Below are 131,223 nucleotides of genomic sequence, written 5' to 3' on the forward strand. Positions count from 1 at the left end.
CCAAAACAGCTCAGGTGGTTTCACCTGCACAGGACTGTAAAATCATGAAAAAAAGAGAGAAAACGTTCTCACAAATTATATACATATATATATAAATGTCCTCATAATGTACTGTAAAATGAAAATCATCCGTCCCTTTAAAAACAGACATTTAAATAAATGTCTCTGCTATGGCAATGTTTTTACACTAGACTGTTTTTTCCTGTTGTTGCTGTTTGCTGACAATTCGTAGACATTATCCACGATTGTGTCGTGTGGTGTGCACTAAAACATTAAGGTTCTTTTGCTGTAAACGTCCACAATTTGGACGCAAATAACAAAAAAATGATGTTTTTTGTCACTTGCAATTATTTTGAATAATTACAGTAAATATTTCTTTCTCTTTTTTTTTGCTGGGGTTAGGTTGGGGATGAAATTTGCTCAATTGTTAAACGATTGCAGCTAATAACGGTCGGCTAAATAGAGTTATTTCGACACTTTTCGCCGTCAGCTTCCCAACTTGCTCACCGCGCTTCTCCTCGCTGCGCGCCGGCGCTCCGCTCGTCCATCTCCTCCTCCCTCCACCTCTTGGCTCCCCAACCCCGGTCCACGCCCCGGTGGTTTATTCTACCAGCCGCAGCTCACAAACCAATCTGGGAGCAGTTCACTGACAACCCTCCAGCATTTAAACTCGGCCCACTTTTCCCAAAAGCTGATCGACCTGTTGAGCGTCACGGCGGCGGAGACAGGGTGTTGGTTCGCGCAGGAAGAGTCGCCACTTCTGTCGTCACATTTTTGGGAGACTTTTGCTCCCTTTTGGTGGTTTATAAACTCAGCCCGGCAGAGGTAAGCGCTCGACCGAACAATCTCTTATTTCACCGGTTCGCTCCGCACTCCTTTTCTCTCCTTACAGGGCACATTTGACAGTTTTTTATCCCCTAACATATGACAATGAGCATCTCCCTAAGTTTAGCTAACGTCAAGCTAATTTCCGGACGGTTTTCACGTTAGCTTCAACAAGTTTCACGTTTGGGAATAAAAGTCATTAAATCACAACAGTGACTCCTTAATGACGAGTTCCGCCACTTTCTCATAGAAAACATTTTCCCCACGTTTATTTCAGCATGAGCTGTGAAAAGGAAAAGATAATAAACACGGTGTTATAAAATCATAAAGTTATCCGTCGTGTCTGCGCGAGACCGCCAGTGGCGGAACAATGGAACCCGGCACGCGCTCAGGGGGAAACTTGGGAACGTGCGCAACAGCCCGGGATGGTTGTTCATCACGCGCGCTCCTGACAGCTGCTATTATTTATTCCTTTATTCTTTATTAACGGGCACACGCAGCGCTTGATTAACGCGTTTGAATAATTTAAGAGGCGACAATGACGAGACGCGTGTTTTGTCGCTGGTTTCACGCGCATGATCTCTGTTATTTGACGTGTTTTTGACATTTCCCTCCTGGTAATCTTGTGCGTTCGTGCGTGTGCGCGCTGATAAGCGTGAAAGAGCCGTTGCTATACAAGGACAGGTTGGAATGAACCCAGGCCCATGACAAGAGTCGTAACCTGCTATAAAATGAAGAAATAGGCGCTTAGAATGTGTTATTACTAATAATATACTTAGTATATACTTACTAGTGCAAGGCTACATTCTAAAGCGGGATTTTGTTACCATGTACACGAATGTGGTTCCATTCTTTTTTTGAGATGGGAGACTAGATTGTGCACTGTAAGGCTGCAGATGTAACACAAACCTTTCCTCTGCAGCATATCTGATAATGTCTTGCTGAGAGTTTATTAGAGATTAAATGTCTGGCGTCAGTAATTTATCTAAAAGTGCAGCAAAGAGACCCGTAAATGTGGTTCCAATTAACGATGCATACAGTTTTACACCAGATTTCCAGTGACAGAAGTCGCGACGATGACGTGATTGTGTTGGATAACATCTGCACAACACAATATTGACAATAAGGTCTGAGAGAAGGGTGAGACAGAAAGAGGCAGAGGCACTTTAGGATTAAAGGCAAAGATGGAGTAAGGGCAACGGAGTTGTCTTTCCTCTGGGAGGTGAAACAGACTTGGCTCACGCTCCTCACCTCTCCTCACATGACCACAAGTCTTAAAAAAGAAAGAGTGAACAAAAGAAGCTGTAAGAGAGAGAGAGATCACGGCACCATTTCAGCTTTCCTCAAATCACCCTGCTGTCGCACAAACAGGTCTGGAACCCTGCAGACATCGATCTAATCCATCTGATGCCGCTCTCTCCTCCCTCACCTCACCACATTTCTCCATTTCAACTCACTATAGACAATGATCTCAGAATAAAACACATGTTCTCGTGAAAATAGCAGCATTTTTAAAGTCTGTCAGGTCTGTTATGGCTACATGCTGTCTGTCTTACTGTCTGTGCCATTATGCCTGAAGACTGTGAGCCTGCTGTCTGTTGTTAGCTGCTCTCTGTTAGTCTTGTGGTTCCCATATGTGACTCATGGCTCCAGTATGCTCCACTCCCTCCATCCCTGTGTGTTTCCACTCATTCCCTCTCTTTCCCAACCACACTCTTCTCCATCTCCCTGCCTACTTCGCTCATTCGCTCGTGCCCTCTGTGTCGCTTTTTGACTTTAGGCGGAGAACATGGCAGTTTAGCTGTGTAAATAACTCACATTGTGTGCAGTGTGTTTCATCTACGAAGACGGTCGTGTGTGTGTGTGTGTGTGTGTGCGCACGACAACGGTTGTGTTGGAATCCACTGCTTTTAAAGTAGGAATTTTGTGCAGTTCATGAGTGAATAGGCTCTTTGTAGTTCATTACAGGAAAACACACAAGGTTTTGTTTTCTGCAGAAAGGTTGGAAAAAAATAAAGTAAAATCTGTAGAATATAAGATATGACGTATAATGGTGCTCAGTGGGGAAGAAGACTTAGAAACTGGTGGGTGGTGATTCTGAGGGTGGCTGGGGAAGAAAAGAGGAGCAGGAAAACATTGGTGAGAGTTCTGGGGTTAAGGACAGTTGGAGACAGGCAGAGTAGCATGAGGGAGCCAGAACAGAAAGCTCTTTATCTCTGCACAGGCAGAGCTGCAACAATTGTTCCATAAAGAATTCCTTCCCTTGGATAATCAACCTACTCTTTAATTCATTTTAATTCATCGGACATTCATTGCTTGTGCTTCCCATACCGCTGTCTTCTATCCTTCTAGATGTCCAAACACCCCACGGAACAAAAAACATTGTGTCCTTTATCATATTCTGCAAAAATATCATCGCAGTAACGACCCAGTGCTCGTAGACAATGTTGCACAAGGTCAAAGGAATTCGATTCTTAAAATCCTGACAGATTATTTCAAGGCAAGATAGTGAAGCGCCTGAGAAAAGAAGCTTCGTGTGAAAAAAGATAGAAGTGGATCGTAAAAACAACAGGAGCTGACGCAAGGAGTTGTTAGTTTCCGTAATAACATGTCTCATATTCAGGAAGGTGATCGTTATAAAACAGACGTGACCTGAAGAGGGCTTCACACTAGTCCTCTTCAAGCAACCTAGACACATATAAGATCACCCGATTTCATTTAAATGGGTGCGTTTCAAACAGATTTAGGGTTTAACCTAAAGCCGCTCAGAGCTCAGGAGGAGTGATTTGGTAACAACGTGTTCTGTTCTCACCTCCAGGCCGCGCCTTCCACTAACATTTACTTTAGAACATTATACTCCTGTGTGAGGGGGGAGGCTGCACCTCCATTTTCCTCCTCTTTCCCACCTCCTCTGATCCTTTCTCCCTGGCCTTGTCCCCTACGTCCTCTCCTCTCGCTGCCACTATGCTCTCGGCTTGGTTCTTCTCCTGAGGTAAACTGTTCTCTTGAGGTCGTTGGCCCGGTTCCCTCCCTCTGCATTCCCCTGCCTCGCCTCATGTTGCCGTGGCGAGGCACCCAGGAGAGAGGCACTTGTCCCCCTCTCCTCCTCTTCCTGCTAACAGCCGCCGTTTCGCTTTTCACTCCCTTTTTTTTTGGTTCTTTTGCATTTCAGGCTGGATGGAAGAGTGCTGAAAGCACTCATCTAAACATAAGAAAAGAGAATATATTTTAATTATATCAATGATGACATGGGGGAGCGTGTGCGCCACACTGAGTGGAAAATCACCGCTGTGTTTTTAAGCTGTGTCTCCTCCCAGGGCATGTTGCAATGCTCACCTGCAGCGTGAACACAGAATGCGTGAATGCAAGGCTCCCGAAGGTAAAACCCTTCCTGAAATCGAATTAAATTCACATTAGAGACAGCAATAACTTTCCTTTCCGTTCCATGTGAAATCTAACAGAATAAAGCTGTGTGGAAGCGGGGCAGATGAAAAAATGAAGCATTGACATGGCGGTATGGGGATGGTTCAGGCTCCATTAGAGCACTCTCAACATCAGATCAAGTTTCTGTGCGTGCGTGTGTGTGTGCGCGCGTGTGTGAGAGAGCGCTAGAACACATGCAATAATATCAGCTAGCTTCCTTTTCTTCACAACGTGCTCGCCCGTTTAAAACATTTTCTTTGTGCCATCCGAGATAATGATATTTACCCCGAGTTGATACCGGTGGGCCCTTTGCTCGCTTGGTCCATGAACGCACCGCTGTTGGTTTTCACGTGTTCACAGACTGAGCAAACATTGGTTCGCTGTTTAAATATGCCGCACTCTTCATACATGGACCCATGTCTTCTCACCACCTAAGACGCAGACAGTCATACCTTTGTGTCCACAGGTGAACGACTGCAGGTTTAAAGATGTCAAAGATCTGTGCTTTGGTGCTGATCACGCGTGAGTCGTGCCCTTCAAACCCTCAAATTCCATCATTCTTTTTGATCGGCTGAGACCTTGTGTAAAGTCTCTCCTTCTCGACTCTTGCAGTGGTGTCATTGGTGGTTGCAGAGGAACACACCCGTAAGTCCAGTTAAGCTGTTTAGAACTTTGCCCGAACTGGGTCGATTGACAATCAGCTGTTTTGATGTGACGGGTGAAACCACGGAATGATTTGTGACCTTCTTCCTTTTTGCTTCCGCAGCCGAAGACGACCCCTTTACCTTTGGTAATCAGTCCTTACTCTCTTTAAAGCTGTTGTGAGATTTAACATTTCTTGTTTTGGTGTTTTCTGATGCCTTTTTCGTGTTTTTCTCCCTCAGACTACCACAGACTGCGTGTTGGGGGCCTGATCCTCGCTGCTGTCCTCTGTCTCATCGGCATCATGATCCTCTTCAGTAAGATGGAAAAAGCTCGTGCCCGTGCACACGTGATGCTCCCCTCTCTGTAGCCTGGCAAGGCTTTGCTTTGTCCTGCGAAAAAAAAGAAAGCTAAATTCTTCTTCTTCTCTCTCAGGTGGCCGATGCAGGTGCAAGTTCAACCAGAACAAGAGGTAACATTAAAAAAGGGCTTAATTACTGTTTTTGGGACGCAGATATCCAGTGATCAGCATTCAATGTTGCTTTCATTGACCTTGCAGGAGGAGGACAGGAGGAAATGCTCAACCGATGCTCTCCGACCAAGGTAACGATCTAAGCTCTTCACCTTCGGTCCAGGTGAACACATCTGACCCACCAGAGATGTTTCTTAGTTCTGGAGTCAGATGAAGCTTCAGCATTCGGCGATTCGTAGTGCGGTTGACACACTGCCACGGTTCAGGTTTATATTTACTCTCTCCATCTGTTCAGATGGCCTCCTCTGACACACACACACACACATCACACACACACCATGCAGGCATGGAAACGGTGTGCTGTTTAAATGGTTAGACCTCTATCCAACGTGTGGTGAGACTCTGCGTGGCTGGCAGGAGGGTGAAGGGTTTTAACACTATTTTATGTAACAGTGCAGCCATGGCTTTGTGTGTGAATGTTACCTGAGCAAATGCGTAATCTCAACTGCCTGTCTGCCTGCCTGTCTGTCTGCCTGCCTGTCTGTCTGTCTGTCTGTCTGTCTGTCTGTCTGTCTCTCCGCAGCTCGTTCCTGCGACTGTTAGACGTCCACCAGAACACACGCTGGCTCACCGACGCTGCAGCCAACAGATAACACAGTGGAGTCGCGGCAGGGTTACCTACCAGAAGCTCTTTTTTTTTGTTATTTTAAATGACGGTCGACAGTGTGTAGCTGCTGTGAGCTGTGAAGCTTTCTGCCTGTCAATTCACACCTTCACACAAGCATTTGTGTCACTTTCTGTGTCAGTCAATTGGGTGTTTTAAAGCAGAAACAAGTTTGTTGTGATAAAACCGACATATCTGTGATTTAATGTAAGATAGCTCACTACTGTTTTGATTTATTGAGCTGAAATTGACATCAGTAACAGATATATATTTACCAAAAACTTCCTTGGAGTGTTCACATACTGTAGCTTGTGTGTGTCTCCTTGTCTATAGCCCGTACTGTCTGTTGTAGCTAAACGCTGATATAGATTGTGACGTATTGTGACCGGCCTGACCGCTGTTTGAAAATATAATATCCACATAGTTCCGAGTGTTTGTGACGGTGTCGATAATTCCTGATGATCTGTTCATGGTCATATTTGACTCTATGGAAGAATGTAGTGAATTGCACTGTTGAGATACAGAAACACTGATGTTATGTTTCTATAAAGGATTTATGAAAAGAGGCTGTGTTTTTGATCTCATTTTAAAGGGGAGGGAAATCATATTTACATATTTATGTGCATTATTAAGTTTTGTCTTTGGGCAGATTTTAATTTAATTTCAATTAAATACCAATGCGATTTAAGTCTGACCTTACATAATGAGGTATTTGAATTCAATGTACAAGATGTGTTAATAAAATGGTAACCACATGACTCTACCGCGAAAATAGCTTATTTATAAATCCAAGTTTGAGTTTAAGGTGTAACATGAAGGGAAAGACGCCAAAAAAACAGAACTTGAAGTCACGCGAGATCAGGGTTCATAAGGATACGCTGCCATCTGGTGGCAGGTGGAGGTTAAAGCGACCAATCTCAACCTTTTTTTTTTTTACCCTGACAATTGAAATTGCAAACGACTCAACAAGACAGCAGGTCGTAAAATTACTTTGAATGAGCAAATTTGAAATAGCTCAGTATGCTAAATGAATTATGGAAAACTACTTGATGCCATAACAAATCTTTAGAAAGGTTGGCGCTCCCTCTAGCGGTCATTATTATATGTTTTCAGTTATTTCAACGGGCAGATTGGGTTTGTGGCTATTATTGTTGTGGAAGTCAGAGCAAATCCGATGTGCTGCATTTCATTTCAATTAATTTTCTTTTGGGAACAATGAAGTGTGACATGTGAAACATGGCAGATGATCAGGCATACAGTACTCCTAAAATCATCTTAAATCTCTTCCGTTTTTACTTAGGTAGCAGGTAAATAGCAGGATTGTCGATCCCTATCTACCGTAAATCCAGCCCCGTTCATGCAGACCCACCCTCTTTATTCATTGGTTCAGTACAATGTAAAAGTAAATTTAGTGTCAAGTCAGCTAATTGTATCCGCTTTTCCGGAAATGGACTGATTCAATTCAAAATAAAAACTTTATTGTTTCCCTGTGCCCTGCGTATTATTCGATAAGAAACAAAAAGAGTGGATGCAGGGTGTTTAAAATCGGACCCCGTCATTAATGCAATTTAATTCTTTCTAAAAGACTGTCTATAAGTGATATTGTGTCACCATTGTTTTGAAATTCCCCACCGGAGGTAGTCGTGTTCTCTACGTCTCTTTATGCTGGCACAAATTTAATTTTGTTTGTAGTCCTCATACTTCTGCAAGTCGTCCTGTGACATCAGAGCAGCAGCACAAAGGATACTTTTTGCACTGCATTGAAGGAGGGGAAAAAAAACGGGATTAGCGGTCAAATCCAAAGGAGATCAGATAAAAATAAATTTCTGAAAGTGCTCTGACCAGACAGCAGAACAGTAACATTATGGACCCCAACAAGTACCCGAGCGCTCCGATGAAGGAATGGGGCGAGGAGAAGTCCTCCATGGGCCAGTCTCCCCCACCACCCTCCTATGACAACGCCAACGTTGGGTACCCTGCCGTTGGACCCGCATACCCGCCGCAGGGGCAGGTAATTACGTAATTTATTGGTAAATTAAATTTGATCCGTCTTAGAAATAATTTTAATTGGCGTGTAATTATTTATTACCTATTGATGGTTTAGCAATTTTTAATAGACATATATGAAGGCCGTTAAGTGTTTTAAACAGCGTTTGGATGTGAAGATTGAACAGATTAAATGTTGATTAAAAAGGTTTACATTCGTGGACTTATTCATCTATAATATAAATGCGTAAAAAAACAGCTGGAATTAATTTCTCAGGATAATTAGATAATGAACAGGGCTTATTTCTTTATCAGTAGAATGTCATTCTGGATGTCCATTGCGACATTATCTATTAGTGTAGACTCAGTAAAAATGACCTCAACCTCTTACACCCCACCTACAATGATTCAGTTCAGAAGCATTTATCTGGAATTGAATCTAAAAACACAGTTGGCCTTCCTGTTTGGGTCCTGTGTCAACAACCTGAAGTGACGCCAAACACTGATTAGTGTGAAAAGTCACATGAAAATAGCCTGATCAGTGTGATAATCAGCTATCTGGACATCAGATAACTCTTCCAGAGCCTTATTTCCCAGTTATAGTATCGCAAAACAAATGTGCGGTTGAAGAAGAGGAAGAAATGCATTGATGAAAGCCGGTTTTGTAAGCAGAAGCAGGAATGACGGGGGAAACGTTTGTTCATCATTGTGAAACGTAAAATACAAGAACTTACGTGACTTTTCGTGGATAATTGAAATGGAGTCTCTCGTTGCTTCCTATCTGATTATATTTCGTGACTTCTTTTAACAGGCTTTTGGAGCTGCTCCTCACTACGGAGGGGCCCCGCAGTACGGAGGTGTTCCCTATGGCCAGCAGCCGTACCCACAGCAGGGGGCCATCACTGCCCAGCCCGCCATGTACATCGCCCCAGGCCCGTTGAGCAACCCCGTCAACGACTACCTGTGCTACTCCATCTTCACCATGCTATGCTGCTGCCTGCCTCTCGGAATTGCCGCCCTGATTTATTCAATCCAAGTGAGTTTAATTTGCGAGAGTGGCGTCCGCACCCTTGAGCGGGTCGGCGGGTCGGGCTCCTGTGGGGTCCGCAGCCGTGTGAGCGACCAATCGATTCAGCGATCCAACTCAGTTGTAATTATTGGGGAGATTAAAACGTGTGGCAAGATGAAGAGATAGATATTTTTCTTCTAAACGGTGCGTTCAGCCGAGTGGTTCTCGACTGAAACCATTTTGTATCGATTCCGCGCTAACATCACATTTGTCTCCCGTTTCTTCCGAGACTCTCGGACAGGTCGGAGATGATGGCTGGCCAGAACACAGTGTCCATGGTTGGTTTCTGGTTATGCCAGTGTGCATGGACAATCAGACACTGCAAACGTACAGTATATTCCCCTTTATGTCATGTGACCGGGACACATGTGACAACGTCATCTGTCCAAAAATGACGATGTCACATGCGTTTAATAAGGACGTTCATTTCGGCAGGCTTGTTTATTGAAACCAAAGGTCACTTTAAACACATGCAACCCTCCCAGAGCTTAAATAAAATGCCCTGGGTTACTTCTGGCCATATTTCTTGATCGCATCAAGGCAAATTTGTGTTGCTAAGCGGTAAACGCTCACTATGTGTCATAGTCATGGTGCAAAAACCATAAAGCTTGTCAAAAGGGATGTGATTACCCGCCCTCCAAAAATGTTCCGGTTTTCCCATTTTTCTCGACATCGCCTTTATGGACCACACGGGATTAGGGGCCTCCACGGCCGCCCAAGTGGCATTAACGGTCTGCTTTGAGATGCATTAGTACAAACTTTTAGAAGATGTTGTATACTTTTAAAGCCAAACATGTGATCTCCCAGCCAACGCACTCAGCTGTGTTTATGCTGCGCGGCCTTGCATGTGGGTGCGTCTCCGAGGATGCCAGTGGACCCTGTCCTAAAACTATTTCCAGACCGAGACCAAATTTAGCAGGCGCTACGGACCCTGCGACACGCTGGATATGCTGCGGTTCCAGGATAACCACACTTCCACGATGTTTTGTTCCACTTACGCTGGTCTAAAATGGCCGCCTTTTGCAGCATGAGGCAGATTATGAAGGCGCAGGTCAGTTGGAATATTCCCATCTAAGGTCTGGCCAAGCCTGAAGACGGCGGCTTCCTATCTTTTATGAAACGTAGTAGCCTCTAGCAGAGTCTGTTTACACCGTTGCCATGGCTGTAGAATCAAAGGGCGATTGTTGCTTTTCGCTTTTCATAAGGTCATTAAGGCAGAGCTTTTCAATCCTCTGCTGTTTAACAGATGTGTTCGAGGGTGCGCTTCCTCAGAGAGCGCTGGCAATAGCATTGATGGCTTTAGTGATTTTATGAGGTTTTATGGAGAGGGGTGATCAACTTTTACCCACTGCTTTCTCAGCAATGCCCCCATTGGATTTGAAACCATTATAACACTTATCCAAGGTAGTTTTCTTTGTCTAACTATAACCTGGATGATTGAGAATCTACACAGACATTATAACACTAAGCGATTCCCATGTGACATTCATAAGTGCAATGATTTTAACATTTTGGTCTGAACAGAGTGTGAGAACGCAGTAGTGCAGGATGTGTGAGGTCACTGCACCTTCACTGGGACGTGTCTTGTGGTATTTTTTTGTATCCTGTCTGGGACAAAAAGGGGAGACTTTTCCCTCCCCCCATCCTTTTTTACTTGTTGCAAGTCTTTAAGAGGCTGTTATAAATATGTGCTTCACACATGTGCGCACCCACACTGAACAGTTGCCTCAGAAACAGGAAACTTGACTTTATGACATCTGTTATCAGCCAAACTTTCAGAAAATGAAAATTTGGTGTAGCAAAGCTGTTCCGCCTGCTTGCTTAATGAGCAAATCCGATCCGTTACTTGTGGTTCAGACCAGTGAAAGTTGACGGTTGAAGTAACTAAAGTTGAGCAGCTACAAGACCAGTAAATCAATGACAGATCAGGAGATTAGCAGTGTTGGCTTTGCAATGCAGTGCTCTGCCACGAACACAAGGAATCCATGAGAAAAGGGTGGCTCCTGGCAACGCCCCACCACCATGTCTGAGGACTGGGACTGTGTGATATGTGTGAAGCACCCAGAAGATGCAGCCATGTTAGCGGTGCACCAACTGCTGCTAAATCCAGATCTCCCAATTAAATGATCAACCAATGGACTTTGTTTTGACAGTTGCTGCTGGCTCTAGGTCTGACAGTGTGCACTACCACACACACACACACACACCACACACACACACACATGCACACACACACACATCTTTCCCTTGTTTGTTTGAGCAAACACAGATTACAGGAATGTGGCTACAGTGCCGTGAGGACATAACACCCCCCCACCCCCATCCCCAGCTGGATGTGATCGGAAAGGAAAGGAAAGGAAAGGAAAGGAAAAGTGTTTCTTGGAGGTTCAGGATTTCAAAACTTGGTCGATTGCTTAATAGTTGATGACGAGAAGGACTGAAGGACTATCGGGAAGCCTGCAGAAATGATGGGGCCAACAAACGGTGAATAAAGGGGCAGGGCGGTTGGGGGGGTGGGGGAGAAGAGACCACCAGCTGGTGGAATCTGTCTCACTCAACATTCTTTCTGTGGCATTTTCAGGGATGATGTACAAGAGAATATAAATAACCCCTTAGACACGCGCTAAAGGAAGATGTTCCCTAAAATGTAATAAACTTCCTAAAATGAGGAAAAAACAATACCATAGAAGGCTTCGCCACAGGCCTCAAACAAAGGATGCTTTTGTCAGTCAGATGTTGGCGCTCTTTATACCCAGCCTCTCCCGGCCCCCGTGATGGCGTCATCAGATGACCTTTTGTTTCCCGTAATGTGAGCGTTTCCCCACAGATAATCTCTTGTTGATGAATGGACTTCCAGATAATAACTGGCGGGGGGGGGAAGGGTGTTCCTCCTGGCATGAGGTTGGTGGGAAGACCTGCACCAGCTCAACCTGCAACATCACCTCCATTTCATTTGTATTTCAGTAGGGGAGAGTCCTTTCTCCCTGACTCCACTTCTGTCTGTGGTTCAGTCAGATCTGCTTCTCTTGACTTCCAACATTAATAGAAGGTGGGGCCTCAGTGACCCTCTGGACGGTGCGTTTGGCTGCTTTTCCATGCTGCCGTGCTACTAACACAGCGACCAACCTGGATAATTAATGAAGTCCTGATGAAAGATGAGGATGTGTCCACAGTTAACGTAAATATTTGTCTATCTGCTTTGTGCATTGCTCAATTTAAGCTAGCTGGATTTTCCCGAAATGTCGTTTCATCTCTGTGTATCCGGCCCCTGTCTCTGCCAAGATGATTCATCTGGCAGACGACCAGGAGAACAGCCAAACCCAGAGCACGAACAGGGCACCGAAACGATGCTGCAGGCAGACACCACTGTAGACAGGCAGTCCATCAGGCAGCAACAGGGAAGCAGAGCCAATCGGGAAAAAAGCATCTAATAGGATTTATGTCCCGATGACTCAGGACAGCTAATGCAATTTAGGAACAGCAATATGACAGAGGCTCTTTAGAGCCAGCTGATTAAAGAGCCTTTTCTAAAAATATATATAATTCGAACTGTCCAGTTGCCTTGTGCTCTGCAGCAACTGACAGCCATGTTCCCTCCTTTGAGCTTTTAGCTCATTCCTGAATTTCATGAATTTTATGGACATTTTATGGACTCTAGGACTTCCTGTTCTCTAGCTACTGAAAGCTAGCTACTGTGGTGTAGCTGCAGGCCAGTCAGGGCGCCCGTGCTGATCACCGTCCAAAGCGCCAAAAATGGGCACGCTAGCATCGGAACTGAACCGCTGGGCTCGGCTGGACGGTGCTGGGAAACCTCGGGTCCTGCCAATGTCATGCCCTGGGGGCTGCGACCTTTTTCAGCAGGTTAAATCACACTGCCCCCAAAGCCAAAGTAGGGCCAACACCACCGGTAGGTGGCCATCATACATTATCCTGGAAGTGGACGAGAGGGAGGGACAGTCTTGTGCACGAGTTCAACTTGTTTTCTCCTGTTTGCCTGGGCCCAGATCTGTTCAAATGTCATCTGTGGGTGTTAGATATAGTGACGAATGTTTATTCTGTTCTTAAGAGTTCAAATTTGGTTTGTGTAGGCGGCAGATAGATGATTTGTGCACGCCTGTGGTTTTGAGATTAACTCAGTAAGCTTTCCATTCATGAAACTATTTCGATTCCTCCCCTTTCGTGTTAAGAGAAGCGGCCCCAATGACACACACTCACCGAGTCTTTGGTGTGGGACGCGGAAGACTTCGTTGTTTTAACTGCACTTGCTCACGTGCCAGAAAAAGAAAAATATATTTCATCTGTAAACATTTCTTTGGTGTTGTGCGTCTGTGGCAGTGAGGTCGCAGCCACGGTTTTCATAGCAGAGCACAGAGCCTAGCGGTAATGATAACCAGATGTACTAAAACAGACTGAGACTTTTTCACAGGCACGCACACACACACAGATAAAATGGAGTATGTGGGAGTGTGATTAGATTAGCCGGGCTTTTGCTGTCCAGGACATCATCTTAAAATGGATACGAAGTTCTTGACTTCTCAATTCATCTCATATTGCATTAAAAGAACACGAGGGGAAAAGTTGGTTGCTTTTTTTCCTTTTGTCTTTTTGGAGGGTTGGACTCAAACATCTGTGTTCGATTGCCCCTCCCCCCCCCCACATTATTCATAGAAACATCTGAAAACAGCAGAGAGGGTTCAGCTGTTGTGTACCTCAAACCTTGCTAATCAGACATCTTTCCGCCCCCTCCTCCCTCTCAGGCCCGTGAAGCCAACCACATTGGGGACCAGCAGGGAGCAGAGCGGAACAGCAGAACAGCCCGGACCCTGAACCATGTGGCCCTGGGCCTGGGCCTCGGGAGCTTGATCCTGGTCATCGTGTACATTGTGGTCATGGTGTCTTTAACTTCTTAAATCTGTGAGCGACTGCTAAACATCTCCTTGGATCACATCAGTAAAAGCTGTCTTCTAAAGAAAAAAAATTGTAGTCATGGTGGCATCTCGTGCTTTTAAACATGTGACGCACACAAAAAAAAAAAGTTGATTAAAAAAGCATTGTTCATGTATCAGGTGTAGGTGCTTTTAATCAGACTGTTCAGCCTTCACCTTTTCTATTTCTTCAGCATAGTTTTTGATTTTTTTCCTCTATGTATCACCAATTTTTGACATGTAAAAATCTATCGAATGCCTTATAGGAGGTCACACTCAGTACTGTGTGGCTTTGCAGCATTGTGCAGCTTGTCAAGATTTCATCCAAAGAAACCAAAATCCACTGTTTTTGACAGGAATTTGTTGGCTGTAAATAAGCACTAACAAGAACAAGATCGCGGATACAAGCGGCTAAAATGAGTTTCCTCCGCAGGGTGGCCGGGCTCAGCCTTAGAGATAGGGTGAGAAGCTCGGACATCCGGGAGGAGCTCGGAGTAGAACCGCTGCCTGTCCTGAGAGGAGTCAGTTGGGGTGGCTCGGCACCTGGCTAGGATGCCTTCCAGACACCTTCCTTTAGAGGTGTTCCGGACATGTCCCACCGGGAGGCGGCCTCGTGGCCGGCCCAGAACTAGGTGGAGGGATTACATCTCTCGCCTGGCTTTGGAGCGGCATCCCTCCTGAAGCTGCTGCCCCCGCGACCCGGATCTAGATAAGTGGGAGAAAATGAAACGAAAACGCTATAACCCTCCAGTATGCTAAGAGAACATAACGTCTGATAAGTAGAATCCATGTCCGTCATCTGAGTGCATGCTGCAAGTGGAGCTAGTTCTTGTTTTCCCAGTTGAACACACCACTTCTCTGTCGCAGTTCTGAGCGCAAAAATGTCTTTCTGTTCAACTGTATAGCAAATTTCTTTATAAATAAAGTATATGGGGAAAAAAAAACGTTTTTCTGTTGTATTTGTTTCAGTCATGCAGAAATGGGCAAGACCAAAAATGGTTCTTGGGTGCCAGGGAGTGATCGTCTTACATATCAGGCTTTTGTAGAGAGAAATCCAGGCAAAGAGGACCCCACAATGAAGTCTGTGTCTGTGGTTTCCAGATCTCAAAGAGGATGCAAAACCCAGCGAGGGGGATGGGAGGGAGCTAAGAGCTGCAGGGAGGTGGGATGTTGTAGGAAAGTGAGACCCTGGAATGGTGGAGGAGGGAGAGACTGGGTGAGTGTGGAGGCAGAGTGGAAGAGGCAGGCCTGAAAGGGAAAGCAGGATGTGAGGGTGGACCTGAAGGAGTAGTAAGCTGAGACCAAACACTGCAGCCCTGGAATGTTTACAGGAACACCCCAGAAAATTCTGTGCAGATGTCGTCACAGTTAAATTGTGGAAGTGTGTTTGTACATTTTCTGGTTTTACCAACAGTGTTCAACAATCTGGTGTGCACCCAAAAATCAGGATCTCACTTTTATTCTTCAACAGTGAGTTTGTATCCTGTTAAAAAAAAAAGAATTAACTGTGCATTAGGTAAACAGAAAGTGTGTTTTTCCCAGTAAGAATCATTTTATTTGCTACCAATGTGTGTGAAGGGAGTCAGTGTTTTCCTTAAGATGTTTTCAGCTGCTCACAACATGAAACAGGCTGCCATCACTCACCGTTTGATTATTGATTTTTGTCTCCACATTTTCCAGTCACAAAGCCCTGTTGCCCACAATGGTTCTGTTGCATAATAGCTTCACCATTTGCCTCATTGCTGGTCTTGACGTTAAGGTGTGACGCTGCTGCAGCCAATCGGAGCAGACACTAAGCATCTGTCTATTTGTTCTATGCTGTACATGCTGCCCCCCCACGGCCGTGCGTAGGTACTGAACACCACCGAGTTGTATAATAGTTTTTAAAAATCTAATACATAATTTGCTATTGGATCTCTATGTGAGCCAAACCAAGGAAGCAGAAGCATTTGTTTTTCCTGCACAGTGTACATTTTTATTTAAGATTAAAATGCATACAAAGCGCAAGACTATAACAAAAATCAGCTCAGTTGCTCTTTTTTGACAAATAACTTAAGATACAGAGACGCCCTGTTTTTGTGCACAACAACAAAGCTTTATTACTGAATGGAAATGACTCGTGTTGCAGCTCTTTAAGCATCAGGCAGCTATTTGTCTACTGAGTACAACTTAGTTGTCATTTACTATTTTAATTACATTATTTGATATGAAGCACCACTAAAGGCAATATCGACTTCATCTTTCAACATGTGTTTACTGTAAAGCCAACCGTGTTTATTGTACGTGAGCTCAGTATTTACACGCTTCAACCTCGCTCTGGCGTAAAGACGGCAGGTGCAGTTCTATTAGATCAATAGCTTTACCTCGGAAAGCTCAGAGACAGAGAAGTACAGATAGAGAGAGGACGTTTTAAAGATGGGAATGAGTGTGCGCTGGTGTTGCAGTGTGGTGCAACACGTAACTGTTACCGTACTTTAACCATTTTCATTCTTAAACTGAAGGCTGAATCATCCACTTGTCAAGTCCCTTTAGATCATTATGGAATATATATACACACACACACGCACACACACACACACATAACTCCAGCTCAATAATGGTGAAAATAATCTGCTGCAGAAAACAGATTAAAACAAGGCAAAGACACGTGAAGGTGAGAAATGAATTAAAAACACACCCTTTCTTTACAATAGCTGCGCCACTCGAATTAAATGCCACCTCCAACAGTGTCATCAAAACTGCAGAATAAATGAACTAATTGCATTTAGGTGGAGAGAGAAGAGCTGATCTTCTTAATAGGAGCGGATGGCGGGTGGGACGTGGGCGCAGTCCTGTTCATTCAGAGAGCTGTCGATAACAGGGCGGTACTCCAGGGTCACCTGTGGCCAGATAAATGACAACACCAACCATCAACGGGTTCAACAATCTCATCATTTGTTCCATGGACACTCGGGCCCAGATTAAAACTTAACTATGTCTCATTTGCATCATTCCTCAATGACGGCTTCTGTTACAACGTAGGATGTGAAAGTTCTAATATCGCCATCAATAAGTTCATAAAGATTATTGTACCTTTCCAGTCTTGGGGTCCACATAGGACATAGTGTGTTTCCTCCAGTGCTGCTCAAAGGGCTTCTTCTCCTGACCCTGAATAGGCTTTGAGTAATCGTACTCATCTATACGGTCCTAAAATTCAATTCATTCAAACAAGAAAATTCACATCAAGTTGGGAAATTTAAAGGTAAAATCATAAATATGATAAAACTGACCTTAAAGTCCTCTCTTGCATGGGCTCCTCTGCTCTCCTTCCTCTGCTCAGCAGAGTAGATCGTCTGGATGCCGTTCAACATCAAATTCTGCAGCTCCAGAGTTTCCACCAGGTCTGTGTTCCACACAATACCTGAAGTAAAGAACGCTCATTGTATTGCATATATGTACAAGAACCAGGTGTTCTTATATTTACATGGAGGAGGAAGCAACTAAGAGGAGCAACACTGACAACAGTTAGAGTACCTCTGTCAAAGGTCTTGATGTCATCCATAGTCTGGTAAATAGCATCCATCTTGTCACATCCCTCCTTCAGAACTGAGCCAGTACGGAACACAGCAGCATGAGCCTGCATGGCCTAAAGGTGCAAAGAAGACTGATGGCTTAATCCCAGTAATAAATATATATTTTTGAACCATTGGCGTAATCAAAGCTTCAAAATAATGACTCTAATCCACAGCATTGTGGGTTTACCTTCTGCATGTTGAGCCTAATCTCTGAAGTTCTCAGGCTTCCGTTGGAAAACCTCAGCTTGTCCAGATTAGCCACAGACTCTTCTCCTGCGTTGGGCTTCAGTGGGGACAATTTCTCCCCTGAAGAAGAACAAAAAAAAATCCAGACAAAGTCAGGAGTGAACTAAAACAATGAGCAAAGAGAGTAAATTTGAGAATCTGCTTCCTGATAAGGCTGTGAGACAGATATCCTCACCAGGTTTGTGCTCCTCTGCGATGGTGAGAGCGCAGGCTCTACCAAACACTACCAAGTCCAGAAGGGAGTTGGCACCCAGTCGGTTAGCGCCGTGGACGCTGGCACAGGCCGCCTCACCACAGGCATACAGTCCAGGAACCACCTTATCGGCTCCATTAGTATGAGTGATGACCTGATGGGAGAAGATTAGAATCATGAGTGAAGGGCCCAATGAAAGAACTGAGCATGCAGACATGTCACATACCTGTCCTTTGTAGTTTGTGGGTATTCCACCCATATTATAGTGAACAGTAGGCAGGACAGGGATGGGCTCTTTGGTAACGTCAACCCCAGCAAAGATCATGGCAGTCTCTGAAATGCCAGGAAGCCTGGAGGCCAGCTGCTGGGGAGGGAGGTGGTGGAGCTGGAGGTACACGTGGTCCTTTTCTGGACCAACACCCCTGAAGGTGCCAAAAGGAGTTTAAAAATTAAAAAATAAATAAATAAAAAAGATAACCACACATACGCACACACCTGCCCTCTCTGATCTCTATTGTCATGGAGCGAGACACCACATCTCTAGAGGCCAGGTCCTTAGCATTGGGTGCATAACGCTCCATGAAACGTTCTCCTTCGCTGTTGATCAGGATACCTCCTTCACCACGGCAACCCTCAGTGATCAGACAACCGGCTCCGTAGATACCTGATATGATTCATGCATCAGAGAGGACACAGCATGAATAAACAGCTACAGGTCAACTGTCATCAAAACTTGAACATTAAAGGTAATTCATTCTTCTGACAAGGCACTTTTCCTTCACCTGTGGGGTGGAACTGGACAAACTCCAGATCCTGACAGGGCAGGCCAGCTCTGGTCACCATGGCATTTCCATCTCCAGTGCTAGTGTGGGCAGATGTGCAGCTGAAATAGGTTCTTCCATAACCTCTGGAGGGACAGGAAACACAGTTATAACAAAAAGTGAGCCTAAAGGAAGAATCTTCTCTGCTGCAATTATACTGTGAGCTGCGTACCCAGTAGCAATGACTGTATTCTGAGCTCTGAAGCGGTGAATAGATCCATCCTCCATGCAGAGAGCAATCACTCCTTTACACTCTCCGTTCTCCATCAGAAGGTCCAGGGCGAAGTACTCAACAAAGTAAGTGGTGTCATAACGAAGTGACTAAACACAAGACAAAAGAAAAGATGAATAAAATAGTAACACGTGAACATTAAAGATGGTATCCTGAACTAAAAAAAAATAGGAAGCAGAGATGAACATACCCTTCCGTAAAGTGTATGCAGCAGCGAGTGGCCTGTCCTGTCAGCTACACAGCAGCATCGGTGAGCCTGGCCCCCTTTTCCATACTTCAGGCTCTGACCGCCAAAAGCTCGCTGGTAGATCTTTCCATCTTCAGTGCGACTGAAAGGCATGCCGAAGTTCTCCAACTGGGAAAAATGCACAGCAACCAATGAGACAAAAACCTGGCGGTTTGCTGTTCTGGCGTTTGAAGCTATCCATAAAGAGTAAATGCAAACAATTAGTTACAGTAGAATTTATCTGTTACATATAAAACCTTACCTCCACTACAGCTTGCGGAGCCTGCTCTGTCATGTAATGGATAGCATCCTGGTCTCCCAGCCAATCAGATCCCTTCACCGTGTCATAGAAATGCCACCTCCAGTCATCGTCCTCCATGTTCCCCAGAGCAGCATTGATCCCACCCTGTGAAACAAGGTAATGCTACAAAAGGCTTTTTTCATTCACACTATAAAAGTATAAAGAGCGCTGCCTCACCTGTGCAGCTACAGTGTGAGACCTGGTGGGGAAGAGCTTGGTGACACAAGCAGTGTTGAAGCCAGCCTCCGACAGACCAAAGGCTGCCCTGAGTCCTGCTCCTCCAGCTCCAACCACGACAGCGTCAAACTCATGATCTACTACTGGGTACTGCGTAGAGATCTGAAAACAATGACATAGAGGTGTTACTTTAACAGCTTCATTACTGTGCCTATTTTATGACAATGTAATGGCACAGAAAGCACACAAAAAAACAGCTTCAACACATAAAATATCCCTTTGGGTAAATTGAAGAATGGCAATATCAAACACGAAAATGCAAAGATTTTAACGATTTGGCCATCTATAATACTTTCTGTAAATCTTTCTTGAATCAAAAAGTGCAGGGAGACCAAGATGAAACAACTGCCGCTGAATTAAATCTGTGGTAATATATATCAATAAAAACTTATCCTAGACTGGGAAAAAAAATGTGTTCCATCAACAATGTATTATTAGCAACCATCCTGTCTTTATTTATTGGAGATGCTTCTCTTCTATTCACATTCTTTTGGTAAATGCAAACTGCTCTTACTGACATGTATTTAACGATAGCATATATATTAGTTACACAAATGGTCGTGGTAATAACTTACAAACAAGACATAAAAAACAACAAAAGTGACTCACATTATCAGATACTTTGGCATTACTCTTCTTCCCATAGACTGAGAAATGAAAGTTCCTTGAACCTTGAACTGTGGCTGCAGGAACCTGTCCCAAAAGAACAATTTATATCACCGAACAATTCCAAAAATTGCTCTAGCACTTCCCAAAATAACTATGATACTGACATAAACGTGGATAAAATGTTTTTTCTGTCTTCGCATAGAGCTGCTTGGCTTAACCCAAAAAACACTTATTTCTACTTTGGTGAGGGTCGACCATATAATATAGATGATTTTACAATGTAGTGCACATTTACAGCTCAATTTAAAGCTCCATTTGTAATTATTAAATCTATATCCTGATTACTCTACTCTTCTACCTCCTTTTGCTAGCTAACACTAGTAGCTAGGTTATGTTTACCACAAGGGCAAGCGTAAAAAAAACCCGTTATGACATGCTGGATTCCCTAAATTATGGTGAACATTCCTTAAAATACGTGTTCAAATTGACAATATGTAATCGATAGAAATAAGCGAGTAAGATGTTGAATCTTTTTGGGTGTAAATAACTTTTCACGGGGTGTCACATTGAAACAGATACTGCTACATAACAGATTACGCAAGTAAGGGTATTCTGGTTATGAAAGCAACGGCATTCTTCCATTTAGCGTTAATATACAACAAACCATCTAAATTTGAATACATATTCAGGTGCAAAAGAGTACTATGCAACTGTTAATACTCACTGGCAGTGTTTTAGTTAGTAATCTCTTAGAGAGGAGACGAGACGCAGCAGTCACACTCGCCATGTTGCCAGATGATGGGACCGATTCAAAGGTACGGAGGCGGATCAGTTATTCAGACGCACTGGCCCAAACCATCTAGCAAAACGGGGTGTGAAAGGCTATTATACTCAATGTTTACCAAATAAAACGTTCTAATTACGCAAATTGGAACGAAATAAATGTTTTATATTAGAATTAGTCTAAATAAGAGAGGACAAACGTAAATACATTCCAACATATTTTTAGTTTAAATAGACCGCATAACCCAAACTTCCCCTCTCTCCGTATAGATTAACTCTCCCGACGGAAAAGATATACTGCATAACATGAGAATGCTGGAGGAACGTATGTGACCTAGACTTTTAATTCAAGGTGAGAACAGCAGCATATTCATGTTAAAAGACTGACATAACAAACGTATTCAAAGCTGCCATGGCTTATGTAGTCTTTAATACCGTACTTGAGCGACGCTAACTTCAAGGGTGACTTCAACGTTAGCTCATAGTTAGCCTTGTTGATGCCTAGCTGGGCTGTCAAACCCAACACAACAAACCAGGCTGGTTGTGTCAGATTGGTGCCACGTCTGGAAATAAACTGTTTAAGGTTTTAACTCATTAGCTTGTCAATGTTATGTTTGAGTGACCAATATAATCATCGTGACCAAACGCGGGAACATATTAGCCATGACATAAACAAAAGTATAACAATATCTCAATGATGAAATGAAAAGTAGATTTGAATGCGAAATGGAAACTCATGGAGTTCATGGGAGCAGTGTTTGGTTGTGGATAGTGCCTTTTAGTAGCCTTATCAGCCCCGTTCTTTCACCAGTTGTTCAGGTTTGATGTGAACAATAATGTACTATTTTATGACGTCTGATGTATAGGTCTGCCATATGTGACAGCAGCCTTCATGAACAACTTAAATGAACCTCCCAGATGGAATATCCAACCCAACCAAAGAGAAGGAGGGGTGGGAGCTGAGGATGGGAACAAATGGAACTACGCTCTACTGCTTCCTTTGCTTGGATTGGCTGCTTTCCGTGAGTTAACCATGAAGATACTGGACAACCCTAACCCTAACTCATGGGTGATGCTTCAGACAGACATGTGAAAACCAAATTCAGTTTGTCTGCACTCCATTTTGTTATTTAGATTTGTGATTAACAAGACCTACTGTATGTACGAGGACATGTGAAGTACAGAATACATCCAGTGTATGTTTAACTTTTTGCTGTTTTTGAACAGTTGCATGGAATTGAAGAAACTTTGTAAGTCCCAAAGGAAATTATTTTGCAGAATTGCTAAATTCAGTTATGTTTCATGTGTCTTTGTCTTAAAAATCACAAGTGGTTGCAATCCAAATCATAAATAAAAATAAAGTTTGTACATTGCTTTACCAATAGTAACAATAGTCTCCTCTATTTTTTATCACCCACTCGATCTCAGGTTGGATCTGGACCAAGGAGTCGCAGAAGGAGATCCAGGAGGTTAAGGCAAAGTATGACAAGGATTTGTCCACATTTAAAAGTGAGATGGAGGCCAGTTACCGGGAGACACTGACAGAGAGATGCAAGAAAGAGGCAACATTGCAGCTGGAACTGGAGAAGGAGAGGCAGAGGGTCAAAGGCTACCAAGAGGCCATGGCGTCACATAGCCAGCAGCTGATTGAAAAACACAAAAAATTACAACTGGTAAACCCATGCCTTGGATGACTTTGAGCTTTAGTTTTTGCTGTTATGTGTGCTTAGATTATTAAGCTGTGTAATACAAATTCTCATCTTTCGTAAAAGGAGCGCGAGGCCTTGGAGAGCGAGAAGGAGAGGATGGTAAAATCTGGTGCCGCTGCTGCTGTGCTGCACCAGGCCCTTGAACGAGAAAACAACTGGTACAATTGGGCCACTGCCGCTCTGAAGGAACTAGAGGGTCAGCTTGTGGAGAGACAAAGTATCTACTGTTCCCACACTAAATCCCGACGCCTGCGGAAGGACATGGAGGAGAGGATGCTGCTAAAGGTTGCACGAGAACCAATCGGGCGCGAACTCCAGCTAGAGTCCAATCTGAGAGATATTTTCAGAAGAGATACCTACTGTGCCGACTGGCTCAACGAGGACAAGAGGAAGAATGGAAGTCTCATGTGGGTGTACCTCAAATACTGGCAACTCCAAATCGCCGTTCAGAAGTACAAGAGAGCCGAAGCAGCCATATTAGGGGAGCAAAAACGGTCTTAATGAGAGTGCATGCTGATCATTTCACACCGGAATACCAACTCACTCTTACATTTATTTACTTGCTGGGGTGGCAAAACACAAGTAGCAAATTTCAGAAATTGCATGTATAACAGCTCAACAGTCTCCCTTAAATCTCATTCAGCCTCAGCCATTATGACACAGCCAATATTACCATTAATTCAAAAGTGCCACAATATTGTTTGGTTGCGAAGATGAATTTTTCAATTTTGGTCCCCGAGCTTGAGGGTGAATTTTAGACTCAATGGCTGCTTCAAGCCTGGTGGGGTCATGCAGATTCAAAAAATTAGAACAACTGAATAACTGACAAATGCCTTTGCTTTGGGTGGATAAAAGAGGAATGAGGGTTTTTATTCATTTATGTCAATATGGTATCTATACGGTAAAAGCTGATATTCATTTTGATACTTCGGGGTGTTTTTCAAGATATGATATCTCTAATTTCTCTGCTCTGCTCTGCTCTTCACTTTCACATTAAATGTGATGAATTCAAATATACTGTGTGTAATCATTCTATGAAAATGTCCTAATAACTTTTTTTGGAAAGGTACTTTCTGGCATTTTGTTTGTTTCTTTAGACTACACAACATCTATAGCCTCAAGATAATGGTCGCATCATCATTGCAGGATATAACCCAAACATGATATTAGATCTAGGTTCTAAGTAATTTATTGTGAGCTCACAGGAGCAGGACCTGCTGATCAGACACGTAGAATTGTTCTTAGCAAAGGATGACTGACAGAGATAGCACTGGCGCTACAGACCTATTTCACAAAAGTAAAAAGGATTATTAAAAAAAAATCTAAATATAAGACATAGTCTATTATTGCCATAGGATCTTAAAAAGGGCTGCAGACTTCAACCTGTTGCTCCAAGGTTGAAAGGAGGAAACAATGAAGGATGGAAGAATTTATCCAAACTAGATGAATGCAAATTAAAGGGTTATGGTTAAATTTAAGGAAGCAGGGGAAATCAAAAATGTTGTATCATTAGCTATATCACAAAAGTAATTGGCACTATCCTGTATTACAATATGAAGGGGCACTGGCTTTTAGTGATGAGGAGAAGGATAATATGATGGTTAAAGTATTGGCAAAGGGATGAGAATCTCACAGAGGATAAACTGAAAAGAAAAAGAACATTTTCAAAGTCAAAGTAATGTCGAGCACGAAGAGAGTATTAATACAACACTCTCACTCAGCAATAGCAAGTTTACAAACTGGTCACTCAGATGGGAGGCAGGATCTTATTTTTGAAATATTAATGTTGAAACATCATTCAATCACTAGGAATACATGTTAAATTGGTTTGGATCCCAGCTACTGTTGAAGTTTAAGGTTTTGTTGGGTTTTTTTTTTTTTTTTTTTAAATTGAAACACTTTGGGGCAGAACAGATGCCACAGCATTGATTAAAAAAAAACAAAAAAATAAAAAAAAAACAAGAAACAATGGCAAAACCAATGCATAATTGGAGATAAAGGGAGACAGTTGTATAGCATTACTCCATTGTTTGGGGAATTAAGGTATGATTGCAGGAAAAAAGAAGGAAGAGACAATTCTCATCAGGATGAAAATAGGACACCAAAGTTTAAATCGTACATTACAATAATGGGAAAATATCAACGCTGAATGATAGCTGCAGAGAATGAGAAACTATAGAACATGCGATCATTTAATGTAAAATGTATGAAAAGGAAAGAAGGAAACTGAAATAGAAAACAAAAGGGAAAGGAATAACGTTTAGTTATAACGCAATTATGAAGAGCGGGTCTTTTTTTCCTATGTAAATACAGGTACAGTATTAGACGCGAAGCCATTTCGGTTATCATCACATACCACATGGGGCAGTTATGCGCTACCACAGTGTGCTACTACAGTAGAAGAAGAAGAACAAGGAGACGGCAGTGACACACAGAAGAAGAAGAGCAACAAGATGGCGGAACGAGGCTATAGTTTCTCTCTCACCACATTTAGGTAAACTTCCCAAAATTGTCATAAGATTTGAAAAGTGTCTTTAAAAATACATTTGATTAATGTCGTCTGAGAAATCCAATATGATAGAATCCAAGGGCGGGCGTACTTTGTGAACTAATGTGTGTTTTTGGAGGCAGTTGCTGGTGGTGCACTGTCATTGCCGGGTATTAATGAATAAGCTAAGGTAGTTTTTCGAGCAGCGTTTTTGAATTTGGACGATGACTTGCTTCCTCTGCAGGGAACCGATGGTTTTTAATTAATTCGTATTTTGGACTGTGGATGAAAATAATGAATGGGTTATGTTTCCTGCTAATCGTTTAGAGATCGTGTTAGCCACTTTAGCACACATGAGTCAGTGGCTTTTTGTTGTTACTTTCAGTTTCGAAAGACCAAATATTTTGCTTTCTGTTGTCCTTTTCAATGGAGTTTTCTTGACATTAAAGCAAGAAATTTGTTTTCTTCTGCAGCCCGTCGGGTAAACTGGTCCAGATTGAATATGCACTGGCAGCTGTAGCAGCCGGAGCACCCTCGGTTGGCATCAAAGGTAGAGTCTTAAAAGTCCTCTGTGTTCTACAAATGACGCAAAAGTACTGCGTTTTATAGTATCTCATTATTGATTACTTTGACATGATTAGATTAAAATGCATATCTCTAACATAGAGATTTAATATTTTAGTGAATACGTCTGAAATTTACCTGAATTCAAATAACGTAAATCAAAATTAGAGTTTTTTTAATCGCAGTTTATAACTCAATTACTCAATACCAGTTACCAACTTGACAGACATGCCTAGATTGTTAACTGCATGAGACAAAACATGACAATGAATGGTACTTGTTGATTTTGGTGGGGGAAAAGATAAAAACCATTGTGATGTTCTCCCTGTTTTCAGCGTCCAATGGAGTTGTCCTTGCAACAGAGAAGAAACAGAAGTCCATTCTGTATGATGAGCAGAGTGTTCATAAAGTGGAGCCTATCACTAAACACATCGGCATGGTGTACAGTGGCATGGGACCTGACTACAGGTGGGAGTTCATCATATAGACAGAACAAGACCTTGGATTTCCTTTGGTCAATGCAAATTGTTGAGCTCAATGACAGCTTTGCTATACAAAGCACACCACGGATACATATGTTAAAACGAGCTGTGATTCATCTGTTGCCATTCCTCCTTTTGAGTTAAAGTATTTTGCCTTGTATGGTATAGGTTCTTTGTTTTTTTAAAGCATTATCCTCATCTTTACAGATAATTAATACATGTAGTTTGTAGAAATAATTTTTAATTTATGCCAGAAATTTTGTCAGACCAGATTTTCAAAAATGAAAACAAACAAACCGCTGAGCACTGAAGATAAGTGTGGTGTGATATTTTCCTTGAGCCTTGGGGACTTATTGTATCTGAAGTCAGTGAAGGTGCTGAATTTTATCTTTCATAATGTATTGACAAGTTTATGATGTTGGCATTCAGTGGTTCAGTGGTTATAAAAGAATAAGAATACAAAGTCTCTACTTGTTCACAGGGTTTTGGTGCGACGAGCCAGGAAACTGGCACAGCAATACTACCTGGTTTACCAGGAGCCAATTCCCACAGGTCAGCTTGTCCAGAGGGTGGCGTCTGTAATGCAGGAATACACACAGTCTGGGTGAGTACAAACATGCGCCTGTGCACACACTGCTTATTCTTTCCACATATCTAATTATGTGTTCTTCAGTATAGTTATTTTTCCTTTTCTCTTGTCTTTAGTGGAGTACGTCCTTTTGGTGTTTCATTGCTGATAGCTGGATGGGATGAAGACCACCCCTATTTGTTCCAGTCAGATCCTTCTGTATGTGGCATTGGTGATATTTAAATTTTTTTGTAAAACTGTTCTTGACTGCCAGTGGTGCCAAGCACAGTCCGTATGGCTTCTGTTGACAAAACTACATGAAAAATAGACATTTTGCCAGATATTTGTTTGTTTATTTTTAATGGCAGGGTGCATATTTTGCATGGAAGGCCACAGCGATGGGAAAGAATTACGTCAACGGAAAAACATTCCTTGAAAAACGGTAAAAATGTCTGATGAGCCTGAAAAGCGAATTTAACATTTCTCTAAGAATTGAATCATAGTTTGAAGAGATTACAATATAGCAGTTCTTCCAGCATGAAAAATAATGCTAATATATGAAGGATTTCAGATATTTTCTAGCCATCTAACAAAATCTGTTACGTTTCACCTCTTGAAAGAAGAGTGTATTGCTAAATGTTTAACAAATTAATACCTGGTATAAGTTTCCATCAAGATGAAACCTAAAGCTGAAATTTTTAAATGAAGTATTTACAGTGGAAACCAATCTGGATGATTTTAATGATTTCTTGGATTGTTCTTCAACTAGGTAACATTAATCATTTATACGGCTTAACCCCTACAATCAAGTTCATGCCATAACATTTGATGTCACTGATGTCACTTTTTTAAAAATTTTGTATCATAATACCTTTACTAGTTTTGACTCCAAGCGCTGCTATGCCCTGGGTGGATGATATACTGGAATATGTTGAATTAATTGAGGATTTTTGTTTTTCAGGTATAACAATGATCTAGAATTAGAAGATGCCATCCATACAGCTATCTTGACCTTAAAGGTTTGTTAAAAAAAAAAAAGTCTGGACTACTCATCTATATTGCTGTTTTCTCTTTTATTAAATGAACTGTTCACAATTCCCTGCTTTTGGTGTTTAAGGAGAGCTTTGAGGGTCAAATGACAGAGGAGAACATTGAAGTCGGGATCTGCAATGAGGCCGGCTTCAAAAGACTCACCCCAGCTGAGGTGAAGGACTACCTGGCAGCCATCGCGTGAACACACCCACAACAATGACGGGGCCTTCAGGCCACATTTCAAGATTAAAGCATAAATAGCACAGTAGAAAACAGTCTCATGACACATTTTTGAAAAACACCATCCTACCATTGGTTCAGTTGCATTAGATTTTGACCAAAACAGTTTCTATTCTGAGTGTGTGAAAACAAACATTCATCCTGCTGGTTTATACCCAGAACTGTTCACTTAACATAGCTGCCTCTGACAGCTGAACTGGCCACAAACCCTCCATAATTGACAAATTCATTTTTATCACATAACTGTCTCGGATGTTAAAACACCTTCTGTTACTGTGAAATGTGGCAGTTACCTACTGTGCATAAAAAAAATGCAGATGAGTAAAATTTCTGATCTTCATTGAATCCTTCTTGTTTGTCAGCTATGCTTTTGATTGGCAGTCAGTGCTGCCCATCCAGAAATAAAGCAGTTTTTTAAATTCTGAAATAAAAAAAACATTCCTTAAAGATGGGCCAGTTATGGTCACAGTTTTGGGATAATTAAAAATAATAATTTGCGGCTAAGCTCCTCACAGCATCAAGTAACCGGGTGTCAGAATCAATAAAATGCAGGAACCTCGAAGGGTACAATGGAAATTTCTGAAATTTTATTGTCAGAATCTAGTTTCCTGTACACAGTTTTACACAATGTGCGTTTTTCAGGCAACAATTCCAGAGTTTGTAACTTTTCTTTCTGGTATCTGTCTTTTATTCAAATAAAAGATGATCACTTGATTCTCTTTTATCATTCTTACAAACCTTCCCCACATATTGCGACTCTTGCAAACTATATGGGCCGTAGACGTAACAGTAATTATCTTTATTATCAAAGCCCAGGTTGCTTAGATCTGAATTGGGATACAAAAAAAATCGCCTCTATAGAAATCAAATTTAATTAGCTCTACCTTGGCCCACGTTCAACGTTTACGTGAAATGTAAATAAAATCCGTTCAGAACTTTTGAGTTAGTTTGCGAAGAAAACAAATAAACGCCGGCTGTCGCATCACCTCGGCGGAGGAACATATCTCTACGTCATTAGTGCGCGCGGTCCTGTTTTGGGCGGAGTGAGCTTCACCCTATTCTGGACCACCTTTTTAGCTTATTCCACAACATTTTTCAAAAATTTAACTCAAAATGCTGACTGAAAGACAGCTGTCGCTGTAACAATTTTGTGTAAAAAAATTTAAAGTCCATTTTACTTCCCTTAATGTTAGTTGCCATTTTTTTTAATGCGATCAAGTTTGTGATCTATTCTTCCTGGCGGTAGCTTATTAGCGACCAGCCCACTGATGACGTTTATGGCGCCAGAAATCAAGTAGTGACAACGTAGCTCGTGAGCAAGTCAGCCGGTGCTCGTTTGTTATCAGTGATGGAATAACGTAAACACAGCGGATCTTTATAGGACGTAATCATTATATCTCCGTCTTTTACCTAGCAAACTAGATTTGTGACAACGATGGTTGTACTACGCAGCGGTGTCGGAGCTGCGCCGATGGCAACAACTCCGGAGAGACCCAGCGATTTGGACACAAGCTCCGAGTTTCTGTCGCTACTTCCCGCGTCCCAGAGACGATCCACCCGAGTAAAGCGCTCCCATCGGGTCCTCGATGACAGTTTCAGCAGCCTTGACCACAGCAGCATGAACGTAAGCGTAAGTTTTACCGGCCACTTGGATCGAAGAGTTTTGGTAGAACGATATCAATATGTTTGATTTAAAGCAAGTAGCACGCTAAGCTACTTAGCTTGTCAATATCATTACTGATACGTTCACGGACTAAGCGTCACATCACGATAATAGTACCTATAGTGACAAACAGTCCTGCGAATTATGTGGCGTCAGTGTCCCATCAAATGGTTCTGGTTCCTATACTTGAGCTGTCAAGTACCCAAGTGTTTAAAAACAATATCCATCCTTGTGAGGAAGGGGTTAAAGCAACAACAAATTTCATTTGAATTTATTGTACAAGTTTGTAATAAGTCACGACACGAATTCATAAAACAGACGTTGACAAATTTTTTAGACCCCTGTCCTGCAATGTACATGTGTCTCATTGACCTTCCAGGGACATGCTGATATGAAGCAGGAGAACAGTAGCAGTCTAAATAACTTCCAGAGGAGCCGGAGACGGAGAGCAGCAGCGGCGGTCTCCTTTTCAAACACGGAGGTGACGGCCAGCTCTCCTGTTAATGAAGCCAAAGCTGGAGGATGCTGCACCAGGTTAAACCTGACTTAATTCCTGAAAAAAAAGTTTCTGTCCTGCTAGATTTTTGTGCATGTCGTAGATGTTCCCTTTCTTGCAGGTAAATTTAAGAAAAATGTTTAGCCATCGTGCAACACTTGTACAAGAAATGTACATGCAAACATATATCCATTATGTAGATAAAGAAAATCAGCATTGCATATTTAACATTGAAGTTATACATTTGCTCCCTTTTTTAGGAAGTCTTCCCAGCTGCAGAGAGAGGAAAAAGCATCTAGCGGCAATCAGCAAGCAGGTAACATTTCCTGAAGTGTTGTTTCTTTCCAGTTTTAGCTCGCATGTTTACAATATAGATCATTTTGAGAAAGATTTATCTAATTTAGCAGATGTCCCAGACAAAGTGGAGGGGTCATCGACTCCCAAGAGGAGTCGCTTTGATTTAGAGAGCAGACATATGGAGGAGAAGGAATATCGCTCGGTGCGCCGCAGCTCCAGAATCACAAGATGCAAAGTGAATTCCCCGAAACAGTCGGTGCTCTACAACCGCCTAATCACTAAGTAAGGTCACCCAGTCTCTCAAACTCGTTACGGTGGCAAAAATTTGTTGCAGTTCAAAAAAAATTCTGCACAGTTGTATCACATTGTTTGAAACATTTTTACAGGACCCATAATTACATTTAGTCCTGAAAGATGTTTACCACTAAATGCAATGACAATTAGATGACTAAATTCTTCCTCTGATTGTCAGCACGGCCGAAGCAGTTCTCCAGAAGATGGATGACATGCAGAAGATGAGGCGCAGACTAAGCGACAGAGAGAGCCAAGAAGAAGTATTACCAAACAGGAATCTACATTATATCAGATTGACTTTTTTGCACTTGGCTATTTTGCTGTTTGATTACGCGTAACCTGTTTTAAACCTTGGCCGGCATTCACACACTTTTCTCTGAGCAGCGTGGTGTATACACCAGAGGAAGAATGAGAATGTTGCTGAGGTCCAACATGGGCAGCAAAGACGTTGTGGAGGAGAAACAAGGTGAGGCGAGAACAGAACTCTAGCATGATTGTAAGAGTACATGAGGTACCAAATGAGATTGGTTTCTCATAAATTTAGGAGGGAATAAAGATGGTCATGGTGAGGAAGAGGAAGATGGAGAAGATGAGGAGGATGATGACGACGACGAAGATGATGATGATGATGATGACGACGACGACGAAGATGATGATGACGAAGATGATGATGGTGAAGATGAGGAAGAAGAGAACCAGAGACGTTATGACTTCAGACAACGAAAGAATGTAGTTCGTTACCAGGCTCCACAGGATGGTAATCAACCATTTTAAGTCTGCTCCATTTGTCAGTTTGTTGGTGTTCAAAAATCAAATTCAAACAATGCGAATGTTTCATTTTCCCAATATCTGTATGGGTTTGATGAATGACAGTAATGGAGCCTGCGGTCTGCCTTTTTCTCTTAGAACCCAAAGAACCAAGAAAACGCAGCTTGTACTTCAAGGATCACTCATCTCCAAACAGACATGGATACAGATTCAGCCCCTACAACAGGAAAGCAAGCAGGTAAATCGACAGTGACTACATCACTACATCTAAAGGGAATGTTTGCTATTTAGGGATATTATCCCGCAACATCACTTAATGGCCTTTCTACTTTTAAAATGGAATGTATTGGAGGCAGAAGAAGCTGCCCAAATTCTCAATTTTGCACTCTTTATCTTTCTGATTCTGTCATTTGTATCAATGTGAGTAGTTCTGAGAGATAAGATCCTACCCGCTCTAGTATTTCACCGCAGTCTGTTTAGACTGCGTTTGGTGGTGGTCACATTTGAATGAATTGTTTTACAGTTTTGAAGATCAAATTAAGATAATTGTTAAATTATTGTGTATGGTGATAACATGTTTGGTTAAATTAGTCATGCTGGTGTTTCGTATAAATATGCATGTATGCATCTTTTTCAAAACTTTTTATTTACTGACATTTATTTTCTATTTTATTTTGGGATGTTCAATACTATGGTTTTCCTTTAGACCAAATGAGTACGTATGTATGAGTATGTATGAGTACTCACTCTTCACTACTCGCCAATACCGATACCACTGTTTTCACCCTGGGGTGTTTGAACAAGTTACTTGTATTAAACCAACTCCTCTTCATACTACTTCTTGCAACTTTGATTTTGTAGAGTTTACATTCTGCAGTGGTTCGCAACGGAGCCGCGATAAATTGCCTTGGTGTCACACCACAGCACCGCCATCACTGTCAAAGAGTAGAACTCGAGATAAGGGTTTTTGTTGCTGAGAATATCAGCGGGTGGCATCAACAGCCATTCAGAGTAGATACTTTGAAATAACGGCGGTATTGAACTGATACCCGGTATTGGTACTTGGCTATCCCATCCCTAATTTTAATCCCAGAATAATACACCTGATTTGCCACAGTTCCTAATATCGTGCAGGTAACCTGGTTCTGTGCTTGTGTTGCAGAAGGAGACATGCCATTCACAACAGTGACTCCACTTCTTCATCTTCAGATGATGAGCAGTTCCAAAGAAAGAGAATCAGGAACAAGTCAGTCAACAGGTGAGAACTCCTGCGTGGGGACACCTGTACACCACTGCAACAAAACGACATGATTATTAGAAAAAATCCTTACTGTTTCAGCTAACTAAAACTCAACTAAAACCATCTGAACAAATTGTTTTATAATACATTTTCCTTGCAGATTTTTACCTTTGAACCTTAAGAAAGATGACATTCTGGGCATCCATAAAGACAGGATGAAGATCGGAGCCAGCCTTGCTGATGTGGATCCTATGCACATTGATAGAACGGTGAGCTGCACAGATGTGTTGTCTCGTTTTAGATGTCACTGTTTGCCTAATAATGGCATTTACTGTGTAATAGTGTACATTTGTTTGGTTGCTGCTTAAATGGAGACCAATTATTAATAGGACAATAATGTAAAAAAGCAAGCATCTAAACGAAATGTTATTTGGCATTTAGGTGCGGTTTGAAAGCATCGGAGGTCTGAGCAAACACATTTTGTCACTGAAAGAGATGGTGGTCTTTCCTCTGCTCTACCCAGAAGTCTTTGACAAGTTCAAGATACAGCCTCCGAGGTAAGCTCCACATCTTTGAGGTTCTTAAGTAATTCATGTCTTCTGATATGGTGATCAGTTTGAAACTATAGTTAGTGGTAAGCAGAAAACTTTAGGTACACAATATGCTGGAGACATGGATTTTTCTTCATATTGGATTCATGCTAATGATGTCAAAATGCTGGTGCACAGTAGAAAAGAGATCAAGATATAACTGAGATTAAATACAGCGAATCTAGTTAGACCTGGTTTGTTCTCATGCGTCTCTATCCCTTTATCCGAGTTGCTCAGTTTATATTTGGGTTAAATTGGTTAAAAAAATAATTGAATCCCTTATGATCAAAACATTTTCTCTGTTTTCCTTTGTCTACAGGGGCTGCCTATTTTATGGTCCTCCAGGCACAGGAAAAACCCTTGTAGCCAGAGCTTTGGCCAATGAGTGCAGTCAAGGAGAGAGAAAAGTCTCTTTCTTCATGAGAAAAGGTGCTGATTGTCTGAGTAAATGGGTGGGAGAGTCGGAGAGACAGCTGCGCTTGCTTTTTGATCAGGTAATCACATTTTCTATCTATCTGTAAAAATAAAGCAACTGTTTTTAGTAATTATCCATAGCATAATAAAGCAGCAGATGCCAGACTATAGAATTGATATTTATTAAAAATCTATTGCACCATTCACAGGCATATCAGATGCGCCCGTCCATCATCTTCTTTGATGAAATTGATGGTTTAGCTCCAGTCAGGTCCAGTCGTCAGGATCAGATACACAGGTAAGCAGGATAGACTCCAAACTAGATTTCAAAATATTGGGTGTAAACACACTTTTCTGCCTCCAAAGTTCCATCGTGTCCACCCTCTTGGCACTAATGGACGGATTGGACTCCAGAGGGGAGGTGGTTGTCATAGGAGCTACGAACAGACTGGACTCCATTGATCCCGCCCTGAGACGACCAGGCCGATTTGACAGGGAGTTCCTGTTTGGCCTGCCGGACAGATGGGTAAGAAAATATAGAAACCTTTTGTTTGGGAAAAAATGGACACTGACTGACTTTTTATTGATCATCTTTTGTATGGAAGGCGAGAAAGGACATTCTAAAGATCCATACCAGACAGTGGACTCCGCCACCTTCTGACACCTTTTTGGAGAAGCTTGTGGATAATTGTGTCGGTATGTTTGTGTTGAAAATGATACAGTAGCATCAAACACTGTCAGACAGTTAGAACAGGAACATTCCATGTCTCTTTGCTTCCCAGGATATTGTGGTGCAGACATCAAAGCTGTGTGCTCGGAGGCCGCTCTATGTGCACTGCGGCGGCGATATCCGCAAATCTACACTTCCGCACAGAAACTTGTGCTCGATGTTGACTCCATTGCGATCACAAACCAAGACTTTGTGTGTGCGATGTCAAAGATAGTGCCTGCTTCCCAGAGGTATATCTAGAATAAGCATATGATCCATTTTACACATTAGTTATGCCCTGTGGTTTCTTCTGAATCTAAATATGTACGATGTTGACTGTCATTATTAGGGCAGTCGTGTCGCCAGCCAAGGCCCTGATTCCTGTCATCCGTCCTCTGCTGTGCGCTGCCCTGCAGGACATCCTTCACATACTCGGGAACGTCTTCCCACATGCTGAACAGAGCTTTCAAAGGCAGAAACGACAAGGTTCCGTACGGCCCGTTGGCTCTATAGATGAAAGGGCTCCTAGACTAGAAAGTAACTGTGTGTGGGTGTATTTATTTTCAGATGGGACCTGTGGCATTCTTGATGATCTAATATTGAGTGAAGAAGAGGACATTGGGGACGTGGGAAAAACCTCACTGTCTTCAGTCAAAAAAAATGCTGCTGATGAACTTCTCAACTTCAGCAGGTTGGTCAGCTGTTATTTAATAAAGAAGTGTAATCCCATGTGGGGGGGGGGGTATTCTGCTAATTTTGTTTTAGATTTTATTAATCAAATATATTTGGACAAGTTCACAATTTCAATTAGGCCCTAAATTTTTTCCAGGATTTGTCAAGAAACCGAATTCAGGCGTAACTCTCAGTAAAAGCCTAATCAGAACATTCCTGCTTTAGCTGTGTCAGGTATTCAGTGAGTCTGTCATATTTCATCGTGTAGGAGTGTTCTGAGCGAGCCGACCTCCTGCCGTCCCAGGCTGCTACTAGAGGGCAGGCCAGGCTCGGGTCAAAGCTCCCACCTCGCTCCCGCTGTCCTACATGCTTTGGAGAAGTTCACTCTGTACACACTGGACCTGGCTGTGCTGTTTGGATCCAGCGGAACTATTCCAGAAGAGAATTGTGCTCAGGTAACAGACCTCTCTTGACTTGCATTGGAAGGAATCTCGTGACCAGATTAGAACAGAGGTGATCTGTACTCTGGCAGCCTTGTCAAATTCAGTGTGTTCTGAAAGTGGACTTCACTGGCCAAAATGGCTGCCACAGTGACTGTAGTTCATGGGCCCTGCCTCTGTGCATTGTGGGAAGTAGGGATAAATCCGTACTACAGACACATGCCCAGTTCTCAGTTTAAGAACAGATATGTGGAATATATGTGTAGAATAATTTACATTAATGTCATTATGACTAGAATAGTAACTTTTGTCTAGTTATGCTTCCGCCTCCACTCCTAAACAAATGGACTCTAGAGTTTATTACCTAGTACTTCATTAGATTAGTTCCTCCACCCATTGTTTTTAATATGAAAGATTGGGTTCTGCACCTTTAGCTGTAAGACGCTACAGGTGTGGTTCCTGTCGAGCCTTGGCAAGCAGCATACAGCATTCCTAAGTACCTTATTGCTCAATGCTCCCTTGACAAATGCTAAATACGGAAACGGTAAACACTAAAAATAGCAACTCATGACTGTATGTCTTGTTGGCAGGTGGTTATTATCATCACAGTCCAGTTTAGACATGAATGAAGACTTTGTGCATATGCATGTGTTGGTAATGATTAAATAACACATTTGACTCTGCTTAGTATATATGATATGAATAATTTAAAAAATGTAACAATTATTTACTGCAAGCTAGCCGAATGGCTTTTTCTTACCCAGGATCAGCTTGTGGTATGTAACTGGTTTGAAAGCAAACACCAGTGTCAGTTTCCAGCATGTATAATGAAACAATACAGAAAAGAAAAAGCAGGAAGGTGAGCAATGAGCTCAACCACACATTAGCATCTCATGACTGTGGGTCTTGTTGGCAGGTGGTTATTATCATCACAGTCCACTTTAGACATGAATGAAGGCTTTGTCTCATTCTGCATGTGGTGGTCGTGAAAATAACCCCTTTAACTCTGCTTAGTCCTGTAATCTCTGGTGTATAAGGCATGCCTAAATATAAGCTGCACTAGTAATTACAGTATTTGATAATCAAATTTTTACATATATAAGCTGCATTCACCTATAAGCCACAGGTGTCTCACTCAGTACCACAGACAGCGCTGAAGCACATATGAAGGGGAACCCTTTTTCCATATATAACATTAACTGGCCCATCCTGTTTCTCAAAGCTCACCCACCAATTTTTATTTTTTTTTACTTTTCGGCAGTCAGGTTATTTCATGCCATAAATCATACACCACGATGGTCCACCAGCAAAATCTTCAATTTTCATTTTGGTGGCCATTACTTTTGCTCTCAGTCGGAGCTGCACGGTGGAAACCCCTCGCTCCTCTGCTCTCTGCATGTTTACCCAGTCTTCAGGAACGTTTACAACGTCCTCGGAAAGCTTTTGTCGTCCTTTAGCTTTGACAGTTCTTTGCCACCTCCAAAGTCTCATCATGGATTCTGTCTGTCAGTCTGACGTATCAATATCTATCTTGTAGGTGTTCGTTGAAGCAAAGCGGACCTCTCCCAGCATCCTATATGTTCCTCAAATTGGACAGTGGTGGGAAACTGTGAGCCCTGCCTTAAGAGCCACCTTCCTCAGCCTGTTAAACTCCATCCCTACCTTCTCTCCTATTTTGCTGCTGGCCACATGCAGCATGCAGTACGATCAGCTAAGCATGGAGGTACGGAACCCCAACATGAAAGTGTTGATGCTGTTGAGTCAACACAGATATTTATGATTTAATATATATATTTGACAGGTGAATGTAAAACTGCTCTTTAATGACCCCTTTCTTTTCTTAGGTGCAAGACTTGTTCAGTCTTAAGTATGGGGAAGTTTTCCAAATTCAGCCCCCCAGCAGAAGAGAAAGGCGCAACTTCTTTGAGGATCTGATCCTCAATCAGGCTTCCAGAGCCCCCATCTCAAAAAAGAAAGCTGGTGAGAAAGAACATGTGTGGAAATACAAAGGCCTGAATTAGTGTTCTGTTATGTGCTCTTGAGATGTATTATTTCCACATATTTGTAATATTAATTCATGTTTCAGGAAACCTTGGATGTTTGTTGTCACACCGGTTCTTAATTTTGTGTGTTTATCCTTCTATTTTCCACCATCTTCAGTCCTGAATGCACTGGAGGTGCTCTCGGTTGCCGCCCCACCTCCCCCATGCCAACTGACAGAGGAAGAAGCCAAACGGTTGGAGGAGCAGGAAGAAGATACTCTGAGAGAGCTTCGTCTCTTCCTGCGCGATGTCACCAATCGCCTGTCCCAAGACAAACGCTTTAAGGCTTTTACAAAACCCGTTGATTTAGCAGAGGTATGTTTCCCCCTAGTTAATGTGGATTTACTGATAACTCCTTGACAGAATGGTTTTTTTTGTCTGTTAATGTCATAATTTGTGTTACATCGGTCTTTTTTCTGTTTTTAGGTACCAGATTATGCTGGTGTCATCAAAAAGCCCATGGACCTGTCAACTGTTCTCTGCAAGATTGACCTCCATCAGTACAACACTGTCAAAGAGTTCCTCCAGGATGTGGATCTTATCTGGCAGAATGCCCTGAAGTATAACCCAGATCAGGACCCCTCAGGTACGTAGAGTGGTGAATTCAAACGTCTGAGATGATGAGAGCTGCCCTTTTTTCACACATTTGTGTTCTGGGTCTAGATCGCCAGATCCGCCACAGGGCGTGTGCGCTAAAAGATACGGCCCATGCTATCATCAGAGCTGAACTGGATGAGGATTTTGAGAAGCTCTGTGAGGAGATCAAAGTATCATGCCAAAGAAGAGGTAAATGATGTGTGTTTGTGTGGGGAGCATCGACATTCGCCATAGTTTTGAATTTCTGTTAACATGTAATTTTACATGTTAATCTTTTATATACAAATACATTTCTGAGACATGGCCTGTGGTGTCACTGATTTTACACCATCAATGCTGTTCCAGCACCATAAAAAAAGTAAAAATGTGGGACTGCACTCGAAAATGAACACCAGTAATTTCAAACTGTGCTTCACCATCTCAGGCGGCTCCTCCCTGAAGTTTGCTCCCACTTACTACCACGTTCTTCCCAAACCTGCTGCTGATGCCAAGGTCACCAACTCCACCCCAAAAACTCAGGCATCTAGAACACCAGCTCTGGTTACTCCCACAAAGCCGTCTGTTTCTGCAGCGCTGAAAAGCACAGGTAAACTCTGCTGCAAGTCAGGAAATTATATTTTAAAGATGAATCCAAGTGGAAAATATAAAAATGTTTTCTCTGCAGGAGAAAAGAAAAGGAGGCGGAAGAGTCGCTGGTCGTCTGGAATCTATGTCAAGAAGAGACTTGCATCTTCCCATCGGGACAGAGAAGATGCACACTTGGCAACTGATGAGGACGTGCAGAATGGGGATGACAAAGTGGATGCTGATGGGGGAGAAGAAGAGCAGACGGTGATGGATCTGGAGTTGGCGTCAGCTGATGGAAGTCACGTTAGGGAGGATGGTGAGGAGAGATGGGTGGAGAGCAGTAACGCTGCTGAAGGTGAGGCTGGCGCATGCGAAAACTCCAACAGGCAGCACAAAAGAGACAATATGGATACAGGTGATGCAGAAAAACAGACTGAAAGGGCAGAAAATGGGTATGGTGAAGCCATTTCAGTGGAAAACCATGAGGAAAGTCACTCTGGGATGGAGATAGAAACTTCCAGCCATGGCACATTTGTTCAAAATGAGACAGAGAAGCTGAAAGAAACTGGGAACAAGATTGTAAATGTAGCAGAGGAAGAACCAACACAAATGGCCACCCCAGGAACTGTCAGAGAGGACCTGAACACTGGTGAGATGGTGTCATCACGGGATTCAGGTGATGCCGTGCACTGGAAAGCAGGTGAAACTGATGGAGTATGTGTGTATTTCAGAGAGACTCCAGGGGTGCACGACACGTGCTAAAAAGAACGCTGCGCTACAGCAGCGTTCTGGCAACTTGGACAAAGCTCAGCAGATCTTGGAGCAGAAAACTCCTCTAGTGGTCGACAGAGACAAACTGAAGGTGCGTTGGATGGCTGCTGCAGTGATTGTTGAATCTCCCAGTGTGAGTAACCGCTTACGTGACGCTTCTGCCCTCCATCACTTCCCCAGGAGCTGCTGGAGAGAGTGGTAGAAAAGAGCGAAGGCTACGAGGTCTTCCAGCTGGAGAGACTCTACACTCATCTATGCCAGAGCATCTACAGACACAGACGAGAGTACAACAAAACAGCACTTGTAAAGGCCAGTAATATTGCATCATCTCTACTGAAAATGCTCTTAATGTGTTGTAGAATTCTGCCTCTGATTCTGTGTCATTTGATTCCCCCCCCCTGCCATTCAAACAGGAGTTGGAACAAGAGATTGAGGATTTCTGTTGACGTTCTCCTGGGAAAATGCAGAAAAACTGCAGTTCCGTTGTCGCAGACCTACAGAACCTTTAATTTGTGCTTGAACTCAACTTTTGTATCCACTTGTTATATTAAATTAAAGTAATTTCCTGTAAGTGTGATTGTTTTTTTTTTTTTTTTTTTTTAATTCCATCATTTCCAGCTGCTAGTTTTGCCCCCAGACGTCGAACCCTGTGGTTTATACAGCGGTGCAGCTTGTTTGTTTTTCTCGCTCTCGAGCTTCATGCTAATAAACCTACAGAACAGGTCGCAGTGGGCCAAGCAAAGGTACGGTAAATTATTTAGATCCCTAATCTGGTGCTTCATATACTTAACCCACCCTCATCATGGAAAATAAAGGAAGAAATTCAGTCTTAAGTATGGGGAAGCTTTCAGCCCCCCAGCAGCAGAGAAAGGCGCAACTTCTTTGAGGATCCGATCCTCAATCAGGCTTCCAGAGCCCCCAACTCAAAAAAAGAAAGCTGAACAAAAAAGGGAACACGTGTGTAGAAATAGAAAGACCTGAATTAATGTTAAGTAGAGAGGGGAAGCGATTCCAGCTAGTTGTGGCAGAGGTCCCTACAACTTTAAACACTAATAAGACAAATCCACCAAACTAGCTATATACAAAGCTGCAAACCCAAACCACAAAAGAAGGAAAACACACAGGTTTAGTAGAACCTCTGTACCACAGATGTGCTAACCTTCCTCCCTAACACAAAACCAACAGGCCATAATCTAGCCAAACACAATCAAACCGTGGTTCAGTATGTTAAAATGGAATAACTAAATAAGAAAGACAGAGCAGCTACTATGTGACTAAATTAAAAAGGTACCACGAAGGGCAAACAAAACCCAAGAGGCCAGGCGGGACAAAACAGCGTCCCCACACCAGGCAAACTTTAAAAAAGAAACAAAGCCAACTGTTAGGTAAATAAACAATACTAAATCACACCAAAATGACAACATGTTTTTCCTGGGTAGTCTGCATGAATGAATTTACCGTATTTGATGGCAGCTACTCAGGAGGCCACACACACACCACCTTAATCCAGCACACCAGACAGGAGTGATCACGACCACCCTGGGACACCAGAGCTTGACAGTGGAGGCACATAACCAGGCCTTCGACCGTAGCCACACATCACCTGCACCAGGTGTTATTAGGGGCGTGCCACACACCTGCTGGGAACACCATGGCAACCAGAAAACAGACTGGCAAAGCAGGATAGGAATGCAACAGGCTTGCATATATTTATTAACCATCCGTTTACATAATAATAATATTTCAGGAAATGGATGTTTGTTGTCACACCAGTTCTGAGTATAGTTAAACTTAATTTTGTGTGCTTATCCTTCTTTTTCCCACCATGTTCGGTGCTGAACACACTGGAGGTGTTCCCAGTTGCCGCCCCACCTCCCCCACACCAACTGACAGAGCAGGAAGCCAAACGGTTGGAGGAGCAATGGAAAGAAAGTCTGTGAGCGCTCCATCTCTTCCTGCACGATGTCACCAATTGCCTGAATCGGCAGAAACCAGCAAGACGGAGATGGCAGGGGCAGGAAATGAGAACGCTGGAGCCGTTCCAGTGGACAACGATCAGCAGAGTCACACTGGCATGGGTAGAGGGTCTCGGGAAACATCCAGCTCTGGTAAAATTGTTTAAATGAGACAGAGAAGCCATCAGCAACAAGACTGTCAATGGAGCAGAGGAAGAACCAACACAGATGGCCACCCCAGGAACTGTCAGAGAGGACCCGAGCGTTGGTGAGATGGTGCCACCACAGGACTCGGATGAAACTGATCAACCCAGTTTCAACATCGTTCGGTGTACATTCATGCCAAATCATGCACTGGAGTATTTGAATGGACCACTCCACCTGACTGTGGGGCTCCATACGTCCTGGATCTTACAGCGCCCTCTAATGCCATGGCCCTGCAGTTAAACTCTTTGACCAATTTCCAGCAGCTCACTCAATGCTCCTCACTCATGCTGCCCCGTCCTCCTCCTTGTTGCAGTTGTCCCTTGGCACAGTCAAAAGTCAGGTGGACCCATTGTAGTGTGCCATCACCCAGGCACACACCTTCCCTGATATCAGCTCAGGGAATTGGCCCAGCAGGAAAGTGCCAGGTAAGTGAGGTTGCTGACCAAACATGAGGAAATATGGACACTCACCCGTCGACTGATGAGGGGTGCTTTTTTTTATAAACACCAACTGTTGCAAATAATATGGCCCATGCCGATTTTGGTCAGACGGAAGGGTGTACGTTGCCAATTGCCGTGGCAAGGCGTCGTTCGGGTCTTCTGCACCCCAAACAGTCTGCACAGCTGTTGAACCAGAGCACTTTCAAAGCTTCTCAGAGTGGAGACGCACTGGGACACCATATCAATAAACCAACTCTTTTACCAGGACCTCAGCCACAGTAGACCATCTGGTCTCACCCATCCTGGGCCGGTTCCAGGAAAGACAAGTTAATATGATTGGGCTCTGCAGCTAATAAGTAGCCCATACGAGAACGAACTGTGTGTTCTTTGACAAGATACCGTGCTCACACCGTTGGCACCAGTCCCTGATATCCTGGGCCATCCTCGGCCAGTAACGCCTCTGCCTCGCCAGCTTGGGAGTCCGTTTCATGCTCTGGTGCCCATTGTTTTGATGAAGCTGGTGAAGAATCTGCTCCTTCACACGCTCTGACAGGAGAAGGTGTAGGATCTCCTCTCCACCGTCAGGACGACGGAGCCGGCAACACAGCCAGCCATCCATCTGCATACCAGACCACGCCCCTGGGGGCTTAAATGCTCCTTTGCGGCCCAACTCGGCACCTGCTTGTCATGCCAGAAGGCTGCGATAGCTGCATCGCCTTCTGCCATCCCCTGGAGATGACGTCAGCATTCATGTTGGTTGATACCGAAAGCTGCACTCCTTAAACTTCTCCACGATTGCCCACTGTGGCTGCATAGGCAAGAGGCCTCACCTTTCCCTCCTGTTCCTATGACAGAACAGCTCCCAACCCACCATGGCTGGCATCAACTTCTAAAATAAAGGGCAGTGAGACGTTAGCACATGCTAAGGTTGGTGCACTTGCGAGGTGAGACATTACGTCATCCGCGTGTGGTGCATAGAGATTCTCCCTGGTCTTGAATTTCAGTTAAAATGTAATTTTTGCTTTGATCTTTTACATACACGTGCATTTCTGAGAAAGAAAGGAAATCTATGAGACATTATGGCCTGTGGTGTCACTGATTTTACACCATCAGTGCTGTTCCAGCACCATACTGCTCTTAACCTCACATTTCTATCACATTTCCTTTACATTGATGGAAAATTGTTAGTCATTTTCTATTTATTAAAGGAGTGGTGAAATATTTCCCCTCTCAAAGTAAGCCTGTAGCTATCAAGAAGACAATCAATTTGAGTGGAACTAAAGTTAGCAAAGGCGTCCTCTGTTGTTCACATGGTATTGATTTTAAGACTGAGGAAGCATTTTAGTTAAAGAATCATAAGCAAAAACATCATCTTTAACAGTGTTTATAACTTAATTAAAATGTGTAAAAGACAAGAAAAATCACTAACTTCTTCAATGTCTTTTCTTTTCGAACATGGACACAAGTTACAGGCAAGATTAATTACTCATATAGTGCTCTACAATGACACGATCCATCTGGGAACAATTTATTTTATTCTTGCATCAGAACTTCCATCTGAATTTTTAAATTGCATCTGACTGCACGCTCTCTTTATCTCTTTATCACAATAAAATTGTAGATAAGCGATCTAACGCTTTTCCACTGACGCGTTTCACTTTATAAACCTTGAGTTTGCACCGCTGCAGTAAGGCGCCAATAGTGGCATTGGTTTAAAAGCGCGCAGATACCAGAAGGTTGGGCCTTATTTTAAAAAAAACGGCGATAATAATATAAAGTTTAAAAGCGAACATTTGAGGGAACACTGTCAGACTTGTCCTCGGATAACTTTTCAAACTGCCCTGGCAGGTCATGTAAGGACACGCTGGCAGCCTTCCCGGCTACACGAACTCAGTGCGCGTCAAACGGATTTTAGTCATTTACTTTCGCCTTCTCGGAGGTGTTAAAGCCAACACTGGACACTTTGGACGCGGTGATAACCTTTAAGGGAACGCTTTTGAGTACATTTTCGCCGTAATGAGGGAAAATAAGTAAGCGGAGAGAGTCGCCGAGCGATGACGTCAGGACGTATTACATTGAACGATGACGCCTTTCGATCATTAAAAAAAAAATCTGCCTTTAAAACACATCAGAAAATTGGGTCAGCGAACTAACACAGGGCCGGCCGCGGGATTACAGAAGTAACCGCCGGCGTTTGGGCCGCATCTCCAACGGAGGTATGAAATAACCTGCTCCAACGAGGTGGAAAGAGATGTCCGGCGTTTCCAGCATCTTCCGACTGGTCCGTCCGTCTGTCTGTCTGGCTGACTCCCTCCGCCGGGTTTGGGAGACCCGCGAGCCCGAATAACGTTAACGCCGCTGTCGTCCCGTCCGGGCTGCCTCCCGATGATTAGCCGCGGGAGGAAGACCCCCCGAAAGGCATCTACCGAAGCTTGAGAGCCAGGAAACCCTCGCCCCGACAGGCTGGTAGCGACGCTGTCCGCATTTGAGTACTTCAGTAAGTTTACCGCTAGACACGAACAACAATAACGACCGCCCCGGCTAACACTAGCTAGTCCCCCCCCCCTTCTCGTATACATGTTGTGAGCTGTGGAGCTAATATTTCTATCCTCGCACTGAATTATTGTCGCTATTCTTCGGTAATGTCGAGTTAGCCGTCGCACACCCCCACACTACCCCCGAGGCGCTTTTTTATTTGTTATGCAGATGATCCCATGATGGCAGCGTGCGCTGCACTGTTACTGTCGTTGTTAACAGCCTGTGCAACACCTTTACCAGCAGAAAGTGAGGAGCAGTGGGCTTCAGTCAGAGCCCACCGGCTGTGCACCATGTTGTGCATGAGCAACACCTTTTTTTCCTCTCTCTCTAACAGTTAACCACCCCGTCTCAGTGATGGTAACCACGCAGATAAAGGCAGGATTGTTAGTACATGTATGGAAATTGGGAGCAAATATTAGCTGGAAGCAGGCCGCTGAGTAAATATATTTCATATTCTGGAGAAAGGGTGGTGAACTGGGGCCTTGCTGTGGTTCTTAGATCAATATCACTGTATTGGGAGAGGCTTTTCAGGTGTGTATTGAATGAAATGATATACATCCAAACTCAAAAGTATTCTTGGTACATATTTAATGAACGTTGCCTGTTGCGGCACAAAGGGTTGCTTTATTGTCAAATTACCCTTCAACCCCTGTCATCAGAAATCAAATAATTCAATACAGCCATAAACCAGATGTCTGTATACTTTGTCACCATAAACAGGCCTATAAAGGTGTAATAACATGTTCTATATGACATTTCCCTGCTTGGCTCATTTCTCCCACCAGAAATATCCTTTTCCCAGTCTCATCAATGTGAGCAGGACCGCTTAAGGCATGTGAACCTCAGCACCAGGGTCACGGAACACTTCTAGCTGACGGGAGAAAACAGTTGGTCTTTTACGATGTCGAGCCGACGGAAATCAACCACGCCGTGCATGGTGCTGCCTGCTCATGTGCTGGAGCAGAAGGAGGGAGAGGAGAGACCTGAAAGGACAACGGATGGAGAGGCAGACGAGGAGAAGGTGAAAGAGGGCGCGGAGGTGGGGCCGGCGGCAGAGGAGCTGCAGCAGGCGGCGGCGGTGATGCCCACATCTACAGACTCAAGTAGGTTCAAATCTGGTGGATTCTTACACCTGAACTGCGACTTAAATGACAAGTATGCATGATTTTTCAATTGGAATCATAGATGAACCTAATGCCTCCATAGATGAGGCGGATGTCGGCGCACCAGCTGTGATGCGGGTTTCCTCAAACCTGCCGGAGGTGCAAAGCAGCGACCAGTCAGCCCAGGAACAACCGTGCGATGCACCAGACGACGGGTCAGCGGACCCTGCTGCAGTGGCTGCCATCTCGCTCAGCAAGACCCCCATCATGAGGCTGAAGACCAAATCGGAACCCAAGAGGATCGCCGTGTCGCTGAAATCGACAGAAGAGGCAGCGGAAGGTTTCGGAGCAGGTGGAGACGGGGAGGCGGGAACAGAGCTGGAGCCCATCGAGGCGCCCCTGGGGCAGATGACCCCTATGGAGATGCTGCTCCAAGACTCCATGAAGCTCGGGGGAGGCATGCTGGTCAACATGGGTTCGGAGCCTCAGAAGAAATCCTCGGCCTTCAATCCCACAGTTCTGCCTGCCGGCCTGGCACAGGTACCGAACCTTTCTGGCATTTTACGTCTTGTTATCAGACTGTCATCAGTAAAATACAGACTGGAAGTGCAAAACTATCAAAAACAGGACATGGGTCAATATTTATTAGGAATTTATTTGTTTTCTTGATGATAAATGTTGAGTAAAGTCTAATTATTAAAGTTTGAGTAGCTTCTCAGTCACTCCTCCATTTCCAAAACATGATGCATCTTGACTTTTGAATCAGAGTTATTTTTTCCAGAACAATGGACTAATTAACAAATTAGAACCAAGTGATACCCCAAGGTCCTTTAAGATAATTATCTTTAAAAATGAGAACCGGAATTTAGCCTCGTTAGAAACGTCTAGCTATGGTGACTTGTGTAAAGGTGTTGTTCTTTTGGAGTCGATTAAAATACGAGTTAATTTGAGATATGGATTCGAGGTCATCTGCCCCATATTTCTGTGAGCTTTTAATTTGAGTATTGCTTTCATTTTCTGTATAAAGGGATACATTTTTCAGAATCTAATTATGGTGAGTAGCTGTAATTTTAAATACCCTCAACAAACAGCATCTCCTCCTCCTCCTCCCCCACCTCCTCCTCAGGTGCTTTCTGCATTCCAGGCCCAACACAGTGCGGCTGCAGCCGCTCAGTCTCAGCTCCTGATCCCTCTGAGCAGCATCCCATCCTATAGTGCAGCTATGGACACCAACCCCCTGCTGGGCAGTACATACAAGAGGTTTCCTTATCCCTCCATGGCTGAGATCAGTAGCCTAGCAGCACAGACCCAGTTCACAGAGGAGCAGATTAAGGTGAACTAAGGTCTTTTTTATTCTATAGGGTGATCTGAAAAGTGTATAGTGTGTCAGCGGTGTGCTTGATCTACACCCAGGTGTGGTTCTCAGCACAGCGACTGAAGCACGGGGTCAGCTGGACTCCTGAGGAGGTGGAGGAGGCCAGGAGGAAGCAGTTTAACGGCACAGTGCACACCGTGCCTCAGACCATCACTGTCATACCTGCGCATCAGCTCTCGGCCGCGGCCAACGGGCTCCAGTCCATTCTTCAGTCCTGCCAGATCGTGGGTCAGCCGGGTCTGGTTTTCACACAGGTAGGTAAGGAATCTAAAAAGACTCAGCTTTGACTGTGGGGTGACCTCGACATTTCAATTGAATGGATCCCCCCTTGAATTAGCTGATTGACAGCTGCTTATTAGACTTTGGCTTTAGTTGGTCTCCTTCAACGCAGCTCAGTTTATATTCAGGGTGGCCTTGATTGGCCGAGCACTTTTCCTCGCGTTAACACTTGCATCCTTCAGTCAGCTGGAGGTTCTGATATGCGTGGATGTAATTCCCGACGACACAAGAAAAATCAAGCGGTGGCTGCGTCTCTGTGCGATACCTGCACATCAGCACGTCTTTGCTTTGTTGGTGTAGGTCGGCCCAGGGGGGAACCTTCCAGTGACAAGTCCCATCACTCTAACAGTGGCAGGGCTGCCCAGCCAGTCCCAGAGCGCCAGCAGAGTTTCCAGCCAGCCCATCCAAACAAACAGTGAGCTGAAACGTGCAACCACCATCCAGCCCCCCTCTCTTTCACCACAGGCAGGAAGCAGTTTTTTTTCTTCCTTCTTCTGACCGATATTCAGCACCTGGGCTTGCTTCTCATTTAACCCACTGCTCTTGTTTTTCTTCTCTTAGGAGAACTCTGCTCTTAGCACTGACACTTTCGGCTTGCGGCCTAAAAAGTCCAAAGAGCAGCTGGCTGAGCTGAAAGCCAGCTACCTGAAAAACCACTTTGTAACTGACGCAGAGATCGCCCGGTTGATGAAGGTCACCAACCTGACCAAAGGGGAGATCAAGAAGTGGTTCAGCGACACCAGATACAATCAGCGCAACTCTAAAAACAGCCATATCATTGGTTTCCACGATGGAGGCAGCAGAGGAAGTGGCATCTTCAACAGTAACACTAGTAACACAATTATTATCGACTCCAGCGATGAGACCCCGCCATCCCCCCTCCCTCCGCGAGCTTCCCCTGTGAAGGAGAGGGAGACGCGGGCCAAAACCTGGAATCCCTTCCCAGATTTCACTCTGCAGAAGTTTAAAGAAAAGACTCCAGAGCAGCTGGTGGTGCTGGAGGAAAGTTTTGAGAAGAACAGCACCCCGTCAGACGAAGAACTGAACCGCATGAGGACGGAGACTAAACTGACGCGAAGGGAGATTGACGCCTGGTTCACTGAGCGACGGAAAATGCCGTCTCTCAGCACATCCTCTCCTGATTCTTCACTGGGAGGGAAAATGGAGGCAGATGACGCGCAAGCGGGAAGAGGAACAGGAGCTGGCTCGGCTTCACTTTCTGCCTCCATGTCTCGTAAAGGTAATCAAACGCCTCCTAGTGGCCGTAGCAAACAGCTGCCCAGCAACGCCTTCAAGGACCTAAGAGATAAGAGCAAAAAGACTCCTGAACAGCTCCATATTCTGAAAAGTGCCTTCGTGCGGACCCAGTGGCCTACACCTGAGGAGTATGACCAGTTAGCGGAAGAAAGCGGCCTTCCCCGATCCTACATTGTCAGCTGGTTTGGGGACTCTCGGTACTCATGGAAGAACAATAACCTGAAATGGTTCATCCAGTACCAAAGTGGCAACTTTGAAGCGCCAAATGGTGGCGGGGGCAATAAACTAGCAGGTGGTGGAGGCCTTGGCAGAAAGCGACGTACCAAAAATCGAGGTTGGGGTCGTTCCCGGACTAGGAAACAGCCGAGAAGATCTGCCTCATTCAGCACAGAGTCCGGTCGATCCACACACTCCAAGAAATTCAAGAGTGGTAAGGAAATCCTAAAGGAGTACTACCTGAAGCACCGCTTCCTCAGCGAGCAAGACCTGGACGAGCTCGTCACCAAGACCAACATGAGCTATGAACAGGTACCAGCCTCAGCCTCTTCCTCTTGAGTTGTGTCTACTGTAAACAGCTGAATGAATCCAGCGGAAACTCGACATTGATGCAGGTTTATTTTTTTGTTGATGGAAGCTTTGAACCAGCCACACGTCCTGTAAGTCTCTTTCTTCTGTTGTGGAGGTGAGGGAGTGGTTCGCCGAGGTGCACCGACGCATCGACATGGGGCTCGACCCCTTCCAGGCGTCAACAGGAAGGACGGACGGAGGCCGGGAAGAGGGATCCGAGATGCACGGAGATGCCCCGGAAGTGACCGAGGAGCAACAAGGCTTGGGAGACGAAGATGACGACGAGGTCGATGAAGGGGACGAAGGCGACGATACGGACGACAGTGAGGTTTGGGAGCCATCGCGTAGCGTCAGGAAATCCTTGTCGGTGTCCGAAGATTGATGATTGCGGGAAGCACGGCGAAATACTGCCCAGTGTGCCGAGAAAAACCCAATTACCATCAATGCTGGAACTTTAACTCACAATTTTACCTTTTCTGACCCCTGTACAAAAGATTTAGATGGAGTTTAAGCTTTAGTTCAAAATCTTTGACAAGGGCGTTGTTAAAGTGGAAATTTGGCACAGCAAAGTTTGATTACACTTTAGGAGGCCCCAGATTTGGATTATAGACCAAATTAACAATCTGAGATATTGGCTGTACTGTTGTCTGGCTTTTCTTAAATATGATTGGAGCGAGAGAGCACGTAAATACTGAGACACTGTTTCATGATATCATGCCTCGAGTACTTAAAATAATAGTTCCTCATTGCCAAGGAAGACTCCATCAGCTCATGGAGAAGGATGCAAATGATCCCGAGGATGCACATTACTTGATTATATAGTTTTCTTGAGTAGGAAGCAGACGTTCTGCTTTCTGAGTAGTGTAAAATAGTTCCACATTTGAGAAAAGACAGACATCCGGTCAACAACCAGCATTTAATAGTCCTCTAACTGGCATATTACATTTGCAAAGTTATGTTGCCATGAAACTCTGTGCTATGAGCACAGGCCTGATTTGTACCTTTTATTTCCAGTATTAGTGAATATTTCACACTTGATCCCAAACTGACAGGAAACAGCGGGAGGAGAATAAACAAGTTGTTTACAAAGGTGCTTTACAAAACCTGGCCGCTAGGTGTCACTGCTGAGCAACAACTCGCCTGTGGATTGAACTCAGCGGGTTGTTTGAGATGACCCGGATGAACAATTAGATGTTTAAATGCTGGAGAAATGCCCTGATGCTTTTAATCACCATGGGACGTGGGCTGAAGTCTTCCCTTTTTAGCTGTTTGTTGTCTCTTGCGCACTAGTATTCTTTTTTTTTTTTTTGTTATTGAACACTTTTGGGTCTGATGGTAAAAGTCACAGTATGTGTTAAATATTGATATTATTCAGGTTTTTTCACCTTTTTGATACAACACATTCTGTGTTATTGTAAACTTTTTAATTGTTTTGCTTGGAGATCGGACATTCTGTGGTTGAATGTGTCTCCTGAGATATATGGTTTGAGGGGGAAAAAGTGGCGATCAACTAAACAATATTTCAGAATTGCAGGCATCTGATTTACAATGACATGGTAACAGAAATGAAATATTGTGCTGCAGTTTTTAATTGGTATGAATTTCTGGTCGGCCGAGTGGGGGAGAATTTGAGGACATGCAAACATTACCTGCGGCTCCCATCCCAGTACCACCCAGACACTTTTGCCTTCTCGTTTGTGCTGTTTAAATGAGGCCTGTGAAGAAATCAACCCACATTAAGGGGTTGTTAAACAGAATTTGAAATCAGAAATTGACCCCAGTCGATACTGACTGAAGTGTGAAGCCTGAAGCTACAAAAAATACACATATATTGCACTCCATCCACTTGTATATTGTGGATAAAATCCCGATTAGGCACCTTAATCCCTTATTATACCATAAAATGGCTCTGAGAGACCAAATGTGTTTTGTATGACTTCAGATGAAACCAGTATTTTGCCTTGAAAAAGTCTTGTGTGTGTTAATGGTTTGAAACCTTTTACCCACTTCTTTGATAACAGTTGTTACACATGGATGGTAATGAGGCTCAGAACAATCAGCCACCTCTTTCTGTCGCTTTATTGCACAACCAGAGCCTTTTATGTTTTTAATTGTTGCTTTAACTGGTGAGAATTGTCCCCCATCTCGCCCCAATATGTGTTTTTCAGCCCTGGATGTGTGTAAACTTCCCCCCTGTTCTCATGGTTCTGTTCGGAATACAGAGAGGCTGGACATACAGGGCAAAAGACTGGAAGTATATAAACAGGCTTCCTTGGAAAATTTGCTTTATTTCACGGAAAGATGCCCAAACAAACCCAGTGTTTTTTTACCCCCTCTCGTGGGAATCCTGCCAAACAAATTTTTGTTTTTCCCGTCACTGAAAAGACTGAAATCTGTCTCTGGAGACTCTGGAAAAGCTTTGCAGATAATCCTATGTGCCTACATGGCTCGTACATTTGTTTGAACAGAATTCCGAGAAAATGACGACACCAGCAGAATGGGGATCGCACGCTGCGGGCGGGGTGTTCCTTAAAGGAGGTTCGTTCAAACTAAGCTCGTGATCCTCAAACGAGCACCGCTTTTCTGCTGAGGTGGCACCACGCGTAGACATTCTGAAGATGGAAACGTCTGTATTAAGTTCCGAAACTGACAACCTTGGCATTCTGGACTTTTACCGAATCCTCATCAGCCACCGACCGGACAATATTTTAGCGCCTTTACTTCAGTTCAGTCATGATGTCTGCTCAACGTGATCCAAGCAGGTTTGCTCGTTCTCTCCCAGGGTGAACTGAGGTACGTGTTCTCATCAAGTGCCAGGTCCAGAAAACTTTAAAGAAAAGTTTAAGGAAAAAAGTTCTGGCTCATCCTGCATGCAATAAAAGCCAAACCGCTCATTTGTACATACAATATTCTGGGTTGGTCTACCTGAGATGGTACTAGCCTAATCTGGGGCTCCTAGTGTAGCTTTAACATTGTTCACAGTGGACCTGCTTCTTTGCCAGCATCATTTTGATCCAATCCTCCAAATCAACACACCACAATTTGCCGTTTTGTCATCACCACGGTTGGTCCACGGTTTAGGCCCGTACCTTCCCCCAGGTATTCCACCCACAGTCTTTTACGGTGTGCTCTTTCATTACTATAGTCTGTTCTGAATGTTTTACAATGTTTCTATCTATAAAAACTGTCATTACAGCTCTTTACAAACAATAGTTGATTGTTAACAATCATATCTCATATACCTTATACGATAGAATAATGTTTTTCAGTTTTTAGAGATCAGCCGGTGTTGCACAAATTGCTTTATTGGTACTTTTATTGTAAGTGTAGGATCACAACTCGGGAGAAAGACCATTCACTTTGCTGTTTCTACGAAAACAAATGCTTTGTTAGCGGCAAGCGTTTGCCTAACAAATTATGGATTCAGGTTTAGGCATGAAAATAGTTTTTAATGTTATCAAGCAGTGTTGTAGTGTTGAATTGCGATATAGGAAGTGTTTTAACGTGACAACTTTCTGCTGATTTTTGCACTAAACATGGCAACAGAAGCAACATTGCTGTATTTCAATATTAGGAGTCATTTTAATTTCCAGAACGATTTTTAAGCTGCAAATGCAAAAACAATTAATGCACTTAATACTAGCACCTTATGAGTTAAAACAGGCAGAATCAGCTTGTATTACATCACTGACAAATCTACTTGAAATAGAATAATTTCTTTAATTTTGAGGTGTTGTGTCCACTCGCTGAGTTGTGATTCTATATTCATCGGTCTCCATGTGTCCCAGCTAATGTGCTGTAGAACTAAGCGCTAGCATTGTGATCTGAGTAGTTTGCCTGCTGTTCTATTGTGCATATATTATCTGTATCTGTCACTATACCTATTCTATACTTCTCACTTGTTTTCTTGTATTTAAACAGGTAGATGGTTGAATGTTTCTTACAGCAATCAGAGATTCCAGTGAAAACTTTTTGTTTTTGCCATAAAACAAAATAAAGAGATCTTGGCAGAATTGTCATATAAATACGTATGAATGTATTTCCCACCGAAACCTGTTAACACTAGGTTCTGTCTGTCTGTCTGTAAGTCGGTCGGTCGGTCGGTATGCATGCAGTACAGCCCTTAATAAAATTTATACATATAATGCCAAACAAATTTTATTAAGGGCTGTACTGCATGCAAACCTAAGATTATTTCTGCCAAAATATGGAACAAACGTCACAAGTGCTATTTTTACATGCCTAAACTAACAGTTTGACTATTTCAAACAGATTTCCTCGGTAAAAAAATAATAAAAATATGTTAATTTATGTACTATTGTTAAAAAAATGTAAAGGCACACTTACCTTTTATGTTATTTGTTTCTAACGCAGCAATATGATTTATTTTGTATTTATTTGCCGTTGGCGGTGCTGTATCATCGTTGGTCGGAACCTTCCCTCCGGAACTAATTACTCCAGATCACTTTCACCCGTGTCCTTACACAGAAGGACCGGCCAGAAGGGTGTACTTTAATAAACAACCCGTGTTGTTTTTACTACGACCGATAATATTCCAATAAGAATATTATATGTATGCTGCTTTCAGATGGAGATTTTAGGAAGCACGTTTGATGACTCGGTGTTTTCGGAGAAAAAAGACCGGGTCTCTGTATCTTTGACTACTTATAACGCTAAAGTGTGTGAGCCAGAGGTGAGAAGGAAACACGCCGGTTTCGTTTGCTGCAGAACTGTAAATCCAGTGCCTAGAGAAGTTGGCTAGCTGCTTTTTATTATTCTTCGTACCATTTACAACGAGAATTGGTGCCCCAATATTGTAGGAACATCCACGGTTAAAGTCTTACGGTGCTAAGTGGGCATATATTGATAGCTCATTCCATCTGGCACGTGTATAGGTCAATCTTAAATGCTCAGCTAAAAATAAAGTCTGTTCTTTTTGCGTCTGTATTGCTAAGTTCAAAATTATTTTGTATATATAGTGGTTTTGTGAGAATGCCGCCCTGGACACAGATGATTCTTTGGAGAAGCAGAAAGTCTACAAATTCAGAGGTGACTTGGCCGTGAGACGGGGGGACTATCAGGTAAGTAAATCTTTAATCACATTTTTACCCTGCAGACCCTGTCTCACTCTCTCTTATCTAGACACACTTAATATTCTGGAGAAATTAACTTTCTTCCCAGAGGCTCGGAAGCATCATATTTACTGCTGCGTTGTTCAAGTTTTAAATAATTTCTGTTCTGTTCTTGGGGTGTGATGTGTGTAGAAAGCCTTTGATGCATATAGCAGCTGCCTGGAGTGGATCTCTGACAACAACCTGAGCATCAGAAGAGATGTACTAGAGGGAATGGCCCGATGCTGCACCAAGCTGGGACGGATAGACAGAGCACTGGACATTGTCAATATACTGGTAAGTCTTTCAAAAAAAAAAAAGCTTGCAGTGTCTTTTAAAAGTAACTGTAAATGCGATTAACTGTTAAATAATGTAAAACACCGCATTGGTCACTTTGTTGTAATTGAGCATACGACATTATTGGTTTCTAGAAGAAAGACATGTCCAATACCTGTCACCTGATTAGCCTCCTGCTGCTCAAGGTCAGCACTGTTCCCAAAGCAACACACATAAGCAGACTTTATGTCTCTTAATAAGCTTCTGAATTTGTCATATTTCTCTTGTGATGCAAAGGCAACCATCTATCACAATTTTGAGTGCATTGGAGCTGAGATGTCCTGTCTGCAGCAGCTGTGCAGCCTGTTGCCCTTCAACCCCTGGCACTGGCACGGCCTGGGACAGATGTGTCTGCAGTTGCTGAAGAGGAAGCAGACCACGAGTGCGCTTCCAACTCCACCACGCTGGGATTTGTCGTATTTGTCTGCTCTGGTTTACTGTGCTGTATTTGCCTTTGGTAGAGTTGTGTTCCTCACTTTTGAGAGAAACTGCAGAGGAAGATGTTGAAGAAGAGAATCCAGCAGAGTTCAGTGAGGACAAAATCTGGCTCAAAGCTTGCACTTCTTTCATCAGGACGAGGTACGTTCATGACCCTGACTGTAGAGCTGAGCCACTTATAGATCAATATTTATTAAAACCTTCGCCTACTTATTATGTTCCGATTATCTCCTTATTGTCTCTTGCTGTCAGACTCCTGTTGAGGATTCTCCAGCAGCAGCAGTCCTCCTTTGTGCTGCAGCACAGTGAAAACACCCTAAAGTGCACAGATGAGGTGTTGCAGTACTTGAACCCGAAAGAGTCGACCCTGCAGGCTCTGACCCAGGTGAGAACCCACGGCTCAGTTTGTGTTTGGGTACGAGGGCACCTTCAGTCTCTCTCTGTCTCTGCCACCTGTAGGTGATGTCAGAAGACCTGATTCCAGAGAAGATGAGGGAAGACAACCAGGATGGGGAAAGTCTGAGCAGTATATGTGTGCAGAGCTTCAGGGACCGTTGGTGGAGCAAGATCTTATTAACAGGTGTCCTGGAGACTGATGGATGTTCCACCTTAAACACAGTTGGATGCTGATTTTCCTCTGATGCCTCTTTAGAGATACATGAGGCAGGAAAAGACCAGAAAAAAAGATAATACTCCAGGACCAACTCTGTTCAATGGAATATTTATTGTAACAAAATTCCAGGCACTTACAACAGTTTGCTTGTGCCCATAAAGGGTTTGGAAACGCCCAGAAAGAAACAGAAACAGATATGTTCCAACCCAGTTTCTGTTTTACTTGGCATTGTGGAAAATTGCAGAGAAATGACCAAAGACCTCAGTGGAAAACTGGAATCCCTGCGAGTCTGCTTCCTCCTTGGGAGTGCTCTCTGAACACCTGGTGGAACATCTTCACAAACAAGAGCTCCAGGATCAACATCAGGGCAGCTGTGGAGCCCTTCTTTGTCTTCTGGGGCTGAACATGTACACTTGCAAAGACCGTTTAATTCCTGAGCCAAATAAATCTCACAATCACATTTTCTGTGATGTTTTTGTGTAATTAACAGCATGCATGTACGACGTTGGCATATTGTTGACACAGGTTACTCATAATCAGTAAAAATAAAGAAAGACATCCTCATAATTAATCCTAACTTTTGATGTTTCATGCATGCACTCAAATGTGGTTTATTCCAATTTGGAGACATCGAACTAATCTAATAAAAGAAAAGGCCTCAGGAACCTGAATGACTCACAGACAATAAGCTTCAGTTAAATCTTGTGTGCATGTTTTTGGACTTTGATAAGAAAACTGGAGTATTTGAAAGTCAAATATATATTCTACATCATGCATCAATTACATAGTTTTAATGTCCTACAAGTAGAATGGGTGGCCGAGCAATCAGCTACCGGCCCCCTGCTGTGGGACCAGCTCCCTGTCCAGGTGTGGAAGGCCGACAGCCTCTCTACTTTTAAGATTAGACTTAAAACCTTCTTTTTTAAAAAGGCTCATGGTGCGCACTGCTGTAGTCACAGTCATTATTCTAGTCAGTCTATTTATATCTACAACAGGGTCATCCTATTTTTTGGCTACATCTTTGCTGTGCTGTGATAAGGCCGAGGCTGCCAGGGGTCGTGATCACCTGACGGGTTTATTTCACCTTGCTGATTCATAGCTGCCTGTCCTGTCCTGTCCTGTCCGTCAGTGATGCCATTTACACATTTCATGGTGCGTCTCCCCCCTCCCCCACCTCTCTCTGTATCCATCTACAGGCATCACCCACCCTATAGTTGGGCACTGACCTGCCAACTGGCCTTGATGTCCTGCTCAGCTTTAGCTGTGTAATTAATGCCTTTGCCTGAAATTTATGTTTATTCTCTCCTCTAGCTGTCCTCCTGCTTCTTTGCCCAGCCAGCTGTGTGTCTGGTCCTGCTCAAGGTTTCCACCTGTTAAAAAGCAGTTTTTCCTTGGCACTGTTGTTGGTCAGGGGTCAGGGGTCAGGCCCTGTGTTTCTATAAAGCGCCTAGAGGCAATTTTGATTGTAACAGACTATAACAGTAAAGGTGAATTGAATTTGCAGCCTGAGAGAGTTAGCAGGGTGTCTGAGTCTAGCATAGCTACTAGCATACCAGCACCCAAGCTCTGTACTGGAAGGTGGCTGGAAAATGAATAAATTACTTCAGGTCTTGGGTACACCGGACAGCAGAACTGGTTTTGGGAATCTTGATGGCTGCGTCTCGGTCCAGCTTTTGCTCCGTCTCAACAGGGCAGAAGCGTTGCTGTGAAACGGCCTCCAGGCTGGCCTGTAGAGGCTGCTGAGGAAGCTGTGGCGAGGAGCAAGTTTGAGTTTCGGAGCATGACGTTGCGATTTCCAGTTAAGTCTAAGAGGGGACTCCTGGCTTAGTTGGGCTGCTGGTGAGAGGAACTGGGACCCTGTCTGCAGCTGAGGTTTAAGGTGAGCGGCTGCGAGTGACGGCGATGAAGGCTGTGTGACCGGGTGTGACTGAAGATGCGCCTGGGGGTCCTTCCTACCCTGGTGTTCTCTGGGCTGGATTAAAGGTATAAGCGGGTCTTTCTTTAAATCTTTCAACTGAGGTGTGGAAGGAAGTGGGATTTTTCGACAAGGAGACAGTAAATCTGTTTTTTCCCTAAAAGATTGTGTGTGCAACCATTGGTGCTTGCTTTTTTGATGCGCTGCCATCCCCAAAGTCTTTACCGATCTGGCTTTTTCATTCTGGTGAAATAAAAGGCCACAAGCACCAACGCTGCTGTAATTTAGATTTAAATTTGGAGGCTGATACACAGGCCTGCACTGTCTCTGTGTGGGAAAAGACTTTTGTGCAGCAGTGCTGACGGTGAGACTGCTGAGCTGAGCCCGGACATGTGAGACCTGAGCGGGACTCCAAGGGTTTCGACTGTCATTCAGAGTTTCTCCAGTTCTCTGCGAGCCATGATGGGTGCGACCAGCGCCCCCTGGCGGCTCACGTGCGCTTGCAGAAACATTTTGTGGAGGTTTGGGGCGCACTTGTGCGCCGCTACCTGCAGGCTGCGCGATCTCTTTACTACGATTTGATTCTAAAGAAGTCAAAAACTGCACTTTTGCGTTTGCTTCTGCTTTTCTGTCTTCAATCCTGCTCAGTTCAGAGGGGAATGTAGCATCACTGGGAAACTTATTGACTTTCTGAGGTGCGTGTGATGTCTTGTTAGAAAAAGGGAGGACTGGAGGCACAGCAATATAACTGACAAAGCCAGGAACTGCTTGGGAGCTGGAATTTAGCCTGAGGAATTCCGTATGAAAAGGTAAGACCGCGCTGCCCTTTACAAGAACCGCAAGGCTGCGATGAACCTGCCAGGACAGCCAGGAGAAGCTGAGAACACACAAGCACGACAACGGCACGTTACGTCACCGCTGCATTAAAACGAAACACAAATGTTCAGACTGGTTTTACGAGATCCGCTGTTGTGCACACTTATCTGCACAAACAACGCGTTTACTGGCGTTTGCACCTGTATGAGCCCGTCAGCACCTCGGTCCAGTCAGTGATGATGAAACTCTCAGAGACCTGACCGGTCAGCTTCCTCCCGGTCTTGGCGCAGTAGGTCTGTCCCTGAACACTGCGTACGGACAGTTTCTACACAGAGAAACAGAAGGAAGAGATTGTTGAATCTTTTTGAATCATCAGCGGGAGGTTTTGGGAAGAGTTTTACACAAGTAGACAAAATAACAGCTGTGGAAAAAGGTCTCAGTCCACTAAACTGCATGGCCACAGCAAACTTTAGGTCACAACAGAGACGTCACCTCCTCCTTTTAACACTCACAAGTGCACAGTAAAGATTTTCCTTGTTTCACCACATTCACCGAGGACTTTTCCTTATAAACCGGCGTCTGTCTGTCTGAGCGTTTATGATAAATAAATAACTATGAAATGCCCGTTAGAACATGGCACCTGTTATGTTTGGTGGTTTCTTCAAAAAGCTACTGGGTTGATTCAAAGATCCAATGGGTGCTTCAATAATCTCATATGCTGGGTTTTTAAGATATTTATAAGTAGGTCCCCCTCCTTGGGCGCTGACATGTTTCTACAGTAGCCCAGAAGGGACAAAGGTGCCTTAACATTAAATCTTTATCTCATAGCTCGGAGTGCCACTAATTTGATCTTTTTTTTCTAAGAAAAAAAAAGAGAGGTTGGATGTGTGATTATTTTTTAAACTTAAGCTGCTCACTGGGAAGTTCCTGCTGCTGAGTTTGAGCCCCTGCCACATGCTAACAAACAGGCTCAGGTTGAGATGGTCCAGCAGCAGATGAACGGACACGTTCCTCTTCCTGCTCGCCTCCAGAAGGTCACACAGCAGCTCCACATCGCTGAAGCAGTCCATGACAATAACCAAGGACTGCACATGGAAGACATTGTTTAACAGACATATACATGATTACACATAAGCAATGTTTGTCTTATCCTCAAGTGTAGACACATGCATGTCACATTTTATGCGTTTGTACCTCTTTTGCCTTACGCATGAATTCTCTGATCAGGTCTTTCATGCTGGCTGCTCCGCAGTGAGACTGGAAATGAACCTCAAAACTCGGCTTCACCAGGACCCCATCGGACGCACCTGCAAAGACAAAAAAACAGTTGTAAATTTAAGCTGTTTAAAACTCATTCCAGGCTGATTTTCACTCACAAAATACCTCTCAGGCAGCTCAGATCCACACCTACAGCAGGATCACTGTCAGTGGACAGGGTAGGACACTGTGTACCAAACTGGGAATCCACCAATGAGCCGACCAATTGGTCATCAGAGGTAGAAGCATCAGCTGCATAAAAAAAGATAAAATACCCTGAAACAGCTACAAACATTTAATTTCTTTTCAGTTCAAAGACAAGACTAGAACCAAAACCTGTGTCTCCATCTCTTCCATTTTCCATGATGTAGATCTTCTCCGGCTGCGACAGGAAGTCCACCTCTCCCTCCTCCCTCAGCACCTGATGGTATTCCTGTAAACCCTGGCTGAGGAGGGAATCCACGGCCATCCGTGCGCTCTCATTGTGGCTCAAATCCAACCTGTGATCGCTGCCTATGAAATTAATATAAGAAGCAGGGGGGATGCGGAGGTCTTGAACCCTTCGCCTCACTTTACCCTGAGGAATGAACCTCTTGTACAACAGCACAGACACGCTGCTGCCATCCATGGATCGTGGATCCCAGCAGAACCTTTACGAGATGAGCTGCTGGTAGCCTGTGCACGATCCTTGGAGGCTGACACGCTTGTGGGGGGAGCACGCGGTGCAGCAAGGGCAGAAGAGTAAACACAGAACAAGAGACACGCCCCTGCTGTGGGTGAAAGACGTTGACAGGATGAGTTATGACAGGTGAGGCGAGAGCGCACGTCTAGGGGATTTACATGTCAGTGCTAACGCAGGTAGAAACTACTGTCTGACGGTTTGGAAAACAAAAAAACAAAGCGTCCAATTCAGCGTGTCAGGCTTTGGGAAACTCCTGCGAAGGGTCATTTTTGTCGGAGCCCAACGAATCTGAAAGGGCCAAAAAATGATTGAAATTTCGACCGATGAAGATGCGATGATACGGAGCCGGTGATGAGAGTAAATGAAGGGGGAAGGAGAGGAAACGAGTGACGAGCAGGAAACGGCCTTCATTAGGGCTCATGTCAAACTACACCTGGATGCTTTTGAGGCCACGAGCAAAGACGCGCAGACAGTTACAGACACACCCAGGATGCATCAGTTTCCTGATGTGAGCAGCAGGAAACAGAAATGATGTATGGATGGACAAATTTATTGGTGAGATGAGGACGAAACCACAGCGATGGGGAAAGGATTATTACGATTGTCAGCTTTTTAACATGTGTGGCACCCTCTGGAGCTGGGCTTAGAAAAACAGGAAGATACTGTAAACACAGTTTCATCCGTCAAAAATGGTTCATGCAAAACTTAGTTAAATAAAATATAAATTACAAGTACAAGTAAAACATCAGATTGGAGACATTTATCCATATAAAACTAACGCAGAGTGGATCCTCGATCCCGAGCCTGCAGGGTGCAGTGTTTAGGTCTGTGCGCAGAAGCCGATTCAGGGCAGAAATGATTTTTCCATGGCTGATGACGTCCACTTTACTGCGACTACCCGCAGTGGAATGAGAATCAGGACTGATATCAGCTGGCTCGTGTGCGGCGGCATCAGATGTGGCGGTGAGACAGCGGCGTGTGAGGGGACTGTGAGGAGGCGCAGCTGTCCTCTCTGGCTCTGCAGGCCAGTCTCTGTCTCAGCTCTCGGACTTCCTTCAGCAGCTGCCTCTCGCTGCTGTCCAGATGGGCTCGGCCTCGATCCAGAGAAACTGAAAGAGCAAAATTATGTTCACACAACCCCCCCCGATGATTGCCAATTTACGTTGGTTTATTTGAAATGTATTAAGCCGTATTTATACGATTGTTGTCGGTTTATGGTGAATACATCACGAGGTGAGACTCACAGTTGGTGGACACGCTCCCTGAAGGTGAACTGCTGTTCAGACACACCATGTGGGTTCCCTTCTCTATTGGGGAAGTGGTGACACTGGGTCCGACGACCTGACTGGCGGCGCCGCTTCCAACCATAGCGGCAGATGTCCTGCTGGGTCGATGAGGAAATCCTGCCATCTGCCGCTTCCTCACTGGCAACAGAGCTGAACAGTGTGACGTTAAAAACCTGTGAGATTCTCAGTTTAGGTTGTGTTGGTCCAAATACCTGCGTCTGCTGAGAGCTGTTGCCGGCTCCTCTCCTGGACCTGAGCTCTGGTGTTCATCACTTCATCCCACTGTAAACAACAGAGATGATCGGATTAATACGACTTTAGTCCTTGAAGTCATTTTTCTCTTCTGACGTATTTCATAAAAAGAAAGACGTTGAGGGATGTGGCGGCATCACTACAAAGAGAAGCACTCCACCTTTGCTTACCTGCCTCCCCACCACGTCTCTCATGGTGTCAGCCAATCTTGCCTCTTCTGCCAGGTTTTGTTTTTGAAGCTCCCTCAGTTTCGCCGTCTCCCGCTCCTGCTCCGCATCCAGCCACTTCAGGCGCTCCCCCACCTCGCTCTGAAAGTCTGACTGCAAGCCCAGCTGACGCACCTCTGCCGGGGATGCCTCCAGGGCCTGTGTGTCGCCGATACAGTTAACGGTTATGCGGGAATATGAGGGGGACGCCAGCCAAAAACGGTTGTTAGACAGTGCTGACATATGTCAATATTAGCACAGTGGCTCCACGCGGCAGCGTGCTGCTAACCTGGACGTTTGTGTGGGTGCTGTGAAGCAGATCGGTGTTCTTCTCTGTTCCTGCCCTCCTCATCGCCATCTCCCGATCACCCTCTCGGTCCAGACGTCCCTCCATCAGCAAAGCGGAAACACTAAATCTGCATCTTTACCTCAAAAATATTTAACCTATCTCAGGGCATAATATGTATTATTCTGTGATAACTGCTAGATGTAAATGTATTAAGTTAAATGAGCTTGTAAAAATGAACCATGTTTTCTTTTTTGGTGAATTTGTTTAATCAAACACTGCACGTTGATATTTGATGCCAAGAAAATTATTTGGTTTGAATTTTTTCAAGATATTTACAGTATAAAATGGTTTTACCATCTGGAGCAAAGGAAAGAGTGGAATAACCAGATGGAGAGCGACAGGGAATGAAATTTACTAGAAGAAGATGATGAATGAGAGGCTGGATTGCTGTGTGAAATCACCTGTTCCAGTCGTCTGATCTCCTGCTCAGGCTCCTGGATCTTGGAGGCTCCCCGGTCCAGCTGCTGTTGAAAGAAACGCCGACTACTCGGCTCCAAAACCTGCAGCTCCTTCGCTTTCAGATCTCTCTTCATAGCCGCTAACCTTCAAAAATGCAGCAGCCTAAATTTAAGCCTTCTACTGAGATTTTCCTGAGGGAAACGGTGGAGCGGAGCATCGGACATACTTTTCCATCTGCCGAGTTAATTTTTCCTCTTCTTGTGCTAGAATATTTCTTCGGTGATCCTCTTCTTTCTGTTCAAATTCAAATTTCCGTTCAAATTCAAGTGCCTTTAATTCCAAAACACAGGTTTATATTTATCTATATTGCAGACTATAGATGCAAGATCAAACTTCTATGATCATTAATCTCAAAAACATGTGACATACTTGCGTATAAAAGGTCTCCACTTCAGCGTTCCCTCGCACAAAATCCGTGTGGGGCGCTGAAACCTCCCCCCTGATTAAACAGATGCACGATTCCATCCAAAGGATTAAGTAACATTATAACAGCAAAGCTAATAGATTCTCAATGCCAACGCACCTCTTACAGTGACGCTCCATTTCTTCCAGTCGTATCTTCTCTCTCTCTCTGTTCTGGTATTCCACTATGAATTCTGGGTAATGGTTAAACACCGGATAATGTCCTTTGGGCAGTGGCGTGAAGTCAGAAAGCATATTCCTGGGGTGAATATCAGACGGTGTGCTATCCATGATGCGGTAGGCTTCCTTTATCATCATTCCCATATGCAGGGTATTACGATGGTGGAAGAAATACTGAGAAGAAACAAATGGAAAAGAAAAATCCAGTAAATATTTTATGAAGGAGGGACTGAATTTTTAATCTTTGTTCCCCAAAAGTCATGGCGAATGTTACCTCAAAGTCGTGCTTTTGGGTACAGTGCAGCAGTGGCCCCCGGCAGCAGGTGATATAGGCCACGCAGGCCATGAGCAAGAATGAGGGGTGGTTGGAGAAGACTGAGTCAAAGAGCCGAAGCCACTCATCACGGGTCAAAACCTCTGAGAACAGAGTCTCCAGGAGGGGCCACACATACAGCTGCCACAAATATACACGGGGATGTATCAAAGCACGAAGACAGGCCGCCAAACTGAAGCTATAGAACAAAAGCATGTGACACTAGGTGTGCTGTGTCTTTTACCTGCGAGGTGATGCCACAGCCCACCAGGTGCTGCAGCAGTTCCTTGTCGTGATGAGCCAGAACATTCTCCACCATGCACAGGATATTCAAAGGTGGGTTGGGAAAGTACTCAAACCAATGCTGACACCAATTTACTGTGCACACAGAGAACAACATTATTGCACAACAGATCACAGACAGATCTTTCTTTTTGCTATTATCATCATCTGGTACCTATGAAAGTAGCCAGCACTTCGAAGCAGAGCAGTGGGTTGTTCTGGAAGAGCTTGACAAATGGAAAAGCTATCAGCGGAAGATACTCCACCTCTCCAAAGATGGCTGCCCAGTGAGCTAAAGCAGACAAAACCCTGACAAGTGCAGGAAGAGGCAGATTAATCAAACATATATCACAAATCCATGTCATATTGAATGTGAAAAAAGGTGAACGATACCTCTGCAAACATCTCTGTAGCCTGTGGCTTTTGATGGGATATTTGTTATGTAAGGTGAGGAAGGCTGAATGGGGGCCTTTATCAGTCAGGCAGCTGTACGCTGTGTAGTTCTCTGGGAGAAGCAACAAAGACCGCCACACAAACATCCTGCAACATGAACACAATCCGTCATGGAAGTCTAATTTCAGTTAGCAGAAACAGATATTCCTGCGAAGAAATTAATTTTTACCTGTATTTAGCTGGATATTCTCCAAATTCCTTGAGCAGAGCCACCATTCTCTTCTTATTCAGACAGGCAGCTTGTTCATTCTAGTGACAGACAGACAGACAACCTCAACAGTGGAGGGGAAATGCTTTGTCTACACGGTGGTCATATCACACACGTGTGGAAGAAAAACAACACATCTGTGCATGTCGTCCCAACCTCTTTGTCATCTAGTGAAAACCCAGGAGATATCGTTGCTTGACTTTGCCTTCCAGACCTCTTAGCAGATTTCTGAAGGACGTCCGGTCTGTCTCTGACCTTAAGTTTTGGCAATTCCTGATCATCGTCACCATCAGAGATTACTGCTACCTGAGAGGACGGCGGCTGAACAGACATGTGCAACAATGAACACACATGTAAATCTCACCAACATAGTCCTTAAAACTTTATAAACTGTTTGCAGGTACTGGCACTGTCACCTTATGGATCCCCTGGGTAAGGCTCTGGATGTTGTAAACATTAATGCTGCCATTATCCATGATGGCTGCCATGTGCCGGCCGTTAGGGCCGATTGCCACCGTGTTGATGGGATTACGGCGGGAACCCATATGGAAAAGCAGCTTGCAAGTTTGAATGTTGATAAATTGCATCACGCCGTCTTGGCTCAGCACACCAAGAGTCTGTTAACATGTTTAGCATGAAAAAAATTTAAGCAGGGAAGGAAAAAAAAAAAAAAGTTGAAGAAGTTGGGAGCAGGGACGTCTTGCTGTACCTGATTTGCTCCTCTGTCAAAGCAGTCAGCCAGGAACTCCAGCTGTCGGACAGTACGGACCTGCGTGGGCATTTGGATCACTCTCACCAACTGTTGGCTGTCCAGACACCACAGATGGATTAAGTTGGAACGACCACCTGCAGCAAGGCTCCGTCCATCACTGCCAAAAAAACTCCACCTCAGAATAACCAGTGTTTAAGTACCTGCCTGCCTGTTTGTGTTAATTAATTTTGTTTCTAACATAGTATGTGATCTGCTAAATAAGACAAATCAACAAAAACAGCTTTCCTGACTATTATGTGAAAGACATACTGTGAAACAGCAAAGGCCTTGTAGGAGATTTGGGATCCAGAGTCAGGTACTGGGAGCTGATACTTGCAAGACAGTGTGTCACTTTCCCAGGCGAAGATAGAATCATCACTGAAACAGCTCAGGATGGTGTTACTGAAAGGCAGAAAAAACACCTGCAACGCAAATGGTGTGCTCTGTTAATTAAAGAAGTGCTTTGAAACATTATTAAATAACAACTGAAGAGAAGAGTAGCAGTCTACACTTCAGACTACTTTGTTAAAGGGCTCAAAAGATGACTTCATTTATATGTCTGAATGCCATGTTTACCCTCTGAATATCAACAGGCTGTCTGACAGTGAGCTTCCGCTTCCTCTGAAAGGTGTCCAGGTCCCAGAGCTGCGCTGTGTCCACTGATGTGCTGATAGCATAGCGACCGGAGCTGTGTACAGAGATGAATGACACTGCTCCCTCATGACCCCGCATCCAACTGATCATCTGCTTTGTGTCTGCAAGAAAGATGGAAGCAGAATAACAGGCTTCGTCAACAATGAGCGCCCATCAAGAAAACCTCCTGCTGGGCAGAACTGTTACTACAAGAACAAAGGGATGTGCAGACGTGTCTATCCTACCTTTGTCAAAGCACTTTATAGTGTGATCAGCCAGGGCTACAAGCAACTCTGTGGTTCTGTGGAGGTTGAAGGCCAGAGCAGTGCAGGCCTGTCCAGTTTTCTGCACCAAATGGAATCTGCCCACAGACCGATCACATGACTCAGGAGGAGGTCAGGCCTTGCTAACAAGCCTTGGTTATCTCGTCCACAGTCGTACCTGTTTCTGCCAATGTCAAACACATAGATGTTTCCATGGTGATCCCCTGCCAGGAAGACGTCTCCTGTGGCGTCAAAGGCCACATGGAGGAACCGCACGGTCTTGGCCCGCTGAACAGTGCGGACTACAGTCGCCAACAAGCTGAGAAAGGCAAAGGGTGTGAAACATTGGATTTAAAATGTTTCAATAGATCATAGATGCGCTCTAATTTTTGGAACACATGAAAAATAACTTCCATCCCATACAAAAACACACCCCAGCAGGGACGCTACTGCTGATCCTCTGGCTCTGTTGTAGCGACAGTGCATTAATAAAATATTCAAACCTAAAAACGATGGCAAAGTGAATTATCAATTCTTTATCTGTGTCATGTTACTTTTACTATTCATCCAACTCCTAACCACTACGGGGTACTTTTGCTGTTCAAATATAGTAAATAATTAATTAACGCTGCTTTGATTGGACTAACCTTGATTTTTCTGAGTTAATGAGGTTTTAAACGTTCCTATAGTGTTGTGATTATAGCCTACAAATCAACTTTCCCCCTGATACATTAAGATGGAAGGGAGTGCAACAAGTTTAAACACTTACATGTGTTCATGAAAGACACCATATAGCAAGTTATCTATTTTTCTTGACGACAAAGATTCTGTAAGAAATCCGTCACTCTTGTAGCACCAAGTGCTTAATTCGATCTTTTCCAGCATCCCGGTCCTCACTTACCCCTTGCCCGGTCCTGGTTTTCGATGCCAAACCTTCCCCTCATCTTTGTTTCCAATATCCGTCACCTCCATTGCCGCCTATAGTAATAGTATAAGGAATACTCTAAAGACTTTAGGGCTTAATTTAGAACTTCATCGATAACCATCTCGCTTAGCCTGGCAGCTAATTGTTTTAGTAGCGGCGCAAACAGCGCGAAATTTGAAAGCACAACACCCAATAAATTCTATTTGGATCCGAGAACAAATAATTTACAAATTTGCGTATGGTTAAGTCTTAGTCTGTGTTTAGTAGTCTAAAGGACATTGGGCGAATTTTGTGTCTAAAACTACAGTTTTAGATGTATAATTGAGTAAGTTCTCTTGTCGCACAAATGTGACGTAAGGACACAACAGAGTGCCCATCGGTTTATAACGCCAAGAATTCAACAGCGTCCATGTTTCCTACAAACTATTTTAATGAGATTCATTGTCGTAATATAATTTGGACTTTTTAGAATACTACCACTAATAGGAAATTGTAACAATATTAAACATAGCCAAAAAAGGTTTGTGTATATTGTAGCGACAGGCAAATATTCATATAAAAGGATTGGAAATTAGCAATAATGTGCACACTTGTGGCGCAACACCTTCAGAAATATTTACTTTTACGCTGAAAAGCTGAACCGGAAGTGCGCCGGTATGCAAAGCTAGCTATCCTTGATTAGCCACGTCATGTAAACTTATCTGTGGGGCAGACCTCATGTAGTGATAGCAAGAAGGTGTATAGTCTGTAGTGCTACATTTTTGAAGTTGCGTATATATTGTTAAAGCTCGGCTGTTATCGTAAAGTAAAATGTCAGATATCCAGGATTGGTTCAGAAGCATCCCTATCATCACCCGGAGCTGGTTTAGTGCCTCAGTTGCTTTGCCTCTTATTGGTATTCTGGGATTGGTTGATTTCAGGAACTTCCTGTTATTTCCAGATCTAGTCTTCAACAGATTTCAGGTATTTTGGTGTTGTTGTTAACTATTTCACTATGCGTGTTAATTTCCCGTGTCTTATAGTCGCTGTGAATGCTGTGCTTTTGATTTGGCCAGTGAGTTAGCATGTTAGCTTCCAGCAGGCCTGTCCTGACGGCCAATCAGCGCGCGAGACGCGTCAGCTCGCGATTTTCCGGATGTCAGAATCTTTTAGCAAAACAAGATTTCCTGTTTAATTATTGTTCTGCTGTGAGGCTCAGGAGTGTATTAATATTGTTTAACCAGGTAAAGAGATCTGTTGGCGATATGATATATGGAATAAATTTAGATGTTGTAAACTGGACTGACATGGGGCTATAAATAGTGGATCTGCAGCAACCTTTGTGGTACATCCACCGTCCACCCAGGCAGAAAAAGTGAGACGGATCTATTGGGTTACTTATACAAGCAAGATTCTTAACTTTGTCACACTTTGTGGTTAAATTTTAGTGTTCTAAATGAGTTGTGTTTAAACAAAGCAGGGACTGTTCCAAAGACCCTTTGAGCGCGTCAGAGTAGTGGAGTATAAGCTAAAAGGCCTCAGTTTTATTAAAATGATACACAAAAAACATCTAGTGAAACTGTTTTATTTTAGTCATGGAAAGTAGTTTCCTTTGTTGAAAAATTGAAATGATTTCTAATCCTCATCGCCCCATCAAATGTTATGGTTGTATCTTACCTTAAAAAAAGAAATAATCTCAAAATCCTGCATGGAAGTAGAGGAACACCAGCCGTCAAAGTGTTGTTGTTTGCATTCCAAACTAGAATTCACGAGTTTCAAGGAGAGCTTTGAAAGTCTGTGGCATTGAACAAACCCGGCTTCAAAGACATCGCTGGAATTTATATCTGGTTTGTGTGTTTCAGATCTGGAGACCACTGACGGCCACCTTTTTTTTCCCGACTGGGTTTCAGTATCTGATCAATCTCTATTTTCTCTACCATTACTCCACTCGGCTGGAGACAGGTACGATGACTGGCCTCGGCTGCTCACATACACACAGTCACTGTTTAATTGTCCTAAATTCTATTGTGGTTTGATTATTTAGGCAGTTTTGATGGCAGACCCGCAGATTACGTCTTCATGCTCCTCTTCAACTGGATTTGCATTGTCGTATCCTTTGGCCGGCGTCGCAGGAAACCAAAACCCCCTTTTTAAATGCTGTATTGTAGTCGACTAAATATGGACACTTACTTGTGCGCACAGGGCTACCTTCCTCTTACCTTATTTTCCTCTCCACCATTGATTCCAACTCCCTGCTGCAGTACTCTTTCATCTCCCTTCCTTTTCTTTCATCTCCCTCTCTGCAGCACTGTGTCATGTTATTGCAGATCTGTGCCAATGGTCCGGTGTCTTTCCGCTCCTACAGAGCATACAGACCCAATCTAGGTCAGATGCAGCACCAGTGCTCTCCAGTTCTGACAGTTCTAGTCTATATCAGGACCCAATCCAAGTATAAACAGCAGCCTGATCATAGATGTGGGACTGATTAGTTCCTGGTTGCTTAAAGGGGAACAAATTTGAAAGATTGTTCTCATGTAAAGTTATTGTTCTTGACTGTTTCTGTAGATATCTGCAATGCTGATAAACATGCGAGTAAGGACCTTTTCTCACAGTCTATTAGATGCGTAACATCCTCACTTGTGTGTTTTTAATGAAGTTATTGTTTATTTGCTTGTCAGCTGCTGATGATCCCAATGATCATGTCGGTACTGTACGTTTGGGCTCAGCTCAACAAAGACACTATCGTGACCTTCTGGTTCGGAACACAGTTTAAGGTACCTCCTGTTCTCCCACCAACAGCCACCAAATCACTTATTCAAGTACCTTATTGCTGACATCAAGTAAAGCTTTGTAGTGTAAAGCCTCGTCACAATGTTGTCAGTTATTTTGATATATTTTTTCCTTCTAGGCGCATTATTTGCCTTGGGTCATCCTCATGTTCAACTTTGTCATCGGGGGATCGTAAGTAGCCAGTTTTTCTTCACAGCACAGTAAATGGGGTCTCTTTAAATGCACAGTTCAGCTTCCACAAATGCAAATTTTCCCTGTGGTTTGTGGAGCTGATGTTGCATCTGGATGTTTGTAGGAGTCGTTCATTATTCAGAATCAGTGACTTTATTCGTGTTCTAGTCCAGACTGTGCTTGTCGTTGTGCAGCTTTTTAAATGAACTGACGGGAAACCTGGTGGGTCACCTCTACTACTTCCTTATGTTCAAATATCCCATCGATTTTGGAGGCCAGGCCTTCCTGTCTACACCGGACATCCTGTAAGTATCTTTCCTCACTTGGGTTTTACTGCCTGTAACTTTGTAACATTTGCGTCTCTGATTTCCTGTTCTTGTTTTAATAGTCTTTTATCCTCTTGGCTTCAGGTATCGGTACTTCCCCAACAGGAGGGGAGGTGTGGCTGGCATTGGAGTCCCTCCCACCAGGAGACCAGCTGCACAGCGGCCGGGGGGAGTAGGCCGACACAACTGGGGCCAAGGCTATCACCTGGGGGCTGAATGAGAGGGGAGCGACAACCGCTCGTAGCAAACAACCGCGCTGTTGACGTTTCAGGCTAAAATGCTCGTTTTCTCTCGTTCTTTCCTGTCTGACTGAAGTCTTTGTCCAAATTCATGTAAAAAATCTTTAATTTTAGAAGCTGTAACAGGAAAATATTTGAGAAAACACATTTTACTTGACGCAGAACTATAAAATGGGATTCAGAGTCTGGCTGGAGGCCCAAGACAACAACAAAGTGCGGCTGTACTGTAGGTGCTGCTGGAGGTGTTGGCCAGATCAAGAAACCTGGAGAATGTTCTCTGGTGATGGTTTTCCTTTTTTCATTTGACATCCTCCCTCACCTCCAGACCCTGCTGTCGGACTGTAAAGACCAGAGATGCTGCAGCTGGACACCAGCACGCTTTGCGCCCCCCCCCAACCCCAACTAGATTACACTGTAATTACCAACGCACCAAGTGTGTCGTCAGAACCCGAGCAACATTATTCAGAGTGGATTCTGTCTTCAGGTGTTGGTGTCAAGTTTTTTACAGTTTGTTTTATGGGTTCTTTTTGTAAATATAACAAGTTGTTCTATTGCATCATCGGTGAGTGCGTCTTAATTTTTGGATCATCCCTGCATCAGAAATAACACGTTTCTGTTCAATTTATCTGGAGGCGCCTGATTATTTCAAATGAGTTAAAATGCCGATCTAAAACAGCCCATCGATGTCCTCCGTTCAACTCCGTATTTTGACATCAAATTGAGTTTTTTCCCCTTGTTTGATGGTTAATCCATAATTTCGAAAAAAGTACATCGACTCAAAATAGCAGCGGTCACATAATACACAGAAAAAAGAAACGGTTAAAATAAATCCTAATAAGGTCTGAACAGTTCAAGTGTGGTGTTTAAATCACCTTTTTTCATTCTTTAGCACAAAATTATTTAGTGCTCCATTCCCGATCAAATATCCACTTCCTGATACACAAACACAATTAACACAAATGCGCAGGTGTTTGAACAGTTGGTCGTGTATTTATTGAGTTACAGCAGACCTAAAAGTAGAAAATGAAAGTTATTTTTTTTTCCTGCCTCAGCCAATAAAGTCAACAGTATCCCAGATACTCAGGTCAACAAGAAAATAAATTGGACATTCTTCCACAGATCAGCTCTTAAACTTAACGAGTTTTCTTTGTGTTCTTGACTCAAATCACAGGTGCTCTTGAAATATTGTTGAAGACAAGTTCATGCAGGAGGTTTGTGGCAGGTGGAGAGCTTAACTCCCATTTTCTATTTTGCCTTCGAACAGAATCAGAGACGTCTGTGCAGAATTGTTCTTTTGTTTTGCTCCGAGGACAGAAATGGACCGAACTCAGTCCAGTTTTGGACGCGACGAGACAAAGCCGAGAGGCATCGGAGCGAAGTGCTTTCACAGATTACAGCCGAGCGAAAGACGGACGTCCGGCAGGAGCTCCTGCCGCCGAGTCATGCGGGGGGGGGGGACGCCAGCATGAATGCTTTTGGCGAGATCGGTCAAAAATATTTCAAGTCTCCCGAACGAAAGAAGCAAAAACCGCCGCCGTCGCCGGACTGCGTCCGCTTCGGGGGCGGGCGGCGAATCGTGGCGCAAGAAAGCTGAAAAAGGCAGCATGGTGCAATCAGACACACTCAAATATATCCTCTGTATCAGGAGAAATGCATATTCGGTGCTGCTTAAGCGCATTAAACATGCCTCGTTTACTGACGCGAGATCAAGCTGGTTAGAAAGGTGCCGGCGTTGCTGTACAGTGCATTCATTCATGTCGCCACGTGTCATCTGACCCCGCTGGACCGGGTTCTCGGGCCAGAAGTCCTCCGCCGAGTGCCCGACCCCTCGCAGGCCGTCTTCACACACCCCCCCGGCCGGAGTAAGTCAACGTGATGCAGCAGGAGGAAGCGTCCAGGCGTGTGGATACAATCTAATGCAGCTGAGGGGATATTTGCAAGTGCTGTCAAGACGTACCCATTATGAGTAGCCTGCAGTGTGATTTGTTTGTTTTTGTTTTTTTTTTTTATAAAAAAAAAAAAAAAAAAAGGACTACAGGTAATTATACTCTGGGATCTTTAAACCAACAAAAACATTCCAGGTTTAGGGGCACCAGTCTGGCTTAAAAAAAATTAACAACCCTCCCTTACCTTTAGAGCAAAACTGTACAGATGTAATAAAGAAAATATTTACACAGGTCCGTCTTTTAAAAAAAAAAAAGAAAAAAAGAAAAAAGACTGTTAGTAAATCCTGTCCAGCTTTAACACCCCTCCCTCAATGTCTGTATCTGAAGCAGCGTCAGTGCTCCGACTGCCATAAACTCCCAAAGTTCCCGGTTGTAGTGATGACGTCATGGGCGGTGACATCACCGCCCTCTCCTTTGGTCATCTTCCGTGATCGTTTCTGACACCTCGAGTCTGCGATTTCACCCGACCTGGAACAGAATCACGGTGAACTTACCGCTACTGGAATCTGGACTTTTCATATTTCATTTTAACTCCCGATTGATGTGGAATACAAGCAACGGAGTTGCTCCTCTGTGTACACACCTCAAATGCTAATGGCCGATGGTGGTGTGACCCAAATATCCTCCTGCTGTCTTTTGGATGGATCAATTAGAGGTAATGACACTCTGATAACTTCCTGCTCAGCTGGAGGCTGCAGCTGCGGCATCTTAAAGGAACCGTAGCCCCATGGTTCACTCCCCATTTATTCCAGGCGCTTCCAAATCTCCAGCCTCTCTGCCCCCATTATCGGCTGCTGATAATCCAGTCAACTCGCAGGGAATTTATTCAGCATTAACCTCAACAACCATTAATGGTTCTGTTTTGGTACCGTTTTTCTTTGAATATAAAGCTTATTTCTGTTAGAAAACCCATTAAACAATAAAAAAAAATACAACTAGCATGTAGTTAGGTAACAGCTAAAGCTCTGTGGTTGAATTTTATTTTAGGTCTCATTGGTGTTTAATCGTTTCCTTTAGCTTTTCCATTCAAGCTTTTAATCCTTCCGAAGGGATATTTCAGCCTGTCCACCTACCATCAACCAGTGACCTTCCCAGGTTGCTCTGCGCTCCGGACATCGTTGTCTGTCGCTGTCCTCTGTCGGTCAGCTGCTTCTTTGCCGTCCGGTCTGGTCCGGATCAGGTCCGTCACACTGTGAGCTATTCTGTCAGTCAACCACTGGACTTTGTCTTGGTCGGACAGCTTGGCCTGCACTGCTGCCGCAGCCACGTTTTCACCAGCTTTGTCCTGGACTGCAGCAACAGGAGAAGATTTTTTTAAAAAAAAACAACAAACATATATAGCACAAAAACCTTCACATCCAAATCCAAAGCTCACCATGCGCAGCTTTGACTCCAGGGGGAACGTCCTCAGAGCCCTGTCCGTTTTGTTCCTGGTCCGTTTTCCGTTTCAAAGGCGGGACTTGGAAAGCGTTCATCCAATCGAGGGCTTCGCCGTTCTTCAGTGCCGAGCGGTGGTCCTTGAACCAGCGGACAATGTCGGTGCGTCCCAGACTGGTTTGGACCTCCAGCTGACTGTACTCCTCAGGGGACGGCCACTGAGTCCGACAGAACATCTGACAATAATAATATTTATATTATTTCTCTTATTTGAAAAACATCACAGCGCACCCTTGAGCTTTGTTTACAGTTTGATGTATGGACACAGGCAGATTTAAATCAGCCGCGAATCACTGGACAATATAGGTCATTCCTCACTGTCAGCCCATGAAATGCGCATCAGAACATAAAGAGGCAGATATCTCGTGGATATATGTTCCATTTATAGGCTCTGTAATCCTAAGGGATGCTGCTATTTGAGACTCAACGCTCATGCAGCTCCTGTCTCGTATCCCCCCCCCCCCCCAGATCCGACCTTGCAGCTTCCTGCCGTCTTATTTCACTTCTAAAATTAAAGCATCAGCAAATCCCATCACGGGGTGTCAATCACCCGGATACAGGCGCAACTCTTCTCAAGGTGAATCGCTGGCACGCATCTCACGTCACATCAACAGTGCGATGTCATCGAGTCATCGCTCTCTTTGTGGTCACACCTTGTTACGGTCTTCATACATTTTTTAGCCCAACTGCCAGGAAAGATTTCTCAGTTTGTGTTTGGACGTCGCCGTATCTTTTCTTACCTCTCTGAGGAGGGCGAGAGAGCGACTGGTGATGGGGACGGGGCTCATGGAGGCCGAGAGGACGGGGGGGTGCGGGGAAGAGGAGGAGGACGACGTGAGGATGGGGGGCGAGGCCGAGGTGGACAGGGTCGGCGGGTGAGGGGAGGACGCGGCAAGCACGGGCGGGGACGAAGGGGTGGAGGAGGAAGAGGATGAGGAGAGGGCAGGCGGGTGAGGAGGGGAGCAGAGATTCTTCCCGTCCTGCTCTCGATGCGAGGCCCCGTTCAGCAGCGCCACCGGCCGATCTCCTCTGCCGTCCAAGTTCTTTGAAGCCATGGTGAGTAGAGCCTTCTCCATGTTATCCCTCAGCCCCCTGCGCTCAGCAAACCAGCAGTCCACCTCCGTCCTGGACAGCCTGGTCTCCTGGGCCAGCTGGTCTGCAGCACGACAGAGCTCAGTGAATCGGATAAGCTATGCTACCTCGAAGGATTCTTTTTTTTTTTTTTTAACCTGGGATTGTGTTCTCTTTCTCTGCAGAATGAAAATGGGCTCATTAAAACATTTATGCTATTCGTGTCATGCTGGCACCATCCAGAGAAGAGCCGGCAGCTCGTCTTAGTGAGAGTAATTAAGTTACACACAGCAAACGTAGAGAATGAATAAATCACCAACAGTAATCTTCAAATCTGATACTGTGGCCTATGGTGACATAAGGAAATGTACTACTGAGCCTAACTAAAGGCTTGACTGACACCAAAGGGCAAAGGTGCAGGTCTTTACCTAAATCTGCATCTTTTGGGGAGCTGCTTCGCTGAAAGCTTTCCTCTAGGGCCTTCAGTTGCTCCGCTGATTTGCCCTTCACCCTCTCCAGCAGGGGGAACTGGCTTGGCATGGCTTTCTTTATAGGTATATCTTTGGGTGCTGGTGTCACCTCTGCTTTCACCAGCAACGGAGGGGCAGGGACACCTTTGAGAGACAGACAGTCATGAAATTAGAGAGTGTAAAAGTAATCTAAACAGCTCACTGTTGCACATCTAAACTAGCTACACCTACTTTTGAGATTAAGGAGCCTCTGTTCACTGAACCACTTCTTGATCTCCCCTCTGGACAGCCCAGTCATCTCAATCAGCCTGTAGATCTGAAATAACACAAGATATTTTGATATTTACTTGCAACGAAATTTGCATTTTAAGGTATAAGTATCACTACACTTTAAAGTAAAAATAAGCCCTTATGGTACAAAGAAATGCCATATCACTCACTTATTCTTACCTCATCTTCCTCAGGGAAAGGACACTGCGTGTAGCTGGACCTCAGGACCGAGAGCTGCTCGGCTGTTTTATTGGGGTCAACAGTGAAACTAAGCACTTTTGAAGACACCAGCTTCGTCGTGGCGATGGGCGCCGATATGGTCTGAATGATGGAGGGTCGTTTGCTCTCTGTAGCGATGGCAGGAGACGCCAGAGGACGTTTGAGCGACTGCACCACCTGAGAGTCACGGCAAATTTCTATCTGAATCTTTCAACCACAATGTCCATGTCAATCAATCATCCTTTATATTTTCATACCTGGTTGGTCAGAGTGAGTGCCAGAGGTGCACCAGTTACAGTGGAACCGTTAGCGACAGGGGTCAGGACCAGGCTGGTCTGTCCCAGGAGCTGACAGGGGAGCGACTGCAGGACGGAGGCGCCCGGCTGCAGGGGTTTGGAGGCCGTGGAGTGGGCAGAGTGGTTGGTAGACATTTGGGAGTTGAGCTGCGGAGCTACAACGGCAAAGGTCTGAGGTGCTGAGGAGATTGTGCCGTTGAACATTTTCTTCCTGGCTTCTTCCACCTGTCAGAGACAGATTAAAAAACCATTTTAATTCCAACTGGTCACATCAAAGAATAACTGTTGCTCTTTAATATAACAAAAGGGGCAAGTTAAGTAGAATGAGTGGAACGTGAATTATAGATTTTCAGTCCTGTGGGAGTTCCGTCCAAAAAATAATAACAACAATAATTAAAAAAAGCAGAATTCTAAAAACAATATCTTTATATCTTGCCTGCCTGCTTTTATGCTCTCCTCTTGACAAGTGAGTAATGATCACGCTTCTAATGTAACACGCAATCCCAGATTTTTCCAGTTACTATGGCAAGAAAATGATGACTAACTGCTACCTCCTCGGGGGACCAGCTGATGCCTTGTTTGAGCCTCTGAGTGGTGAACCAGACTTTGATTTGCTCCTCTGGATGCTTCGAGGCTGCGGTGAGCCAGGACAGCTCCGCTTGCGTCGGGTAGGGGAACTTGTTGAACGACGAGATGAGCGTCAGGTTGTCGTCCAGCGAAGGGTTGTATTTGGTTGTGTTGAGGGGCACTGCAATCTTCGGCACCTGGAAATATAAAGTCAGCAGAAGCACCGAGGTAAATTTGGACAGGAGACCTTAAACCCACAGAAAGAATGAAGAAATTGAGGTCTTATATACACATTCTCCATTTGGGGATTTTCCATTCGGCTTCTGAGAACAATGTGTTTGTATACAGTTGCTAATCCCAGGACACGGTGAGGTTTTGCCGGTGTAAACCAGAGCACAATGATGCAAGTGTTCTGGCTGCAGCGGGCGTCCTACCTGGGTATAGTTTAGAGGCGGCTGTAGCGAAGGCATGATGTGAGAAAGGCCATCTGCTTTGAGCAGGGTTGACTCTGGGATGATGACGGTCCCGTTCACGTTGAGCGCTGTGATGGGTTTCTTGCCCAGATCTGGGGCCAGTTTACCCAGCTGAAACTCTGTCCGTTTGTTGTCCAACGGCGGCAGTTTTGGCTTCACCGCCTTGACCGTGAAGGGTTTACTGGGCGGCGGGAGCTCCTCGCCTTTGCCACCGATGGAGCTGGAGGTGTTGTAAATGACTGCGCTGTTGCTGCAACCCTCTATCGTCTGCTCCAGGATGGTTTGATTGTTCATTTTGATGCGTTTGAACTTGAAGTTGCTCTCCCCCGGGTGACACCTCTCGTTGTGCTCCGTCAGGGTGTCGAACTTCTTGGTGTTGAAGTTGCAGACGGCGCACAGGTACAGGGGGTTGAGGATCACGTTTGGGTGGTTGGCGTCGACGTGCTCCTTGAACGTGTTGAGGTTCTGCGTGGAGAAGGGGCAGTATTTGCACTCGTAGCCCCCCTGCTGCCTGCGCGGAGGCTTGGACGAGTCTGGTGGCTCGGTGGGGAGTTTGTCTGGAGCGGTGGGGGGGTCCGTTTCAGCACACGGCTGCATCTCTGCGGCAAAATCCACGTCGATGGGTTTCTCCTCAGTATGGTTGTTGGTTATTGTCTGGTAGACAAAAAAATGTTTAAATTAAAAAAGACATTTTCCTTCTAAATTCATAAATCATCCACGAAACAAATCTGTTTTCATTAAGTTGGACCAAATCAAATGTTATTGGCTGCAATACTGCACCTCTTCTGAGAAATGCTCTCTCACTTTGTCCCGTGTAGCTATATGCATGATGAGCTGGCATCAAAATCCAATTTAATAACAAAAAAAAAATATAGAAGCAATAGATAAATACTACTCTCATCCTGCGAGAATGGTGGCCAAACTTATGGCAGGTGTCGCCTGGGTCAAACGCCACCGTCTGGTGTTCTCACCTCCATGTCGTGAGATTCCTCCGTCTCGTCGTCCAGCTCCACCATGGTCTGGTCTTGTCGGATCATACACGGCGTGGAGGCCTTCCGTCGGCTGGACATGATGATGGCCGACCCTGGGTTCCTCTGGGGGGACTGCTGCCCTCACTTGGAGTCTACGCGCGCCCAGTGCTGATGCCACGGAGGCCGAGGAGCCCAGGATGCAGGATTACTGCCACTACTGGGTCTGGAGGACAGCGTTCTCTTGGGAGGAGACTAATGGCTGAAGAGCAAGGAGGGCAATGGACGGTGATGGTCTGGTAGAGAGAGGGCTGCTGCTCTGTGGTGGAGGCTGGGCTCGCTGACGGCGTCAGCTCCAGTGCTCGCTAACCTGGAACGGCATGACAGGATGCTACCTGATGGGGGAAGAGTGCACAAAGTAATAATCAGAGCCATATTCTTTACGGCGATACCTTGATTTTGGCCTGTTTTATTAACCTTCATTTGCCCCTTTTTTGTTGTGTATTATCATCATGATGCACTTGTGAAGGTCTCCTCATACAAATCGCAATCAGGACAATTTATTTTAAGGAAAAACAACATTTGTCATTTTCAAGGGCAAGCAGACGAAGCAGTCTGTTCCAAGCACGGCGAGGAAGGCGATCTGCGGGATCAGTGAAGATCAGACGACACTCCGCTCCAAGCAATTTTTTAATTTCCCGTCAAATTCAAAATCGATACAGCTGCCACAAACCCGAGAGAGAGAGAGAGAGAGAGAGGCAGCATGAGGAGTGAAAGATGCGTAATGAGAGCTGAACTTATCTGACTGGCATCGTCTGCTGATTGTTGTAGCCTCACACAGAAGCTCCATGTAAAAGTGAAACGGGTTCAGGCAGCAGAGGCTCACGTGTAATTTCACACCTCGTTTGTTTACAGAAGGGAACGCTTGTGATAAATTAACTCTGCTGCGATCGCACACTGCCATCAGCGAAGCGGAGCTTTAGGGTTCTGTTGCAGCTCTATAGGCAGCCGCTGTTGCTGGGAACCACGCTGGGGTCACATGACTTCATCTAGACCACCGAGTCTTCATCACACTGCACCAAAGGCAAGGAAGGCGTCATCTGCGAGCCGGCTCAGTGTCCCGAGATATCTCAACTCTTCAAACAACCCACAGAGGCATCATTAGGATGGAGACTCATTACCATGGTGTTGCTATAGCAACCGCGGACATAGAACTGTAGTGAGGTAGCTCTTACGTTGCGTTACTGTCAGGAAGGGTATCTTCAGGGACGACCCAGCTGCACGTGGAACCATTGGTCCTTCGGGGGATTTGAACCCCCCCCCCCCCCGGCTGACTCTGGCCAAACAGTCTGAAGATGCACCTTGGCTACAATTCTGCCACCTCAGTGCTGACGCGGCTCCCAGCACTTCGTGGACGCTCAGATCGGGCGAGGGCGTGCCGGGGAAGAAAACAGACCTGAGCTGCTAGCGAAGTCTGTTATCTCCCACTGGCGTGGGGGGGGAGGAGAGTACATGCGGCTAACTTTAGGCGGTCTATATGACTAAGCCATATACGCAGTAGCTACACAGCTTTCTAATGAATCTGAAAACATTTGCTGCGAGTTATTGGATGACGGACCCCGCTGTGCATGCTAATCAAGTGGCCATTGAGTCATCGATGCAAAAGTGTCGACAACACAGACTCAGAAGAGAGCCTGAGTCAGAAAAGGGAGCGTTATCTTACATAAACCTAAACACAAATAGATCTGCAGTCCGATAGGCCGCAGGCGAGATTGACGTGCGCGCACAGACTGACAAATAGTAAAGCTTGTAGAGGCTCAAAATGCTCTCTTCTGAACTGGTATGAGTGGAAGAGGGACGAGCAGCTCTCCCACGGCAGGACTCATCCACTACAGAAGTTTAGATTTATTTCCATCACAGAAACCGTGGTCATCGTGCTCAGCTGCTTGTGTAACGTCTATCCCGGTCACCGTTAGCCTCGCTGTGCAGACCGAACTGCTGTGCCAGAGCCACAAACTCCCTACTGTCTGAATGCTCATTAAACTTGTATGAATAGTCAGCCTGACAGCCCCGTGCCAGCCGATTCTGCCTGTTGTCTGACTGTCCCTCTGATTGGTACATTACATTAGCATTCGTCTTTTTTTGAAGCACTTCAATGCTGCCAGCCACGACAGTGATGGCTAAAGTTTTGGATGATGCCTACACGGAGAGGACCCAGTGGAAAACATTACACATCCTGGGAACTGTCGACTGTATGAAAACGGACAGATGATCTAATATAGAGAAAATATATAGTGCCATAGGAGGCAAAGAAAGCGGAGGAAACAAGCCTTAGATGAGTCAGAGCAGCACAACAGACTCCAAGTCTATTTCTGTGCATCATTAAAGAGATCTTTGTAAAGTGTAAACGCAGGAAAGTTAGACCGTAGTCCCAAGAACTGAAACTGAAAAAAGAGAGAGTATTCTGGCCTCATCTGTATCCTGCAGAGGTGAGGAGCCATTTGGCTGCTATGGAAAATGGCAAACAGAACCTCCGCATGGTGGCTTCAATACCGTGGGTGATGTGTGGATCCCAGAATACACCCATAACTGACAATTGGAACGCACTTTTCTTTTTAATGGATCGCTATGGTAACGGCTAGGGCCGATTGCCGACTAGACTGCTGACAGCCGACATTATCACAGCAACCTGTATGTACCGTCATCCTACATCAGTTGGTGAAAGATAAGTTTACAGCTTTGCTTCCGTGTACAAGCAGTTGGCATTGGTAGCCGAGAGCTCTGGTGAGGTCAAGTCGCTGTACCAAGGACGTGGAGCACATGACGCATCAAGTGCTCCGAGCTACAGCGCAACCCTACACATTCTGTGCAAGAAGAACCAAAGCTGATGCAGAAGGAGCAGAGAAGCCGTATAATCGCTAAGGCAGACAAATCTCAAAGAGGTTGGAGAGCGTCAAAGCCCTGCAGCGTGCGCGCTTGAAGCCAAGCATGAAGTTCAGACCGGTCCGCGCCGCTATAGAGGTGTTGGATAATACATAAGGCGACACAAAGGAGTGATGCAGACGAAAGCGCGGCTGCAACTTTGAAACTCCACCTGATTTTTTTTATATTGCAAGGTAAAAAAAAAAAACAACAACAAAAAAAGCAACCACACTGCAGTGAGAGGGACAATGAGTGCGTCTGCATCGTGTGGGCGAGGAGAGGCACTGCGGCCATTAATACAGCGTGTCCCAGCAGGGGCGGCAAAGGCAGGGTTTCGGACCGTCGCGGAATTAATTTAAATCTCATCACACAGCTCCCCTCGGAGCCAGAGCCGCGCTGCGTTCGAGCCCTTCCCCGGGATGTTCTGCATAGCAACAGAACAGACCTACTTATCCGGAATCAGAACGTGGAGACGAAATACTGGAAAGGCAAAACAAAGAGTCAATCTGTGAGTTAAGAATGTCGGCCGATGATCTTTAACGTGCCCACCGGCCTCCTTTACACGGGGCAAAACTTGGAAAAACCGGGACTGACAGAAGCCGAGACCGTTTGTCGCTGGGTGACCTTGTTAGGGCTCCATCAGCAGAGACAGAGCGGCCTACATTCAGCCTGACGGAAAAGTACCGCCGACCCCTCGACGCCGCCAGATCAGCCCTCCGTTTCCCCCGGCCGGTGTCACGCTGAACGCAGACACAAGCCTCGGAGCGCCGGCCCTGTCTCCGCGCCGAACACACACAGGCACGCCGGCGCACACAAAGGGCAAGCTTCAAAAATACCCAAGTGTCACCTACTCCGGCGGACGCTTGTTACTATGGCAACACTGTAGCCAACACAGAGCGTGCGCAGGTCTGCTCATGTTGATGGAAGAACCCAGCGGAGGTCATGACGGCGGCGGCGCTAAACGAGCTCACTTCAACAGATGGCAGTTTTCACACGGTGGAAATGAGTTATATTTCCATGTGTTTAAGTTAATGTGTAAATTCATAACGGTACCGGTGCGAGCTGCATTTAGGTGTGGGGGCTGCAGGGGAGGGGTCATCCTGCAAATCAGGTCGCCGCTATCGGCAGGGGAGGGGGTTCGAGGAGTATTCTATACGTAGAAATGATTTGTATTAAAGTGCCGTTTCGTGTCATGTGGTTTTTGTGTTCGAAACCGACCTTTACACGTGATTGCACATGAGGGCGAGGAGGCGTTACGTCATGCAAACTTTGTGACCCTTTAGTTTGTGGTGCTGCGGTTGTTTAATGCTGCTGTGCAACCAGAGTGAGGGGTTGGGGCTTAGGAAGCCGCTTCCCGATCTCCAGGTGGGCCTGCCTGTGCCCTGCCAGCTGAATTTAGTGAGGCCCACCCTCCCCTTTCTACCCTAAACTTGAAATGTGGGGGGCGCATTGTGGGATCGAAGAATGGGAGCCGCTTCACACCCACGTCATTACGCTGGCACGGATGACCTACATCAGACACAAACAACGATTGTGTGCAACTTTTTCGCACAGTTCTGCCGTCCACACAGCATTTGAGCTCTAAAAAGGATTTACCCCCCCCCCCAGTGCACGCAGGGTTAACGGGAGGTGGGTCTCATTTCTTTCCTTTGTTCCTCCAACATGTTCTGTGCTCTGGAGTGTTACCCAGGTGCCTCTCCCCCTGCAGCACCGTCTCTCTCAGACACCACCCATCCTCCCATGCTCCTCTTGTCGCCACGTAATTGCTAAGCCCCGCCTCCTTGCTTCCATCACGATCTTCCTCTCAGCCCCACCTACAGGTAATGCGCTCACATCTCTGGTTGTCTTAGTCACCAGGTTGAAAAACAACAACAACTGTCTGATGTCTGATGGGCTGTGGAGGCAGAGGCTCAGCAGGGAGAGGACCTGAACCAGAACAAACAAACAGCGCCAATGCTAGTGATGTCATCAAGCGGGACCGGCTGCGGTGACGGCATCCCGCCTGCTCCGCACCGAGTCACTCGCTTTGCCGAGAGAGCCGACGGGCTCGATTTCACAAAGCGTTTACAAAGTGCAAACCACTGGCGACCTTCAAGACAGGAGAGGCCAGGAAAGGATTCCCAACAAGGGATCGTCAGGCAGCGTTGTCAAGGCTCGCCCCGGAAACGCCGGGCTGCCTCAGAGCTGATTGAAATCTGCCTGTGAACCGTTAGACCGCGTTTTCACGGCTCTACCGTTGTTATGAGGACTCGTTTACGGCATCAAATCCCTTCTGCACAACCTCTCGACTCAAAATGAAGGCAGGATTACTTCCACCCGTCTGCTACCGATTTGTGATGACGGCAAGTTTCCCGTTAAGAAATAAAGCCATTGTGTTGGCTTAGAAGCCCTTTTGGCTGGATTCCACCAGAAAACCGATGTTAAGACAAGAAATATCCTCTTCAATTTCAGAGCTGCATGACATTATGAGACTATAGGCAGGTCCTGTCCTCTCTGTAAGGAACTGTCACACAAGCTAGTGCATCATTAACAGGAAAGCTAAAGCGAAGAAGGAGCCATCAACCAGATCAATTTCATCTGGAAGTCATTTGCCTCTCTTCGTTTTTTAATTCATATTAGAGGTTCCATAAATCTAATGCTAACAAACATTAGAGGCATCAGATACCTTCAGTCAGGTCCATCAGGTGTCATAATTGTCATTATTAGCCTATTTTAGCTTGAATCGAAGCCGGCAGTCAATTTTCTGACCTGAACTGTGAATAATTTGTGGTAGTTTGTATGGTCAGGTGGGCAAGATTTAACCCTAAGAGTTGATTTCAGTGTTACATTGACACTTTTCTTCTCCGTCTCATGACAACAGAACACCCAGATGGACGGGAGGACCACTTTTAAACATCACGCAAGCTTGAAAAATCACCATTTCACAAGTTAATTTAGCCCCAGCAGGTGTTTAAGATCGACATAAACACGTACAAGCACTGCGGCGGCTGTTGCACAGCAACCGATACAATGTTTTCTGGCGCCGATGACGTCCCAGCTGTGGCGGGGCGGCCGACAACCACGCCTTCACAAATCTTTCCAACTTTGTTGTGTGTTTTTCTACGCTTTCTCCTCACACGTGGATAACATGCGTTCCAGGCTGCTGTCGACGGCGCCTCGCATGACGGCTGGGCGCCTGCTGCCTTTGATCAGCAGGAGCCCTTCTTTCTTTTTCTTTTTGGTTCCGTTTAAAAGCTGATAAAAGCGAGCGGGTTGTCGTTCCGTATTACGTAACATTAGCTGTGATTTGGCAGATCACAAGTGGGACCGGTGAGAAGAACAAACGGGAGGCCCCCCCCTTCATATTCACGTGGCGAGAGCAAGAGTGCGCGGTTTCACGAGAAAAGCCAAGTATATACCCAGAGGAATCGCTGATAATGGGTACGGGGGGGTGGTGGGGGGTGGGTTAACTACACCGTTCTGATCAAAGTTACATCTTCGACGGATCAGGCTCCACTGCTGATCAAGGAGTGTTTAGAAATCCAAGGCGCCGAGGCCTCGCTAGCATGAAGGAAATGTCATCTTGGGAACAAAATATTTCATCGTTCACACCTTAAGAATGCCGGGGGGGGGGGGGGGGTCTGTTTTACTTAAACTGTAAATGCTGACAGGACAGGGCGCAAACAGGTGCAATAAGAATTACACCTTCACAAATCGGTTGCCAAGGCTGTTCAGAGGGGTCCTTTATTTTACGTCTTCCTCGCGGTCCTCAAACGCAACACAACCGTTAGTTTATCATGTCTGTGTGCAGTACATAAATGAACGGACTAAAGGCCGGGCGTTCGGCCGCTGAGCCCCCCCCCGCCCCCACACACACCCCAAGATTCATGGAAAACTCTCGTGAAAGATGCTGCGGGGCCATGAAATCCTGATGTGCCAAACACAAAGACGATATGATCTGGGAATAAATAAAGCAATAAAGCGGAGGCACGCAGCTGCAAACTTACTCAGGAGGGGAGTTCAAGTGGCAGGTTTTCAGTTTGCCTCCAAAAGAGAAAAAGAGATGGAAATGGGGGGGAAAGTTGCTGGAAGGAAATGGAAATGAGTCCATGTAAGAGAAACAGATCCATCACTTACAGGAGTCACGCTATTGGCACCGTCGGTGCACTTAAGCGCTCTGGAAAAACGTCGCCAATGCCGGAGAGGGTGTGGCTTTGCACCATCCGTGATGGTCGGCAAACGGGCTGTAATTGAGGCTTTAAGCAATCTGGGCAAGAAGGTAAACAGAAGCGAGGGAATCCAGAAAAACAGACTTGGAAGAGTCTGAGCAAAGTTGCCAGTCATGCAGGGCGACGACCAGGTGCACGTCTGTTGTCGTCTTTCTCAGCATGTCTCCATAGAAATGTCAAACTAGCCGGATCAGGAGAGGCCAAAATGTGCGCTCCCGCTTCCCGGAATAGGGGTCAATTCTGTCCAACCGCCACACTTTCTAATTCAAACCGAGCTGGTGAGACAGGAAACGGTGAAACACACTCAAACCGTGTCAATTGACCTACATTACGGGAGCAGAGCTGCTGTCTGGGAAATGATTCCACTCCACGCGTAATTGTGGCATGTCATGATCTCCATGCGTGAGGCGTTCAAATGCTACCCCGTATGACCGCATGACGCAGGGTGACGATTCCGGCCCTTGCGAGAGGCTTTAAACGGGTGAACTGAGGACATCCAGGCGGGTTCAGAACCGAATCCTGAATAATCACAACCACGCCTGACTTTTTTTTTTTTTTTAACCTCCTCCCGCATCGGAAGCCTCCAAGTCAGCTTTACGGCTCCAGCGCGGCGGCGTCTGCATATGCAGCCGGAGCCGCTGTTTCGGATGGGAGGAGGCGTCGCGGGGGTACGCCTACACCGGAGTCGCGCAAATCAAAGTCTATAAACAACGCCGGAGTCCTAAAAGTTGCACTCGAACGCCGCGGCTGATGCGTCGGAGCGGACGGGCCCGCGGAGGACGCCGAAACGCGCCGACGTCCACGTCCAGACCCGCCGATGCGTGACACGCGGGGCGCAGAAAGGAAAAAAAAAAAAAACCAACCCACTCTCCCCAAATGTTCCCCCCTCTCGCCATCGACGTAACAACATGTCGGCAAAGGACGGCCATGTTTTGCTGGTTATGTCGACGCGGGGAGGAGGAAAAGTCGGCACGACGTTTTTCCTCCTCCCCGCCGTCTCCCAGCGCCGCCGCGGCGATCCCGAGTGAAACTTAAAGAAAAGGGGCCATTTCAAACTTAGCAGTGACGCCGTTTGTTTGTTTTCCGGCCGCGCAGGTGTCGCTAACGGAAGGCAAAGTTCAAGCAACGCGATAAGTTAACACGTTTATTTCGCTCCCGGGGCGCATGTGGATGTTCGCAGGCGCCCCCAGCGAGGGCAGAGGGAGCCCATGAAGAGGTTTCCGGGGGGGGGAACTACAGTTTTAAGTTGAGAGGCTCGGGTAGCCGTGCTGAGCCGAGAAGGGGGGGGGGGACATAGCAAGAGTTGTTGTCCGTTTCCTTACCTGCCCTCGACGTTGGTGCGATGCTCCGGGTACCGCGCTACGACCCGAAGGCGAAAGCCGAACCTCGAAATAAACCCGATGCGTTCGGAGGCGCTCTCACGTTGGTCCAATAGCCGTGGAGACAACAGGCGACAGGAAAGAAAAAAAAATCGGAGATCACAAGGAGGATCTACGCCAAAAGCCACATGATCGCCGACGTCAGAGTACGTATTTGCATGCCGTACCGGAGCGTCGGTGTCCGTCCGTGGCGGGTTCATGGTGTTACAGCGACGAAAAGTTCCCGAACGGGTCGGGGGAGAGTGACCCGGCCGCGGTCAGATGACAGGGAGGGGGCAGGTGGCTCCACGCAGCGTGCCCGCCGATGTGGAGATGAATGAAGCGCGTCCCGGCGCCGTCAACCTGTCACTATGTTGCTTCCTGCCCGCCGCCGCTCCGACCTGATTGAATATTTAAGTACCAGAAGGGGCGTTTGGAGCCCCAAAAGTCCCACCCTCGCCCCCCCCCCCCCCTCCAACACGCCCACCCCATGTGGAGTTGCTGCAGTGCTTCATACAGCAGTGTGTGTGTGTGTGTGTGTGTGTGTGTGCGTGCGTGTTGCACAACTCCTGCAGCTTCGCAGAGATGGCACAGTTGCATCTAGATTGTCAAAGGTAAACCCGAGGTCAGCTGTTTTAGGGTTATGCTGCCTGAAGAAGCTGCCCTCGTGTGACACGGAGCGGAAAAAGATCACAGACAACAGCGCCACCCACAGGAGCCACCGGGAACCGACCGTGACCTTGATCCGTGTGCAGTGTGCAGCCGTGCACGGAGGAACCAGACCCGACAGAGCCTGAGATCTGGATGGGGGACCGTTTTAGGGCAAACGGTGCATCATAGCATACATTCTTTGCAGATGTAGGCCTTCAACCCTTTGTGCATAGTTTTGGTCTTTTTTATATTCTGAAAGAACGAGGCGTATTTTTTTTAATGTTAAAAGTTTTAAAATGGTGTCAACATATTAACAGTTGCAGTTTAATTAAGATAGAAACAGCAACATAAATGGCTGGAAAAATAGATAAAATATAGAGATGTGGTTACCCAACATGAAAAATGCACTGATTCATTTTTTTCCAAATAAAAAAAACGTTCTATTGTCTTATTTTCTGTATAAATCCAAGACCAAGAACCAACCAAGACCAAGAACCAACATGATTCTGCATTTTAACATTTTACAGATTAAAAAACTACGTCATCAGAGGACTGCAATAAGATGTAATGTCATTAAATGGACACTAGATGGAGCCAAATAAACACAAATACCAAACCAACTTTTATTATGGACTGTACTTCTAATACTGTATGTCGATTGCATTTCACATATATTGTGTCCATTGTACTGTTGCACTGGAAAAATAATGCTTCTGTGGTTACTCTACCTTTGTTTTTAAAAATTTACTTGCTGCAGCTCCCAACAACATTGGTGAATCCCGCTATGGTTCTCACAAAATTAATTACAGGTTTGATAAAAAGAGATGGAGAAAAATTGGTTGAAAGATAAAGAAAGGAAGTGGACCGAGAGGGCAAGCAAAATAAAACAGAATGATGTTTTAGCCTTCATCGCTGTCCGAGTGTTTTGTTTTTTTCTTATTCCCGGTCTTGTCCTGCTTGACTCAGTTTCATTAACTTCTGACACATGATAATAAACTATGACATTTTGCACCACCAAAAGTTGTCTTTGCTTGTCCCAAACCCAAACCAAAGAACAGAATGCTGCAGTTATGAGCAGCTAGGCAACATTTGCTACAGTTAGGTAAGTGACACGGAATAACTTCTTTTTTAGTATTTAATATACTGCAGATTAAATACGGAATGCGATTTTTATTTCTGTGGGAAGTGTTTTGCTTTGAACGAACCAAAGCAAACAACGGAAATCAACATTATTTTCATATTTCACTCGTTGCACAGCATCATTCTTTTGTTCAAATGTATGTCTGGTTAGTGAGTCTTCTCTCCCCCCAAAAACCACAATTAAATACAGAATGTTTCAGACAATTGTTCGACACAATGGTCTCCCCAGGAACATTGCGGTCCTAACCAATGCTGAAATAAAACCCCGACTCTCTCTTTGTCTGAGACAAATGTGGGCCCATTCAAGACAAAACTCAGACCTTCAAAAGTGGTTTTGAACCCAGCCTCAGCATCAAAACCCAGTCTCTGCTACTACACATGTAACGTGCTTTTTATTGACTGAGAATGGAGAGAGGAAGAGGATGAAGCCCCTTTCCGGGCTTGTGTTCTTTATGCTTCATCTCTGATTGATTTCAAACAATGAAGCAAATAATCATTTGGTGACTTGCCACAGAGAGATTTCCCAAAAGCTTCCGTGATTCGTGAGCTGCCCGCAGCTTCCACATGTGCCGCAGTATCTAAAACCACGCATTGGTCGACCTGGTAGGTGAACCTTTGTATCTGTAACTGTGCAGGTTTGTCCAGTGAGGGTACTCACCGCTGGGTCTGCAGGTACTTCCTGGTTTATGACCCATCCAGGAAGCAGACGGTTGGAATCTCAAGAAGCTGTTTTGGTAATGATGCATTCCTAATCATCTCGAACAGTGGGAAACTCTGATGCAACCACAAATGGTCTTCCCACGTCCGTCTTTGACCACAACAGGGGTTGTTAATCCATCCGTGAGACAGCAGAAAAGAGCAGCACGGAAGAGGAAGAGATTTAGGAACTCTGGTGCCAGTGATGGTGGAATTATATAACCATGCTACCATCATGTTTGAGGAGTTAACGTGTGTGTGTGTGTGTGTGTGTGTGTGTAATACAGCTGGGAAAAAACCTTTCATTTAATGAACATCTTTTGACCGGCATCTGTAAAAGGAGGTGAAGTTTCCCACAATCTCTTGTGTGATTGGCCAGTTTGTGGACTTGTGACTTGACAGGACCGAGACGAGGAAATCAGCACGGGCTTTGAAATCACCTCCTCAGGCCTGAGCGTGCGCGCCAACACGTGTGCGTCTATCAGTGTCGGTGCTACGTGTCAGGCGCTGGTTTCTCAGGGTCCGACCGAGCTGCAGTGGTCAATGGTACACATGGTTCCCATTGAAACATATGGCTTCGAGTAGGGGGAAGTGAAAGCAGAGGGAGACAGTAGAGGCTCAGCTTTGAAGAGGGGAAGAGAAGGGAAAAGGAGAGTGGGAGCGTATCAAAGGCAGGGAGACGAGAGAGGAGGACGCCGAAGACAAGACTGATAGATTGAGTCGAATGTAGGAAGCTCTGGTCTTCCAAATCTAAAGGATGGAGAGGGAAACGTCCTAAACGATGTCACACGTCTGCGTTTACGGACCACTTAGCAACCAGTCTCTGCACCGGGGGTGCAGCTGTACCCGTTCCCCTGCATCACCCAGAGACCACGACTCAGAAACGTCTCCAAGTTGTGGTTGGCGCCGCTCCTAGCCATCAAAATGATGGTCTAAATATGACTTTCCCTTGTTTCCCATTGTTTACCGGTTGTGTTTATGTGTGTGTGTGTCTGTGTGTGTGTGATATGCTCTGTAATCAGAAAACACAAGCTATTATGGGGTGTGTGCCCCTTTTCATTTGTATAAGGGTTTCAAAAAGCCTCTTCCTGCTCGTCAGATGCTTAACGTGCTTCCCACAGCCGAATTAAGCCAAGGCTATAAACAACGCCCTGATATTAAGTAAATAATTTAGATTATGTTTTTATTGCGTAACTTCTAATGGGGCTAGAATCTCCACGTGCGTTTCTCTGCCTTCTGTCTGCAAAGTCCTGCGAATTTGGGCCATTTTGGTCCCTGCCTGCAGGTTTCTGCCTCTGGCCTCTGCTGAAACCCAAACATGCACCGTCCAGCTGAGTGCGTTGCTTGTTAAGGCAAATTAATTGGCCCAAAGTAGCTTAGCAACCCCACCGGCTAATGGTGTCCGTTTACAGCCAAGCGTACCCAACCAAGCCGAGGCGGTGGACGGGGGCACCGCTGTGACCGCAGCCTGACACGGTCAACTCCAATTGGACTCACCTGGGAAGTCGGGATTTTTTTCCTTCCAGCTTGCGTCCCTCACATTTCCTGGTTTAATGAAATGGCTGACCCTCGGTCACCGGCGGGGCCTGAATAGCTGCGTCTGAGGACTTACGGGAACAGGACCGAATGGAAACGCGGGCGCTGAAGGGGAAAATCGTTTGAACTGTGAACATTCCGTTTGATGTCCGGTATGGGACCAGGGGTGTTACCCGACGTCCTGCGGCTTCCTCTTTGTGTTATGTAGCAGTTTTGGTTTGGCCTGGTCATTGAGGGGCTGACCTCAATGATGGGATGCACGTCAGCCCCCAGCCAACTGATACCAGCCCCATCTATTCATCTGTACTTAGCGAAACTGAACTTTAATCCCTCCCAAAAAAAAAAATCCGTCTGGGCCTCTGCGGAGTATTCTTGTAAATGTGACCGCAGACGGTCCCCTCTTCTTCTTCACTTTGTAGTGGGCTGAAGTGTGTGAGTCACAGAGTGTCTGTAAGCGCGTGTGAGCGCGAGTGGCAGCCAGAGGAAGTTGAGCAGTGTTCCGTTTTCTCTTACCTAAATCCATAAAAGCCATTTGTTAACTGTCAGTTGGTTAGCCTCTGTCCCGGCATTAACCCGTCATAAAACATAAAAAACCCCACATGCTGGACATCTGTACCAGTGAGGGAAGGTGAGAAGGGGCGTGGGGGGGTTGGTGTGGTGGTTTTTCTTTGATCCGAAATGCTCCCTCGGCTTTGATGCGAGGGTATCGTTTGGCTGTAGAACAGAACATGACTCACATCTGATTTTGGTGAAAAAGAAACCCGTTTAAATCGCTTTTGCGTCCTTCTTTCATGCGTTGAGGTCATAATCAAACCCACGTTGGGCCGGTCTTTCTGGTCTGACTTAACTCACTTCCTCTTAACTGTACGTATATCTCAATTTACAGCTCTGTGTGTTTTATTTCTCCACGTAACGACCTGACAGTGTCCTCCGCTGTAAAACACAAACCCAGAAGACATGTAAGGAGTTATGGGTAAAACTGGTGTAAAAAAAGATGTAATTCTGTGGTTTGTCTCTCCTGGGGGGGGTGGTGGAGCTGCAGGCTGACCTCAGCCGAGCCCCACAGTCACTGGGTGCTTACCTGGGCCCTGTTTTACCTGCCCAGCCCCCCCACCTGTGGTCACCTGCTGTGGGAAGTGATTGAAAGAATAAGACCACAAATACAAGTCTACAATGTGCTTCCTGCTGGGTTCAGCCTGGATATCTTGGATGCCTCCTTGTTGAGATGTTTAAGGGCACGTCCAGCTGGAGTTAGACCCCGCGGGAGACCCAGGACACGCTGGAGCTCCTGGAGGGCCTTGGTGAGTCCTAGAGGAGGTAGAGGAGATGGCTGGGAAGAAATATAGGAACACTTTTAGAAAGTGTGCACAGAACACACACACCATTTACACCCAGGGGCAATTTAGAGTCCCACAAACCAGAGGTAGTCGGAGCAAACCAGTGCAGGAGTGGGAAGAACGGGGAAGAACACCACATGAAAAGTTCTGGCAGCAGAAATCTGAAACCCTTTTATAAGAAGACCGTGCTAAACGGTGTCAGCGACGCCATTTTCAAACCAAGTAAAGCGATTAGAAAGCAGAACGTCACATTCCGCCGCATAAATACCCCAAATCCCAGACGCTGACATGGCGTTGATGGTGATGACATCATCAAGGTGCACCGAAACAGCATCACCTGAGCAACAGTAAAATCAGCCCAGATGCTGGTTTGGTGGTGAAACTGAATCAGGATCAAACGCGCCGCCTGCTGATGCAGCGAGGGGAACATGTGAGCGTTTACAAAGTTTCCTGAATCCTGAACTCCTGCCTCACGGAGGGCTGACTAACTGTGGGGGCTTTGTTCAGCCTGTGAACTTCTTAAAACAGACTGGGGGGGTCCTGCCTTGGTGGTGGCTTTTTAAAAATCTTTTATGGAAAAAGCCAGTGGGAGGTTGGACGCGCGCGCGCACACACACACACACACACACACACACACACACACACACCACACACACACACACACACACACACGAAAACGCTACTTGGTAATTACAACAGATATGTATTGTGCTGCAAACAGCAAAAGGGGCTGCAGGAAAAAAGGATCTAGAGGGAATTCATGCTAATTTAAACCAAATAGGCAGCAGATGAAGCCAACCTAGACGACATCACTTTTTAGGTTTTCATCCTTTTCGGCTTTCTTTATGGGTCCACAAAATGAGCAAGATGCTAAGCTGAGGGAAATTTTGGGACAGCTGTTTTGACCAGCTCGGAGCTACCGTGATCTATCTTCTGACCCTCATAGAACATAAATAATAGCTTGAAGCATCCCTCTTGTCAATGTTGCCTCCCCAAAGCAACACAGCGTGGAAGAGGACGCTGGCGATGACAGTCCGATAAAACATCTGTAGTAGCTTCCGGCAGATGTTAAAGGTCCTCAGCCTCCTCAGGAATTCCCTTCCTGAATATGATAACAAACAATAAATCAAAACGTGTGTAAACGGCTAATAACCCCTTTGCAGAACTTCCAGAAAAACACCCTCCAACGCAGAGGAGAGAAAGAAAATCCGCTGGGAGAAAGTGCCGTTTGAAAGATGTAACTGAAGTGGCCGTGAAAACATTCAAAGAGACGTGTGGAGGAACTGTATTGGGTTTTCTCCATCATGAAAGAGGTGCTAAAAGAAGGTCTTTCAGCTAAACTTAGCAGGCTCTTTACCTCTCATCACCGCACTAGAATATGACAAAGCTTTTGAAACGCCGGGCCCACATTTTCCCACAGAGTTGGTCTGCTCACAGACACAGTTTGCTTGTCTCTGTGTGTGTTTGTGTGTTTTCAGGAGGAAAAAAACAAAACCTTCAACACGATAAGAATGCGAGTAATTGTGTTGATCCAATTAGCTTTTGACCTGCGGTGTCAGAGCCAATCAGGACGCCGCACAACAGGGGGCCTGCAGATAAAACCCAAAGGCCGAGGACTAATTAGCCCACTGGTTAGCAGGCTCTGTTTGACAGGAATGAACAGAGAAATACCTGTGCCCAAGCACGCACGCTTCCTCCTGCACTGGCGCAAAGGAGCTGGAAACGCACAATCCACCGTTTCCGGTTTGATGTGAGGATGAAGGGGGATGAGACGTGTCAAAACATGTCAAAACTGGGACCGCGTGGTTGTAATGGATGTCTCTTTATTTGCTGCGCCCACCCACCGGTTCAGAAGGGCTGCGTATTTCTAGAGAGGGTCACAGGGGGGTGCTGGTGTCCATCCCAGCTCTCAGGAGTCAACAGTCCATCACAGGACACATTTCAGAGTCTCTGCTCCACCCAATGTGCACCTTTCCCCATCTTTATCATATTAATTATCACTTTTTGTGATGCAGTTGGAGGAATAATACTCAAAGCTGAAGTCTAAGCAGGCAGTTTTAGTTTGTGGCCCGTTAACCACCTTAGAGTATTTTCTTAATGTTTTAGGTTTGTGTTTTAAAATAACTGTCCGCTGTTATTATATCCGCCAGTTTGGACGCAGACACTGCAAACTGCTGCACATCAACACCGGTCCGGGGTCCAAGAGAGTCAGATTGCACCTTGAAACATCCTCCCCATCAAAGGAAACATGTGTCTCAGCACAATGGAACAAAGTGGCTTTTTGTGCACTGAAATTTGTTGTCTTTGATTCCCTTCCAGTTTCTCTGCATTATACACAGACCTCCGTCTTGTTTTGGACGGAGTTCCATCTGAACAACTGTCGTATGACCAAACAGCTCCAGGCATCAGTGATGAAAGCTGGCAGGCTCTCTGAGACTTGAGTCTTCGCACTGTTCTGCAGCTTCATCCCGCACGGAGCGCCTCGCTTTCCTCCTTTTCAGTTCACCGAGGCCACGCTGGCTCTCCTGGGGGATCATTAGCGCCGCTGTCAGTGCTGCAGCGGGACATTTTAAATATATATTTTTTTTATTTTGAGAAGTTTAGAAAGCAACATGCAGCACAGGGCTTCAGCTGAGCAAAACCCCTCTCTTTGGGAAAGAACCCCCCCTCCCTGTCTCGGCTGATTGCCGACACAGCGAGAAATAGTTTGCATTAAATCCCAAAGGTGTCATCATCCATCACAATTCTGCGTGTGGATGATGGCAGCTGCATTTTTGATCTGATTAAATGGGATGCACGAGGATCTACACACAGGCCCGAGCAACACGCTTCAAGCCTCAAGTTCATAAATATTAATCACTATGTGATGTTGTTGTCGGTGATGATGATGCATCTGGGATCAGAGGAGTCCAGTCTGGAAACACACACACACACACACACACACACACACACACCACACACGCACGCACGCTCATTTCATACTGTGTTAGATCAGATGCAGCAGCCAAAAATAGCCCATTATAAAAGGCCTGTTTCATTAAACGGACACATTGGTTCTGTAATGTTGGTCCAATCAAAATTCCTTTTCTATCGTCGGCACGCGCAACATGAACCAAACGAGCTCTGAATGAGGTGCTGCTGGAACCTGCAGCCGATGAAATTTTCTGCTCTCACGTGCTCACACAGGTGTGAGAGTGAGACGCTCAGATCAAAGGTAGACATGTGAAGCATGTTTGCCCCCATTTGTATTTATGTACTGGCGTGTATGATGTATGTGTCCGTCCCTCTCCTCCATCTCACCTTCTCCTCCTCCTTTACCTGGACAGGTATGAGCCTCAAGGTTTCCTCATGTTGAAAAGGAGTCTTTCCTGCCGCTGTTGCTTGTTCAGGGGTCAGGCTCTGTTTGGCCCCTTGATGCGTGTTTGACTGTAAAAAAAAAGATGAAATGAAGGTGACCTCAAACATATGATGCTTTACGCCACAAATACGTGCAGCTATGATTCATTTCAAAGTGTAACCTTTGACCCTCCAATGCAAATCTAAGCATTTTCCGGATGCTGAACGTGCAGCCTTTCTCCTTGTGAACTGGCGCATTGATTAAGTATAAACCATCAGCTTTCTGGCTGCGTGTGACCCAGCAGCTCTATCAACACATGCATAAAAATGTCAGCGCACGTGACGTTAGCGATCAGGACAAACGTGAACCGGAGAGAAACTCCGGCTGCGGTACAGTACGAGCGGGAGGCGGTTTTGTCTCGCTGCCTGCGGCCGTCTCAAACAAAGTTTCTCTCATCGCTGACATAAACAACCACATACAGAGAAGACAGAACATTCATTGTCCCGTCGTGGAGTTTGTGTGTGTGTGTGTGTGTGTCTTGTGTGAGAGCCCGAGCGAGAGAGAGAGAGAGAGAGCAAAGAGTAAAAGAGCTGCCTGCTGTGGTGATTGGCTATCAGAACGTAGCCTAGGTTAGCGTATAGGTGAGAATAGCATCGTGTTTTCCAGGTTTTGTTAAAGGTTTTTGCTGGATTCTAAAAGACGCCACCTAACATTGATCAACGCTTTTCAGCAGCTCCTCTCAGCTTACAGCTCCACGCGAAGCCCCTCCGCTACGATTGCCCAACGATGGCGAATTTGTGCAATAACACACAGAAAGCTGGCCCTCACAACCGCCGCCGGGGACCCGCACCGGTTCTATACAGTTTAATGTGCTGAGGAGGCCGTAACCGCAGTGTGTATACAACCCTCTTGGAGAGAGCGGTGGGCTGGGTGGGAGTCCAGCGAGGGGATGGGAACAGTGTGTGTATGTCCTAATTAAGGATGTTATCCTGTCAGCCAGATTAAACAAAGGTGCTTTCACAATCTTATGTATGAGTAACCGCCGCTCCGCTGCCAGCACGTATACAGTAAATCTACAAACCATCTGGAGGGATTTTGTATTTTCACACCAATTAATCTAATTTAATTTAAGACAACCCCTCTGTTAACATGAGCCGCTGCATGATTCTGCATCAGGGCTTTTTCCTACTCAGAGGTGAAAAACAGATGATGTTTCTGGGGCGGTTTTAGCCTGACGCCTCGCATCGCGTGGCCACTTCGAGGATTAGAATTTAAAATGAATCAACATTTTGCAGCCTGCAAGCATGAGCTCAACGTTAGCATCCGTTAGATACAGCAGACATGCTGGAGCTGTCCGCCGCGCTGACAGACGACACGCCCTGGAGTGACGCGCGGAACCTCCGCACTGCTGCAGCCTCAGCAGAGCGGCTGTTTACAGCAGAAGTGTTTCATCCCTCTCTCCTCTCGCCTCCCTCCTCTGGTAATGTAACACTGGGATTAGAGCTTGCAACATCAGCTCTGGAGCGGGATGGTTTTCCCTCTGTGACCATGGAGACGCTCGCTTGCTAAAACACAAAGTTTGGCGGCCCCTTAAATGTCACACAAGAGCCCTGTGCCTCGTTTTGTTGATCGATTGCGTTTGTTTCAGAAATCTGTAATTCATATATGGCGGAACGGTCACCAATCTGCTACTTTTGTCCGTATGCTGTAACTCAAATGCTGCCCGTGCAGCAACAAAGCACGAGCCTGTGCAGACAAATGCAGCCAGAGCTGAGCTACATCTGACTTTAGGCGTAGTGGAGGGACGGGTCCCCCGAACCCACTGTTGGGAGCCATTCATTTCAGCGCTGCGAGGCTCCACTTCACAGAAAAAACAAAACTATTCCCAGCTGCTCCCTTCTCCTCTCCACGGCAACAACAGCTCTGTCAATTCTTTAGGAAGTGTAAATCATCCACGCCATATTTTTTGGTTTTCCAAAGTACGATCTTTCAAGGTTCCGTCAATGCTCTCTCTTAATTTCTTCATCACTTCAGGGGACTCACTGATATGCATCTTAAACTGAATGAGGCCCTCTTTCATGCACGCACACCCCTCTAATCTATTCCAAGTCCGACATAAGGAAGCTAATCGGGGTAAATACGGTGCAACAGCTGCGTCACTTCCGCAGTAGAAGGCTTCCTTTCAACATCTGGGTTTGGTTAAAAAGTGCTGAGCCGACATCTGCACGCTGGGAGTTACCTAATAAAAGAAATGATGATTCAGATGAACCTCCCTGATGACCCCCACCATCATAAAGAACAGTGGAAGACTTCAGCTCCCCCTGAAAGACAACGATGAGCCTATTATGATGACATAGCCGGGATAATGTTTTGATTGGATTAACAGCCGAAGGCTGAATGAAGCACCACATGTCACTTTATCCACAAAGCTAATGGCATTGCTAGCTGTTAGCACAGACCTTACAAACAAACCTCTCTCTGCCTTTCTGTGAGGAGTGACCTTTGACACGAGGGCAGCCATAGTTTGGTGGTCTTGAACCTGAATTGGAGAAACTTGGAATGGAGCAAAGGAAATGGCTTCATCCGTCAGGGAGCTGAAGTCTGAATGGGCTCCAAATAGCCTGTTTTCTGTTTTGTTTCTGTTTTTCAAGGACGGACCTTCTTTTCTTTCTCACAGTTAAAAAGCTTGAAAGTACAAAAAAGGTGAACAAAGTTCATGTTGATGTTGAAACTAGTCAATACTGAACCCAGCAATTCAAGTTAGCCCTCAGGCAGCGCTAAGGCACGTAAAAGCTCACCCAGTATGTCATCAATATGATTTGAGCTCCATAAAACCCCATTTGGAGGTGAACTGCAGCATCTGTGACCACATTCTCTTGGCATTAAGAACAATATTGGACCATATTCATCATGCATCCAAAGAAAAAGGTGAAAACAGAAGAAACCCTGATGTGGAAAAGTCGCCTAAATGGATATAAAATACTTGTTAGCTCGACAAATCAAAATGATGCAAGTGTAAATGGACATTCCAGAGAGATGTGTGTTCAGACAAGTTCCTACTGAAAGCTGAGAACTTGTTTTAAGACAAAGTGAAAACGGCTCCTGTGAGCATCAAGGTTCAAGTGTGCACTTCTGAACACGAGTGTGGTGAAAGTTCCCTCCACATATTCAGGAGCATTAAACCATCTTCAGGACCACGTGTGACCTGTAGCCTTTTGATGTTTCTGTTTAATCCATCCACTGTCATATATTTTTATTGTGAAGTCCTTGTAAGGAGAACTTGATAGAAATTAGCGCTTCCATTTAGCTTCAGCCTCTCGTAGCTCGCAGTGGATGTAATATAATTCATTATATTGAATTAAAATAATGTAATGTGGTAATCAAGGTAACAATTCATGTATCTTTGTCCTCCATTTGGGTATTTTTGGCTGCCCTGCTTGTTTACTCATGTGGAACATTAGCATTAAGTCGTGGATTGCTAATTTCAAATAAATGTGATGATGAATATTTGTCTGCTGGAAGCAACTAGGGAAAAATGGGGCTGCAAAGCAACTTTACAAGGCAAGGATGATGTACATTTGGCCCACCTGGGAGGAAACACACACACACACACACACACACACACACACACACGCACTCGCGAAGGTCATGGAAACTAGGGCAGTGGAAAGCCCCCTCCCTGCCTTAACTCCCTCCGTCTGTGTCGCCATGTCAACCGCAAGGTTATCGTCCTCGCGCACCGGCACGGCGGCTGTCGTGGCAGCGCGGTGGGAGCCGTGCAGCCTTTGGACAGGACCTCTGCAGGCCGCTGCTCGTGTCTCTCATCTGTTTCCAGCTTTAGCTTCACAACACATCAGAGGGTGAATACATCATCAGGCTGCAAACACAGAGACCGCGCCCGTCCTCGGGGGAAAGGCTTGTACAATGATGCACAGCTCAGCTGTCCAAGACAGTCTTCTTCATTTGGAGAAATGTACATATGAATTCTGAATGAATTATGGATCAGAGCAAAGCACATGCCTCTGAATATTTAGCTGTGTGTGGCACAGGTGCATTTTCCAGATTGTAAATGTATCTTTGTCCACAACTGTTAGCTACTAGTAAACAGGGGAGGGGCGGGGGGAGGGGGGGAGGAGCATGACAAAAGCAAAACTATTTCCAGTGAAAGTGATGAGCAGACGATAAAAGAAGAACATACCAAGGAAATACAAATCCAGGCCAGATAGTTTCCCCCGAATGGCTCCCGGTGCTTTTTGTGGTTTTTCAGGAACAATTGGAGAGAAATTTGGCTCTCGAGGAACTGAAAGCGCACAGTAGTTCCGCATCATCATCCTCGTTCCCATGGTGTCAAATGCTGACTGAGCTGTCACATCCTTCGACATCTCAGGCAAACACAGGAGGTAGCCATTAACACGTCAGCCTTTAAATGACTGCGAAACCCAAACAGCCCAACTAAGTCTGTGGACGAGTGTGATGGGACACGATCAGCGGTCCAATGCTAACGCTAACACCTCCTAGCATCTCTTTAAACCTATAGCCTTGCATCTTCTGCATTGATCAGAAAAGAAGCAGTAGTATGACTCGGCTTTGTGTTTATTTATTCCATTTCCTTTGTTGCTTGGATACATTTCCACGTCTTTTTCATCTCACTTACGCAAATCGCGCCGGTCCTCTGAAAGTGACACGGCTGTTTTACTTTTATCGGCGGTAACATCATTCATCATTCATTCCTATTGTGCATTTGAGAGCTAAACATGTGTTAAGATTGAGCCATTGTGTTGGCACACATCCTGTGGTCGGTATTGCTTTCAGCAGATGTTGAGCAACATGCGTAAACACGCATCGTGTTGCCATTGAGAGCATTGAAATTCCGGCACTGGCCTCCTCCCCGGGGGGGACCCGCGATGCCAGGCCTCGAAAACGGCGAGATTCAGTCGTCCCAAATGACGGATGATTGCTAATGAGACATTTTTAGGATCGACAGCGTAAACGCTGATGATAAGTCGGACGCTCTGGGGAGTTTCACACACATTTTTCAAATAACGTGACACAAGTCTGTTATTCCGTCCACTGGAAGGATCCCTTTTATTACAAATCCTGTGGTCGTTCTGGCAGGATTCACGAAAATCCAGGCTGTCCAGATTCACACAACGCGTAAAATTTGCTGCTCTGATGCCGTTAATAACCTTCTCAGCTTCTCTCTTCAATTACTCCAGAAATTTAAGAGCCGTTGCACAGACGTGGCCCTTTCCTCCGGGGCTTTTCCTTAAGTGAGTCACTGGCGTTTGTCAGCCGGCCTGGCTTGTGTCTCTGACCCACGCCTGATAAAGTGCGAGGACCTATCTAAAGTGTTTTTCCAGGCGCAGTCCGAAGTCTCGGGGGTTGATGAGTTTAATTCAATAACAGGTCGACACTTTTTATTTATGCTGGGGTGATCATTATGCGTCAGCGCTTCATTCGTAACCATAACTGGTCCGGAGATGCGTGAGAGTCTGAGAATGGTGCAACAAAGGTCACAGGGCACCGGTCTGGGTTGTCTCTCAGATAAGGCACCGTCGCTGGAGAGGAAGATGAAGCAGATAAACACGCGGCGAGAGCAGCGTGGCGTTGTCCTGGTTGAGTGAATGGTGTGTGCCCTGTATTGGACCGGTGACCTGTCTTCCTGCCTCTCTCCCGGGAACTGCTGGGAGAGACTCCAACACTCCTGCCTCATTAGGAATATCTTGCTGTTTTCTGATTGAAAGAACTATAAATCAGGCGGCCATTAGTAGCTTTGCAGCAGCTTTGCCTTTGACCTTCATGTCATCCTGATAGCGGGACAAAAAGATTTACCACAATTTCCCCACCCCCGACACGTTGGTACAGGCATGTAGCCACCGAACACGACCCCCTGGTTCTGTCCAGATGAACGACGGAGGACTGCGAAAATCATCTGCTTCGGCTTCAGCTTTAGCTTCGCTTTGGCGACAACGCCGCAGGTGTTTTCCGTTAGACGCAAAGGGGCAGCTAATGGGAAACACCTGTCTTCCAACGCAGTAATAGGTGCAGCCAGTCGTCGACGTTTTCCACCCGAATGTTAAAGCTTTTCAAAGGGCTGTTCGCAGAGCTACGGCAGCGGTTGCAGACCAGAATCTAAAGAAATTCGCCAGACAATCCCAGAAAATGAAGAGGCCTCGTGGTCAACTGGGCAACTTTCCCTGGATTAGAGATTTCAGGTCTGTAATCTGGCATCAAACCTTCCAGCCGTGAGATGAGTGCGCCCCCTTCAGGTCAGAGGAACAGAACGTGAGTCTTCAGCTAATGGTCGACCTCTGATGTCATCACGCTGCGGACAAACACATAAATCATCAGCTCGCGGTCAACGTGCAGTAAAATCCTGTCAACAGACGTGACCAAACGAACAACCTCCCTCGGCACCACGCCATCCGCAAAAGTGGAGCGTGTTTAACACGCCTCGAAAATCAAGAGGTCTTCCAAGTAAAAGTGCTCATTTTCCACCAAAACCAATTCTCCAACACGTGGACAAATGATCCTAAAACAAATCCCCCCCCCTGGAAGAGCCACCCTCCCAAGCAGTCCTCTTGGATTTTAGACACAATAGAGTATTGTGGCAGCAAAAGCACTCAGGGTTGTTGCAAAACGTCGGCCTCCGATGAGAAAAAGAGAGGGAGAGGAGGTCTTACGTGCGCTCTACATGCTTTATTTATTAAGATGTGTTCAGAGATTGCTGTGGCCCCCCCGCTGATTCAGATACCAACCGTATACACACACTGATTTCAGGCTAGTCGACCGCTCGCCGTCTTCATGCTCCAGTTCTGCCTGTTGATGAGACGGTTCTAAAACCTCTCCAGACATAAATCCCACAGCCACATGTGTGTGTCTGACCCCTGCTCAGATTAGAGGACAGCTTCTAGACAACTGGTGTAAAAATCCCCCTCAAACGGTTGCATCATCGCATCCACGGCGAGGGAAAACTGCAGTTGTGTGGCCGCGCTGGTGTTTTTTTCTTCAGGGCTTGGAACCACCGCTGGAGAATGAATGCCTTAGTTTCCATGAACAAGCTTCGAGTATCTTCTGAAATGTTTCAACATCGCGTCGATGGCGCAACAAATCTGGTGCACAAATCCGAACTCCTATTGAAACGGCGTGATAGCCATGGCGTAATAAATCCTACCTTTGAGTAGGTGACAGCGGTCCGTGCCTGCCAACCTTTTACGATGACTCTAAAAGCTGCACTTTGTGCTGTCAAACAGTTTTGGATTAGAATGGGAATTGTCATCTGATCCGCGGGCTAATTCGCATGTTTTATTTCAGAAACACTTTTCTGTATAATGCAATATAAATCAAAAGTCCTTCAAACTACCGCCCCCAAATGGTTGTAAAATGAAACAATCCAATTACGGTCGAGGACTGTTGCAGCACGGCAGAATAATCCTTGATTCAATTTTGAACTTGTTGACACGTCACTGTTGTTCCGAAGCCTGACTCAAAGAGCAGCTGTGTGTTTATCCCTCAGCTGTCTTTGCTTGTGTGTCAACTGTTGCCATGAGATAAATCTGGACGTCACCAAAACCTTCGTTGTCTTACTGCATCCGACCACTAGAGGGCAGCAAATTAGATGTACTCTGGAAGGGACTCCCCCCCCCACCCCGAATGGACCTGGTCCCGCTCAAGGTTTCTCCCTGTTCATGGGGATTTTTTTTCTGCCACTGTTTCTCGTTTGGGGGTCAGGCTCTGGATTTATGTGAAGTTGGTTTGGGTCTCTAAATGCTTACATTGCTGGTTCTTTTTCCCACCTTAAACGGAATCATTGTAGGAGATTTGACATACTGGGAGTGTGGGAAACTGTTCTACCTAATCTCCAGTGCCAAGGCCATGCATATGTTAAAGCTTATATTCTAGTATTTGTTCAATTTTATAAATCTTTGCTTTATGATTACATTATCTTATCCTGTGTATTCACGCTGATGTGTATTTAAGCTAGCGGCCATATAAGTTGCTGAAAACTGGGCTTATGCTTGGGCCAGAAAATTAAATAGAATATAAGCTTTGCAAGCAATTTACATCAAAACATTATCTGGGGCTTTCCATGTCTATCTCGAGAATCACAAGGTATTGTTAAAAATCAAGATGTTTTTCATCTAATGCATTTTTTTCCTGCCTGTACTCTGTTTAACTGCCAGTTGCGATTGATCGGAGCTGTACAGTGACCGTAAAAACAACGTGAAATCATCTCATTTACACACATGCGCTTCATTAAACTGAGCCGCTCAAAACGTGACGTTATTCTCGGCGTTTTAACGTCGTAACTTCACGCCACATGTTAGGATGGAGCTGAGACTGCACAGATAACCGTGTTGTGGATTACTAATATTTGACGGCCCTCCAGTTATACGGACCAGTCAGGGCCCCTGTGAACCAGCTCGCAACAGTTTCCACAACAGGGTCGCTGCCACACGTGCGCGTGTGAGCACGTTCGTTGGTTTAGGTATGTGTTAAGCCGGCTGGGTGTGTTTCAATACGACCGATGGAAGAAAGTGAATCAGTCTGTCACTCACACATTTTTCCAATCTGAGTCACGTTAGCGTGTAGCCTAAAGTCACACTGTCCCCTTTGTCGCTGACAAACGCTCGGCAACCCGCGGGGTTCAGGTGTTGACGCCGGGGTGACGTCGACTTTCCAGCTGCAGTTTCTCACGTTTGTCCTGTGACGTAGGCGCCCGGTAAAGAGGAGGAGGAGAAAAGAGTGAATTTCTTTGGGGTGTTTGATCAGCGAGGTGGCGAGCTGCAGACTCCAGGAAGCCACACGGTATCAATAACGCACACTAACGGTCAATTCAGCTCAACTCATACAGGCCACAGTAAAAACCACTCAGGACTGAAATAACAACAATGAAACGCTAAAAGCATTTCCCCAAATAAACAGCGGGGCACGTAGAAATGTATACTGACCCCCATTCGCTTCGTTTTGGGGGCCACACCGACAGTCGAGGTCAAGTTACACATATGAAATGCAAAACCTTCAAGATCAGGAATGATTAAAGCTAATAGTTTGCTCCACGCTGACCCCGTTGAACTCACTTTTCCCAGGGAATATTGTAAAACTCACTAAATCACTTAATCGTTCCCAGCCACAAGGTACACTCTCTATATCCTGGAGAAAGTTCCTTCATATCATTTTTACAATCCCTGTCTTCCATGCCGCCTTATGCCGCTCTTCTCCCGCTTCACCCTGGGCATCAGAATCACATATAAGATAGTTCGCACATCCTGTGACCCCATATGTCACAATGCGTATGTCGATGTGGCACGGCAGTTATATTAACTTCCGTTTGCTACGTCTGACTGCAGCTCTGCCCCTGCAGAGACTATTTACTACTATTCCCTTTTATGTAATCCCCCTAACACACAAACACACACACACACACACACACACACACACACACACACACACACACACACACACACACATGAAACACCAGATAAACCCAGTGTGGGGAAACTGAAGTCTAGGAAAAGTTTTAATTAACATTGAAGACATAAATAATATTTTAGAAACTCTTCTCTGAGGTTTGCATTGGCTACGCCGTCTAAAATCACCATTAAAGGACTATTGTGTGTTGAAATAATCATTTTAGATCAAAAGAACATCTGGTTAGATAACATGGGACAGCATCGGGGATCTCTCCCAGTGGGAGGCTGAAACTTTGGCTCCGTACGGATCATCTGCTGACCTGTTGGGTTGAGAGGAAAAGACCTTTCAGGAGTCGTCCAGCGTGCTGGACTCCCACCTGAGAATACCGTGTCCAGGCAATGGACAAAAAATGGGTCAGTACATCTAAAGTTTTGAGCTAAAGTGAACTAAGTCACATAAATACTCATGAATTTGACACGTTACACTCACGGATATGCTGGGTAGGGTTTAGAAAGAATTAAAACATCTGTTTTATCTTTTGGAGCGGTGCAATGGAGCCACAGATGACCAAATAAGGAGACAGATGTGGGTATTATAGATGAGTCAAAGCCTTAGTTGTTTCTGTAAAGATCTAAACAATCCCATTCTTTAAATAGTTAACGGCGTTCTCACTGTCGCGATATGTTGCTGCTCGTGCACGGCGCGAGTGGACAAAGGAGAAAAACAACAAAGTCATAAATGAACACGGTTCCTTTAGGAAGAGGACGTAAACAATGGGGATCAAGTCGTCTGGTCATGTGATCCCTCCTTCTCCTTGTCTCTTTCAGAGTTTAATCTACATAAGTCATTCTGTCATGTGTCCCGCCGCTTCCTCCTCACTTTGTGTCATATATATGTGCACGTCTGGCGGGCAGACGGGTCCAAATAATGTAAACGCTAAAGCAGCAAATCGGATTTTCCCATGACTGTCCACACACACATGGACACACACACACACACACACACACACACACACACACTCGCAGGCAGACCCCTCTCTCTGTGGTCTGAGTTGCCTTCATTACTGAGAAGACAGGAAGTAGGAATGTAAACCGAAGCGGGACTACGGGCCACTTAGCGTGAGGTCACCTTGTGGTTTCACTCACTTTGGTGATAAGGGGTATTGAATGTAAACATTATGGTGTGTGATCAAAGCATGCTTGTTCATGTCTAACTGTGCTACATAAATGCGAAAAGCCAGAGGACAGCATTGTGAATGGATACAGCCTCTGTAGACTTAAACCGGTCGCCTTTTCTCCATATAGATTTGTTCATAATTACAATATTGCTAAAGTAAAACAATAGACTATGAACTGCTTTGATCCCATATACATTAAACAACATGCCGGCCTCCGTTTTGCAACGCAAGCGCAGCAGATTGTCGGTCCAATGGGGGTCTGAAAATCAGATATACGTCCAATTTACAAATCCAGCTGGCATTGCGGAGACATTTTGACCCACAACAGGAATATGTTCCTGCCGTAATTCACATCGTAACGCAACTCCAATGCATCAGCCGTCACAAAATCCACTTAGACAAGGAGGCTTTTAAAAGAAATTTGGATCAGATTATATTTCGTGTACATATTTAAAGAAGCTCGCTATGCGTTATAGCGGACTGCAGATTTTGACGAAAAAAAATACGTTGAGACCTTTGACCGTTGCTCATTTTTCACTTTAAAGGCCTGACCGTCAGAACAGGAAAGCTGAAGATTTACTTGCCCCAGAGGAACCTGTGGGACTTATGGGCTAGTCTCCGTGCTGAATCAGTCAGCGCAGAACTCAAATGCTACACCTTCAAACGCCAGTACCGAGGGAGCGTTGCATCATCACAAAACAGCGACTAGCTTAGCTGGTGGAGATGAGCCATATTCACACTGACTGGATAAAATATGCTCTAATTTTGTGTGGGAAGGCCGACAGGAACCGTGTTGTCTGATATAAATCCTATTAATCCTTTTAAAACAACATAGCAGGGTGTAGCTAGCGGAGTTGCACCCCAGCGGCGATCTCTCTACGGTCTCCCCAAACAGGAGCTTAACGCCAGACAACCGCTGAAGGAGTAGACGACCATAGAGAGGAACCAGGGAAGCTCCTGGTGGATCTGTGATGGATGGGATGTTGAGTTCCAAGATAGATTCTCCATCTTTTACTCGGGCAACTGGGAAAACGCCTGTCAGGAGCAGCGTCCGATTCCCAGGTGTAATACTAATTATGACAGATTATCCACAGGTCACCATTTACTTTAACTCGAGGCCGGAATTTTAAGGAGAAAGGATGAAATCTCCAATCTGTCCTTGTCATCAATCCTACGTATTAATACCCAGGTAAAAGTTTCATGGCATCATGCGATGTTTAATAAACATGCCTGAGCCTAAATTGTCTTTACCACAGTGGCGCTTTAAGCTGCTCAGCTGCCAGACAGAATCCTTCCTGATATTTTATCCAGCGGTGAACCCAACAGGGAGTTGTCTCGGCCCCCATGGGTCAAAGTTTGACCACAAGACTCATTTTCTAGGCCCCCCCTTCTGAGACGGGAGCTACTGGAGGCCCCGAAAGCCTTTAATGAAGTGGGCCAGGGCCCACCGGAGGGTCTCAAAACATCATCTGGAGGGCCCCTGAGCGTTCGTCGTAAGCTTTGTAATCTAGCTAAATGGACTGAAGAATTTATGTGAATGAAATTCTAAATTGAGATAAGTGATTTTTTTGATTGATTCGACCTTTTTACCCCCCCCCCCCCCCAGAGTTTCTAGAGAGCAACAGAAATCCTCAGGATTACACTGTAAGGAGGCGTTTAAGTGTTTGTGTGATTACGTATCAGCCATTCCGTGTCTTGTATCAGTGGGGGAATACAGGCTGGAAAAAGACGGAGGCAGTCCTCTGACTTTAGATCCTCTCATTTATATTCATTTTGTCCCTCTAATCTTTGCTGTAAGACCGTAATTGTTGTTATCGTACCAATCCATCACAAATAAACTTGCTGCATTCGGTCTGCTCTGTCATTTTCCTGCTTTCATCCTTCTCATCCATCATTTGTCTTCTCTGCAGCCCTCTTATATTCACTACTCTCCTCTCTTTTTCCATCCTCTCCTTTGTCCGCCCTTCTCATCTGTCCATCCATGCTCAGACATAAATGATGAGGAGAGGCTGTTTAAGTGGCACGGCTCCCATTGGTTGGTCGATTTCACATCAAACTACGGAGGTGAAGTGATGTGGTGACTGGATAAACGCCATTTTGGAACGTTCACCAAGAGTGCGTGTGAAAAGGTCAATTGGCCTTAAATTATAACTTTGTTCAAAATGAAAAAAATAAATAAAAGTTAGCTCATGCTGCTCTGTTTCTGCTTCAAATCTGTCTAGTGGGATTAATGAAATTGTTTAAAAGGTGAATCAAAATTTAAATGTATCATGTTATTCTGATGCTTCTCTTCATCTTTTGGATGCAACAGGAGTGTTTGACCAAGTCGTGTCTCCTCGCACTTCACTCTAAACCCGGTTAATGAGTCTGTCATGACTCATCCGTTAGCTTAACGAGAACATCGGGTCGACCCCTTGACCTTGAAATCAAACGAACTCCTGTAGGTGGTCAACAAAAGCGAACGGAAGCAGTTTTGTTAGGCAGGAAATTCAATCAGTAATGCAATCTGGTAAATAACTGACCTCGCCTCGTCGTCTGAGTCAAATTTAAATCATCCAGTGGAGAAGGTTTGGAAGATTTAAAACAGATAACTAGTTTGCTTTTTTTTCTTGGGACGACTTTGTGTCGAAACCTGCAAGACCTAAGTAAAAAGGGAACTATACAAAGAAGAAAAAAAGAGCTTTCAATACCAGAACCTGCTCCCGGTCCCAACAACTCAGCCCCCCTGCCGACGAGGATTACCTCTGCTGACACCAGGATCTCTGCTGTGGTGACCAGGCGGAGCAGATTAGGTGATCAGCGTAGGAGGAGCAGAAGGCAGAAGCGGGGCTGATATGGAGGAGAACAAACAACCCTTTGTCTTAACTGGTGCTTTTATTTTTGAGCAGGCACCATGCATATGTAAATAAAGCAGACTCTGTCATTCATATTTCATGTTCTCTCATAAAGAATCTCATTTAAAATACTGATAATATTCATGCAGCTCTCCCGTGGGCTTACACACATTCCACCCTTGAGGGAATTAACCGTGGTCGAGACTGACCAGTCCAAAAGGCGAGAGAGCCAGAGGTGAGAGTGGAGGTGGTTGGCTCCCCTCCCAGACTGGGAACCAGCCATGCGATCATCCGTGCGGATGTCCAGACAGACAACATGCCCTGCTGCCGCTTACCCTCCAGGTGAATGAGGTCAGCGGCTCACTCCTGCCTTGCAGAGCTCCCACCACAGAAACAACAACAGAGCTGGAGGGCCGACTGAGCCACAGACGCTGCACTGTTGAGACAGGCGTGTGTTGTCCGTCTGAAGATCTGCCCTTCACCTGGACCGAGAACGGTTAGCATCGTCTGAGCCCAAAACTCTCCAACGTGAAGTATTTCACATCTGTTAAACCGCCCGCCCTCTTAAAAATGCTGTTTTATTCCAGCGTGAGCCAACTATTTATAAGGTGTGTGTGTGACCTGAGCCCCAAAGCAACAGGCTGTGAAAGTAAATAAAGCAATGAACTTTTAAAAGGCTCTGCCGCATCAGAGCAGCATCAGGAGCCACATCTATGGAGCTCTTCGCCCCAGCAGATGTGCGTCTCTTTAAGCTAAGGCGCTGGATAGGATGAAGAACCTTCGGGAGGCATTTATAGCGGCAGGAACTTTGGCTCGTGAATGAAATGTTGACAGTATGTGTCTGCTCAAAGGAAACACCTGCCTGGTGTCTGTGGGGGCCTCGGGGGCCACAGGCGCTCTTTTGATCTAGTGGAAAGTCACACACAGCTCCAGCCAGAAACACACGCAGGCCGTAAGACTAACCCACATTCAGTTGGTGTCACTAAACAAGGTCAAGAGTCAGAAATGTTAACCTTCGCTTTACAAATGCACTGTAAATTATAAAAATCCGGAAACAACCATGATCTGTTGCTGTGGTGACACATTGACGACCTCACATTAAACGATTCGAGTCACTGCCTCCGAACACCTCCCTCCCCCATAACTCATTAAGTCTCCCCTTGTCACTCCCCACTTCCTCTTTTCGCATCCACTCCTCGGGGTCAGTGGGTCAGGGCCCCAGATTTTGCCGTGCGAAACGCATGCCCTCAATTTGTCTTGTGAACGACCAAAACACACTTCAAAGGTCTGATGATAAATGAAGAGCTCGGCAAACACTTCAAGTTCCAAAACAGCGCACTTCCTGAAGGAGAGTGAATCGTTCAGATTTGCCTTTTTAACCCCCTCACCCCACGTGTTATGGAGCCCAGTAGTGGTGTTCTCTGACACCCATTCAGACACGATTCACAGTGACTGTTCAATGACAGATTTCTACTTTTGCTTTTCGTAGTTAAATGCATCCGAGTTTACGAATCGCCTGGCTGCTGATGCAGGAACTCCACTAGCCTGCTGCCTCTCACGACTCAGCCCTTAAAACAAAACGAATCAGTCGTGATCTGCAGACGTTTTGTCAAGCGTGACACTTTTCCATGAGCTCACAGGACACCTCTGAGGTAAAACACATCTTGGGGCCTCGTGTCGACCCTTTCCCAACATCACGCAAGTTCATTTTCCACTGTCCCCCTAGCAACCACTAAACTGTCCCTTGTAGAGTTCCGATTTGATCCTAAACTCCCTCTGAACAATTAGCTGTAATTGTTTGTGTTGTGTTTCCCTGAGTAACGCTAACCGTCAGGGAGCGGCTCTTTGATGAGACCTTATTTCTGGTGTGAAAGCGGCTTTAATAAATCAAAACGTTCCCTGGCTGCAGTAAAATCCGTACATGAGCACAGATGGGGCGTCTGACCTTAACGCTGCGTTGGCTCAGTGTGTTAAAATCCATATCGCGTTTTAGCTTTGAGCAGAGAGCAGGTCTGGGCGTGCTGCGGTTGTACGGGGGTGTGTGCATTTTCACGGTGTCCTTATGGGGGTCAGGGTCTGTGTGGATATGCATTAGCACACGTGTGTTTATGCTGGTGAGTGGCCGTGTTTGCACTGACAGTGCCTCGGTCAATATGTGTGCCTGGGTTACCTCAGACGGGGGGATTTGAAACGAAAACAATGACAACATGATGAAAATGCAGATCCTCAGCCTCAATTTAAGAGGTTTAAGAATTAAGGGATTCAAATCATGGGGGCAGATTAATCTAAAGTTGCAAAGATCTTTTATTTCATGAGCGCCTGCAGACGACGCTGCAGAGCATGTATAGAAACATGGTCGGTGTTCTATAGAAAACTGTCCACAGGATATTTGAATACAACCCAAGAATAGGTAAAGTCTCTTATTTTCCTCTCTGAGGGAGGATTATTTCATCTATCTCTTTAATCTTCTATCAGTTGTTCAGCCTGCCCGCTTTAATTAGCTGATCAACACGCTGCAGGCTGTCCAGCATAACGTCCAGCTGCTTTTCTTAAATGCTGGATTTTTTTTATATATCCTTGGGAAAAAACGGTCTGAGTGCTGCGTGTCTCTGATTTATGCTTCCAACCTTCTCTAAAAGTGGCCGAGCGTACCCTCCCCTGAGGAAAACACCACTAATATACAGTATTTGTGCATGAGCAGACACTGCAGAGTAAACCGTCCCCTCACACACTCACTGTACGCTGGGCAGTTAAACCTTCCTAAATACAGCAAGAGCGAGCTGAAGTGGTGCTACACAGAGCTGTGATCAGTAGGAACCGCCTGACACACGCTTATGTAAACCACTCAAAAACACCAGCAGACAGTAAAAGCCAGCCACATGTGAGAAGCCGGGCCGACTTCTAATGACCAAAATAGGCTTGTAGAGTGCCCAGGACCTGGCGGTTGTTTACAAGGATCACGTGACTGTGAGAGAGTGATGCTGCGTCGCTCCAGATATGCTGAAGGCCTCGCTCTAATGTAAACCATGCCTGATTTTCCTAAATCACCAGCTTCCAGTTGCCATGTTAACTGTAAACTGAAGGTCGCACCAGGACTGCTGCAGATAGAGTTTAGATCAGGGGCAGGGCTTAAATCTCTGCATCCCAGAATACACAAACGCACACACACCATTTCTTCACACACAATTGCATCAACAAAATCTGAAATTAAATAAACAAAATCCAAGCTGTCCCTGCAAACCTCTATTCCACAGGTCCCAGCAGCATTATTTCAGCTCCCTTGAGCACATTTTCCCTTTTCACCAGGAAAGCGTGAGTGACATTTAGAATATGGGCCCACCTTTGACCTCTTTAACCCCGCCACGCCTCGACCCCGACGGTTACGCAGCGTCACACCTGGGCAAGGCAGACGCTTACTTCAAACCTCCGACGCGTTACGTGGAAAAAAAGAGGGCATGCGGCGAGGAATAAAACGCACCACGGCGACTCCTTCACAGGCGTACAGCCTTCGCACCGTCGACACAGTTAGGTTGTCTAGACGTCAGCTGGAGTCAGATGTCAGAGCAGAAAGGAGGTGAGGTCATCGGTGAAAACATACGTCCTGGAGCATTTCGACGCGATTGACAGATGTTAACGCAACGAAAACCAAGCGGGGAAGCAGTTCATCTGCTCTTTCATGCTGGTTGGAGCGAGATGCAATTATGTAACGGTTGTTATACGAGGGAGGGTTTTTCTCTGAACTGATCTGCACCGTCGGTTCGTGAGACTCTGAGAACTGCAGCCATGGCAACAATGTATTTGTTATGGCAAAGGAGGAGGAGAAAAGAGAGGGGGAAAGAAAAAAAGAGATAAATAGGCGTTTAAAAGGAGAGAAAGCGGTTCCTGTGCCAGCTGAAGTGAGTTAAACTGACGTTTTTGCGCTGACTGGTGACACCTGCACATGTGCTGCCTGTTTAAATACCACCGGAGCAGCGAACAGGTGAATTATAAACGCCCAGGAAAGAGGCTAAAGGGCAATTTACTGACGTCAGGAGGAGTTTTACCTCATCTTAACCGCTGGGACATTGTGCTTTCTTGGTATCGTACAGCTAAGATGTCAACCCTCATTGAGACATAAATCTGTTGACTTCTGACTCGGCTAAACCAAAACAGACTCTTCATTCCCCCCCAGCTTTAAAAGACGAGAGCCGTAAAGCTATAAAACTGACTGGACTCTGGAAACAGCGCAAAACTCTTTAAGCATCAAACCCACAACTAAAACAAATACGTGTGTGTTCGACTCGGCCGTGACAACTGTTGCAGTTGTTGTGACAGTGTGCAGAGCTGTGGGCGGGGCTAATCTCCGTCCCCCCATCTGTGTCAGGCTCTCAGGCCTCTGCCTTCAGCGCTCAGCGTTTCAGCGAGCTTTCGGCGTCAACGTAACCTTGCGTTTGCACAGGTTTGGTCTTCGTGTCCGTTTGGCCTCTTTCATGTCTCTACGGGGCCAACCTTGCGGACCACACAGGTGCCCGCCGGCGTGCCTGGTTTCTCTCTTCTGAAATTAAAAAGGGAGGTTTGGCGGCAGTTGTGTCTGCTCTCAACACTCGTTTAAAGCTTTACCGTTTTTCACACGAGTCAGATAACTAGTCGCAGTTTTTTTAACCATCTGTAAATATAATGTTTTGTGTTTGGTTGCCATGACGAACAGGATTCTTTTCTGGCTGTTGGGAGGCAAAGACAACTGCTATAATCACACTGACAGAGTGTAATGATGTTCTGGAAATGGTGGAGGTAGATGTAATTCACATCGGGAAGCTTTTTAATCACAAACATCAGGTAAACATGATAAAATCTTGAGTCAACTTAGCGTGGGAACACCTAAAGCCTGGCTCGCACCGCAGGCATTTCATGCCGCTTTAACCCGAGCTCACCCTTCAGGACACCTGGAGGCCAGGGCTGCTGTGGGACCTGGGTCGTTGGATTATCCTGTAACGTGAGAGGTTGACAAATCCAGTGTTACAAGTGCTGAGCTGGTTGTTTCCCCTGGTTTCCAGCATGTCCAGCATGTTTGATATCAGATTTGCACGTTAGTGTGTCGCTGCCATTAGCTGCATCATTCAATTTTCCACGTCCAGCTGTGTTCTCGTTTCTTTTCTTTACACCTGATTTCCTTCTTTGGAGCCACCTTCATTAATACAGATGCCTGATTTTGTGTTGTAGTTACATGTTAATTACTTGCATCATGTCAGTCTGGTGTCTAAATCCCCTTTTTGAGTTCATATTGAGAGCTTGAGCTCAGCTTAACAGCACCCGTTTGTTACAAGGTCTTGAAACTTTAGCCTCTAGGCTGTTTCATGACTCTGTGTGTGTGTGTGTGTGTGTGTGCGTGTGCGTGTGTGAGGGAGAGAGAGTCGACTTTACTGGGTGTTTAGAGAGAACAGGGTGGGGAATGTTATTGATCAATGTCATGGCAATAAATCAAGATGTGTTTGATATGTGCGTGTGCGTGCGCATGTGCGTTTGAGAGTAAATCTCCACTCTTTTATTGCCGTGTACAGTGCAGACATTCAGCTGTACACTTGTGAACATCTGTAGAAGTTTTCATGTTTATGCATGAGGACACAGAGGTACTGCTGAGGTCCAGATGTGCAGATCTGCTCCATATCCCACCGAAACAAAGAAACCATGTCTAAATTATGACACAAAGGAAGAACTGGAGCGAGTGGCGTTGCCATTGCATGCTTCTTTAAACCATTTACTAAAGCAATTCTGAAGACAACACATGCATTTGATGAGGCGTAGCAGCTGAACACTCCACTTCAGCCCTATAAAATGCTAAATAAATCCTATTTTTCTGACTAAAATCTTACAGAATAACTGCAGAGAGTGTAGCACCGTGACTCTTCCTCTCAGGCTCATTTAAATGCACATTTGTCAGGGACCGATGATGACCAATTTGTGCTTTACTCACTCTTTACAAACTTGATGGCAGTCCAAGTGGTGGCCCCCATGAGAAGACCCGAGCTGAGATTCAGCTCCGCCGTCTATAAATGTTCCTGGCTTGTCCAGCAAGACTGGAAGCCAGAATTTCTCACAAGTGACAGACTTTCCTGGAAAACCTTGGCTTGCGAGCTGTTGTAGCTGTGGTGCCATGAAAGCAGATGGGTTCTTTAAATCCTTACAGAAAACAACAACCCTGAATTTGATTTAAATATGGCATGTCATGCGCACAGCGCAGCAGCGCGCGTCTGTCTGTCATCTGTCATCGTTTTCCAGCTTTTACTTTCTCTCATCCAAATGTGGGGATTCTTGTCCATATGTTGAGTATTTTCTTTGATTTGGAAGTGCAACCTTGACCATAAATAAAAAGCAAATAGCACCATCCTGAAATCAAACTCATTTTGCCCGTGCCATCGATGACGTGCTCGCATGCTTTTATTGTTGCAAGTGAGAATCATTTTCAAAGTGGTATTGCGCCATCGCAGCTCGCTCCAGAGACGTCAAGTTGGATAAATCAGCGTCTTATTTATTTGCTTGCTCATTTAAGACACGTTGAACCAATTTCCGTCTCTGGGACTCTCTCTAATGAGCCAGACTGGCTATGAAAGTGGGTATCCGAGCAGGACTGAGCTGCTTCCACACATTTGGATTTTTTAGACGTAAAACTTTTATTACCCTTCTGCAATGTCTATTTATTTGTCAGATCACCGCAATATTTCTGGTTGGTTCATTTGCTAATATCTGTTGAAATGTTGACATATTCCTATCCCTGTTTCAGATTAACTGAAATATCAAAGGAAAGATCATCATGCTGTCATATTAGAAGCACATGGGACATATTTCCAGCTTTTCTTTTTGTCTTGTATGTTTGATCTTCGCATGTCATTTGAATTAAATCTCTGGTTGTTCTGTAGCTCGTCTGTGTGGCAGCACGATCTTGCATTTGTACTCGAGCCTGAGGGATTCTCTTTTAAACAAAATCATCCCTTTGGTGTAGCTTTATGGCTACACACCCGCTCACCCTGCACCAGAGTAGCAGAGAGGATCAGCCGTTAAAGTCACAGCAGGATGTTTGTGCGCCCTTCAAATCTGCATGAAACGAGCGCTTCATTGTTCTTGTGACAAAGATTAAGCAGACATAAACCTTTGCAATTGTATTACCAGTCTCCCAAACATTACAATATTAGCTATGAAAACATTATACAACTTTACTGTAAAAGTGGGTCAAGCGCTCCATTATGTAAGGCGCCGCCACGGACCCTCGCCTGCATTTCTGCTAAGTATTAACCAAACTCGGCTGTATTTTGAAATGCCTGTTAGACCGGCAGGATGTTGAGGCTTTTTACTAACCAGCAAAATCTGATTTCCTCTCACAGGGTCCGTTTTCGGCCCCACTCAGCTCTCCCTGTGGCAGTTTGCCACATGTTCCCGATGCACCGAATTTCACGGCCCCACCTTAAAACTGTTTGTTTGGAAAACTTTGCCACCAACGTTCCGAGGTGCACTTAATATCGCATTTGTCACCTGACCTCACCCAGTGGGCAGCGGACAAACCTGCCTGAAGCCCTGCACTGATGCTTGATATTTAAATGTGATTTCAATGAGTCCAAGACAACAAGACAGCTTCATTATTTGACAGATTGGCAGTGAGAACAGGCTCCTCATTTTAAAGCTAGCAACCATGCACACATTCTAGAGTAATGTTCTTATCTGAACTCCACCTTAATCATGAAAGTCAAGGAACCCGTGGTTGTAATCTAGAGAGAATTCAGAAGAATAATAGAACCAAGTGGCTCTGAATGAACAGATGGCATCCAGCATCTCAGGCTGGAACAAGTTCCTTGTTGTTGATGTGTCCATAAAATGTGTCATAAATATGACATTTGCGGCATCTGAGGACAGCTGTTGTAAAATATAAGCAGCCTCATCTAATGTACAAAAAAAAAGTTCCACACTTACATTCTCCATCTCTCCAGAGCCGGTGACACTTCCTGCATTAAAGAAACCAGCACTGCTGCCCAGGAAAATAAACCTACCAGCTGCAGATGCTGAAAAGCCCAATTTATTCTGTCTGTCAACGTCTGTCATCTGGTACCAGTGGCTGCTTTCTGCGATGGTAATGACGTGAACATCCATCCAGAAAAGCCAGTTAAGTGATGATGAATGATCCATCACTTACAGTTTTCCATTTTCCTTTTCCCTGATAGTACAGATGTGTGTGCACAGATGTTTTCACGGACTGGCGGCAAGTAACTTAAACTTCAGAGGTGTCGATCTGTCCATGTGGCGTTTTCATTTGAATCTATTATCATAAAAAATATTACCCTGTTCAGTTTGTTGGGAGGAAAAAGACAAAGAGGGGGAAAAAAAAACACCACCACCTCCAGCAAAACCATTAAAAAAGTGGGATTGCTCAACTGTTTGGACAGGCCTCCCCCGCACCCAACACCCACACACAGACTGAGCCTCCGTGAATCCTCTGTGGGTGATCCCTGTTGCTCTGACTCACTGGGTGACCCAACGCTGATGACGCATGTATTTTTGCGTACGAGAGGCTGAAGTTACCCCGAAGACCGTTGCGCGGTGTCCGACGGGATCTGGAATCAGTCAGGGCAAAATCACTCTTTCTGAGAATCCGATTGGGAGGATCGTCTCGTGAGCACAGCTTAACTGTAGTGTTAATAAAACAGAAATATGGAGCCGTTAGCTTCCAGCTTGTCTCCAGCAATAAATTAAAAATGTTATAGGATCAGATCCCACCATTTGGACAGTCTTTATGGACTCCACATGCACCAGGCCAGGTCATGGTAGCCCAGATGTTATCTGAAGCTGCTTTGGCTGATATTAGATAAGCCTGAGTGGGTGGTGTTAGGTAGAAATATGTCCCCGTGTTCCTAATTAAAAAAAGCTGGGTCATTAGCCCTGAAATGAATCTCCCAGCTGGATGCGTTCTAGCCAGGTGTCCCGAACCGCCTCGACTGATTCTTCTGTTCACCACAGAAGTTGAGCAAAGCGCTCCATCACTGGGCGACGGTCAGCGACGGTCCGTCCATTCCATCAAAGCACAGATAAACACGGTCTGCCCTTTAGAACCGATCCCTGAATCCTCGGCTCATAGAAAAAGTGCAGTGCCGATTTTCTCATATCACACACCCCTGCGCCACCCCGGAGTCGCTGAGGGTTAAATAACTCAGTGGAGGTAGATAACTCGTGTAATGACAGGTTGGCGAGCCATTCAGCTCCTATGACATCATCATGCGACTCAAGGGAGTGATCACCAACGCAGAAGATCTGACTCATCATCAAAGTTATTTATTTAAACGCTGGTGGTTTTCGGCGCCTCAATCCAAGGAAACGCTCCGGCGCCGGTCGCTAATGCACTGCTAATGCACGACTCCGCAGTTTTTGACGGTCACGCAGCTCCGTCTCGTGGCTGCTGCTGCCTGACTCTGGCGATGTTGGCGTGAGCCGCAGCACGATGCAACAGCACGTGCATGTAAGACCACCCTGAGTCAGCTGCAGCAGGCACGGCTCCGCTATGGGGGGCATTGCAAAACCTGGCCCCTGTTCCGCGCCGCTGACCTCGCCGAGCGCCGCAGGAAGAGAGGCCTTCGGAGGAATCAGCGCGGTGATACTCAAAGCAGCAGGCGGCTTAGCGCTTCCACACCAGCAGGATCGCGCCGGTTTTGTTTTGTCAGCCCGTTTCCACGACAATAAGCACTAAGTTACGGTTGGCGGTCGCACCAGATGGGACATGCGCCACGACTGGAAGCGTCACTAATCATGGAAACGCTCCCCGTGGTGAAGTCACCCTAGTTGCAGTGTTGTTTTCAATCCATTTTTAAAAAAAAACCAATCTCCTCATACGTGCGAGACGTCCTACTGTATGTGTGCTCCGTTCCAGATCGTGCATTTTTGACAAATTCCAACATGTGTTGCTGCGCTTACATAAATCAGCGCCGGGGGAGAGAGAAGCGTGGAATCATACATAACAAATGTGTTGCATAGCAGCATATGTAGAGAGTATACCATGTAAAGAGAGTGCTGGTGATTTACATATGTCCAGCATGCAGCTGGTGAAGCAGCGTACTGGATTTCCTCCATTCCGGTCCAGCGGGAATTCTGATCTCAGCTTGATTTCAGAATTTCACACGAATTTCTGAGGAGCAACCATGTTCTGTTGTTTTATCTAGTCAAACATCCTCAAAAATCCACAAATGCTGACCTAATAAAGCTGTTATTGACTAAAAGACAATTACACAAGGAACTCTAAACTTTGGTTTTTCTTTGCAAAATAACCAGATGTGATGTTGAATTTATGACTTCGTGTAAATTTTAAGCTTCTTGTTTATCACATGTTTGAAAGACTTGACGCAACAACATATTAAAGAAACAGTGAAGACATGTAATTCGGAAGAAAAGCCCTTCGCTCAATGCAGTTTTTTGGAAGTACAGTCATGCACAGTCATGTAACAGTGAAACAAACCAGATCAATCCCCAATTGCCACCTCACACAGTGTGTTTGATCCACTGTTTGTGTTGGAACGCAACAAAGGGTAATGAAACATCACCTCCCATTACGTGACGCATATTTCCAGGGAGGGTTTGGAAGGCGTCGGGATATCAGCCACCTGCGGCGAGAAGGAAGCATCAGGCCCTGGTTTCAATGCCTGCCTGAAAAGGAACCGCAGAAAATGAGAGATTACACATTTGTACTGCCCATTAATTCTAATGACATCTTGTGGGTTTGAGGATTAGTGCAACAGCTAAAAGATGAAAGTGAGACTGGAATGGTAATTGTCCTGGAACATCTTTATAATCAACAGATGCAAATGAAAAAAACAACAACTTTATTTGGCTGTTTATTAAAGAGAGCACAACATCTGAATATGATAGATTATTATGCTGATCGGGCTCTCAGGAGATGCTGGAGTCTGTGGGTGCGTGAATTGTGCTGAATGAATGGATGAATGAATGAAGTCATGCATAACGTATAGCATCTGTACACACACTCTTGAATTTGTGTCCTTGTAAGGACTTTTATAGGTGTAGTTCATTCACCAGCCCCCTGCTCTAACCTAAGTGATTAATAAATGTCCAATACACACACACACACACAAAATTGAAAGAACAATTTTGAAAGAAGTTCAAGAAACTTCAGAGACACTGGCATGATTTTTGACATTAATTATGAGAAAACAAAAGTGAAAAATAACAGAAAAGGCTTTTCAACTTGGGTCAGAACTCTCCTGGGCCGGGAATCTCTGCTTTACACAATCTACTTGTTTTCAGTTCTTTATTTTAGCATCTGGGATCAATTTTCCTCTTCAAAAACACTGGGAACAGCACATTGAGTGTTGGCCAGAGCTGGGTGTCTATTGGAGAGCAGTTTTCTGACTGAAGGGACACCTCAGCGCCAGTGAAGCCTGGCAGACGGTTGACACCTGGACATGGAGATGCTGTTATGCTTGGAAGGTCTAATGTGTGTGTGTGTGTGTGTGTGTATGGGGAGCAATGTTCAGTTCTTCAACTGACCATCAAATTAACCGAGGAACCCACACGTGCGAATGGATGCGATGCTTCCGCCTTCATCCTGGGAAAGCAGTACCTGTAACACACACCTGATGCCTCTGGCGCCGATCTAATCTGAGGTTTAAGCAGATTGGGTCAGATTGAGTATTAACTGGATGTTAAACAACACAAAACACAAGAATCTCCTGTTTAAGTCTGAACATATGAGTCTAGCTCTTGGTCACGAGACTATTTACTTTAGGGCCTTTGACTGATTCCCTTTAGCATCGGTGATCCTTGCCATTACCTTAAGGTATTATCTTCATATCAACATCAGCGCGATCCAAAGCCTCTCCTTGACTCTCCGTGGTCCGCGGCACTGAGCTGTTGCTGATGTCCATCTCCACTAACTCCGCCGCCCCGACTGCGGTCAGCTCTCATCCACTCTCGCACTGTCAACATCGGTTTCATCACTACCCTCCCCTCTTTCCTTTAAAGTTTAAAGCCCTGCTGCAATCAGCTGTGCAGCTCAGAGGGGAAATCCCCTTACAATTACTACAGGAACTCCCTCCAAGCCAATCTCGCGTTTGGTTGCAGGAACCCCTCCCTTACTCGTCCCTCTCTATCTCTGCCTTCTCTCACATCTGCAAGCATTATCTTTGTTTTTCTAACCCTTTTCTGAGAGCAGATCTGTAGTCTTTTACTGATTGTTGGAACATTTTTTTCAGAATTACTGACAAATTTGTCATGATTTTGGCATGCTCGTACATTTCCCCTTCTACTGGCTAACAAGATAACATTTTCAAACTCATTCAACACACACTGGACCCTAAAGCATGTTATTGTAATTTTGTGTTATAAATGTAAAATACTTACAAGACTTTGCCAAAAGTATTGACTTTCTTGCAGTTGCTGCTAGAGCAGAGGGGTTTTCTGAAGCTTACTGAGGGCAGGAGACTGCGAATAGCAAGCTTGGCAGCATTAATCTGACTGCTGTTGCTGTGGGCAACTGGAATCATGCACTTCAAGAAGACTTGAAATGGAATTGAATTGACGATGAGCAAATCCAACGAAAGCACACATTCGTCTCAGTCAGTCACATCTCAGTCTTTAAAAACGCTCGCTTTAAATAAAGGTCTGGTTTTTAGTGTGACTCAGCACATTTGAATCTTTCACAACCTCACATGCAAATTGAGTTAAGAGTTTCAACGCTAGAGTCCAAACCGACCGACTGACTTTGTCTCTTCTCACACGTCTTTCTCCCACTGTGATGCATTGATTTATAGAGTAATGGGAGTCAAAACAGCATTTTTTCACAGAGGACTGCATTGTGTATTTATGATAAGAAAATCTGCAGCGATTAATAAAACGGCAACGCTGAGAGTGTTCACTTCTTTCTATGTCGATACAAACACAAAACTGGTGCAGATAAAAGTAAATGTTCGAATGAAACAAGGTTTTAAAGACAGAATGTGGTCGGATCAGATCGGCTGAACTGATCTGAACAGCCTCCACAGCACTAAATATGAAAAGTACTATGAAACTATTAAAAGTTTGACAAAGTGCTACATCACCCACCCATCAAAGCAATTATCTTAAGTGGCGTTGAGGCCTTGCAGAGGCTGTAGTTAATGCCACTGTGAGTGAACACGCGGCATTTATTCTGACTCGATTGTCCACAAAGGTCTTGTTGCTGCTGTTCTCGCTCCAGCGGCCCCACCGGTCGACTCCCGGGTTCATGTCAAACTCTGACCTCCAGTTTTTACTTGCTGAAAGTAAAACACAAATACTTTGATGGTTAACCTTAAAAGACACTTGACCTTGACCGAAGCGCGGCGTGTAAAGACAGAGACAGCTCAAATAGTTTGACGTTTCTATCGAGAACCAGCTGTTGCGTGTACAGATCAGCCCTCCCCCGGTCCCACAAACCCTGCTCTCAGAAGCCCTGTCCTCTGTAAATAAGATGACATGTTGGGATGTATGAAAACCATTTTCATCTTCAGAGGAAAGGAAGTAATCACATAGAAAATTGCAGCCTGAAAGCTAAAGGAGGGATCTGCGGAATCAGGCTGTAATCATTAAGGAAAGGGGATGCAGAATGTCTGCTCAGGGCTGCAGCATATGTTTCCACCATTTCTGCTCAGTGTTTCAAAGGTTCACAAGTTACTGAGCTTAATCATATCATTTTGTATGGGTGGTCTTTAGGCAGTTTTCCTGGAAGAAGCCAGTTTCGTTCTTGGAACATGAGCTGCATCTTGCTGTATCTATATGTTTGTATATGGAAGAGTTGGGCTGTACATGTTTGTCTAAGCCTCGCCCAGTCAGGTAGTGCTTGATAAAGAATCGGGATCACCTGTGTAGAATTTCCTTGCTCTTCGTAAACTTGTCCTAAACTTGTCAGGTGCTTCTCTTAGGTCGTGTTTTATAGTTATTCTGCCTATATTTCACAAGTATTACTTGGATTTCTAACATGTCGGATTAGAATTCTAAGGACAAGGAGTATAACAAGCATGACACCATTTTAGGAACGGGTGTCATGACAAGCGGGCGAATTAAGTTCTGCGCTCTCGATTTATCATAAAGGTTAAAAGTAGAGTGAGGTAGATGATTGGCACTGCTGTAATAAATTAACACCAAAACATAGCTGGACCTTTAACCTTTAAACTTAATCATTTATTTATCGAACCCAGCACACGTATTGAAAAGCGATGCTGGGGGGCGAGTGAAAAATCTTTATTCGATGAGCAGGATGAGAGATTGCCATAAACTCCACTGGCTGCATCTTAACTGCAAAAGCAGATACAAAACAGGCGCAAGGTTAAAAACAACAGCAGGAAGAAAGATATTATACACCGTATTGCTGTGACGGCCGAATTGTTGTTGTTTTATTTTAAAATATGCGTGAATTCGGCAGGCAGAGGAGGTAAATAAACAAGCATGGCAACAGAAAAGTGACCGCTCTCTATCTCAGGTCTTCCAAAAACAAGATACGGACACGTTTGCATGTGCACGACTGCGTTTTTCTCCCAGGCTCATTATCAGGCGCAGTAGGCGGCAGGAAAAGCTGCAGCGTCTCTCAGCTGATAGCCCATATGAGGGTCTGGAGACTGTGGTGCCTGTTGTATTGTTCTATTTTTAAAACAACCAGAAAGTGAATTATCGGTTAATGTTGGCTGGTAATCTGCTATTGGACTAATGTGTGTGACTGTGTGGACTGGCATGCTGCAGCAGGGTTATTACTGCTGGCAGACAGCACAGCTCTAAGCAGAGACACGGTGGTTTCAAATGTTGATGCATTATACGTTCCTGGAAATTTTAATGCTCTGGCAACTTTTGCATCCTGAGCAGTGCAGTTCTTTGTCTCCGTCTGCCACCAAATATCAATAACTCCACAAAACTGCCCGTCCAAACCATGTTCTGTGGATCTCTTTCAGCCAATGCAGATATCCCCCACATTGTTAACGTCTGACAAAACCTGTGATCACCAAAACAAGACCCCCTTTGAATTCAGCCATTCTGCAGCCATACATTGGCTCTCGCAAATGGCAATTTCGGCTTTAAAGAATTTGCAAGCCCAGCAGTGTTGCGTACAAATCTTGGAAGAGATGAATGATTTACTCTTCTGCTGAAAGACTCAAGACGGTGTTGGGATATATCAGCACTGACTAAACCATGACTTTTTTTTCTGAGAAGGCTGAAAGTCGCATCTGTCACTGATTAAAGAATCGTTTAAAAACCTGAACCTTCATGAGACCCTGGTGAGGCTGAATCAATGTTCGTAGGGACAAGAGCTGTTTGTCTAAGTATGCAGGTACAGACTTGGAAGCCTGTACTTTAAAGTGTGTACTTGCTGTTGGCAATGTCTGAGGTGAAATGCATTGTGGGACACCTAACTGTCCCAAGGCAGGTGTTTGATTTTACACCTATTGTGGCTACCCCAACACAGTGGGGGCCACCAGCAACATTCCACATATAGAGCTAGAAAAGGACTTGGGTAGTTGATTGATAATGTTCACAACTACACACAAATGCAAAAGTACAGATTAAGGATGGGTGTATCGATCCCGTGGTATCGATATATCGACACTCACAAGCTACTCATTTGGTATCGATTTTCTTTTATAAATCGATACTAACTAAAAAAAAAATTGGGGGTGTGTGCATCACTTTCTGCCATTTTAGATTAGTTACTTAAATTAATATGTGCCGGGACACCCCTATACCTGGCGGCGTGTTGAGCTGGCCCATGTCACGTGACAGGAGATAGCGAATGAGTATCAACGTGCAACATAGCCCGCCGAGCCGACACAGTCAGCAAAAGGCAGAGCCGGAGGAAATAATCAGCCAGAGACACAATCGTCTTAAAGCAGAAAATGTGAATATGATACTTTTTCTGAACAGCAATCTGAGACTTCAGTAAAGTGTGATGACATACCTCAAGTGCACTAAAGGTGTGATGGTGTCAGACATTGGTCTAGTTAATTTTCTCATGGAACAACTGTCTTATGCAGGTTTAAAGGATAAGGAAATCCTAGTAATCAACTGACCATAATAAATTGTATATATAAATGGTCTGTATTTGTCTTGTGATTTGTCTTAAATGTAATAATATTTTGACTGACAAAAATTGCCAGTAAGAAATGAACGGTATTGGTATCGATATAGATGAAAATACAAGAAAAAGTATCGGTATCGTATCGAATCCCAAAAGTGTGGTATCGCCCATCCTTAGTACAGATGAGCAAGTGTACTGAGAAATGGCCAAGTTCAATGACAGTATCTGCTAAACTTTGATACTACAGATTCTTTTTTTTTAGAAGGTGTATGTGTTCTTATACTTGTTATACATATTACTAAAATCCACATTCTACAAGCAAAATGAGGACATTTCTGGGAAGTGTGGACATTTCGGCTGGTCCTCACAACTTCAAAGGACTGTTTAAGGGGTTGAGACATAGTTTCAAGGTTGAGGTTAGAATTGGGTTTACGTCAGGGTTAGGGTTAGGGGGTTAGTTGGGATGGTTGCGGTAAGCAGCTGGGGAATGCATTATAGCTATTAAAGGCCTATCCAAAGATAGGCGTACAAGGGCATCTCTCTCTGTGTGTGTGTGTTCTTATACTTGCTATATACTGTCATACATCCTGCACAAATCCATATTCTACTAGCAAATTGAGCACATTTTTGGAAAGTGTGGACATTTGGCTGGTCCTTACAACTTCAAAGGACTTTTAGGGGGGTTGAGACATGGTTTAAAGTGTGTTGGAGGGTTAGGGGGTTAGATGGGATGGCGAGGGTATGCTGGGGAATGGAATATATTAATAGAAGTCCATTCCAAAGATAGACGTACAAGGATACATGTTTGTGTTTGTGAGACACTTTGGACATCATTCGGATGGCCTGAGTGCACCACACACACACACACACACACCAAGTTATCTTACCACGCTGGCATTATGGCAGGAAAATGTTTCCAAATCTCATGAAATCCTTGTAAGGAAAAAATAAATAAATCAGCTAATGAAAGGTTAGTGGAGCTGTCTCCCTCCCACAATGTTGGTGAAAGCAGATTTGGCTCCTGCGCATCCAATTCATTTTTCTGTCTGTGAACGCACAACTGTTGGGAAATTTTCATTTTTTGGCATTGGATTACCTGGCGCAGTGATCTCCAAAGTGGGAGCAGGAGGGTCTGAAACAGAGGATTTCACAGAAACAGTTGCGCCTTGTGGTTTCCCTTTTCATGAGGGAACTGTACACTCACTCTGTAATCTTAAAGTAAACCAACAATTACAGCCGCTGTTGTGTGCATTTCTTGAGTATTGAATGCTTGAATTGCAAACCATGTTGACACGGGTAAACACATAACCAGACTTGATTCATTTGTCAGTGGGGGAACCACGACGAGTAATTTGCTTCATACCTCAACCACACAAACCCTCGGTGTGTCATTACATTGTTCTCAACAGACACTGTTTTTGGTGAGGATGGGATGTTTAGGTTTGAAGTTTCTGGCACCTTCCCCCTTGCAGCTGGTAATAGGACTCACACTGACTCTGTCTGCAGAGAGACACACTCATTCCCTTAAAAATGCAGAAATCTGTCACATCTTTTCATTAAAATTCCTGCATCTGAGGGAGGTCAGGCTGTGCAAGGACATCAGCATTTAATGAGACTCATTGTGGACAGCCTCATTAACCTCATGTGAGAAGTGACATGGAGTCTACGTTAAAGCTTTGTCAAAGTATTTCTGTGTGGTTTGGCCCCCGTGCATACACACAAAGCACATATGTGTTTGTGTCTTGGATACCAGACCACGGTCATATGTTTAGTTTTCATTTATGGTTAGAGAGCCATTTGTATTCCATTAAATGTTGGATGAATATATGTAAAATAAATTGTGCAATTATGGTAGCTTGACAGTATATAGAGCATCAGGAAAGTGCTGTTATTTTGTTGTGATTCAGCGCATTTTGCTCTTATGTTAAGCATTAGACAAATGGAAATTATTTGAATTTAATGCAAATTCAAAGTACTTTCTTTCTCCCCAAGGAGCAATTCAATAACGGTTGATAATAACTTTACTATGGACTTACAATAGAAGATCTGTAGCTCCTCTCAGAATAGTTTCTCCTCAACTTAACAACCACAGTTGCATCGTTTATAGAAGCACTCCCACACAGTAAAACTAAATGCATCGTAGATGACAGATAACAGGAACTGAAAAAAAAGATCTACATGCAGATGCTACAGCTGTGAGCAAAACACCGGCAGATGTGCTCAATGTGTTACGTCAATGTGTTAACCCCCCCATTTTTATTGATCCAGAATGTTCCTACTTAATCTCAAGTCACTAAAACAAAGATTTTACATGCAGTATCAGTCTGTGATTGAGGAAGGCAACAGTGATTTTCTTAAAACTCTAAAACCTGCACAGTTTCCCACATGATAAAAGAGGCCGACTGGTTTCAGTTGACCTGATGAGACTCGTAATTTTTGCTGGGGAGGTAGAACATAGTGCATTTGAGGATAAATATTTAAATAGTTGCCCGGTGATTTTGAGTAAGTGTTTCCAGGAATTAAATACCTGACAACATGGAACAATTTGAAGTAAATTCTGCCATATTGAATGGACACATCTGAAGATTCCACCTTTGGAAACCTCCAGTACTGATTTATTCTATTGTGGCAGGACGAGGAACGACTCGGACAGAGCAGATGGTTTAGACGTCTTTATTCTGCAACCAGCAGACCAACTCTGAATGGCGCGTTGAACAGTGCATCCAATCAAGGGATAACCACGCCCATCACCCCATGCATCACCTGGGTGTGAGATACACCCAAATGTGTCCGCCACACAGCCCCCCCCCCCGAACACCCAGAAGGGAGAAGAACAGCAGAAAGAGGGAAAGGAAAAATAACAATTTTACATTTCAGTCCCTGACAGGGGGTTTAATCAGCCTGCCATAACGGCTGCGGCGCCCCTCTTCCGGGAACGCAGATGAGTCGCAGGCAGGAGAAACAAAGTCCACAGCAGGCTGCAAATTAGAACAAAGATCATCAGACGGGACATTCTGGACCTTGGGAGGACGGCCCCGACGGGGGACCTGAGCCGGCAACACATCCTGCCCAACCAGCAAATGCGCCGGCTTCAGCCTATCCAACGTGACCCGCTCCGACCAACCACCCATATCGAGCACGAAACTCTTCGCCCCCGTCTCGAGCACCCGGAATGGGCCGTCGTACGGAGGGCGAAGGGGTGACCGGTGGGCGTCATGTCGTACAAAAACAAAACGAGCTGTTGCTAAGTCCGTCGGTACAAACGACCGCGGGAAACAGTGGAGCACAGGGGATGGAACCAGAGCAGGCCCAGCCGAAAAGTAACTTCTGGCAGGAAAGTTACAAGGAGGCGCACTCTCTGGCAGAAATTCCCCTGGAACACGAAGCGGTTGTCCCGAGACCAATTCCGCAGGCGAAGCATCCAAATCCTCTTTAGGAGCTGAACGCAAACCAAGCATCACCCAAGGTAAACGATCCACCCAGCTGTCATCCGAAAGCGCGGCACGCAATGCTGCCTTGAGTGAACGGTGAAAGCGTTCACAAAGCCCGTTAGCCTGAGGATGGTACGCAGTGGTACGGTGAACCTGTGTGCCCAAGGACCTAGCCATAGATGACCACAGTTCCGAGACAAACTGAGGTCCCCTGTCAGAAGTAATGTCGGAAGGGGAGCCAATGTGGCAGGACGAGGAACGACTCGGACAGAGCAGATGGTTTAGACGTCTTTATTCTGCAACCAGCAGACCAACTCTGAATGGCGCGTTGAACAGTGCATCCAATCAAGGGATAACCACGCCCATCACCCCATGCATCACCTGGGTGTGAGATACACCCAAATGTGTCCGCCACACTATAACCTTTAAATATCACATGGTGAAAGGAAGCCACCAGGAATCAAATCAGACATATAACAAAAGATGCTTTTCCTGATTTGATGTACAGTCTCGTTTGGCTTTTCATCAGATGTTTAACATAAATTGTGTCATTGCCAAGAGCGAAAATCATCAGTGTCCTCTTCTGGCTGCTCAGCAGATGAGGTTCATAAATCTTCAGCTAGTTGAAGACTGATGGTACCGTCTAGACTCCCTCCAGACTGGATTCAATATGTGCTTTGTTCCTATTTCACATTTGACTATGTCATTAACCAAAAGCGTTTCTGAGTCAGCAATACCATCCTGAATCTACACCTTGCCCTTGTTCATCCCTGGGGGAGGTTGGGGATCTGAGAGGGCCAGGTTCAAAGCATCCAAAAGCGGAGGCCAAAAGATGTTTTCAGGGTTAGCTGAGGGTTAGCTGAGACTGGAGGCTTGTTGGTCTGATGGTTTGCTGCTCAACAGGTAAGAAATGCTGTGGTGGAGTTATGGGAGCACAAACTACTTACCTGAGGAGAGGAAACTCAAAGAATATGTTCAAGATTTACGATAAAATGGTCATTTTTGTGAAGCGGTGGATGAGAGTCATATGGAGCTCCTTGCAGCCATAGGGATCAGGTGTGAAGATAATCCATTCTTTACTCCAGTAGGTCTTCTAACAGGGCTCTGGGGAACTTAGCTCATGCAATATGTACCTTCTCTGAATTTAGAGAAACCCAATTATGATGCTTCAGTGTCCTGCAGGGATTATCAGGGGTCGATAGGGCACAACAGCTTTCATCACGTCCCTGAATATCTGCACAAAGACATACACCACCCCTGTAGATGTTCGATTCCACCAAGGTCACCCTTTGGTCTTTGGGTTTTATCGACTGAGATCTTCATGTACAGCTGTGGCTTCCCCTTTCTGCAGATAATGCTCTGCTGTTCATTAAAGAGTAACTAAATCCCTAGGCTTTGGCTGACGTGCATCTAGGCTGGAAATTCAAAAAAGGCCTTGATTACAAGAGGGGCTTCTGAAGCAGTTCAGACCCCCCCAAACTCTCTCGCTGTCACACATTGAGACTTATTCTGGTTTACGGGCTGAACTTGAGTGACTCCAGCAGTACTAGTACCATGGACACTTCTGCCAGAGGTCAGTTACCATGACCACAGTGGTCCAGATCCATACCAGTTTGAGTTGTTAGCACAGCAATTCTCTATATCCAACCTATCTGCTACAGATTGCAGAGTCGACCAGCGCTCCTTTTTATTGGAAGGGCAGAGCATGATGAAAGCTTTCCTGATGAAAGCTGCCAAACCTGCTCCAAAACCTCATTGGTTCAACATTGATTTGATTGTAATTGCTGGGTTTCAACCCAAAGGCAGTCAGTCTTACATTTGTACAACAAAATATTGCAAATTGAAATACTTTGACCAAAAATTTCAAGTGTTGGACCAGAACCAATCAACAGCACTACTTTATACAACTTTATACGACTTTATACAAAAACATTTGTTCTCTGCAGAAAAAAGTGGTTTTGGGGTTTAGTTACTCTTTAATCCAGAACCGTCATCAGTTTACTGTCTATATTACTTACTATATTAACTTGAGCTCCAAGAGCACAGTAGAGTGCATATAAGTTAAAGATGTAAAGGAAATAAATCTATATGTTATCTACATAATCAAATCCATGGCGTCATAGATTTAGATATGAGAATTTGAAGATGTGCTTGGCTTAAAATGCAGAAATATACTATTGACCCCATGGGCTCTAGATGTGTTTTTTTTACAC

At 45.1% G+C, this 131,223-nt stretch overlaps 11 protein-coding genes, 3 long non-coding RNA genes and 1 other non-coding gene across 31 annotated transcripts; 9 read left to right on the forward strand and 6 right to left on the reverse strand.

The window, feature by feature from the left end:
• Positions 1 to 515: 515 nt before the first annotated feature.
• fxyd3 (FXYD domain containing ion transport regulator 3) lies at positions 516 to 6,592 on the forward strand. 2 transcript variants are annotated; one of them, XM_057044190.1, is made up of 8 exons: positions 516 to 825; positions 4,715 to 4,770; positions 4,861 to 4,893; positions 5,015 to 5,038; positions 5,133 to 5,207; positions 5,326 to 5,362; positions 5,450 to 5,493; positions 5,658 to 5,929. In XM_057044190.1, exons 2-8 carry the CDS (start codon positions 4,737 to 4,739, stop codon positions 5,669 to 5,671), a joined length of 261 nt encoding a protein of 86 aa, XP_056900170.1. In that variant the 5' UTR covers positions 516 to 825; positions 4,715 to 4,736; the 3' UTR covers positions 5,672 to 5,929. The 2 variants fall into 2 exon arrangements, with proteins under 2 accessions (XP_056900170.1, XP_056900169.1); XM_057044189.1 differs by lacking the exon at positions 5,658 to 5,929 and adding an exon at positions 5,946 to 6,592 and having other exon boundaries at positions 591 to 825.
• A 1,118-nt stretch (positions 6,593 to 7,710) lies between these two features.
• LOC130531999 (proline-rich transmembrane protein 1-like) lies at positions 7,711 to 14,950 on the forward strand. Of its 2 annotated transcripts, none has more exons than XM_057044186.1 (3): positions 7,711 to 8,037; positions 8,824 to 9,048; positions 9,311 to 9,544. In XM_057044186.1, the coding sequence occupies exons 1-3, from the start codon at positions 7,891 to 7,893 to the stop codon at positions 9,527 to 9,529; spliced, it is 591 nt and encodes a 196-aa protein (XP_056900166.1). In that variant the 5' UTR covers positions 7,711 to 7,890; the 3' UTR covers positions 9,530 to 9,544. The 2 variants fall into 2 exon arrangements, with proteins under 2 accessions (XP_056900166.1, XP_056900167.1); XM_057044187.1 differs by lacking the exon at positions 9,311 to 9,544 and adding an exon at positions 13,839 to 14,950 and having other exon boundaries at positions 7,721 to 8,037.
• A 1,004-nt stretch (positions 14,951 to 15,954) lies between these two features.
• Positions 15,955 to 21,304, reverse strand: sdha (succinate dehydrogenase complex, subunit A, flavoprotein (Fp)). The gene is made up of 15 exons (XM_057044182.1): positions 21,150 to 21,304; positions 20,426 to 20,509; positions 19,757 to 19,918; positions 19,541 to 19,684; positions 19,243 to 19,407; positions 18,993 to 19,141; positions 18,782 to 18,906; positions 18,495 to 18,663; positions 18,226 to 18,421; positions 17,982 to 18,153; positions 17,748 to 17,866; positions 17,520 to 17,631; positions 17,276 to 17,406; positions 17,079 to 17,192; positions 15,955 to 16,885 (listed from the first exon to the last, which is right to left on the reverse strand). The coding sequence occupies exons 1-15, from the start codon at positions 21,210 to 21,212 to the stop codon at positions 16,799 to 16,801; spliced, it is 1,992 nt and encodes a 663-aa protein (XP_056900162.1). The 5' UTR covers positions 21,213 to 21,304; the 3' UTR covers positions 15,955 to 16,798.
• A 150-nt stretch (positions 21,305 to 21,454) lies between these two features.
• Positions 21,455 to 23,930, forward strand: LOC130531996 (coiled-coil domain-containing protein 127-like). 2 transcript variants are annotated; one of them, XR_008952244.1, is made up of 5 exons: positions 21,455 to 21,560; positions 22,075 to 22,230; positions 22,637 to 22,881; positions 22,981 to 23,603; positions 23,676 to 23,930. XR_008952244.1 is itself a non-coding variant. In XM_057044183.1 (4 exons), exons 2-4 carry the CDS (start codon positions 22,101 to 22,103, stop codon positions 23,416 to 23,418), a joined length of 813 nt encoding a protein of 270 aa, XP_056900163.1. In that variant the 5' UTR covers positions 21,455 to 21,560; positions 22,075 to 22,100; the 3' UTR covers positions 23,419 to 23,930. The 2 variants fall into 2 exon arrangements, 1 of the variants encoding a protein (XP_056900163.1); XM_057044183.1 differs by having other exon boundaries at positions 22,981 to 23,930.
• Positions 23,931 to 25,268: 1,338 nt separating this feature from the next.
• LOC130532658 (proteasome subunit alpha type-2) lies at positions 25,269 to 29,005 on the forward strand. Its single transcript, XM_057045404.1, has 8 exons — positions 25,269 to 25,411; positions 25,879 to 25,955; positions 26,305 to 26,437; positions 26,933 to 27,055; positions 27,157 to 27,238; positions 27,388 to 27,461; positions 27,981 to 28,038; positions 28,137 to 29,005. The coding sequence occupies exons 1-8, from the start codon at positions 25,371 to 25,373 to the stop codon at positions 28,251 to 28,253; spliced, it is 705 nt and encodes a 234-aa protein (XP_056901384.1). The 5' UTR covers positions 25,269 to 25,370; the 3' UTR covers positions 28,254 to 29,005.
• A 315-nt stretch (positions 29,006 to 29,320) lies between these two features.
• Positions 29,321 to 40,422, forward strand: LOC130532650 (ATPase family AAA domain-containing protein 2-like). 6 transcript variants are annotated; one of them, XM_057045389.1, is made up of 29 exons: positions 29,322 to 29,921; positions 30,334 to 30,488; positions 30,711 to 30,766; positions 30,855 to 31,029; positions 31,220 to 31,301; positions 31,426 to 31,507; positions 31,586 to 31,798; positions 31,948 to 32,047; positions 32,972 to 33,067; positions 33,210 to 33,318; positions 33,491 to 33,606; positions 33,959 to 34,133; positions 34,263 to 34,351; positions 34,420 to 34,579; positions 34,659 to 34,749; positions 34,836 to 35,013; positions 35,112 to 35,248; positions 35,330 to 35,453; positions 35,703 to 35,889; positions 37,412 to 37,597; positions 37,719 to 37,854; positions 38,035 to 38,231; positions 38,343 to 38,502; positions 38,580 to 38,702; positions 38,938 to 39,099; positions 39,178 to 39,729; positions 39,812 to 39,942; positions 40,032 to 40,160; positions 40,265 to 40,422. In XM_057045389.1, exons 1-29 carry the CDS (start codon positions 29,727 to 29,729, stop codon positions 40,295 to 40,297), a joined length of 4,329 nt encoding a protein of 1,442 aa, XP_056901369.1. In that variant the 5' UTR covers positions 29,322 to 29,726; the 3' UTR covers positions 40,298 to 40,422. The 6 variants fall into 6 exon arrangements, with proteins under 6 accessions (XP_056901365.1, XP_056901366.1, XP_056901367.1 ...); XM_057045390.1 differs by having other exon boundaries at positions 29,322 to 29,915; positions 30,858 to 31,029; XM_057045385.1 differs by having other exon boundaries at positions 29,321 to 29,921; positions 38,938 to 39,729.
• On the reverse strand, positions 30,213 to 44,261 carry LOC130532659 (uncharacterized). 2 transcript variants are annotated; one of them, XR_008952389.1, is made up of 5 exons: positions 43,883 to 44,261; positions 34,404 to 40,117; positions 33,218 to 33,298; positions 32,949 to 33,101; positions 30,213 to 32,026 (listed from the first exon to the last, which is right to left on the reverse strand). It is a non-coding gene; the product is annotated as an uncharacterized LOC130532659 (long non-coding RNA). The 2 variants fall into 2 exon arrangements; XR_008952390.1 differs by lacking the exon at positions 30,213 to 32,026 and adding an exon at positions 32,690 to 32,744.
• LOC130533272 (small nucleolar RNA SNORA5) lies at positions 35,962 to 36,095 on the forward strand. Its single transcript, XR_008952530.1, has one exon. It is a non-coding gene; the product is annotated as a small nucleolar RNA SNORA5 (small nucleolar RNA).
• An 80-nt stretch (positions 44,262 to 44,341) lies between the features above and the next one.
• On the forward strand, positions 44,342 to 56,530 carry LOC130532652 (zinc fingers and homeoboxes protein 1-like). 3 transcript variants are annotated; one of them, XM_057045392.1, is made up of 15 exons: positions 44,342 to 44,950; positions 45,794 to 46,094; positions 46,177 to 46,634; positions 47,221 to 47,427; positions 47,508 to 47,723; positions 48,049 to 48,213; positions 48,310 to 49,533; positions 49,688 to 49,900; positions 54,552 to 54,653; positions 54,837 to 54,980; positions 55,115 to 55,165; positions 55,257 to 55,401; positions 55,481 to 55,598; positions 55,710 to 55,842; positions 55,917 to 56,530. In XM_057045392.1, exons 2-15 carry the CDS (start codon positions 45,893 to 45,895, stop codon positions 56,085 to 56,087), a joined length of 3,549 nt encoding a protein of 1,182 aa, XP_056901372.1. In that variant the 5' UTR covers positions 44,342 to 44,950; positions 45,794 to 45,892; the 3' UTR covers positions 56,088 to 56,530. The 3 variants fall into 3 exon arrangements, with proteins under 3 accessions (XP_056901372.1, XP_056901373.1, XP_056901371.1); XM_057045393.1 differs by having other exon boundaries at positions 44,353 to 44,950; positions 45,777 to 46,094; positions 46,198 to 46,634; XM_057045391.1 differs by having other exon boundaries at positions 44,354 to 44,950; positions 45,777 to 46,094.
• On the reverse strand, positions 56,163 to 61,134 carry LOC130532655 (protein FAM83A-like). The gene is made up of 6 exons (XM_057045402.1): positions 60,395 to 61,134; positions 60,185 to 60,310; positions 59,996 to 60,108; positions 59,719 to 59,886; positions 59,002 to 59,126; positions 56,163 to 58,862 (listed from the first exon to the last, which is right to left on the reverse strand). Exons 1-6 carry the CDS (start codon positions 60,684 to 60,686, stop codon positions 57,674 to 57,676), a joined length of 2,013 nt encoding a protein of 670 aa, XP_056901382.1. The 5' UTR covers positions 60,687 to 61,134; the 3' UTR covers positions 56,163 to 57,673.
• A 140-nt stretch (positions 61,135 to 61,274) lies between these two features.
• tbc1d31 (TBC1 domain family, member 31) lies at positions 61,275 to 68,058 on the reverse strand. Of its 4 annotated transcripts, none has more exons than XM_057045396.1 (22): positions 67,679 to 68,057; positions 66,956 to 67,096; positions 66,760 to 66,875; positions 66,458 to 66,636; positions 66,152 to 66,303; positions 65,840 to 65,999; positions 65,547 to 65,747; positions 65,287 to 65,451; positions 65,092 to 65,171; positions 64,863 to 65,009; positions 64,645 to 64,778; positions 64,432 to 64,565; positions 64,149 to 64,328; positions 63,816 to 64,048; positions 63,662 to 63,731; positions 63,459 to 63,526; positions 63,235 to 63,376; positions 62,774 to 62,872; positions 62,491 to 62,643; positions 62,239 to 62,308; positions 61,985 to 62,176; positions 61,275 to 61,849 (listed from the first exon to the last, which is right to left on the reverse strand). In XM_057045396.1, the coding sequence occupies exons 1-22, from the start codon at positions 67,747 to 67,749 to the stop codon at positions 61,692 to 61,694; spliced, it is 3,045 nt and encodes a 1,014-aa protein (XP_056901376.1). In that variant the 5' UTR covers positions 67,750 to 68,057; the 3' UTR covers positions 61,275 to 61,691. The 4 variants fall into 4 exon arrangements, 3 of the variants coding, with proteins under 3 accessions (XP_056901376.1, XP_056901375.1, XP_056901377.1); XM_057045395.1 differs by having other exon boundaries at positions 62,449 to 62,643; XM_057045397.1 differs by lacking the exon at positions 62,774 to 62,872 and having other exon boundaries at positions 62,449 to 62,643.
• Positions 68,059 to 68,351: 293 nt separating this feature from the next.
• On the forward strand, positions 68,352 to 71,763 carry derl1 (derlin 1). Its single transcript, XM_057045403.1, has 8 exons — positions 68,352 to 68,665; positions 69,544 to 69,643; positions 69,726 to 69,790; positions 70,247 to 70,273; positions 70,360 to 70,455; positions 70,590 to 70,642; positions 70,837 to 70,947; positions 71,053 to 71,763. Exons 1-8 carry the CDS (start codon positions 68,513 to 68,515, stop codon positions 71,186 to 71,188), a joined length of 741 nt encoding a protein of 246 aa, XP_056901383.1. The 5' UTR covers positions 68,352 to 68,512; the 3' UTR covers positions 71,189 to 71,763.
• A 412-nt stretch (positions 71,764 to 72,175) lies between these two features.
• zhx2a (zinc fingers and homeoboxes 2a) lies at positions 72,176 to 87,782 on the reverse strand. 3 transcript variants are annotated; one of them, XM_057045401.1, is made up of 12 exons: positions 87,601 to 87,782; positions 78,928 to 79,319; positions 77,918 to 78,610; positions 77,468 to 77,680; positions 76,878 to 77,141; positions 76,582 to 76,797; positions 76,363 to 76,447; positions 76,090 to 76,275; positions 75,331 to 75,746; positions 74,529 to 74,766; positions 74,227 to 74,443; positions 72,176 to 73,621 (listed from the first exon to the last, which is right to left on the reverse strand). In XM_057045401.1, exons 2-11 carry the CDS (start codon positions 79,024 to 79,026, stop codon positions 74,229 to 74,231), a joined length of 2,625 nt encoding a protein of 874 aa, XP_056901381.1. In that variant the 5' UTR covers positions 79,027 to 79,319; positions 87,601 to 87,782; the 3' UTR covers positions 72,176 to 73,621; positions 74,227 to 74,228. The 3 variants fall into 3 exon arrangements, with proteins under 3 accessions (XP_056901381.1, XP_056901378.1, XP_056901380.1); XM_057045398.1 differs by having other exon boundaries at positions 87,377 to 87,780; XM_057045400.1 differs by lacking the exon at positions 87,601 to 87,782 and adding an exon at positions 79,402 to 81,624.
• Positions 87,783 to 87,835: 53 nt separating this feature from the next.
• LOC130532661 (uncharacterized) lies at positions 87,836 to 88,683 on the forward strand. Its single transcript, XR_008952392.1, has 2 exons — positions 87,836 to 88,241; positions 88,534 to 88,683. It is a non-coding gene; the product is annotated as an uncharacterized LOC130532661 (long non-coding RNA).
• Positions 88,684 to 119,847: 31,164 nt separating this feature from the next.
• LOC130532660 (uncharacterized) lies at positions 119,848 to 121,490 on the reverse strand. Its single transcript, XR_008952391.1, has 3 exons — positions 121,332 to 121,490; positions 121,049 to 121,159; positions 119,848 to 120,187 (listed from the first exon to the last, which is right to left on the reverse strand). It is a non-coding gene; the product is annotated as an uncharacterized LOC130532660 (long non-coding RNA).
• Between the last annotated feature and the right edge of the window lie 9,733 nt (positions 121,491 to 131,223).

Source organism: Takifugu flavidus, chromosome 10 (assembly GCF_003711565.1).
Source record: "Takifugu flavidus isolate HTHZ2018 chromosome 10, ASM371156v2, whole genome shotgun sequence".
Taxonomy (NCBI): domain Eukaryota; kingdom Metazoa; phylum Chordata; class Actinopteri; order Tetraodontiformes; family Tetraodontidae; genus Takifugu; species Takifugu flavidus.

Coding starts and splice junctions, on each gene's coding strand:
- fxyd3 (XM_057044189.1), top strand. CDS start 4,737: ATGTCAAAGATCTGTGCTTTGGTGCTGATCACGC. Junction 4,771..4,860: donor TGCTTTGGTGCTGATCACGC/GTGAGTCGTGCC, acceptor CGACTCTTGCAG/TGGTGTCATTGGTGGTTGCA. Junction 5,208..5,325: donor CGGCATCATGATCCTCTTCA/GTAAGATGGAAA, acceptor CTTCTCTCTCAG/GTGGCCGATGCAGGTGCAAG.
- LOC130531999 (XM_057044186.1), top strand. CDS start 7,891: ATGGACCCCAACAAGTACCCGAGCGCTCCGATGAAGGAATGGGGCGAG. Junction 8,038..8,823: donor CATACCCGCCGCAGGGGCAG/GTAATTACGTAA, acceptor TTCTTTTAACAG/GCTTTTGGAGCTGCTCCTCA. Junction 9,049..9,310: donor CCCTGATTTATTCAATCCAA/GTGAGTTTAATT, acceptor GTTTCTTCCGAG/ACTCTCGGACAGGTCGGAGA.
- sdha (XM_057044182.1), bottom strand. CDS start 21,212: ATGGCGAGTGTGACTGCTGCGTCTCGTCTCCTCTCTAAGAGATTACTA. Junction 17,867..17,981: donor CGCAGAGGAGCACAAACCTG/GTGAGGATATCT, acceptor GTTCTTCTTCAG/GGGAGAAATTGTCCCCACTG. Junction 17,193..17,275: donor ATGCAAGAGAGGACTTTAAG/GTCAGTTTTATC, acceptor ATTGAATTTTAG/GACCGTATAGATGAGTACGA.
- LOC130531996 (XM_057044183.1), top strand. CDS start 22,101: ATGAACAACTTAAATGAACCTCCCAGATGGAATATCCAACCCAACCAA. Junction 22,231..22,636: donor GCTTGGATTGGCTGCTTTCC/GTGAGTTAACCA, acceptor ACTCGATCTCAG/GTTGGATCTGGACCAAGGAG. Junction 22,882..22,980: donor AACACAAAAAATTACAACTG/GTAAACCCATGC, acceptor CTTTCGTAAAAG/GAGCGCGAGGCCTTGGAGAG.
- LOC130532658 (XM_057045404.1), top strand. CDS start 25,371: ATGGCGGAACGAGGCTATAGTTTCTCTCTCACCACATTTAG. Junction 25,956..26,304: donor ACCCTCGGTTGGCATCAAAG/GTAGAGTCTTAA, acceptor CCCTGTTTTCAG/CGTCCAATGGAGTTGTCCTT. Junction 27,462..27,980: donor AAAACATTCCTTGAAAAACG/GTAAAAATGTCT, acceptor TTTGTTTTTCAG/GTATAACAATGATCTAGAAT.
- LOC130532650 (XM_057045385.1), top strand. CDS start 29,727: ATGGTTGTACTACGCAGCGGTGTCGGAGCTGCGCCGATGGCAACAACT. Junction 31,508..31,585: donor CGTTGTGGAGGAGAAACAAG/GTGAGGCGAGAA, acceptor TCATAAATTTAG/GAGGGAATAAAGATGGTCAT. Junction 34,580..34,658: donor TTGGCCTGCCGGACAGATGG/GTAAGAAAATAT, acceptor TTTGTATGGAAG/GCGAGAAAGGACATTCTAAA.
- LOC130532652 (XM_057045392.1), top strand. CDS start 45,893: ATGTCGAGCCGACGGAAATCAACCACGCCGTGCATGGTGCTGCCTGCT. Junction 46,095..46,176: donor GCCCACATCTACAGACTCAA/GTAGGTTCAAAT, acceptor TTGGAATCATAG/ATGAACCTAATGCCTCCATA. Junction 54,981..55,114: donor TGGACATTGTCAATATACTG/GTAAGTCTTTCA, acceptor ATTGGTTTCTAG/AAGAAAGACATGTCCAATAC.
- LOC130532655 (XM_057045402.1), bottom strand. CDS start 60,686: ATGGATGGCAGCAGCGTGTCTGTGCTGTTGTACAAGAGGTTCATTCCT. Junction 60,109..60,184: donor GGATCTGAGCTGCCTGAGAG/GTATTTTGTGAG, acceptor TTGTCTTTGCAG/GTGCGTCCGATGGGGTCCTG. Junction 58,863..59,001: donor GTGCTGACGGGCTCATACAG/GTGCAAACGCCA, acceptor GTGTGTTCTCAG/CTTCTCCTGGCTGTCCTGGC.
- tbc1d31 (XM_057045395.1), bottom strand. CDS start 67,749: ATGGAGGTGACGGATATTGGAAACAAAGATGAGGGGAAGGTTTGGCAT. Junction 66,637..66,759: donor TATAAAGTGCTTTGACAAAG/GTAGGATAGACA, acceptor TCTTTCTTGCAG/ACACAAAGCAGATGATCAGT. Junction 64,329..64,431: donor GCTGTGGCATCACCTCGCAG/GTAAAAGACACA, acceptor TATTTGTGGCAG/CTGTATGTGTGGCCCCTCCT.
- derl1 (XM_057045403.1), top strand. CDS start 68,513: ATGTCAGATATCCAGGATTGGTTCAGAAGCATCCCTATCATCACCCGG. Junction 70,456..70,589: donor GGTTCGGAACACAGTTTAAG/GTACCTCCTGTT, acceptor TTTTCCTTCTAG/GCGCATTATTTGCCTTGGGT. Junction 70,643..70,836: donor AACTTTGTCATCGGGGGATC/GTAAGTAGCCAG, acceptor GTCGTTGTGCAG/CTTTTTAAATGAACTGACGG.
- zhx2a (XM_057045401.1), bottom strand. CDS start 79,026: ATGTCCAGCCGACGGAAGGCCTCCACGCCGTGTATGATCCGACAAGAC. Junction 78,611..78,927: donor AGGAATCTCACGACATGGAG/GTGAGAACACCA, acceptor TTTGTCTACCAG/ACAATAACCAACAACCATAC. Junction 77,142..77,467: donor TCAGCTGGTCCCCCGAGGAG/GTAGCAGTTAGT, acceptor TGTCTCTGACAG/GTGGAAGAAGCCAGGAAGAA.